At 35.9% G+C, this 144,179-nt stretch overlaps 2 protein-coding genes and 1 long non-coding RNA gene across 3 annotated transcripts; 1 reads left to right on the forward strand and 2 right to left on the reverse strand.

Annotated features, from left to right (window-relative positions):
• Positions 1 to 6,650: 6,650 nt before the first annotated feature.
• On the forward strand, positions 6,651 to 82,884 carry LOC128858214 (sex peptide receptor). Its single transcript, XM_054094289.1, has 5 exons — positions 6,651 to 6,810; positions 11,763 to 12,727; positions 33,650 to 33,780; positions 47,475 to 47,536; positions 76,107 to 82,884. The coding sequence occupies exons 2-5, from the start codon at positions 12,211 to 12,213 to the stop codon at positions 76,834 to 76,836; spliced, it is 1,440 nt and encodes a 479-aa protein (XP_053950264.1). The 5' UTR covers positions 6,651 to 6,810; positions 11,763 to 12,210; the 3' UTR covers positions 76,837 to 82,884.
• Positions 13,706 to 13,952, reverse strand: LOC128858215 (uncharacterized). The gene is made up of 3 exons (XR_008453991.1): positions 13,903 to 13,952; positions 13,790 to 13,865; positions 13,706 to 13,752 (listed from the first exon to the last, which is right to left on the reverse strand). It is a non-coding gene; the product is annotated as an uncharacterized LOC128858215 (long non-coding RNA).
• A 25,553-nt stretch (positions 82,885 to 108,437) lies between the features above and the next one.
• Positions 108,438 to 111,932, reverse strand: LOC128858216 (neprilysin-4-like). Its single transcript, XM_054094290.1, has one exon. The coding sequence runs from the start codon at positions 111,616 to 111,618 to the stop codon at positions 109,582 to 109,584; it is 2,037 nt and encodes a 678-aa protein (XP_053950265.1). The 5' UTR covers positions 111,619 to 111,932; the 3' UTR covers positions 108,438 to 109,581.
• Between the last annotated feature and the right edge of the window lie 32,247 nt (positions 111,933 to 144,179).

Here is a 144,179-nt window from a genome sequence, read left to right on the forward strand (position 1 = left end):
AAGTGCCAGTTTGAAGTCGCTCAAAAATCGCATTGGTTTTTGAAATTTTAGTTTTGCGTTTGCTTTTTACACATACACTTACACTTGATTTTCCATTGATTTTTGTGTTATTCAGTGTTAAAAATTTTTTTTCCATATAAATCACACATCCGAAAGTCTGTAAAATGGAGAAAATGCTCTACATCTGATGCGACAAAAATGTCAAAAATCAATTGAAAATCAAAAGTAAGTGTATGTGTGAAAAACAAACGCATGCAACCAACTATCATGAATGAACCGATACAGTACGGTTTTGTCAGATTACTTGCATCTCACCGAAAGTGATGGCATTGAAAGTACGCGGTCGGTGGCTTGTACACATCTAGAAAATGTCATTGCAGTATTATGAAGCATTTTCGTGCTGGCAAAGCGTTTTTTCCGCCTCCATTCTTATGAGCAGTTTTTCCCAAAAATTTTAAAATTTCAAGTTGTGACATTTTGAAAATTAGTAGGTATGCAAAATATGTGTGCGTAGAGGTATTTTTCCATCCGTTTACGCAGGTAATCTAGCGTGGCGTGCAGATGCAGTTAAAAATGCTCTGAAATTCGATAGTTTACTCAACTTTGCGAAAAGAAAACTTTCTCTTCGCATTGGTTGCCGCATGTGGAAATAAGTGCAGAAAGTTTATGGAAGATGGATGTCGTGGAAATAAATTAAAGTTTGCCAACTGAAGTTAATACTAACTAGAGAGAGAGAGAGCAGCTGAAGCCAATTTGGTATACGCCATTTGCGCCAAACAAGCACCTAAAGTGAAATTTATATAACCTCAATTATATGCGTATGAACACCTGTGTGTATGTGCACATATACTAACATAAGTCCAATTATTTGGTTGTAGAATAATATTCTAAATTTCCAATCTACGAGGTTTTTGCCGTTTCGCCAATCATCAAAGCGATTTGATGCTTCCGTAGAGGGAAACGAACAGTTTTTTTAACAAAAGTTTGACGACAGTGTATAAGCCGTGATAATCAAATTTATGTAGACTGATATTTTCATGATGGGCTGGTGCGACCAGTTTTATGCGATCCACACATCGCACCAAATAATCAATCACCGATGTTGCGCTGATGGCGCACTCGCGTATCGGCACCCTCATCACTGTTGGCACTTATAATTTCGAGGTTGTACAAGACTTCGTGTATTTAGGAACCAGCATTAACATCGAAAATAATGTCAGCATTGACATGAAAGTATTTGATGCGGTACCAGCTGGTGGTAGTAGAGGAAGAGGAATGCCTCCTTTGCGTTGGGAAGGTCAGGTGGAGAAGGGCTTGACTTCCCTTGGTGTGTCCAATTGGCGCCGGTTAGCACGAGAAAGAACCGACGGCGCGCTTTGTTAGACTCGGCCTAAATCGCATAAGCGGTTATCGCGCCAATTAAGAAGCAGAAAAAGATGTTGTACTGCTTTCTTAACGTTACACATGGGCTAAAAAGTCTCGAACCTGGCAAGGAAAACTCGAGTTTTTTTGCTCAACATTTGTTTTATTCATCAACGTAATTTCGATCAAGAACAATGCAATCATTCCAGCGTCGCTCTAACATTTCAATACCACTTGGTAAAACGATTAATCTTTTGCCTCAAACTAGGCCTCAATTTCAGCGATAACCTCTTCATTCGAGCGAAATTTCTTACCGGCATACATTTTTTAGGTCTGCGAACAGCCAGTAGTCTCTTGAAGCCAAATCTGGCGAATACGATGGATGTGGGAGCATTGTTTTGATTGTCTTGTGACAAGGTGCGTTGTCTTGATGAAACAAAACAGTGAGCAAACGCGGCAGAGCTTTGCCATAGTTAAATGCGCATGCAATATAAAGCCAACACGATTTTTTGATATCTTTACAAGGTGATCTAACTTATACAACTTCACTCTTCGATCATTCAAAACAAATTTGTGCATTTTTTTTATCTTTTCTGGTGTTACCGCCTATTTTGGAGGTCCACTGCGCTGTGCGTCATCGGTGTCTCCACGACCACGTTTGAAGTTGCTGACTTTGTGACTCGTTTTATCGTCGTTTCTGATGGAGTGGAGTCCCCATAACACTTTTCAAGCCATTGCCTTGCTTGAACGATATTTTTTCTCATCAAGAAGCAGTGTATAGTTAAAACACGAATTTCCTTTTGATTCATTATTTTAATAATAGCAAAAGTAGCGTCACTCTTAGCACAATTACTCTCGAAGTAATGAATATAATACCATGCATTTAAACAGCTGTCTTTTTAAGGTTAGTACTAACTGAAAAAGAGGCGAATGCAATAAAACTAGTGCCATCTATGGGTTAGGCCCGTGACTTTTCAGCTCATGTGTTAAGAAGTTATAAATATGAAGAACAAATCAAATCTATTAAACAGTTCCTTTATAGTTGTCCAGGGTTATATAGTGAAACGATATTTAAGCTCACTCAAACGTTTGCACTATGTCAGTTGTCTGACAGAGTTAGATTAGGTAAAATTATCAAACTTTCTAAATTTCGTCTGATATAGTTAGTGACTTAACAGAAAAATATATTGATTAGTTAAAGAGGATGGCGCTTCTTCACCTTTCACTCTCAGTCTCCATTTCCAGAGAGCTATTATAGCTTGGCGTGCGAGTGGGAGACCTGTTTAAGAAGCTGCTCTCCTTTATCCTCTATTTATACTGAAAGTGAATATTATTTGCGTACTACAACTGTTTCATACATCAAATTTATGATACAAGATGAACACTGAAAGAATGCAATTCTCAATCACTGATAAAGCGAATAAACTAAAATTGGTTAAAATAGTTGGGATTTACTTATAGTATTACATAAGCACTCCGCTTACAGTGCAAAAGAAAAATGATTGAACACATGTATTTACTATTTATTTATTTTTTATTAAGAAGATTAAATTATAATTATTATGTTATTGAAGGTCGTCAGCATGGTTGGCAGACCCTACAGCTAAGTGAATAAATGTGTGTTAATAATGTATTCATGATTTATGTGAATGGCTTGCCTTCACGGATTTCACTATAAGGCCGATTATTTTTCTATGGGTAGTATTGAATTCAAGTAGACTCATACCTGCATAGGTAGTAAAATTTGGATATTCAGTCAGAGTGATCCCTCTAAGGTTTGCAATTTAATTCGGTTGTTAATAATAAGAGCATGAATATGTTTTGTGCTTTTTTTTAAGCGAAAACTTCTTTAGGAGTGTTTAAAATACATATTTTCAGAGGATAAATTTAAATGTTCATTAACAGCATTTAGGTTTTATTCACAGAGAATGTAGCATTAACAGTAGCTTTAGCTGTAGCTGGAACAGTGGCTTATCTGTTCGGCAGCAGCATTTAGAACGAACAGAACCGACAAATATATGTAGCAGATACATTCAGAGAACTTATAAAAATTGTATTTGTAGGTTGGCTTGCCAAAGAGGCGAGTGTGTGAAGTAGTCAGAGTATAAAGAGCGCTTGTGCATACATGCATATATGGGTTATCTTCGACTGAACTTACATAAATATACATATATATATATTTGTTTTTATAGAAATACGAGTTAGCAGCATGTTAGGGAATTCGTTCTTTCGTGTGTTTTGATTAATTTGCAACAAATATATTATGCGTATATGTACACATGGATGTTATTATACGCCGGCGAGTTAACATGACCTGTTATGCAGCTGCATATTCATTATTGCTGGTTACATGCATTGAAAATATATACACAATCATTATTTAATTTTAAAGCAAATTGTAAATAAAAATTTCTAATTTTCAAACTACGATTTCAATCCAATATATTAATATTTTAGAAAACCCTCTTCATCAAATATGTCATGGAATTAGCATTTTTTATTTCTGTGATACTCAATTTGATAATTCACTGTTAGATGGTAGCTTAAGTTTTCTACTTCTATCTGCTTTGTCCCTGACCACTTTTTATGGTCAATAATATGGCACGGAATACAATTTCATTAAAATTACGTCCTTGGTTGGCTTTCCAGTAACTCATTCTGTCAGACAAATTGTCCAGTCTCGTTGGTAATCTCACTAATGTTAGCCTCGATTTCATGCTTTGATTCTAGGATCGTCTCTGGTGGGCCATCGCAAAATTTCTCCATTACGGCTCTTCCCAATAGTTTTCTGGAGTTGAATCGCATTTTCGAACTACACGGCGGTTGATATCATCTTTTCGGGATTATTCTATTTATATTTCGAAATCAGTGCGAATACCATTTTGTTTCTGGGGCACGTGGTGCCATCCTGTTGAAATCAAATTTTGTATGCTCGCCGTTGACTGTAACGGTGGCCTCCTGCTTGCTTTCTAAAACAAAACATCCGCCTAAAACAGTCGCGCATTGTGGATGCGTGAGCTCCGCTATAACGACATGACTTCAGAGTGCGACAATTCTAATTGCTTACGTAGCCACTGTGATAGAAATACATTTCAGTTGAAAGAATTACTTCTATTATATAATATTTTGAAGAGGTTTAATATTCAATCAAGTATTGATTTTTTAATTCCTTCCGCTTTTATTACTTTCCGCCATTGTTCAAGCAAAGCTCAGAATTTGTTGTAAAAGTCTTACCATAAACAAAATTTCTGATGACATAAATTTAATTACCAAATGCCGTATTCAAAAAAAAATCGGTAACTAAAATTTTCGTCATTAGATGATCTCTTTTTTTATCAAACATTTGGCTTGAACAGAGCAATGCCAATAACAGACGTTTCAATAGTCTGTTAAATATTGAAAATCTTATCAGATTTATGAAATGAATAGTGACCCTTTATGTACCTTCCAGACTTGGCTCCCTGTTGGTAGTTCGCTTAGAGCTTTGGATATTTGTTACTGCCCTTAATTAGTCTCCAGCAGTTGTAAGTTTTTCCAAGCTAAAAAACCCAAATAAATAGCTTTCGAAACCTTGGCGCACAACAAATAGACAGTAACACAAAGGAATAAATAGCTTTTATTGGTATCTACGTCCAATTTTCATATAGTTAAATAGTATTTCAATTAGTTTTAATTAGCTCAATGAACGATAGGATGTCACTACCACACCCCATTCCATCCCGTTACACACGTTTACATATACAGGGTCCGGCACTCGAAGTGTGACCAACTTCAGACCGCTCGTGCAGCTGATGCACGTAAACCAGCTGTCCGTTAGTTGGCTAAATGACAGTCCAGAGTGTTGTTTATAAGCGTGCGAAAGTATTTTGCCTAGAGTAAACGCGAAAAAAGAAAATCAGTAATGGATTTCAAACGTAATAGTGTAATTGCATTATATTTGGCTGGAAAATCACAACCTAGATCACAGCTCGAGCACCTTCAACTAAATAAAGATTTTGTTTTTCGCACCATTACTCGTTACAATGATACGGGTAACATCGTGAAACGTCGTGGAGGTGCTCATCAGAAAGACTGCATCGTCACGTGAAATGGTTGAAAAAGTGAAGAAGCGACTTGAGCGAAATGCCCGACGAAGTGCCAATCAAGTGGCGAAAGAACTGAAAATATCTCACCGTAGTAACCGCCGCATACTTAAAAATGATTCCAAAGTCAACTCTTACTAGATCCAAAAGGCGCCTAATCTCACACCAAAGCAGCAATAAGTCAGACTTGAGAGAGCAAAGGAGTTGCTTCGCTTGGCCGAAAGGGTTTATTTGACCGGCTGACTCGTACGAGAATTTGAGCCATTGATTGGCTACCAGGAGGCAGCACCCGCCACAGGTAACGGTTTGGGCCGCTTTAATGGCAGGTGGGGGCCCTCCAATCATTTTCATCGAGCCTGGTGTCAAGGTAAATGCGAAATATTATCGGGAAAATATTCTGGTGGTTGCTTTGATGCCGTGGGCAGACAAGCATTTCGGTGACAGACGTGATAGACGTTTCAACAGGACTCGGCACCATCTCACAAAGTTCGAGGGAACAAAGAAGGCTAAAAAACCGAAGTTCATAACATCCACACAATGGCTCTCAAATTCACCAGACGCGAATCCGATAGATTATTCTCTTTGGATCAGTTTGGAGAAAAAGGTCCGAACTAACACCGATTCACCAATCTCGAGGCGCTGAAAAAGCCATTGGAAGTCACATTCGGGCAGCTTGCGATTCATTTCTGGACCGTCTCAAGGCCATAGTCAAGGCAAAATGTGTTCATATTGAGCAAAAGTAAATTGTTTTCTAATTTTGTATTATTTTCACATATTTTTTACTTTGAGTTGAATAAACTAAATTTATGGCCTTTTTAATAGGTTACACTTCGAGTCCCGGACCCTGTAGTATATTGGAACGATTTCTGTCAGTGTGGATAATTTTATAATTAGAAGCGTGAATATTGTAAAGAGTGAGCGCTCTATTATACACAAGTGGACAGTCAGATATACAACCAATTGAGTTCGTAATTACATGCACTGCATCAGAATAATAATTTAGAGAAAATTGTGCAATGAAGCGATGAGTGAACTAGAGTTAAATTGAAATGTGGTTGGCAGATTAATGCTTTGGAAATTGCAATTTATGAGGGCAATGAATGGGTTGGTAATTGATTTATGAACTCATTTGGTTATATTTCAGTAAACACTCATAAATAGAGGAAAGATGTAGGCAAATTATTCATTTATTAAAACACCGTTAAATAATAAAGAACACTGCAGAAAAGAGTACATGGATAGTTGGAAAGTGAAACTGGAAGAGAAGTTCTTCAGAAGTTGCGTTTTGGAGGCATGGGAACAGGTGCGCATGTCAGATTTGAATCAGGAATGGCTCTTAAAATGAATGAAATTGCAAATTTTCCAAGTACGTATGCATACAAGTTTTTTATCTACAATTTAAATGGCAACTAAATATAGCTAAGGATATAAAATAGTTTCCAAAACTAATTTTTACATTCCTCAAAATCCTAGCTATGTACTGAATCACTACTAAGTACCTTTGAGTACTCACTGCCAATAATTTAAATAATCGAGAACTGTCGACCTTTTTTAGAACCGAATACTTAGAACTTTAAGCACCAATTCGGGCCAATACAAATTGTAATACCCAATTTCGCCTGATGGTTACGTTGCTGTGTCAATCACTAGGTCAAATGATTTTCATCAGTGCTTTTTAATCAATGCCCGCCTTCTGATCTGGAGTATCTGAGAAAGGTGCTCAAGCAAAATTTATAAAAAAAAAATTTACTTATATCGAGGGTTGAACGCGAAGGAGTAAGAAACAGAATTTCGCTCGTCAGCACGAGAACTATTTGTGTCACAACTTGTTCGCATAACAGAATGAGAATGTTAATAGGAGCCATGTATGCAGTTGCTGGTGGATTGAAATTGAGAGTAACAGTTTAGGTTTCTACACATACAAAAACATCTCTCTAAACGGTCATTGGTAGGTATCGTTACTCATTTCAACACTTCTTACGGAATAAATAAAATAGAAAAAATAGTAACAGAAAGGGAAGGGATGATACAAAAAGTGGGTAGTTGGAAAAGTAACAAGAATCAAGTTTTTAAGCATTTGAAATATATATTTTTTTTCATTATAGGTATGTGACCTGGTCTATGAAAAGTTATCTTACGTATCAAAAAATCAGTTTTCACTTTTTTGTTGATTCGAATAGTGTGTGAAAGGCTCTTTAAAATGGTGAAAACTATATTAGAAAGTCATAATTTGTTTAAAAGTTTGTTAAAAGTAAAAAAAGGAAAGTACAAATACGAAAAAGACTGAAAAGTTTAAACTTTAACTACTGTTTTCACGAAAACTTGTTTTCGTACGTAAGGTACCTTTTCGTAGACCAGGTCACATACACATAATGAAATTAAACTTATTAAATAAAATTCATAAATCATTTTAAATAATACCATTTAACGTTTAAATTATAGATTTTATTTCAACTGCAAAAATGAAAGACTTCGAAAACTTAAGCTCGTTTATAAAAAAAATTTATATATTGGGTATGGAAATAGGTTTCCGTCCATTTTTAGCCAAAGCTAAGAATTATTTAAACAATTAAATAATACACGATATTATGTGAAGTATGTGCCATTGGAAGCTATAACTTTACTCCATCTTTCAGGCAGGCAGTTTGCGATGATTTTGTAAGAAGTGAATCGCTCCCCAAAAAAGTCTGACTGCATTGATCGGAACAGATGGTAATCCGAAGCTGCAATGACTGGGGAATACGGCGCGTGAGGCAATATTTCCCACTTCAGTCCCTCTAAATATTTCTGAACCAATTTAGCAACGTGTGGTCTGGCATTGACATGTAGCAAAACCAATTTGTCTTGTCCACCATCGCATTTCGGCCGCTTTTCTCTGAGAGCTCGCTTTAAACGGATGTGGCACTCAGTTACCTGCTTTCTGGACCATTCCCATCACGTGCAAACTTTACAGACGGTTAATCTGTCAACATCTAACTTTAGACATATCATCAAGGATTCGACGGTTCGATATGTGTATTCATCCAATAATTATTGTAGTTGAGTATATTCCAATTTTTTTGTTGCCCCTTCGCGATCTTTATCACTCATGTCGAAATTGCCACTTTGGAAGCGTCGAACCCACTCTTCAGCTGCACTTTTCTTTAAAAGGTAATAATAAAGCATGACAAACATAGACATTTTTGATGTCAGATAAAAAAGGATCTTTACGTTTCAAACGAATGTCAACTAATGCGATCAAGACCTCATATATACACCTTCAAATCATCAGTATATTACTATCCCGAACTAAAAAATAGTATCAGCAGCGACACCTCTTTTACCAGGGCGGAAACTTATTCTCATACGCAATAGTAAAAAAATTCTCAAAAATATTCATTTGGGTTTATTTTGTTCGCGTATACCTGAGATCTTCGTTGAGGCTTTTGTTTACTCTGGGTATGAGGAATTTTTCTTGGAAAATGTCCTCACTTGTCCTTCCGCATGTTGGGTATATTAACAATTTTGGAATTTCCTTTGCAATGCCCAGCGGAAAATTTAAAAATAAATAGTTATTAGAATTTGGAATTTGTTTTGGTTTTCGAAGTAAACATATAGACATGCTCTTTTACAGTTAATTCAGTAGGCGTACAGTGTACGTAATTGCCCGTCTAGAGCAGTTAACAAGTCGACGTGCATTGCACGCCTTTCCAGGGCAAGAGATTAAGTCAATTGTGTATGGAGTTTGTCAATGTGGTAGTCTCTTTGACAGTAATCTTTCCCTCTTCTACTACATAACATCTTTCAAAACCTCGTTGTTTATAATTTGGTGTTTCCCTACATTTCTTGCCAGAAGCGTCCATAAGTGTTCGGTAATGTTTAAGTCTTGCGATTGCGGATGTGCTGGGGATATTATAGAGAAGTAATAACTTTACTATGTGAGCCGTATGCTTGGGATCATTGTTTTGTCGAAAGGAATATTCGTTTGATAACCCTAGCATCTCGATGTCTTGTTTTAAATTTTGTTTTAAAATATCTAATATAAATAAACAAACTTATCTATTGATGATTCAATTAACTGCAATTTGTTCACCCGTCACCCCAATCCCACTAATTTTCACTGGATGTAATAATTTTCTTTATTCAGCGCTGTACCAGAGTTCGTCCACACAGTTTTTTTTCGTTTGATAGCAAATATGTTAAACTTGCTTTGATCCGAAAAAATAACCCAATTCCAAAATTCTAAAAGCTTATGTATGGTCATTTGTGAAAGCTATGTGTTTTTTTTTCTAATAAAGGGAAATAAGTAGCTTCTTCCTAGCAATTTTCACACGACGAAATTGTAAATTCACATACAAAGTAATATCATAAAAAACTTCAGGGAGATCCGTCAATAAATTTTCGAGTTATCGTGTACGCCAATTCGAAAAATATAGTCTGAAGAAAAACGCGTCAAAAGTTTAAATACAACGTAACTATACCGGTCCCAGCACTCGAACGCAAAGAATAGAGTAGTCATGGTTGACGATCTAAAGGGTTTTTCAATTGGCGCGGTTCGATTTGGCGCCCTGTGGCAACCATTTTGTTTTGGTGACATCTGTCAAATCTTTTGTTTATTATTCAGTTGTTTATGCCAAATCATCATGGTAAGGTACACAATTCAACAGCACGTTCAAATGATAAAACTTTATTATCAAAATGAGTATTCATTAACGCAAACGTTGCGCGCATTGCGCCCATTTTTCGGTAGACGTGGTGGGCTTCGAATCGTTTGGAAGAGAACCCCAGTTTTGGGCGAAAAATCATCTTTAGTGACGAGGCGCATTTTTGGATAAATGGCTGTGTTAACAAACAAAATTGACGTATATGGGACGACACCAATCCACACGAGGTTCACCAGGTGAAAATGCATCCTCAAAAAGTTACCGTTTGGTGTGGATTTTGGGCCGGCGGCGTCATTGGCCCGTACTTTTTTGAAAACGACGTTGGTGAGGCGGTCACCGTCAACAGCGAGCGCTACACAACGATGATAACCAATTTCTTATGGCCTATGTATATTGAACCATATGGACCTAGACGACATGTGGATGGCGCTACGTGCCACACAGCAAACGCCACGATTGATATTCTGCATGAACGATTTGAGGGTAAGGTTATCTCTCGCAGGGGTGATGTGAATTGGCCACCAAGGTCATGCGATTTGACCCCGCTAGACTTTTGCCGGTGGGGTTTCTTGAAGTCTCAGGTTTATGCAAATAAACCACAATCGACCGATGCTCTAAAGGTGAACATAACACAGGCCATCGCTCAAATTCAGCCGGATCTATGGGAAGAGTCATTGAAAATTGGACCACTCGGATCCGTTCCACCGTAAGAAGGCGAGGCGGGCATTTGAATGATGTCATGTTCCACACTTAATGGCATATATGCGCCTTTCAAATAAAAAAATAATTTTGTGAATAACTCACACACAGCTTGCTTTATTCCATTTCAACATCTACCCGCCCTTATTGAAAAACCCTTTATAATATAAGAAAAACTTTAATTTACGTTCTAAAACTTTTTTGACATATTCTTAAAGGATTATATTAACATTTTATGAAAACAAATTTTTTTTTTGGAAATTTTACCGGTATTTGTCCCCTTAACACTCTTATTTCATCTTTCTCTTTTGAAGCAGTTAGCTTTATATTTTTTTCACAAGCCCTATAATACTGTGATTTTCTCTTTCTGTTAATTTACGAGATCGCCACGCTCTAGCGGTCGCTCCTCGGCAGGCACGCTCTTGGCCTTGATGTCAATATTCTGGTTTTTTCGTACTTTTGAATTACTGTTCGAACTGATGCCCATGCATTGTCCGTTGTTCTTCCTATTTATTGATTGTTTTGGGCCTCTGTCCATAATTTTATTTTGACTTTCCTCTTTATTCCCATTGTAGGGACCCGCACGGAATTTTATTGAAAACCGATAAACTAATAAATTATTAAATACATTTATTTAACTTAAATTTAATAATTTTGCTTTCCAAAAAATCGTCCTAACAACACTAAAATTGAATCCGCAAATGACGCGCGCCTTACTACGTGCTCCTGAAAATAAGTACCGTTAGAGTTGGTGGCGACGCATACGGTGATAATTTTTTGTCGCCATCATGACTGCTACGATAGTAAGCAGCGAATATGATGAATTTGAATTTGCAATGATTTAACCATTTTATTGACAAATAGTATTTGGAAATAGGAGGAGTGTAGAGTTATGACATCTAATCTAAATACTTTAACATAGTTTCTTTTAAGCTACCAATCTGATGCATTAATTCTTTGTTTTGATTACTTTCAGGCAATTTTTAAATTTTCGAGAAAGTTTAGCACGCAAGCTAATAATGGCAGACAACAAATCCTTGTGGCAACAGCTGTGGAATCATACAAAATTGTCACATAAAATTACATAGAGAACAATAACAAAGATTATATATTTATAAGTGTCTCAACATCGAATAGTGTCTAATAACTAGCCACCGAAAGTGCGTACAATAAGATCCTTTTGCGAAACTTTGTGTACAAAAGCGATAGCACTACCAACTTCCCGTTGTGCACCAGTTATTATCAGATTTAAAAGTAAATAACTGCACAAGATTTCACAAGCTTCTCCATTGTTGTACTTAAAGTTGCAGTCTATTGCACAGCTTGTTGAACACGTGACACAGCGCCGCGCAGGTGAGTCAATTGTTTTGGCTTCCAAGCTATACGCCGATTATGTGTTGCGATTTTATGGGTGCTACAAAGTGATGAATGCACAACTAGGGCAACAACAACACAATATAGCACACGCAAGTCTTGTAACTGAGACTATAGCCGCCGTTATGGCGCCCATTCTGGATAGAGGCAATGCAACTGCGCGTTATGTCACCGATGGTACAGCCACAACAGCCACAGTTCCTACCATTTGGAGCAGTGAAGGTGGCGGTGGTGGTGGCGGCAGTGGCAGTGGAAGCGATGCTTACAATGGCCTTGGCATGGCAATGATAGCCACAGTCGACAATACCGATGATTCCAATGACACCCAGTTATACGATCACAATTCGAGCTATTACTATGATTATCCGCCTCCATGTCAATCAATGGATTTCAATACAAATATGACATATTGGAATGTAACTTGTGATAACCCCTTGGAGTATGGCATGCCTTTATATGGTTATTGTATGCCTTTTCTATTGGTTATTACCGTTGCTGCGAATTCTTTGATAGTGGTGGTATTGAGCAAAAAACACTTGGCGACGCCGACAAATTACGTATTAATGGGTAAGTGGTGCGAATTTAGAATTTGAATTTTATTTTGTGTCTTAGTAATTGGGCAGGTTCTGTAATTAACTTCCAAGAAAAGTGACAGAAAATTTGATTGAAACTCATTCGGAACTGAATTACTGAATATGTCTGATTATTATCTGATTTTTGTATTTATGCAAAACAAAAATATTGCTTTCGATAGGTTTTTAACTTAGATACATATAATTGGCGTTTACACCTTTTTGGGTATTTGGCCGAGCTCATTCTCCTATTTGCGGGGTGCGTCTTGATACTTTTACGCAAATGGAGGGACCGACTCCGAACGGCAGATATTTTTTATGAGGATCCTTTTCATGGCAGAAATACACTCAGAGGCTTACCATTGCATACCGAGGGGTGTCCGATATTATTATTTTTTTCAATGTTTTACGGAGATTCGACCGAACGTACTCCAGTTACTGTAATTAAAATTGTAGTGTGACAGACGGTTCCTACGCGGACTAGTGTACAATTGATTTGTCTATTGGATAGTTTTTTCAGTAAAAGGTGGACCGCAGGCAACAAGTACTGGTATTAACTGCTCTGTGTTTATTTAAAATATTACAACTGTCGTTAGAGAATAAGTAATTTAATTTCCAACGAGATGGAATGAGAATGATGTTGAAAGGCCAACGCCCTCAAGCTCATTTTGAGGATTATTATTAGAAGGCCATTACGTACTGCGACCAGAGTTGATCTATTGTGCAATGACTGTTTTTGTAACCCTAGAGTTTTAGGCTTTTTAAAAATTTTGCACAATTTTGGGTTTGTTGTTCCAAAGATTGCATGGAGATACTATGAAACCACCAAGGTGGTGAAGTCTTTGACTGTCTAATGCAGAACATTCACAAATTAGACACTTGCTGCCTTGAATGGTGCGACATTCGAATGTGGCATACTCGAAGAATATTTTGCAATAAAAATTTCGTACATTCTTTTGACGTGATAACGTCTTATAATTCGATTTAACAGGCTGCACGCACGAAAAAATGTGTCGTTACCTTGCTCATTAGTGTTACCTTGCTCATATGTAGTTACCTTGCTCATATGTAGTTACCTTGCTCATTAGTGTTACCTTGCTCATATTAGTGTTACCTTGCTCATATGTAGTTACCTTGCTCATTGCCGTTACCTTGCTCATTTGTCGTTACCTTGCTCATTGCATTGAATGAACTGCAAGCGAAAGCGCGGAAGGAACGTCAAAGCAAACAAAGCAAACGAACGGCAACGTTCGACATCTTGCTCTCTCCTACTTAAATGAGCGTATATATGTATGTATATGCGCATATGTACATATATAAATTCACGTATTTGTATTTGCATATGCCTTCTTATTGATTGTTATTAATTTGATTTACTTGAAGAATTTAAAATAAAACCAAGTTTGTTAATAATACCTGTTGTTTTAATGTTATTATTATTATTTTTTTATTATATATGAAGGCAAAAATGTATTTTAATATTTACCATATCTATGCTAATATTATAAAGAGGAAAACTTTGTTTGTTTGGTTGTAATGAATAGGCTCAAAAACTACTGGACCGATTTTAGAAAATTCTTTCACCATTCGAAAGCTACATTACGAGTAACATGGATTATATTTTATTTTGGAAATAGGGCTCGAGATATAGGTCAAAACGTGGACCCGGGTAACCTTCGGATGTGTATGTACAATATGGGTATCAAATGAAAGCTGTTGATAAGTGCTTTAATACGGCGTAATTTTCATACCTATTGATGACTAGGGTCTGGAAATATATGCCAAAACGTGGACCCGCCGTGTCTTTGAACCGAATTAAACCAAACTTACACACATTGTTAAGTAGGTATTGAAGATGATTTCCGTATAGTTTGAATACCTATTGGTAGATAGGGTCTCGAGATATAGGTCAAAACGTTGACCCGGGTAACCTTCGGATGTGTATGTACAATACGGGTATCAAATGGAAGCTGTTGGTGAATGCTTTATGTTATGTTATGTTATGTTATGTTATGTTATGTTATGTTATGTTATGTTGTGTTGTGTTGTGTTGTGTTGTGTTGTGTTGTGTTGTGTTGTGTTGTGTTGTGTTGTGTTGTGTTGTGTTGTGTTGTGTTGTGTTGTGTTGTGTTGTGTTGTGTTGTGTTGTGTTGTGTTGTGTTGTGTTGTGTTGTGTTGTGTTGTGTTGTGTTGTGTTGTGTTGTGTTGTGTTGTGTTGTGTTGTGTTGTGTTGTGTTGTGTTGTGTTGTGTTGTGTTGTGTTGTGTTGTGTTGTGTTGTGTTGTGTTGTGTTGTGTTGTGTTGTGTTGTGTTATGTTATGTTATATTATGTTGATATATGTTAATGTTAACTCATTCTCTATATCCATACAAAATATCTATCAAACAAATAAAATTAAAATTTTCTTTTGAAAAATGCAACCATTCAATCAGTATTTTCTTATGACGTTATCACGTTAAACTATCGTCAGTAAACCGACTTTACAGACAACCTCTTTTTTTTAATTATCTTTGTAATTAAGAACTGGGCAACCCTTTTATTTAAACTATTAAAATTGGAGTAATTTCCGGACTATTCTAAAACCTGAACTTTGACTTAAAATACATCTTTCTTTAACATCTCAACCACATTCAAACTATAAAATTAACAGTTGAAACAATAAAATAAATCACAGCTCCAATGCCGTGATTAGATGTTGCTGCTTTGTTTACAACAGCTTGCTGTCTTACTCTATCGATCAAATTAGAAACACACGCACACATACATACACACATGCTAATCCTTGCCCCATATTACTTATTATTTTCACTGAGCATTCAATACTCAAGTGGAGTTGGACGTGAATGCAGTCTCTTGAATGCACTCAATACCCTTACACTTACATATGCCGCTGTTTGATTTGGAAAATATGCATTTGCATACACACACATACACATGCACGGATTGCTATGGCAATGTATGCTGGTAATACAAATTGATTCGAGTGCCTGATCCTTGGTGCAAACACGCGCGACAACGACGACAACATTAATTTCAATATTAAGTATACGCCTCGGTGGCACAATGTCGCAAAGGCGTCAGCAAGTGGTGGGTATGGATGCGTTTGTGAAATGTAAACAGTAAACACATTTCTAAGTGACAACACACAGAGTGCAAATGTAAACACATATTAAAATGAAATCGATATTATTAGCAAATTCTGGTAGCAGAAGGACTTTCTGCCGACCTTTCCCCAATCGGGGTGATACCCATTTACTATTTAACCTCCTGCCCTGTGGCCATTTGATTGCTTTTAAATCATTTGTGCATTTACAGGGATTATTTGAATGCAAAGTATGCTTTGGCAAATGTGAAATGGTGAAATTTCAAAAGCCCCATTAACAGCTGCAAACATTTCAGAGGTGTAGAATTAGTGAACATTTTCAAAATAATTGTTTTTGAAATTATTATTTTTTGGTTAGTTTAGAGTATGTAAATATTGTTTATAAGCAAAGGTTTACGAGTAGAAGCCAATAAATAAATTGCATTTAATAACACTGAATTCTGTTAGAGGCGACAAACTTTTTTTCGAGGGCTCAAAATTTTACTTTTTGTATATTCCCAAGGTGAAACGACAAAAAAAACTATGATATACTTACATTTTAGGTATACTATAGCGGCCGCCGTAGCCGAATGGGTTGGTGCGTGACTATTACTCGGAATTCACAGAGATAACGTCTGTTCGAATCTCGATGAAACACCAAAATTAAGAAAAGGGTTTTTCTTATAGCGGTGGCCCCTCGGCAGCCAATGGCAAACCTCCGAGTGTATTTCTGCCATGAAAACGCTCCTCATAAAAATATCTGCCGTTCGGAGTCGGCTTGAAACTGTAGGTCCCTCCATTTGTGGAACAACATCAAGACGCACACCACAAATAGGAGGAGGAGCTCGGCCTAAGGCCCGAAAAGGGTGTACGCCCCAATTATATATATATATATATATTACCAGTTCTAGGAAAAAGAAAACGGGGGGTTTTCTTGTGGAACATTTTAACCCTTTACTTCGCAATATGTAGTTATTTTTGTTTGTTTTGGAGGAAGCATCGAAAAACAAAAATAACAGAGAAATATTATTTATATTTATTTTTTCCTTTAACTCCTATTGGAAGATAAGGCATCAACTCCGGCTCTTTGCCAGTGTGCACGGGTTAGATATATCTATATGTATATCCTAATTCGCTGCACCTTAGACCGAGTGAGTTCATGTGAGCTACTGTTGAGTGACTCCAGGTGGCTCCGCTCCTCGGCTAGCTTGTTGGAAGGGGTTCCAATACAGGGCCTGCCTAGTAACATTGTTATAACTTGTTTACGCGTATGTTCTCTCTACTGCTACTTCCTTTTTGGAATTGTAGTCGCCACGTAAAGATGGTTAGTTTTTTCCCAGCCGTTCCGAGTTTAATGTGGTAAGGGGCAACATTTTTTCTTAAAATACGGCGCAGGTAGTAGCTGACAAACGTTTTCAGGTGTCTTGCGATTGTCGCGGTTACTTTTCATGTGGTGCAACCATATAGGAGGACAGATTTGTCATTAGTGTGCAATATGTGTAATTGGTTATTAAGGCCGATGTTGTTACTTTGCCACAAAGGCACGAAAATGCCAAAAGATGAAATGCCTTTGCTATTCCTACACTCAACATCTAACACAGAGCGACTTTTGGGTAGAAAAATTTCTCTACGCTTTCATACTGTGGTACACCCACTGTAACCGGTTCTGATGTGATCTCATTGAGGTGCAGCGCTTTCATTTTTTTCGCGCCGTTCTTGCAGCCGGCACCTTGATACTTTTTCTGCAAGCCTTGAGTAAGCAGTTTCCGGTAGCAAAATATTTGAGAAATTGGTTGTTTATCTGCCACTGATTATTCTTCTTTAAATTGTAGTTAACAATAGTACTTATTGTTATTGTTATGACAGATTGTATGAAATAAATGGAGATCTAAAAAAAAAATCTGCCACTAAATGTCTTTCTTCTGGTTTTCATTATTAAAAACAGCGCACGTGACGACCTCAATGACATGAAGAAATAATATTGGAGACAATAGGAATCCTTGTCGAACACCACTCAGCACCTGCAAAGGCTCAAAAAAACAATTCTTTGTGCTGGACGTAACAGCTCGTGTCTCTGTAGCTCTCCTTTAACAGAGCAATTATCTTATCTGGGATACCTCTTTTTCGCAGAGCCGATCAGATAGTTTCCCAATTGATGCTGTTGAAGACTTTTTTAAAGCCTATAAAAAGCAAATGCAGCGCAGACTTATACCCAATGCATTGCTCGATGTCCCTTCTAAGGGTGTTTGTTTGATAGGCGGAAGAAAATCCATTGTGAAATTCGGCCTGTCAAGAGCTTATAGATGCTTCCAGATGAACTCTCAGGCGGTTGATAATTAGGCGCGCTATTATTTGCAATAGAGTCCAAATAGTTTAAATAAAGCACAATTTTCGAAGATTGTTTAGATTTGAATTTTTTTGCCAACTACGAGCATTCAATCATGTGATTGGTTTTAAAGGGATAATCATGGTTCAAATGAAGTATTCTTTACGTTTTCTTATATATTTTGATATATATTTATAATCATTTTATCGTGGACAAATGAAAATTAAATTATGTTTCGAGCTATCATCTGACCGTTCACTGACTGCCACAACAAATGTTCGTCAAAATGCTATATAGTCATAATATATATTGGGCTGCCATTAACCCAAAATGCTTTACAATGATGTAGAAAGTAGCAAAAATAATGGGAATAACCAAATAAAGGCATCGTATCAAACTTTTTTCATCTGACTCTAACTAGTTGGACTTAGATTCCTTATTGCAAATAATGCACTGCCAAAACTGTAAAGGAGTTTCAACATATTCCTGTGCAACCTGAATGCGACGCTTTAATGTATTTTTGAAATTATGAGAATTTTATTGTTTGGCAAAAGAAAAGTATTCATTCGATAGAGCTTTTTCTGCTCTATGGCGCAAAACTAACGTAGTTGTATTTTTGAGTTATTTAATCTTTTATTAGTTTTGAGGCTTAGAAATGAAATACACAGGAGGCAAAAATCAACACTTTCGACCTCTGCTCTTCTTTGCTTTTCATCGAGATCAAAAAGCTGCGGAATTATCCTGGGGCACTTGTGAGATGTATGGAGAAGGTGTTATAGGCGAGGCTACAGCACATAACTGGTTTGCAGGTTCAAAAATGGTGACTTTGACGTCGATGACACGTCCCGCAACGGAAGGCCTACTGAATTCGATGAAGAACGTCTCAAATCACTTTGAAGGAGAACGGTCGCCAAAACAGTCGTGAATTGGCGAAAAAAATGAACTGCGATCATAAAACGATTCTCAATCACTGTCATTCAATGGGATGTACCGAAAAATTCGGAGGCTAGGTGCCTCACGAGCTCAACGAAAAAATAAACAAAGTCGCCTTCAAATTGCTTCTCTGCATCTCGCCCACCATTGAGGAACACGCGGTCATGAACGGTGCTTTTTGTACCGAATCGTCGCGCTGGATGAGGAATTATGTCATTATACCAACAAATCAATATGAAGCAAAGAAAACCGAGTGTCAAGCCGGATCTTCATCCACAGAAGATCATGATATGTCTTTGGTGGGACTGGGAGCGCATGTTGCGCTGGGAAATGCTCGAAAAGAATGCCACGGCCAACAAGGACTTCTAAATTGCCCAGCTACACCACGTAAATGAGTCTATTTGACTAAAAAGACCTGATCGATATGGTCAAACTATACTCTTTCACGGCAACGCCAGGCCCCATGTTGCACAAGGCGTCAAAGCCGCCCTCCAAGAACTCGAGTGGGAGGTCCGTTGGCATCCACCGTATTCTTCGGACCTTGCACCGACCGGTTACCATCTTTTCCGCTCCCTATCAAACCATATGAAGTGCGTTACCATCGCTAGCAAAGAGGTTCTTAAAAATTGGCGCAACAACTTCTTTGACATCATACCAGGCGAATTTTTACGGAGCGGCATCAACCAATTGGCCGACAGGTAGGAAGAGGTTGTAAATAGCAACGGCGATTATATAGGGTCCGCCATATAACTTTACGGAATTTAAAATGCTATAACAAAGAAACTACTCAATATTTTTCCAAACTGTTTTTTTTTATTTTGAAGTACAATCCTTCCGGTTAATGATGGGACACAACTTCATTCATATGGCTGCCTCGGCTAGCCATGCTCCATCTCATACGATCGGTCCAATTTTTCAACACATTTTGGATTGTATGCGGCTGTATTTCAGCTATGACATCTCGTATGTTGGTCTTCAGCGCATCAATTGTTGCTGGTTTGTTGGCATAACACTGGTCTTTGACGGAACCCCAAAGATAATAATCCAACGGCGTCAAATCGCAGCTCCGAGGCGGCCAAACGATATCAGAATTTCGGCTGATAATGCGATCTTCGAAGACAGTGCGCAAAAGATTGATCGTAGCATTCGCTGTGTGGCAAGTAGCGCCATCTTTTCAAAGTAATGCGCAATATTTCCCAGCATTCCTTGAGCGTATACACAACAATTTTCGTTCAGCGGAAGAATAAAACTAATTTTCTGTCAAATCAGATGATAGCTAAGTGTTACCATTCTTCAAATAATACCTAGTTCAAATCCGTAACGATAGATGTCGGGCCCTGTATAATTAATTATATGTAGGTAGTTATAGTAGTTGTTAGTTGACACTCCTAGGCCTGCTGTAGACCTATTGTGATACCACCAGGGCTGACCCTCTCCTCACTCTACATTGCCCTCATTGAACCAACCTGTGGCTTTAATAAATCTAATAAGACTTCTTATTTTTATATTGGCTACTTCTGCTAAGTTATTCAGGGAACTTTTTCCTAAAATATTGAACCTTCTTCTATCCAGAGCCATGCACCCGCATAGAAAGTGTTCTATAGTCTCTTCTTCTTCAATGTCGTTACAGTTTCTGCAATAGTCATTATGGGGCGCACCTAGCTTACCTTCATGCCTGCCAATCAGACAATGCCCTGTTAGGACCCCGAGAAGATTTCTCATGTTTTTCCTGTTTAGTTTCAACAGTCGGTTTGTACGGCCCATGTTCCATTCCGGCCACGTCTTTCTACTAGTTTCACAGGTCAAGGCCTGAGACCATAGCCTGTTGGCAGCACTGATAGTGTGTTTATCTATAAGCATCTTACAAGTTGCTAAAGGTGTAGGTATGTTCGCTTTGTCTGTTTGGATCGGTAATGTGGTACCAAATCTCGCTAGTTCATCTGCTTTGCAGTTGCCTTCTACGTCTCTATGACTCGACACCCAGAGCAGGTTTATTACAAAATACTGTTTTAGTTCTATCAAACCGTCGTTACATTCTTTTACTGTCTTCGAGTTAATATTAGGCGATTTTAAAGCTTGCAGGGCCGATTGGCTATCTGAATATATGTTTATATCTCTTGTGGTGAGGACACTTTTATTTAGGACTAGCAGGCCTTCCCTGATAGGAAAATTTTCAGCTTGAAGTACACCTGCAGTGATCCGGTAACCGGAATGAGATGTTGGTATTTATTCCTTCAGAATGAAAGCCTCCGCCGACTTGATCATTTAGCTAGGAACCATCAGTATAGATGCTGATTCCGCTTCTCATGTCTATTACCCCATTGTCCCAATCTTCTCTCGTTGGGTAAGTTGTGGTAAAGGATTTGTTTAAATGCAACTCTACTGAGCTACAAAAGTCTGCCGTTTGATGCAGGAAGGGGTATTCGTTTAGTATTCTTGCGTGATCTCTTCTGTTAGTGGCTAAGTTAGAAGATTCTCTTATCCTTAGTGCCGATTTCGCTGCCAGCTGTTTGCTGTAGGCCTCAATCGGTAATAAGTGCAGCACGACATTCATCGCTGCCGTGGGCGTGGTCTTTAGTGCCCCGCTTATGCGAGACTAGCACCCCTTTGAATACTTTCAAGGCGTTTTACTGTTGTTCTGTTGGCCACCAGACTAAGGCACCGTATGTCATGATAGGCCGTATCACCGCTGTATATAGCCAGTGTACTATTTTTGGGGTTAGGCCCCATTTTGCTCCCACAATTCTTTTGCATGTATAGAGTGCTGTGGCTGCTTTTGTACTCTATCAGTAATCGTTTGTTTCCACGAGAGCTTCCTATCTAATACTAGTACTAGGTAGCTCGTCTCAACCCCAATTGACATTGTGATTCTCTCAAGGGTAGGGGGATATAAAACAAATATATCTACTGTATTTTCTGATGAACATGATTAGATCTGTTTTGCTGGGATTTATCCCAAGACCACTGGATGCAGCCCACCGGCTTACATCGTTCAAAGCATTTTGCATTATGTTGCAGAGGCTATCTGGGAATTTTCCTCTAATTAAAATTGCAACATCGTCTGCGTAGGCCACTACGTGTATCCTCCTTTTCTCTAGATTCTTCAACAATTGATTCATTGCCAGAATCCACAGCAGAGGAGAAAGTACACCGCCCTGAGGAGTGCCCCTCTTGACGGATCTGCGTATCGTCGAGGTGCCCAACGTCGAAGTAACGAATCTGCCTAGTAGCAACTGTTCCGTAAATTTCACAAGGCCCTCGGCGACAACCAATCACTCATTGCGATTATTAAGGCCTCCGGTAGGATGTTGTTGAAAGCGCCTTCTATGTCTAGGAAGGCTACCAGAGAATATATAATAATAAAAATAATCTTCATCTCGCGTTGGAATCGATTTAGTTGTCTACACTCCAGATTAAAAAGGAGAGAATACTTTTATTCGAGAGTTTCACTTAAACTTTCAGTTTTGGCTTCATTGAATAGTTTCATGCTCCACATTTGCATTTAAACAATTGCAATGGGAATATCACTTTTATGTGTCATGCGTTATTCGAACGAGGTGGCCAGATAACTGCGATACAAATTTTATTTTATAATTTTTTATATGAAGTTTAGTTGAGGGTTCTCATTGAATGCAAACAATTTTTGATAGTCCTAGCTCTTTAGTTCCCAAATTAAAAAAAAATTGTTAGTAAAAATGTTTATCATAATCTGAGTTTCATGTGAATGTGCAATGAGTGGCTTTAAACTTTAAACGAATACAAGTCAAATGCATCCACACAAATTCGCAGTTAAGTAGCTTAACGTAAAAAAACTACAGCTTCGACTTTCAACTCAGCAACGTCTGCTGAAAAATATGAATATTTGCGCCATATTTACTCGCATTCGTGTATATACTCATACGTATGCATGGCTGGTCGTGCATCCAAGTTAATTAACAGCGTATGGTGGAATTGCTGATTTTTTAATTACAGTTGTTAGTTGCGTTGCTACGGTTATTACTAACACGTTCTCATGGTAACAGACTGTGCTGCGGCATTGTGACAAATTTGTAGTAATTTACACCCTACAGCGCGTATGAGCGTTACACTGTAATTATGGGTTCCTTTTATGTAAAAGCACTATGCTAAATCAGTTTTATTCAAAAGTAGTAAAATCTATATATCTGTATGCACTTCATTAACTATTGAAAGTACTCGATTGTATAATTTAATTTTTTGCATAAATTTGTGTAATATAATTACGAGTTTCGTGATTAGGAATGCCAATATTGGGATCTCTGGATTGCAGGATTACGGAATCACGGGATTACGAGATTACAGGACTAAGGACAATCTGGACTCGATGTTATTTAGGTTTTGAAAGTACGGCGATTATTGGATATGAACCCCGGTATTACGGGAGCTCGATATATCGTTTTTTTTTCAGTATCGGGATTAATTGATAGGAGTCTCGAAAATTTATTGTTTCAAATAAAAGTAAAGTTAGGTTAGCTTAGGTTATGGTGGTAGTCGGTCAGTAGACCAACTCACTTGCTCCTTACAGGACGGTTGTGACACCACTGTGCGTTACGGGTACCTCATTTTTTTTTTCTTCGTGGAACCATGTTGTGACTCTTATGAAGCGCAGGATTGGTCCCATCACCATACAAGGCAGTTCTGCAAGAGAATTGAAAAATATGTCCCTGGACAAACTGCTTTTAGCCAATGCTGGACAATTGCAAAGGAAGTACTGTCTTCCTCTTCCTTATTTCTACAACTTCTACAATATTCGTGGGAGAAAACTCCTAGCCTCGAAGAATGCCTGCCAAATAGCAAATGACCGGTTATACAAGCCACGACCTTCGAATCTATCTTATTTTGAAAAGCTAAGCAGTCCCTTTGTTCTTTTTTCTTGTTTATTTGCGGCCATAGTAACCTAGCAGTTACGCATTTGCCTTCATCTCTGCATGCGCTATTGACCTCTTATTTTTTAATTATTAATTTGCCCGTGTCTATAGGTAGCCCTGTGGTTCTTCTATCACTGAGTAGCGGCAGAGTATTACCTTTCCTAGTCAGCTCATGGGTTTTGCAATTTCCCTCATTATCTCTGTGCCCCGGAACCCAAATAAGGCTAACCTTGATTACAACGCTAATACAAATTAGGGCTGCCCGGCATTCTTGTACAACATTTGATCTTAGTCTAGTCGCTTTCATTGATGTAATGGCCGCCTGGCTATCCGAGAATATATTTATAGTAGTTTTTGTTACGGCGTTCAAATTTAGTACGTATCCATTTCTTTTATGGCTAGAACTTCTGCCTAATAGGCATTGAAGTTGTCTGGTACTCGAACTCATAGTTCAAACCCTAATTCTTTCGAAAATACTCCATAGCCAACCTATTCGTCAACCTTGGAACCATCTGTATAGAAATTTAATTCCCCCCTTCTTCATGGCCTTGGGGTCTAGCACTCTCTTCTGGACGGTGTACTCGTCTTGGATAGTCTGTCGAAGGTGAGTCTAAGAATAGAATAGTTAATTTCTTGTTTGTAACTACTCAGAGTATGCAAAATAGAAGCGTGGTCAAACCATCGGTCTTTTCATAGCGCCATACTTTTAAGTCTAAGCGCCGAGGCGGTGGCCACGTGTTTCCCTACAAGATTTAGTGCCGGCAAAGTGAAGTAAAGATTACAAATTACAAAATTTTTCCCGTATACGGATAAGTGTTCGAGAAAACCTAAACTTTTACTTTGGTATACCCGTCGAGAGGTTTAATGTGCAAATAATTTAGATAATGGCTTGAAAACTTGACTTTAATTGCTTTGCCTGTCTTACAAACATTTTTCTTTTAATTATTAGCTCACCAAAACTTTGACGAAATACATCGAATTAATGGCTGCTAAACGATTACTAACCACTTGAAACATTGTTTGCCTGTGGCGTTCATCATTGGCGGGTTTATCATTTTGTCCTCTTCAGCTTTGAAGAAGTATGGGCCAACCACATATACGGCGGGCAATAGGGTTTTTGTAGGACGTGTGACCTTAAGCGTCTAGTAAAGTGTGTTCGCACTCACAGTTAACGAATTTTTTTTCCCCATATACCAGGGAAGACAGAAATGGGCTGCTGCGCTTAAGAATAATTCACTAAAAATGACCTTCAACTTCTAATAGATTTTCAGAGAATTTGCCCAAGTTACTGCTTACCGGAATGAAGTTGTATTGAACTTAATTCCCTTGCATTTGAATTGACAGGAGTTTCTTAAAAATATTCCAAACAGCGGACAAGCAGATGCTGGCTAGTTGAGAATGGTGGCGAATAGACGTAATTGATACCGCGGTTACACATGATCCAACACCGCCTGTGACAATAGCCTTAGAAGTTACTCCTTAAAAGTAAACTTAGAGCAAGAGGAATCAAAGACTAAAGAAGAAGAATAAGCATTAAATATAGCTAGCGGCCTTCTAAAAGGAGCATTTATTATATAAACAGTTTTAGCAATACCCACGGAAAATGCGTGAGGGAACATTAGAATTAATTTTATTGAGCATATACGGACATCTATTAAGCCTGCACAAATATCAAAGAGAAAACACATCGACAACAGAACACGCATAGACTCTAAGGACATTAAATTTATTAGTAGGCAACGAAAGCAATAAGACGGAATGGGATCAATGAATCTCGTCGAGCACAAAGCAAATCGCGCAAAAACTCTCCGAATAGACTCTAATCTATTAAAATAGACTGAATGAAATGGTCTCCAAACGAATACCGCGTATTTCAATCTGGGCTGACCTAAGGGCGAGTACAAAAGTTTTAGAGTATGTAGATCAGAAAACGAAGAACTACATATTTCGAAGAATAAAGGCTAACATTGCAAAAGAAAGAAAGAAAGAATAAATTTTATGTGAGTGGTGCAGTTGAGCTTAGAGTCAAAATCAATACCCAGGTCTTTTAATTCACTAATTGAGTTTAGCGGCGAGTTTGAGATCTAGTAGTAGTAGGGTTGAATATTCTAGAAATTTAATTTCATAGTAGGTTTTTAGATCCTCCGCGTATAGAAGAAAATAACAGAATGAAAAACAGGAGGAAATATTATTAATGAAGACGATAAATAGTACTGGACCTATGACACTACCTTGGGGTACACCAGACAAAGCAACAAAAGAATAAAACGATACATTATCAAGTCGAACGACACAGTGGCCAATATTAAGATAGGAAATTAACCACTTAAGAAATTTAGAGTGAAAGCCGAAACCCTCAAGTTTAGCTATTAATATTGTGTGTGATACCCCATCAAAAGCTTTAGAAAAATCTGCATAGATTGCAACCATTTGGAAACATCTTTGAAATGTAACGAAATAGTCCTCCTTAAAGACAGCTAAATTCGTTAACGTAGATCTGTCCGGAATAAACCAATGTTCATTGGGACATAACAAATTATATCTAAACATATCTAAACCAACTATTTAACTGTTCTAAAATTTTTGAAAATGTTGTCATCAAGATGAAGGTTGATGAGTTGCTATCGTCATATTATAATGATAGGTAAAAAATAAATAGATAATTGGCGCGTACTTCTATTTGTGGTATGCGGCGGACTTACAGTTTTAAGCTGTTTTTTATGAGGAGTGTTTACAAGACAGAAATATACTCCGGGGTATGCCATTGCCTGCCGAATGGCGACCGAAAAAACTTTCCTATAATTTTGCTCTTTCATTTACGAAGATTCGAAACAACGCACTTTCGAATGGTAGTCGCGCTACTGATAGGTTCTTTAGAGTTAAATATGAAAATGCATTTTCTAGTCTAAAAATTATAAACGCGGATGTTCCATGGGGAATAATTTTGGACCCTCTGCTATATCTCCTGCATACCCACTACCAACAATCGGCAAAGAACCAAGTAACTGCAACGTTATGTGCATTACAGGTATGGCACGCTTTACTTGCAGTCGGTGCCACCATTGAAAATGCAACGAATGAGCTACAAGAAGCTGTTAACCTTATTGTTGCATGGGCTAACAAATGCAGAATAAAGCTAAATAAAAGCATGTCAGCACATATAGTGTTTTCCCTAAAAAACGACAAGTCGGGCTTCATCGATACGTCAATAGTCCCATATGTCGATGAGATCAAATATCCGGGCATGAAACTTAACACCAAACTGTACAAAATGTACTTTGTAATTTTGCGAAAGGTGAGGGTAGCCAGACACCTCAAACCAGAACGCAGTTCTAATGCAGGTAGAATTTAACAGAGAGGGTAAAAAGAGGGTGTTTGTAAATTTGTGAAATTTTTACGTAGAATCGCGTTTCGCGTGGGCGGCGTTCGGCTGCAATTCAAAGTAAGAACACTGATAAATTAAAACTTCATATGATGTATGTAGTATGGAGGGAAGGTAGCCACCATACTCATCTTCTACACTGAACTGAAATATTTCATTTTTGTTCGTATTTTCATTTTAATTTGCCTGCTTCCGACATCAGAATATTGTTGTCAATTCCAATGAATTTTTATTCTCGGATATAATTGGAAACTGATGGTATTAATAAAGGTATTTGCATTTAATTTGTTGGAAACTGAATTTTGATGAAAATATAAAAGCAAGTGACTATACATTTTATGATTTGGAGTGAGATTTAGTAGAAAATTTATTATATTGAAGTTGCTGAAGCCAATTTGAAGACAAATAATTGAAAAAAGATTTTCTCCGTAATGTAGTGAGTTACAAAAGTTGTTCAAGAACCAGTCCCTAACATTTCCACCAAGCTTTATTAAATAAATCATCATCAGATTGGAGGTACATTTTCTAATCGAATTTGTTTGACAGATCACGTGTAACTACTGTCAAACTAATTATATAATTTTGTTCTACATTTTTTGACATTTCATCATAGAAAGACTTACGTTTCAACAAAGTTAACACTCTGTGAAAAGTGTTCATTGCGCGCTAGGCCAACCTATAGTGTACATAATCGTTCGGCAATGAGGCCCCTTTTTGGCTTAATGACTACGTCAGCAAGTGGAATTGCGTATTTGGACTGAAGAGCAACCCAAATCCATTCAAGAACAGTCATTGCATCCATTCAAAACAAGTGTTTGGTGCAGCCTATATGCTGGAGGAATTATTGACCCATATTTCTTCAAAGACGAGTTTGGCTCCAATGTAATAGTGAATGGAGAACGCTATCACGCCATAGTAAGCGACTTTTTGATGCCGAAAATTGAAGGCCGTGATCTCCACAATATTCGGATCCGACAAGATGGCGTTACTTGCCGGAAAGCCCATAGAACAATGGATTAACTGCGTCGTCGTTACGATGACAAATTTATCTCTCATCTCGAATCAGTAGATTGGCCACCGAGATTGGGAGTCTAAATACTCTGTGGATAAACCAGCTTCGATTAAGGCATTAGAAGCGCAGGATTTTCAGGCGCAGCAAGTTTCGTGATCAGATGGCAGATACCCGTCGACCTCATGTTCTGGGAACGAATGAAGGCGTGGGCCTATAAGAAGAAACACGTCATCATTAGCTTTCAGAGCGGAGATGCCAAACCATGCTGCGGTGGCAAAGCGGATGGACACTGAACCGAGTGGCAGACGGACGGCGAAACTTATTCCATCAATTGACAAATGGGTTCAAAGGAACTTCGGGGAAAAGAACTACTTCTTAACTCAGTTCCTCTCGGACCACGGATACTTCTGGAGATACCTATACCTCATGGGCAAGGTAACCGATTCCTAGTGCATATACTGCGAAGCGCTGAGCGATGACGCTGAACACACGTGTTTTAGTTGTGACAGATGGCACACGGAAAGAAAGGCTCTGTGGGAGTAGGTTGGCGACATCGCACCGAGAAATATAATCAGCAAAATGCTCGAACGAATGAGAACACCCGAAACGCGGTAAAGAAATACGTCGAGAACGTACTACGAAAAAATAATTTTTACCTCGACACAATGCAACAAAGTGAAGTCGCACAGATAGAGACACAAGAAGACGAGCCTACAGCATGAAAGCTGGCTACAAATATGGTAGACCCAGACGTGGGTGAATAGAATTGGTCCTTTATGGATGTCGTTCTGGGCCCTCCCGACGCAATATAGAAGACAGCTCCGGGAAGTTTGTCTCCCCAGAATGAGAGGAGAGATCGTTTTAGTGGCTACACGAAACGACGCAATAGGCGACGGTCGCTGTAAGTGCGAAGGCATTTGGAAGCCTATCTCACCCACCAAAAAGAAAAAACAAAAAAAAAACATTACTAAAATTATTCCCGATATACCGACCGAAGTCCTCCAGCGAATCATTCAAAATTGTTGTTTGTTGCGGCCAACATTTGAAAGGGATTATCTTAAAAACATAAATGCTATGAATATATATATACAAAATATACACAAAAATAATAAAGATGGCTAAATCAATTGGAATTTTTTTTTATTTCAATTTAAAATTTGATACCTCTAAATTTATCACTCTCTTCTTTCTAAATCCGGCCCAAATGCTTCTTAAGTTTACAACGCTTCTAATAATGAACAAGGATCGTGAATACAAAAAAAACCAGTGCATTACTGTTTACCACCAAACATAGTACTGACCCATTCAATCAAATCTATTAAAGGCATTAGAAGCGGTTGCCCTCAAGGAGGCGTACTCTCTCCTCTTTTGTGGACTCAAGTCATAGATGAACTTCTCCACAAACTTAATAACCTAGGATTTCACACTCAGGGCTACGCTGATGACCTAGTAGTTTATGTATTAGGCTGGCATGAGGAAACCATTTCGGATTGCATGCAGCAAGCTCTTACAATAATAAACAAATGATGCACGGAAAAAGGGCTCTCCATTAACCCATCCAAAACAACACGTGTACCGTTTACTAGGAGAAGGAACATAAATCTCAAATGTCCGACAATTAATGGAACAACACTTCAACTCTCGACGGAAGCGAACTATCTTGCCGTCAGTCTTGACGAAACGCTTACGTGGAATTCCCATATTGAGAGAGTTTCTTCAAAAGCCACAAGGGCATTCTTTGCCTGCGCAAGGCTTTTTGGTAAGACATGGGGACTAAACCCTAGAATGACCTTCTGGACATTCACCACAGTTGTGAAACCCATAGTCACTTATGCATCCTTAGCATGGTGGCCCAAGGTCAAGCAAAGAAAAGCAGTAAACGAATTAAACAAACTGCATCGCCTGATTTGTGTTGGTATTACAGGGGCTATGAAAACATGTCCCACGGATGCATTGGGTGTGCTTCTGAACATACCACCGCTTCCAATCTTAATTGAAAGGGAAGCTCGCTCGAGTGCCTTAAGATTAAAAGGTATATCTGAACTTAAAAGTGGGGATATGAAAGGACATTTAAAGATCTTGGAAGACTTCCTATATAGTCCCATTCTTCATAGGGATGATATACTATCACCCAAACCAATACTCTTCAGGAACTTCCAAGTTATAATTAATGAACGAACAGACTGGAGAACTAACTCTATCACTTTCAAACCTGGCTCCCAGCTATGGTTTACTGATGGGTCCAAATTGGAAAATGGTAGAACAGGGGCAGGAATCTATGGGCCCAAATTCAAAAAATCGATTCCGATGGGATCCTACCCAACAATATTCCAGGCAGAAATACATGCCATCGAAATATGTGTGAGAGAATGCCTTAGCAGGAAAATGAGAGGTACTCACATCTACATACTTTCAGATAGCCAAGCGGCTCTAAAAGCCCTTCTATCAACAACTATCACCTCCAAATTGGTAAATGATTGCCTAAACCTTTTCAACACGTTAGGGAACCTCAACATAGTAACACCAGGCTGGATTCCGCGACATAAAGGACATGAGGGAATTGAAATGGCTGATGACCTTGCAAAACAAGGAGAAAATATGCAAATTACTGGACTCACAAAAGGCCTCATTAATGAATTCCTTAGGAAACGGGAAGAAAGAAAACTTGCTGCACACTGGCCAAACTGTGGCGGTCAGCGTCAAGCCAAACTATTCCTAGGTCCCAACAAAGGAATATCTGACAAGCTTCTCTCACTAAGCAGAGTAGATCTGCGTCTTTTAACAGGATATCTTACAGGTCACTGCAGCCTGAGGTATCATCAAAATAATATTGGTCTATCTGAGACCAATGTCTGCCGCTTTTGCGAAATGGACATAGAAAGCTCAGAACATGTGCTTTGTGAATGTCCTGCGTTGGGCAGACAGAGACTTCATCATCTTGGTGGTATCGTAGTATCTCCATGCAATCTTTGGAACAACAAACCCAAAATTGTGCTAAAATTTTTAAAAAGCCTAAAAAAGGGCCTTTCACCATAGATCAGCTCTGGTCGCAGTGCGTAATGGCCTTCTAATAATAATAATAGTACTGACCCACGTGTCAGCATAGATTTATCCATGGACATTTCACAGTTACCAATCACGTGGTATTTTCCCAGTACTGCATCTCAGCATTTAAATGTAGTTGGCAAGTTGACACAGTATACACAGACTTTCCGAGGGCTTTGACACTGTTTCACACAATATCCTATTGTGGAAAGTGGAATGCTTGGGTTTTCAATCAATTTCCTTGCCATAGTTGGGATGAATGAATGGGAAGAATATCGTTTGTAGAAATTGAGAAACTCTACGAGTTAATATTAACATTTCAAGTGGTCAGCTGCTTTCCAGGGCAACAAACTACCTTGACAAAGTTTCTCAAGTGAAATGAATGAAGTGGGATTCTTACAATTGAACACAGATATTTCACGCTAGAGCTCATTTAGCTTAGATCCCACACCAAAAAAGTAGAAAAGGAGAAATAGTACCGCCATAAGATTGAATAATAGTAACGCATACATACACATGCCCCACAAAGTCTGCGTTCACCTTACAATAACTTTTTAGTGAATGAAACACATAACCTGATTTTATAATTTTTATAAATTTGTATATATTTATATGTTTATTATATGTTTCAGTTTCAAAAAGAAAAATAAATTTCAAGATTCCTCACACTAGTTTTTAGATAACGGTGAATAATGGCTGTAACAAGTAAATAAAGCGACCATAAAGTCTGCGTTCAGTCTTAAAGTCTAATACAAAAACATGAATGCTATATGCAAAAATTAAATCTAATATTTTGGTGGATATCCACGTTGCTTCAGGACTTCACTCATCCTATTTGGCTTTGAACTTACTAGTTTCTCTGTTTCCTCTGCTGTTATCTTCCTCCATTCTGCCTGCCTGACACTCCGCAAAACCTCTGTACTAGTAATCACTTGCTGACGAATTCTTTTTTCCAATAGATCCTACAGATGCTCAATGGGGCTAAGATCTGGCGACTGTGGTGGTGTTTTAAGCTGTTTTGGGGCGTTGTACAAGAGCCAAAGCTTAACGATCTCGGCTGTGTGCTTCGGGTCGTTATCTTGATGAAGCCAAAATGTTCTTGATAAGCCGAGTTTTTCTGCACTTTGCTTTAAATTCCGTTTTAGTATGATCAAGTATCCCCATTTATCCATCGTCGAATGCAGCCCCCAAACCATAACCCCGCCACCTCCGTGCTTAACCGTGCCAACAAGATTTTGCTTTTCGAGAGCAGTTCCAGGTTTTCGCCAAACAATTTGACGGCCTTTTATTCCGAATATACAAAATTTACTTTTGTCTGAAAATATTACTTTCTTCCAGAACTCGGGAGGCTTATGTATGTACTCATTAGCAAACTGAATGCGATTACGTCTGTTCACAAGAGAAATGAAAGGCTTTCTTCGGGCGACTCTACCGTGGTATCCAGCTTGACGTAGAACTTTTCTGGCAGTTTCCGCGCAAATACTTTTTTTAAATGTTTGATTTATGTTTTCAACTAATTTTGTGGATGTAATCCGGGGGTTAACCTTTGCCAAGTTGGTTGTAGAACGCTCTTCCCGGGTCGAAAATTTTTTCGGACGCCCTGACCTGCGCTTAGATGTAAAAATTCCAGTTTGCCGAAATTGTTACAACTCGCTGAATAGAGGAATATGTTCCCCCAATAGATTTTCCAATATTTTCGGAACTTGCTCCGTCTTTCCACATTTTTATAATTATTTATCTCCAGTTATAAATAAAATGTTCAACAAAGCTTTGTTAACATTCAGTCGAAGTAATGCGCAATCAAAAATTAATATAAACAAGGAAAAATATCTTAAAACTAACGGTATCATTAAAATAAAGAGGCTGAACGCAGACTTTTTGGTGCCACATTTACATGCTGCTGAAATTATTTTCCCGTTATCTAACAAGTGAAGTGGGAAATCTTGTTTTTTTTTTTTGTTTTTTTGCCCTTAAAAGCTGGGAATGTAGTGAATAAACAAATTGTAAAGATTTCAATTTAATCATAATATTCTATATTGTTTTTAGTAAATTTAAGAAGGCTATTCGGGTGAACGCAGACTTTATGGGGCATGTGTATGTATCTACTTATATTTTCCAATGTTTCAGAAAAAATGTTAAAATTTGTCGCCCCATGTTAGGGAAAAACTTTTAATTATACTCGCCTTTCTGCTTCTGTCACTGCAACACTAATGCATTTGTCTTTCCTTATTTCTACATTTCGTTTTTCCAGCCATGGCAATATGCGATATGCTGACGGTGATGTTTCCGGCGCCAGGACTATGGTACATGTACACATTCGGCAATCATTACAAGCCACTGCATCCGGTGTCGATGTGTTTGGCATATACCATATTTAACGAGGTGAGTAAACTACAAAAGGCGTCAACAAAGTGAACTTAATGAGTGTTTAATATTGCTGTAAATTTATGTACTTTATATTGTAATCATCATCCTGATGGCTTTTAATATTAATTGAGCGCACTTAACTGTGATTACATACATTATTATGCGTGTATCTTACTTAATTGTACTCTTCTCCTTACTTACTTTGTTTTAATCAATTCCATGGAATTTTCCACTATACTAAATTTAGCTTTTCTCGAAACTTTGCATTTATTTGACTTTATTTTAACACACAAGGAGGAAAATGCATACCGGCAGAGAAACTTATTAATTTGGAACTGGACCGTTTCTTATGAATTCGTAACCATCACTGGTTTGCGTTTGTACTCTTTTTCATATAAGTATTTAGTGAACTTTACACGGATGTACTCGTACTCTAAGCGGATTCAATTAAGGCTTCCACGCATCCCATCTTCGATAGTTTAGAAGTAGTACTAAATTCTATTGGTCAGATGGAGTGATTAGAAAAAAATAATTTGATATTATTATATACACTCATGGAGAATAAAATTGGTGTGGCACCAGTTTTGATTATTTTACTTTTTTTTATTTAGTGTGTATTAATTTTCAATGAAAACTTAACTAATTTTACACCAATAATTAATTTTAAACTTTTTAATCAGAAATTTTAGACTCATTTTTATTTTGTTTGCAGTTTTATAGTCCATTCAATTTTAGAAAAGTGCAATTTTCAACAGACTAAAAAATATCGTTGATTTTTGATAATAATTTTTTGCTAACCAGTGCCAAGCATTTTCTTCCATACTAAGTACGGCCGCCGTAGTCGAATGGTTTGGTGCGTTTGGTAGTGCGCAGGTTTGAATCTCGATGCATGAAACAGCAAAATGATAGAAAAAGTTTTTTTTTATAGCGGGTGCCCCTCGGTGCCCGCCGAGTGCATTTCTGCCAAGTTCGGTCCGGTCTCGAAAACTGTTCTTTACTCGTTCCATAGTTTTTATCCATACAAACCGAAAACTGAAAATTCGCTTCTAAGGATCGTTCCATGTGTAGAAGTCCACGCAAGTGGAGAAAGTTACTCATTCTTCTACATATGGTTCAAGCAGCTCACAACTTCCGGGATTAGCCCACGTATCGGGAGTGAGCCAACGGGAGAAGGCGAAGCATTCCAGGATAGCTGGTTGTGCGCTGGGTTTGGAACGCGCCACTTAAATTTGTAAAGGATCGCAAATTCGTTTCGAATTTGTTGTGGGAGAGAAACTTCATCACAAAGTACTGTCGTTCACTCCGGTGGAAGAGCGACTCGGAATAATCTGCATTAAAGCACGATTTTTTAACATCTCGCTCATTTGCGGCCACGCCCCGATGGAAGAGAAATAATAATAATAAAAAAAATTAACAGAATCTATTAAAAAGTTCCAAAAATGGTTGACTATGATTATCGAAATGTAGGCACTTTTAAGTCACTGGTTCTAATGTCTTCTCAATCAATGCCAACTCAATCAAGAGTTCTAAGAAAACTGATAGAATTTCAATAACAAACACAAGTAAGCCAATATTGACTCAGTAAAGTTTCTTCTTCTTCTTAATTGGCGCGATAACCGCTTACGCGATTTTGACCGAGCTTAACAAAGCGCGCCAGTCGTTTCTTTCTCGTGCGAACCGGCGCCAATTGGACACACCAAGTGAAGCCAAGGCCTTCTCCACCTGATCTTTCCAACGCAGAGGAGGCCATCCTCTTCCTCTGCTACCCTCAGTAAAGTTTAACTATCGATATTTTCTGCAGATACTGACAGGAATTGAAGAACGAACTGGTCCAATTTGGGTGAAATACTATTAGCTCGGTTCCAGAAATTTATTTCACTGGTTGAAGTTTTCCGCGCAGGAAAAGTGCAATGAACCCCTTAAGTTTGTGTGCATGTGCACAAGTTGCAACACCACCTGCTGAGTGATATTAAATGAGAAATTAATTAAAAATGTTTCTTTGAGCTGCTGTTGTCAGCATTTTCATTGTTGTTGGTTTTATTTTTGACACATTTTTTAACGCCACCATAAAATAACTTGTTTTTGCATAGCACACTGAAAATAATAATAATGAAAAATATTTTTTAATACCTCAACGGATGATTTTTAAGCGATGTTCATACAGAATGCAGAGATGTAGCCAACATCAGACCATTAGCTGGCTCTCAGAGATTTCGAAGCAATCAGTTGAATTTCTCAGATAACCGAAGCTGCTATAAGAAAAAATCAACATAAATAATATTCAGCCCACTTCGTTGCCATCCAAGAATGATAGAAAAAGAGATTGCACCTTCCGAATTCACTGTGACGTCAGGCTCCGAGAATATATGATACAAACAAAAGGAAAGGAAATTACTTGTTTGTGAAGAGCATGAGTAGGCAAAAGCAATAACAACTACCAAATACATACAAGAAATTATATACAGGTACTCTATGATTAGAAAGTACCGGGAATGTTTAAACACACACATTGTTTTCACACACACATTTTCTTGCCAGGGCGTCATCCGCATAAAAACGCAAAAAAAGATGTACTTGAATGCTTTATATTAATTAGTGCCTTCGGCATATCATTTTCATTAGTTTATATATATATATATATATATACATATATACTTGTATAATTGGCGCTTACACCCTTTTTGGGTGTTTGGCCGAGCTCCTCCTCCTTGATGTTGTTTCACATACAGGCACTTATATTTTTAAGACGATTCCAATAAGGAGCTTTTCTTCATGGCGCAGCCGCTATTAAAAAAAACTTTTGGTGTTTCACGGAGATTCGTACGTACATTTGTCCGAATTCCGAATGCTAGTGTAGTCACGCATCAACACATTCAGCTAAGAAGGCAGAAAGTAAGAATTTCCACATAGTTGTGATTTCGCTTCTTTTGTTTGTTTTCTATAGTTAAGGTGCCTGACATCACAATTGTCAAATCCCGACAGATAAAGTAATGCTTTTGGGGTGATGCTGCTTGGCTTTAGCGGTTTTGATTTAAACGTATAAGTTATTCGTATTCTGAGTTACAATGATACAATTTTAGGTGGTGGAAATGCAAGAAGTAACTGTTATTCCTTGTCGGCACAGATATGGAGAAAATGCATAAAACCGACAAATAAAAGAGAATGTCAAAACCCAATGCGACTTTTGAGGCATTTAAAACTTGTCTTTTATTATAACAAATTTCAATTGGCTATAAAACTGCACCCCCAAAGTGTTTCTAAAAATACTAATTATCAGGGTTAAATTTTTACAAACATTTCTTGAACTAATTTTTTTGGAAACTTGGATTTACATGGTTTTTATAGGGAAACCAATTATATCTTCTTAAAAAATTCATGTTATTCCAATTTAATTTTTTTTTTTTATAATTGACCCGTTTTGAGCGTTTGGCCGAGCTCGTGCTCCTATTTGTGGTGTTCGTCTTGATGTTGTTCCACAATGGAGGGACCTACAGTTTCAAGCCGACTCCGAACGGCAGATATTTTTATGAGGAGCTTCTTCATGGCAGAAATACACTCCGAGGTTTGCTATTGCCTGCCGAGAGGCGACCGCTATTAGAAAAATGCTTTTCTTAATTTCAAAGAAATTTGAAAAATTTGTTAATATTTTCTAAAACTATCGGTACTAGCGGTATAATTGGCCATTTATTTTCTGAACACCTTTTCCTCTTAAAACTTCTTATGCAGCTCATGGTTTGCCATTGCATTTATCAAAATTCGATTCTGCATCATATCTACTGGGTGCAGTGTGCTGCGTACAAATTTCTTTCACTTTGGCTCTTTAAGGCCATCTAGAAACTCGTACTAAGCTGAATGGCACTAGTTTCGATTTTTAGTAAATTTTTAAATAAAATAAATATAGTAAATAGTTTTAAATAAATTTTATAAAACGCCTGCAAGTTACAATGAAAAGCTTCTTAAAAAGCACGATTTATGGCTTGCCCAAGTGTATTCAATTTGAATGCCTTTTATTCGAATCTCATTTCCGCCTTTCTGCATGCCTTTTATATATTTATTATTTTATTTCATTTGCTTTTCTTAAAATGGTCCCGAAAAGAAAGATATAAAAGCAGTGACGCAGTTATTTATTACCTATAAACACACGATCGCACCTGTGCATACCTTGCCAAATTATAGTTGCACCAACAACACACACTCGTATACAAAAAGAAAGAAAGAGCGCAGAAGACAGCAATGCCGTTGCTGTCAGTTGAAAATGGTAATGTTGATTATTTTTTCATTACCTCAGTTGCTTTCTTGCGCAGTCAGGTGCAAGAGTGCGTGGGTGATGCACAGTGGTATTTGGGCGACAGAAAATCAATTTTACGACTATTGGAATTTCTCCCCTACAAACAAATATTTTATTTTAGAAAATTTTAAGGAAGTTACTATAAGATTGGAGAAAATTTACATAATCTTACGATTAAAAAATAATAAAAAGAGCTGTGGGGAAGACGGTATCTCAAACTTTTTGCTAAAGAAAACAACAAACACTTTCTGGATGTTCTTAGCAATTATCTTTAATCACTCTCTTAATATAGGCTATTTCCCACTGGAATGGAAAACAGCAAAAATAAAATGCATTCCGAAACCAAACACTGACCTTAGTTCTCTTTTTAATTACCGCCCAATATCTCTTCTTTCAAATATTAGTAAATTATTGGAAGATTTTTTGCTTGAAAAAATAAAACAACATATTGAAGAGCGACATGTCTTAAAAGACTATCAATTTGGGTTCCGGCCATATCATTCAACATACCACGCACTAACTTTACTCTCTGATTTTATTTGTAGTAATTTAAATAGACGACAGGCGACGATATTAGTCAGTCTAGATTTGGAAAAAGCATTCGATACTGCTTGGGTGGAAGGAATCTTATTTAAAATGTACAGGAAGTTCAACTTCGAAAAAAATCTTTGCATAATGTTGTATAGTTATTTAAAAGAGCGATCATTTTATGTTAGTGAAGGTATATTTAATTCTTTGACAAGAGACGTTAGCTCAGGTGTGCCACAAGGTTCTTTGTTGGGGCCAATTCTCTATAACATCTTCTTAGCTGATTTCCCTGACCCACCATTAAGTTCCGAAATTAATAATTGCGATATTAAAGTGCTCATATACGCAGATGATATAATTATATTGGGATCTCACCAACGCATAACCAAAGCCAATGAAGCCGTTAACTCATACCTAAATGAATTAAATACATACTTTCACAAATGGAAGCTAAAACTAAACTTCAATAAAAGCGAAACAACTATTGTTAAAGGAATACGTAAAAACTTATATCCAAATGCTCGTAAATATGAGCCTCAAATTAAAATAAATGGATTCAACATAACATACAAAGAACAAATCAAATATTTGGGCATAATTTTGGATAGCAAATTCACCTTTGTAAGACATATAGATTTCATTTTGACAAAAGCAAAAAAAATGTTCTTTAGCTATTGTAATTTATTAAGAAGGCAGGGTGGACTATCGAACTGTATTAAAATAAATATTTACAAACAAATAATTAGACCAATCATATCTTATGCTCATCCGATATGGTTCAACATTTCATCGAGCCAAATGGAGAGACTCAGACTATTTGAACGATATGTTTTAAGAATTTGTAGCGGTCTTAACCGCCAACCTTACAAAAGTGGTACTTTTCGGAAAAGAGTTTCTAATAAAAGTTTGTATGAAAAATGTAAAATATCACGCATAGACTTTTTCTTAATGAAATCGTCAGTAAGATTTGTTGTTAAACTGACATTCATAGAAAATGAACTGATAAACAAAGGCAAGGGAAATATCATTACCTCTAACAGAAAAACATTTATCACCAATATATTTAAAAATACTAAAAAATAATAATATGTTACATAAAAATAGTAAAGCAATATATTATCATAGGTGATACAATACTTACAACTTCAACGATGAAAATTTAGTTTATATTGTAACATTGATCAATTTATAGCCAAATAAATTATAGAAGTTTAATATACGTTATCTCCTTTTTAAGCCCTTTTTGGGAGAATATAAATAAGTTAAAAGAAAAATAAGTTTTAAACTCCTAGATAAATGCAAATGTATGTTAGGATAATGCTAAATAATCTAATTTTATCATAACTTTGTAAACTCCTATGTTAAAATGATTTTGGGCAATAAATGAAATGAAATGAAATAAATCATTCAAATTAAATTAAATTTTTCATTCATTTCAGTAGCGTATATGTGTATGCAAGATAATTATTGTACTAAAATTTTACTAATATACGTAGTAGTAGTACATAGTTCAAATATAACATTTTAGGTCTTTATTAATTTAATTTTAGAACAAAAAAAGGTGGAAAAAAGGAGGAAATAAAATGTAAAGTCCAGTTCACTTCCAATTTTCTTTTTTGTTTTTTTCGGCGGATGAGAGTGTTTAAAATGCCTAATGCATCATTAATGCATTGGTATATCTGGGAACTAAAAACGCCTCCTCGTTTGGAATCGTCACCTGCACTGGAACCGCTTTCATATTACTTCAGAGTGGCGTTCGATCTTGCTCATTACAAAGGTCTACAGGGTTGCCCGTATTCGACAGACCCATCTGGCAACCCTGTTTTTTTTGACAGAGACGTCAGATCGCTTAATGACATACCGCGTTGGAAGCGTCAGTCCAAGCAGATTTTTACCATGGAACAGTACATGCCATGCGAGCGCTCCCAAATTGTTGAAATTTACATTCAACAAAAGAAGTCAGAAGAAGAAGAAGACGAAGAAAGAGGGTTATCGCGATATGATAACCACTTTTGTGATGCCAATTATTCGTCGAAAGCGTATGAGGTAGTTCTGGTTTCAACAAGACGGCGCTCCACCACACACAGTTCGCACCACAATCGATTTTTTGAAGAAATTGTTTCCTCGTCGTTTGATGTCGAAAAATGGCGATTTTGACTGGCCACCGCGTTCGTCCGATTTAACGCCACCTGACTTCTTCTTGTGGGGATATTTAAAATCAAAGGTTTATATTAATAAGCCAAAGACCATAGAAGAGCTGAAGAACAACATCCGTGAGGAAATAGCCGCTATTCCAGCCGAAATGTTAGCTAAAATTATGGAAAATGCTGCAAAACGGGCAGAATACGCCGTACAGGCTCAAGGCGGCCATTTGAGAGACATCATATTCAAAAAGTGATGTCAACAAATCTACTTGAACCAAATAAAACGATTATTATCGTCAACATCAAAAAAATTGTGTTTTTATTTGATTTAAAAAAAAAAGAACACATGGGTCCGTCGAATATGGGCAACTCAGAATGCCTAAGTGCCTGCGTTCAGCATATCCCTATATGCATGTGCGGTGTTCGCATTTCATTATTTTGAACAGGTATTTCTGGAAATACCCGTGCCCCGAAAGCATGTGGGTTGTATACAAATTGACTTTACTGAAGTTCGTGCTTTTCCATTTGGCGACGACTTTTATGAGTCCAGCCGTCCATCTGCCTCGTGTTTCCTTAATCCCGCGACCTTTCCATGGCCTTAGCGTTTCATCCCTTATTGCGCGTGCTGCAGGTTTGCTAACTCTTTCTTCCATTCCCTCTTTCTTTGATGCCCATAACTTTTTGTTTTCAAAAGTTAGTAAGTCTAGTAGCCATCATTATTCCCCGTTTCATTTGGGTTGGACCCCATATATTTCTGAGTAGGATTGCCATCTTAGCGGCTTTCTCTACTGCGTGGGCCTAGAAGTTAGTCTTGAGTGCAATCTTATTGCCTAGGTACTTTAAAGCATTTTTTGTGGTTATCGTTTTTGAGCAAGTTTGCATGCTAGCGTCTAACGGGATATAAGTATTAGTGAGTCCACGTGAATCTAGGCTCATTTGTGGTCGTACCATTACTTCTCCAAGGTTTCGTGCTGTGGTGACTGCTGCGATAACGCCTGCGTATCCGCTTAGAAAGGTACTATCGAGCATTTCCATATTGAATATCTCGTCATAACTAATGTTCCACAAATCGACATCGAGACTTGATTCTTGTGCCGCTTCGGATGTGACGTCAATACAACGAGAACCCTGTTTCATAAGAGTAACTTATGTACAGAGTTTCGTTAAGATATGATTAAATTAATATATATAAATATTTAGACATTTTTGCTGTAGGTCGAAAGGATGTACCGATATCAACCCTTTTCGGAATTTCTGTTAACCTGCTTAAACTAGACTAGAAATTTATTATCCTAAAATCAATACTTCTAATTTCTGTCAAAAATGTATGAAAGCACACCACTGTGCGACTTGTTAGATGTGAATACGAGAACAGAGTCTGGTGCGGATGCAAGGAAATGTGAAAGCTTCCATTTGGCGCCAGTAGTTACACTTAACAGCGCATCAAGAATTTTTCCGCTTACGAAATATACGTATAGTAATGCGACAGCGTGACCTCTAGAATCTTATTTTGCTACAACTATGCACATAGACAGGGCTCCGTTTATTTGCTATCAATAAGTTTTTTTTTCATACGGTCTGCTAAGTAAATCAATTGCACTTTCTCTGACGTTCACTGTTGACTTGCAGCAATATCGAAATAAAACACACATCTTGCAATGCCAGTGCTTGTAGTTTCATATATTTGGGCTGTTTAGTACAGGCTGTACCAAAAGTCATTTTATAAAGCTTTTACGTTCTAATATTTGATAAGCGTTCGGTCTTTTCCTTCTTAATTAATATCAAAATTGGGCATGTAGTGTAGTACATGCCTTGAAAGTCAGTCGGAAGTACAGGAAACAAAAAACCTGTGTTTTGAAAAATTGAATCAGAAAACATATTCTCTTTAAATATCGCTGCCTTAGATGAAATATTCTTATACAATTGCCCAACAAAGAATGTACGAGCCAATTATAAATAGATCTCAAACGCTTCAAAACTGAAAAATAATATTCATTATTGTCTTTCAGTCCTACCAACATAAGAAACAAATATGGACCGGTTCCCACGTGCGCAGTTCGTTTAAATTAAACATTCCCGGTACTTTTTGATCAGAGGGAATATATGTATATATATTTAATAATCGGAGCATTTGGTCTTTCGAAGACACCAGTAATATAGGGTGGGCCATGTAAAATTTTGAATTGGCTATAAAAAAACTAAAAAATAATATCGTTCAAATGACTGCCACGACTGGCTTTACAGTAGGCCATTCGATCAACCCAATTTTGAAGCACATTTTCGATTGTTTGGGCTCCAATTTCATGAATGGCAACTTCGATTTCGTGTTTTAAAGCATCAATCGTCTTTGGATGGTTTGCATAGCATTTGTCCTTAACGGCTCCACACAAAAAATAGTCCAACGGGCTTAAATCACAGCTCCGAGGCGACCAATTGATATCGGAATTTCGGCTGATTATTCGGTTTTCAAAAACGGTAGCCAAAAGTTCGAGTGTAACTTTGGCAGTGTGACAAGTGGCACCGTCCTGGTGAAACCAAATGTCGTCCATGTCATCCTCTTCAATTTTTAGAAACAACTCGTTGAGTATGTCACGGTAACGCTCGCCATTTACTGTAACCGCGGAAGAAGAAGAAGACTCACCACTTTGGAAATAGGTTTTCAATATTACCCAATTTTGTTCAAGCGTATAGCGTCCCATTTTGTAAATGTCAAACCTTTAAGTAAATTATGAACACATTTGACTTGCTATTTGTGTTACCAATATTTAAAAAAAGCAAAAGCTATATGGCCCACCCTGTATATCGAAAATAATTTTGCAGTGTGCAAACCAACTGAATTTTTATATTTACCTCCACATTGGTACCGGCGCTAAAATTGTACATATTTTGTGAGAGTTAGTTTTTTTCCATGGATTTTGTTAATTTTCTTGAATTTTCAAAAATAACCACTGTATGAACCACCCTTTATTTCACTTTCGTGTGCGCGTGTAAAAGTACAAAATCTGAGAAAACAGAAGAAGGCTGAGCATACTTGCTCTATTGCGAGGACCATTGATGGTATCACATGTCTTTTAGCTCCTTTCGAAAGAAATAAAGTTCAGTGTTGCGCTATGTCATAGAACGCTCAAAAGGGTCAATATTTGGGGATTCAAGATATTTGGTTGAGCAACGCGAAGTGTGGATTGTGTTTTAGCCAAAATCAGGATAACCGTTACACATTTTATGTGCTTAATTGAAGTACTCACGATGTGATCTATAGTTATTCGATCTCAATTCTTGCATCAAAATAATATTTCACGGATGTAGACCCAATCCGAATCGACGGTTCTAAGTGCTAATCGATGCTAGGCACTGCGGTGACTAAGTTTTCTTCTCATTGGCCAATCTAAGTGCTGGCCTAAGGTCCAAAAGAATGTACTTACCCCTAAACTTATCCCCAATGCGTCGATTTGCTCGCGCGCTGAAGCCCTGATGACGACCGACCTCACGATGAAATTCATGCTGCTCATTTACAACTTTTTTTTTATAGTCCTCATTTATTTTATACATCTGTCCATTGGCATTAAGTATGTTGTTTAACAATTTGGTCAGAATGTACATACATACATCGTTTAATGGCCAGTGCCAAAGCGATAAAATTAGAATAAATGAAATAATATACAATTAAATAATATACAATACAAGATTCACTATTACATAATTACCATAATTACAATTGTACAACAATACAACCGAATTTTAACTAGTTTATTGTTTTCTAGCATTTAATAGGTCGCTTGGTCAAGTTCTCTTTATACGTCTTTTTGTGTTTCTTTCCCTTTCAAGAAGTTTGTTGATTTCTGCATTTATGTGTGTGTGTATTTTTTCCAAGTGCCTTGTTGGATTATTGTCTTTGGATTTTTTCTATGTGAGTTTTTTTAGCCGTTCCCCACACCTGTAGTCCATATAGCCAGATTGGTTTAATCATAGTTTTGTACACTTCTTCTGTATAGTAATTTTGGATTTTGAGCAGACAAACCAATAAAGTTGTGGAAGTTTTTCTTTTGTTTGTTTGACCTTTTGCTTTATATGGTGATTCCAACTTAGTTTGTAGCCCAAGTGAACTCCCAGGTATTTAGTAGTTGGTTCTATTGTAATAGCTTTATCATTTCTTTTAATTGGAATTGGAGTAAATTTTGTTTTGTTAGTAAATATAACCTGTACGGTTTTGTCTTTATTTATTTTTAGGCACCAGTTATCAAACCATTCCGTAACTGCGTTTGTGTAACGCTGCAGTTTTTCAATAGCGATAGTTAAGATTTTGTCCGATGCTAATAGTATTGTATCGTCTGCGAACGTAGCAATTGAAGAATTAGTTTCGTCAGGAGGTGGTATGCCTGTGGTGAATAAAACATATAACAGTGGTCCAAGAACGCTTCATTGCGAAACTCCAGCTGTTAATATATTTGATGAATATCTGAACATTGATTGTCGTATTTAATGTAGAAGTCGGTTAGGTAGCATTTTATGATGCGATAGTAGTCAAAAGGTAGCATTCTTATCTTATATTGTGGAGTAAGCCTTTCTGTCACACTTTGTCAAACGCCTTGGCTACGCCCAAAAATACTGCGGCATAGTATCGAGTGTTTTCAAGGTCTGATTGGATTTTATTTGTAATTCTATGGATCTGTTGAAGAGTCGACGGTTTTTTTCTAAATCCAAATTAATGATCCAGTATTATATCGTCCCCTTAGTATAACAATAGCCTATGTGCTCATAGGCTATTATTTTTATTTTTTTTGAATTTTTGGATTCTCCATCGTCGATTTTATATGTGGTCAAAATTTTGTCAAATTCTAGTTCCACAAAGTGGGTCAAAACGTCAGTCAAAAAATAATAAATATTTACAGACATAACGAGATTTGAGTGAGAGCTACTTTCGACAAAAAGTTTGAAATTCATTTTCTCAAAACATCAAAAAATGTATAGGCTATTTTAATACTAAGGGGACGATATGTTGCCTGCAGAAAATTTTCAGCAATTGATTAGATATTGTCAGTAGTAAGCTTATTCGACTATGTGATGACACAGTAATTGGATCTTTACCTGGTTTTGGCAATGCAATAATCTCTGCCACTTTCCAGAATTTCGGAAAATATTGTAAGCGAAACATTGAATTAAGGGGTTATATACCTTGTGCGCCCGAAACAATGGACGATTGTCATTATTTTTTTTAAATATGTTTTAGAACTTTTATTCAAATGAGGCATATATCATACTGAAGGGTAACTCGTGAAGAATACATTTTGGTGTTCTTATTTAAAAAAAATGTTATTGTTTATTGTTGATATCGCCCCTCCCCCTGAATCTGAACGGATTATTTACCCAAAAAAAATTTTTCTCGTTATGAAAACCGCTTGCACCAAAAAAACGATGGCTGTTTTGGGTGGAAAAATTAAAAAAAAAAAAATTATTCCAGCGAACTATGCGAATATTTATAAAAAGTGAACCGTTCAGATTCACGAGGTTGTAACTTCGAATAATAAAACAAAAGTTTATGCAAATCGGTAAAATAGTTTTTGATAATCACCGCGACGGTAATTTTCAAAAAACACGACTTCGAGATAACCGCGTCTAAAGTTTGGCGTGCACTTCATTTATGGATATTTTGCGCGCTTCGACGGTCTGTAACTTTCGTTCTAGTGCTCCGATCTTTATGATGTTTTGAATTTATATTTCTAAGATGATATACTTTTAGAATATGTCATAAAAAAATTTCGATTTTTTAGTCCAACACAAGGTATACGAGTATAACCCCTTAAAAACGTTTCGCAAAAATATATATGCCTTGGTTGGTAGCTCCGCTAATGCTTTTCCTGTTATCATGTCAAATCCGGGTGTTTTTCTATGTTTTATTCCTTTTTTGTTCCAAGCTATTATTTAGTGTGTATTCGTTCTTTTTGTTTTTGTAAAATTATGGTGGAAGCTGTTTTGGTTGTTGATTTTCTTTTCTTCGTCATTCGATAGAACTTTTTTGAAGTAATTAGCCAAAGTTTTCGCCTTGTCCTCTTTTGTAACGGCCCATGAATTGTCATCTTTTTTTACAACTGAGCCGCAATTTTGATAATATTTGTTTAACATTTTTTAGCTTCACTACATTTTAAGCTTTTTTTGGCAATTACTAATTTTTTTCGTACTAAAACTAATAACTACAGCAGTTACAACAATATCAAGCGCATGTTCTGATAAAAATGTACGTCGTACGTGTCCTTTTTGATAATCAATTAATGCTTGCATAGACAAGGTATGCGCCGTAGCTTGATGTTGATTAAAAAATGTCGAGAGGCAATGTCGTACGTGGGTCGCTGACAATGCATGTAGTGACAGTCAACAACCACACGCACACACATACACATACATTCACACCCACTCAATGGTTGAGACAACTTTTATTACACTTCCGCATACACCGTTAATTGTAAACTTCATCGAACAACAGAAGCAAATATTTGCTGTACCTGTCGGCTATATTTATACATGTTTGTATGTGCTCTTCATATGTTTTCCTTTTCAGTAAATACACACCCTTATTCAAACAAACTGAATTTTTATATTTATCTCCACATTTGTACCGGCACTAAAATTGTACGTATTTTGTAAGAGTTTGTTTTTTTCCATTGCTAACAATCCATTGACAATTATTTGTTGTTGTTTCTGCGTGTATTGCTTGCTTTTTTTACTACATTTCTGTTGGTTTATTATCTTTTCAGATTATGCCAGCTGTATGTCACACGGCGTCCATTTGGCTGACCTTGGCGTTGGCTGTGCAAAGGTATGTACGCAAACAGCATTTTAATAAGGGATACAAATACACACATACGTATGTATGTATGTGTGGGAGAATGATTGCACTTTTTTACATTGAAGTTGTTAGATCAAACATTTTTCGGTATTGCCTTTGAGCGTTTACATGCTGCTGTTGTGTTATCAAAATTTACATACCCAACTGCGAACATGCAGAAACAACATACCAGACGTGTTGTGCACAAACTCCCACACGAGCCGAAAAATAACCCAACAACAAAGTTGTCAGGATCGAAAAGTAAAGTAACGCCCATGAATTCCATATTTTTACTCAACGAGAGTTAAATTTTATCAAAGGTATTAACAATTTTATTTAGCTGTGACTCCAAATTAATTTATCCTTTAAGTACATACAACAAATTATTGTCGCACCACACGACTGTGGGACACCAGAGTAAAAATAACTTGTGCTTATAAATATAGGGTTGTTCAATAGGTGCGCTTCAACTTTTTTCCGATAGGGAGGGCGAGCGACGCAATATTTTTTATTTTTCGCTTGTCATTTGTGAACTTCATTAGTATACATTTCATCATGGAACGCTACACACTTGAGCAACGATTGCAAATCGTGCAAATTTTTTATGAAAATAATCGTTCTGTTGCTGCTACTTTAACAGCATTACGGCCATTTTACGGTCCATTTAACAAGCCGTCCCGTTTTGGGGTTATGTGAAGTCGTTGGTCTACAGTAACAAGCCGGCGACGATTTGTGAGCTCAGAGCCAATATTGAACGCGAAATAGCTGGAATTTCGGCCGATTTATGCAAAAGAGTGGTCGAAAATTGGGTTCAACGATTGGATTTCGTAAAACGTGCACGCGGTGGTCATGCAAAAGACATCGAATTTCATACTTAAATGTATACTTTCGAACTCGATAATAAAAAAAAAATTAGTTAAAAAAGTCAAACCGTTTGTGTTTTATTCAAAAAAGTTCAAAAGTTGAAGCGCTCTTACTGAAAAACCCTATATTAGTTAGGTTTTGCCTCTTATTAGAAGCCTGTTTAGACATGTTCATGTTGACATGTTGAATTTGGAGGTTAGGTTAGGTTAGTTTGAACTGGTCACACATAGACCAGTTCGGTTCATAGCGATACCAGATGAAGTTCATTAGTTACGCGTTTTGAAATAGTCCACCCACATGGTGCCTGTTTTCTTTGTTTTCTGTTTCTTGCGAATTTAAGGCTAATCCACTGCTGAGATATCTTCCTATACATCAAACTGGGGTGCCCCCAGATATTCTAAGCGTGTTTGAATAACGCAGGACAGCCACAAAGCAGGTGTTCTGTAGTTTCCGTTGGGCCCTGATCCTTACATTTCCTGCATTCCTCGCTGTCCGAGATTCCTACCTTATAAACATACGCTGCTACTAGCCTTTGCCCTGTCGGTACGACTATTGTAGTTATACAATCTCTTCATGTTAGTGCTTGTATGGAGTACGATTGTGGTGATCATATCTACACATCATCTTAACCATTCTGCAAGTGCGCAAACTCTCCAACCTTGTCCTGAGTTTTCTGATTTTGTTTTTGTCTAGTTCGTTGTGTGATATTCATACTGACTTTGGTATTTCGTTGACAAAATCCGAGGATAGAGGGACTCCATTTTTCACTATATCGTAATGCCATTATGTCCTGGCACCCAACAGTAATGTAGCTTCTGATTCGCTGCCAAGCTCTCCACTGCTTCACTGCTCTGAGGAATGGTCTTGAACGTTATACTTAACGATGTAATTGCTTTAATGGCTGCCTATTAGTGAATTTGGAGAGCCTTTAAAAAATATTTCATTAACTTACATAGTTATCAGTACTTCGTAACGGTAAACTTTTTGAATCCATCACAGCAAGCAAAAACCAAGATTCGAAAACAAAACAAAGGTTTCTCTCGGCTGTCAGTAAAGCGTTTTTACAAATAAATATATTTTCGGTATGGTTTGTTGATGATCAGTCAAAAAGTGATTGTAAGAGTGATTTGCTGATCAAAATATTAAATCATAAAGCATTTGAGCTGATTCAGTTGGGCTATTACAATTATATTGTACAATAGAAAAAAATGTGCAAGTAGTTATCAGAAATGTTTTATTGACCCGACAAACTATTTCTAACATAAAAAAGTGAAATGGGCTGGAGCTAAAGTCTGCAAGTGCAAGGCCACGGAAAGTATCTGAGCACCCAAACGCAATTTGTTGGGAAAAGTAGCCGCAAGCCCGCAGATTTCGAGAAGAAATCTTGCTAATAAGCTTAGAGACGAGTGCAGGGTCGAAATTTCTCATGAATTATGCACAAGCACAAAAGCACAATTATACTGAGAGCACAGTAATGGTACCACGATAGGCGCCATTTCATTATTCTTTCCATCATGGGTATATGGTATATATCCCGTATAAATAATAATAATAATTTTTTTTTTTTTTTTTTGGAATTGTTTGAATTTTCTTTGTTCAGCTGCCAAGTTCTTTTGGCAGCTAGGAAAATTTAATTAAATATTTCGATTAATTTTACACCTTTATTGTTTAAAAAGTCTTTATTTGTGATTAGAATATATGTGGTCGTGTGTTCACCAAAAGGCTCTCTGTTCGCTGATGGTAGGGAGGCTGAGAGTAGAGTGTCAAGACTTAGCTTATCACAATTAATATATGTATATGCATGTGATGCCCTAAGTAGATGAATACAATGAAAGTATAAATGCAAGAATCAAGGCAACTCTCCGAACATACTTCTTATAAGAAATAAGCTTGTAAGTAAACCAATTTTCAGAAAAATTTAAGACCGTATCCCTGTCCTGGCTCCCTTGACACGAAATAATTATGAGAAGACTTGGTGATAAAGTAGGTAACAAAATCGAGTGAGAACCCATTTTGCAATTAAAAGAGAGATTCTATTTAATTTCTTATTGCATGCCCTCTAAGTTTAAAATCACCAATTTATAAAATAAAAATTACTATATTATTTTTTTTTAATTTCTACTATTTCGCTATTAAAAAATAGCTCGCAAAAGCTTTCTGGCATACATGCATCATTTTCCGTTTACACTCACGCTCTTAACTCAATTTGCCACCTCTAGCACATATCCTGTTTCGTGTTTGCACGTACAGGAAATCCCTCTGCACAAATATTTTTCTGAAATGTGCTTCATTACTTTAACAACTAAAGCGCAAAAACCGAAATATCCCACAAGCGCATGCCGCATGCGATATTTTTTCATATTCTTGTATGACTGTCTGGTTCTGTTAATGGACGCTGTTAAGCTGCCGACTGCAAAAACAGCACGGCATCCCCAGCAGCTCAGTTAAATTTCCGCCAGCAGCACAACAAACATTTGAGTGCAAGCATGTGAGTTTGTGTTTTATAGATATGTGGTATGTACACAAGACTCTTTATAATCCAGCTAAGCTCATATGCCCACGTTTCTTTGCCTCTTATTTTGCTTTAAATCTCTTAATAAACGTCAGGAACTAGAAGCTTTTTCAATGGCACTCTAGCTGAGTTGCGTGTGTGGGAAAAAATGTTTCTAGGTGAGAAAGATCTAACATCAAAAATTTAAGATTTATTGCGTTTTTATAAATATTTCATAGATACCCACGGATTCAGTATGCCAGGCAATGATAAGTGAAAGCTTTTAGTGCAGTTAATGTAAATATGAAATAAGAAGAAATGCGCTGCGGCCAAATGGTTCCCTTGACACGAAACAATTCTGAGAAGACTTGGTGATATATGGAAATGGGAAAAAGCAACTCAAAAAGTATGCTGATGTTTTATATAAGTATGTTCATGGCATTTGAAAGGGTTGCTTGGTTAGAGTGGTGATTCCTCCAGAATCCAACTAGCGCTTCCGCACCGTTTGAAAGGGTATCGTGACCACGAATTCTATACATATACCATATGCTAGGCTATAGTCTTCGAACTTACCTTACTCTTGAACCTTACAGACGAGACTAATAAATTTCACTTATGTAACTAAGAGTATACGACTGAGAGTATAAAGAGTCAAGCACTAAATCAATACGATACTTCGGGAGAGCAAAATCTAAATTAAGGCTACTGAATATTTTATTGAATTTCATGACAGCTTTTGCAATAAGGTTAAAACAAATTTAATGGATGTTTGACCGAGCTTCTCCACCTATTTGGGGTGTGCGTCATGAGGTTTTTCACAAATGGAGAGATCTACAGCATCTACCTTTGAAGGGACAGACGATTTTTTATGAAGAGTTTTTTCATGACAGAAATACATTCGGAGGCTTGTCCTTGCTTGTCGAAGGGCGAGTGTAGTTGAAAAAACTTTCCTATGATTGCTGTTTCATTTAGTTTAGTTACAACGACTTTTTTTTTTTGTTTGATGCCAGCATTTGAATCCCTATACCACATTTTAAAATTTTTTGTAGTGAAAAAAAGCCAAGGAATTTAATTAAATTTTCTCGAAAACTTTACACGAAACAAAGATCTTGTGGGTGCCGCTCAACTTAGTGGACGCGACTTTAATCAACAGAGTTTACTAGAATTTTGATGCAAAAATTCGTGTCAAAAACTGGAACGGTGTAGTTGGACATTCTGGATCTTTGGTACTGTATGAAGCCGTGGCGTCCGGTTGAGCAATGTGATACTCCCTGTATAATGACATACTTGGGTATTTTACAACAAACAAACAATCACACAAACCTGGCTTTATTCCAATTCAACATTCGCAGTGTATCCATAAGTCCACACATTGACTGTATATGTCACACCTTTTTTGATACAGATACATTTTTTTGAAAAGTGTTATACATGTCATAACATTATATTTTGCGAAAAGAGTATGCAGATATTTTATTTATCTTGCCTTATTACATTTCCCAACATAAAGTAAAAAAAAGTACAAAAAAGTTAAATGATACAGTCAAGAAAGAGCAACTATTTTAGTCTAGTTTTTTAAATTGTAAGGTACTTAGTACTTTGTGGAGTATTCTTTATTATCAATTACAGCTTGAAGTCTACGTGGCATGGAGTCAACCAATTGTATATTCTGGACTAATTTGGTTCCACTCTTCAAATATCAACTTTTCGCAGGATCCCGTTTTTGAAGTGTAACCAATTAAAAAAGCCATAAATTTAGTTTAGAAAATTACTTTTATTCAATTTAAAGTAAGAAATGTGTGAAAATAAAACAAAATTAAGAATCAATTTACATTTACTCGACATGACCACCTTTTGCCTTGACTATGGCCTTGAGACGGTCCAGAAACGAATCGCTAGCTGCCCGAATGTGCCTTGCAGGTATTTTGGCCCACTGCGGACAATGGCTCGAGACTGGTGAATCTTCCAGTTCGGACCTTGCTCTCTTAAATATCCCAAATAGAATAATCCGTCAGATTCGCGTCTGGTGAATTTGAGAGCCATTGTGTGGACGTTATGAAGTTCGAGACATTGTTTTTTAGCCATTCTTGGTGTACTCGCACTTTGTGAGACGGTGCCGAGTCCTATTGAAACGTCCATGGTCTGACACGGGTTCAAAGCAACCTTCAGAATACTTTCCCTTGTGACGAAAGCTGCTTCCTGGTGACCAATTGATGACTCTGGTGTGAACGGTATGGGAAAAAATGTTACGGTCGATCAAATAAACCCTATCGGCTTGAGAGTTTACGAATTGCTCATTAAAAACACAATGTTCGGAAATTGATCTCTTTAGGCCAAGCGAAGCAACTGCTTCGCTCTTTCAAATCTGACTTGTTGCTGTTTTGGTGTGAGATCATACGTGTTTTGGATATTTTAAGGCTTGACTTTTTTCAATATGCGGTGGATGCTACCATCAGATATTTTCAGTTCTTTCGCCATTTGATTGGCACTTCGTCGGGGATTTCGCTCAAGTCACTCCCTGACTTTTTGAACCATTTCGCGTGACGTTGCAGTCTTTTGATGTCCACCTCCATGACGTTTCGTGAGGCTACCAATGTGACATAATGAGCAATGGGGCGATAAACAAAAACTTTATTTACTTATCAGTCGGTTTCAAAAAATCGTGTTTTTTTACTGCAATCGATAGATATATATATTATACCGTCCCTCGTGTGAGTATACTGTCTATCTTCTGAAAACTTTGAAACACGTTTTCTCAAAACCATGTTTTCGAAAATGTCGTGTAGGATTAAAAAAAAACACATTTTTGCAGTAATTAATTGAGTGTTCATTTTTTCATATTTTTATACAAGAGTAGTCTATTATATGCGGGAAAGCCTTAAGGGAAAGGAATAAGGATGCTTTCCATTTCAATTCAACCGGGCTATTCGGGTCATGTTCTTCGATTTCGATGTGACTCATATATCTTGCTCTCTGGTCAAAATAATGAGACACGTATTTTTTTGTTCGCCCGAAAAATTTGTTTTTCAAGCTTTATCGGCAATTTTGTTTTTCGGCTCAAAATCGATTTTTTTTTTAATAATATAAGAATTTTTTTTTTTAAATACTCATAACTTAGTCAAAAAGAACCGATTTTAATAACTTTGGGTTCAAAATGATCGTCATTACTTACACGAGCGATTTCATGTAGAAACAGTTGCAAAAAAGTAGATGAAATTTTTTTTATTTTGCAAAAAACAAAAAGTGCGAAACAGGTTTTCTACTCAAAAATTCATTACTCAAAAACAACTCATTTTAGCTACTGGGCATTCAGCTTAATTGAAGTTTGAAGTGTCCTCTTGATTCGGAAAAAGTTATAAAAAAAAAAAATACACTTTTTGAAATATTGAATTTCGAAAAAATTTCAATTGTTTTTCTTTTTTGTGCTAAATAAAAAATTTTGAACTACTTTTTTGCAATTGTTTCTGCATGAACTCGCTCATGTAAGTAATTACGAACATTTTGAACCCAGAATTATTAAAATCGGTTCATTTTTGAATAAGTTATGGGCATTTGATTTTATATACAATAATTAAAAAAAAATCGAGTTTGAGCCGAAAAACAAAATTGCCGATAACTCTTGCCTGCGAACAAAAAAATACGTGTTTCATTATTTTGACCAGAGAGCAACATATTTCAGTTACATCGAAATCGAAGAACATGATTCGAATAGCCCGGTTGAATTGAAATGGAAAGCATCTAAGACAATATTTTTCTTTTGTGTTTCAGGTGAAAACTACAACCGCAATCTTTTACTAGCGCGCAACGAGAAGCTGTGCGAGATCCCTCATATGTCCGGCATTTTGTTTTATTTATGTTAAAAAATTGTTTATTACTATTCAATCATGCCTTCAAATAAATGCAAAATATTATTTCTGTATGTCGCCTTTTCGCTTCGAAAAAAAAATTCAAAAAAAACAACCTCTTTTTGAAGCCACTGATAAGAGGCCCCCCTCAAGGTGCTCGAGCTCACGAGCCATCGCTGGTCGTGATTTCCCAGCCAAATATTATATAAGGCAATCACACTATTATATTTGAAATCCATTTTTCGCGTTTACTCTCGGCAGTCAACTAACAGACAGCTGATGGCCGTGAATCAGCTGCGCGAGCGGTCTGAAGTTGGTTTCACTTCGAGTGCCGGACCCTGTAAGATCAAATTGGTTTTAGATTCATATTTTCTTATGTTTGTCTACAAAACCGACCACAAATTTTTGATGACGTTCAAATTCGGTGATTGTGCAGGGACTTCAACAATGTGGGGACACTTATATATCGTTATCCTGATAAAAGCGATAGTCATCTTCAATTTGTAATTTTCTAATTACACCATTGCCGACACCATAACGTTGACACCCCCGTGTTTTATAGTAGCTCGCAAATTTTTTGGTTTGAGCTCCGTAGTGGCCTCGCGCCATATAAAAGGTCTGCCATCTGGTCCAAATAAGTTTAAATGCTGGGTGTTGACTTAATTCGTCACGCGCAATCTGCAATATTTTAATCTATTCCTTACACTTACGAATGGTTTATTTATATTTTGGTTCCCTCAGTGCTCTTCGAATAGTTTCTGGATGGCAAGTCTTGCCTAAATCCTCTTTGGCTATTTCAGTTGGAGCGCTTGTTGCTGGATTTTTCTTCACGCGGCGCACTAACCACTGTCGCTCTGTGAAAGTTTTATTTGGAGCCTATTGTCCCTTATTTACCACACGATTTTCCTGCATAAAGCTTTCAATAAGCTGCTGAACTGTTGACGAGCAATACATTTTCGTTTGTTGAAACTTGCGCCGGGAGTGGCGGTACTTTTAACTGTACCATTTAAGCTGCGGCGTGATTTCTCTGCTTGTTTTTGTTTGCTTTGCATTATAATGAAAGGAGTTGACACTTTTTTGTATTTTATGTTGAGAAATGAAATAAAGTAAAATAAATAAAATATCTACATACTCTGTTTTTCCATTTTCGCAAAGTATTGTGAAATATAGAATACTTTATAAATATAGAATACTTTATAAAAATAAATTTTGTATCTGTAACAAATAAGTTGTGAGTGACTGTATACAGGGTACGCCATCTTTTATGTTGGTATGTAAACGCTGAGTAACTTTGCCATTTACCAACCGATCGACTTCAACATACATGTTCTCGATACATCAACTCAATACAATTTCAACCATGGATCGCTTTACACCGAAACAACGCGAAATCGACGCTATAAAACCCAAAATGATGACAAGCGCAGAAAAAAGATCGCAGTTTGTGATTGCTAATAAAGGTGGCCATGTGATTGATATTGTATTTAAAAAATAGTTTTAATAAATTGTAAATAACCAAACCAAATAAAAATATCTCACTTATACAAATCAGTTTTTTTTTTTTTCAAAGTTATGCAATGTTTTTATAATAGATGGCGCACCCTGTATGTATTTCAAAAGCACTTACATATGTACTAAAATATTCACCCATGTTGTCAAATATTAAATGCGCTCAATATTTCAACATCAAGGAAGTTCGCTGAGTACATTTTTTATTCATTTATTTCATACAGATAGGGCGTCACTGCCCAAACTTTCTATGTAAAAGCCGTCGAACTGAAATATTATTTTATAATACGTCTGTCGGCAGACCACCAATAAAATTCAATAAATATTCATTTAATCTTCATTAACCATAAACGAATGTAATAAATATTTACGAACCATGCAGCTATGGGGATGAGGGATGCGAGGGTGGCGTTTTCACCAATTCGAATGAAATGAAGGGCGAAATTTGCATAAAACCATAAATAAAATTTTGTATGTATGTATGTGCATATGTATGCATATATAAATTAATTAATGCTTCATTAGGTAATTCAAAGCGAATATTACTCAATTCACACTTTTTTACGTTTGGTGAGGGACGAATGAAAAATTATTAGTTACACACCGGCTTTTTGGCTGTATTTATAGCTGTAATTAATGGCTGCTACCCTTTGGAAATGTGGAAAATGGTGACGGCACGGGTTGCATGAAGTGTCTAAAAGGATCCTTAAGCATGGAACAGTGGCGCCAATTACAGTTTGGATTACTAGGCTTCGTCATTGTGGCACTTGTGTATTTTTGAATTCTCTGTTTTTTGTGTAAACATAGGCTCGACGCCTACTTTGCGACTATTGGCTATCCTTTGCTTTCTATACTTGGCTATACTCTAGTACAAAAAAGGTAGTAAGTAGCCTTTCAATTGATTCGAAAGCGCCCTTTCGGCTCATTTACAGCCAATATTTGAAGCAGTGCCTGCTGCAGGCTTTTGCCTTTATACCTTCGCAATCTTCCTGCACCAGGCTATTTTAGTATCACTTTCAATTTTTTATGTGCATTATAAGCATATTTTCGCATAAGGTACTTAACCCTTTTCAGCGCCGCTTTGACGTCAGTTGATTGCTGAAAGCATTTCGTATGCGGAAAGTGCAAATACTCCAAACAGTATCTGTAAAAAGTTGAGTTAGGTTACGCTAATGGCTAGCTAGGCTACGTGAAATGTTATCCTTTTTCAATTAGTCTCCGACATTTTAATGCTGCGAAGAAAGGCCGTGTGATAGACACACTTGAGGGAGTGCGAGCAGAAGATAACTTAATTTATAGCAAATTTGATAACATAAGTTTACCTTAAGCTTAAGCTTAAAGCTTAAGTTTATCTTCAACGGAAATCAGATTTTTCTACATGTTCTTGAATAAATACATTTACTGAAAATTTAAAAAAAAAAAAAAATAGTAGTGAAAAATTTACCAATATGGTGCTTTGCTATTGTTGTGAGCACAGGTGCATCCTTTTAAAATTTAAGCGAAGTTTATGATCAGTTGTTATTTTTTGAATAAAGCGGCAAAACTCGTATCAAAAAACAAACTTGTTTTTGGAATGAATTTTTCTTACAACACTTCTTTCCTAAGGGGGTATTCTAGTCTAGAAATTAAAAAAAATGCAATTTTTTTTTTTTAAATTCGATAGTTTAAGTATTAAAAAATATCTCCCTAAAAGGATTTTTCAAAATTCGAATTATTTTCGAAGTTACAACTATTTTAGTGATGCGACAGCTAGGCTGGTTTGAGCGGACGGCGAACTTCAAACATGTTTTTCTCGAAACTAATAGGACTATCAATAAGTTCGTGCGGTTTTACAACAGATGGCGTAACTTGATTATTATTCCATCGATCCACATTTCCAAACATTCATTGGAGAGCTACTGTCGTAAGGCACAAACGTCAGTATAAGTTTTTTATTTGAAGCGTAAACAACAATATTTTTACCACACTTGAAAATGTCGAATTTCGTGCCAAATAATGTGTTTTTGCGGGGAATTCTTCTTCATTATTTTAATATGAAGAAAAAAGCAGCCGAAAGTCATCGTATCTTGGTGGAAGTTTATGGTGAGCATGCTCTATCTGAGCGAACGTGCCAGAAGTGGTTTGCACGCTTTAAAAGTGGTGATTTTGGCTTGGAAGACGAAGAACGCGAGGGTGCGCCGCCAAAGTTCATGGATACCGAATTGGAGGAATTGCTCGATCAAGATCCGGCTCAAACGCAAGAAGAGGTTGCAAAAACTTTGGGAGTTGATCAATCAACCATTTCCAAACGTTTAAAAGCCATGGGAATGATCCGAAAGGTAGGCCATTGGGTGCCGTATGAATTGAAGCCAAGAGACGTTGAACGCCGTTTTATGGCATGCGAACAACTGCTTCAACGGCACAAAAGAAAGGGTTTTTTGCATCGAATTGTGACTGGCGATGAAAAGTGGGTCCATTACGACAATCCAAAACGTCGGGCAACGTATGGATACCCTGGCCATGCTTCAACATCGACGTCGGCGCAGAATATTCATGGCCTGAAGGTTATGCTGTGTATCTGGTGGGACCAGCTGGGTGTTGTGTATTATGAGCTACTGAAACCGAATGAAACGATTACGGGGGATGTCTACCGACGACAATTGATGCGTTTGAGCCGAGCACTGCGAGAAAAACGGCCGCAATACGCCGATAGACACGACAAAGTTATTTTGCAACATGACAATGCTCGGCCACATGTTGCACAAGAAACGCTCAAATGGGATGTCCTACCCCACCCGCCGTATAGTCCAGACCTTGCGCCATCCGATTACTATCTCTTCCGATCGATGCAACATGGCCTGGCTGACCAGCACTTCCGTAATTACGATGAAGTCAAAAAATGGATCGATTCGTGGATTGCGGCAAAACCGACCGAATTTTTCACAAAGGGAATCCGTGAATTGCCAGAAAGATGGGAAAAAGTAGTAGTAAGCGATGGACAATATTTTGAATATTAAATTTGTAACCATTTTACGTCAATAAAGTTTCAAATTTCGAAAAAAAACCGCACGAACTTATTGATAGTCCTATTACTTCTTTCGCTACTTCGGCCGCCGTATCCGAATGGGTTGGTGCGTGACTACTGAAACACCAAAATTAAGAAAAACATTTTTCTAATGGCGGTCACCCCTCGGCAGGCAATGGCAAAGCTCCGAGTGTATTTCTGCCATGAAAAAGCTCCTCATAAAAATATCTGCCGTTCGAAGTCGGCTTGAAACTGTAGGTCCCTCCATTTGTGAACAACATCAAGACGCACTCCACAAATAGGAGGAGGAGCTCGGCCAAACACCCAAAAAGGGTGTACGCGCCATATATATATATATACACTTCTTTCGATACGGTCAGCACGACATCTCAAGTTCTAATCATCCGATTTGCTTGAAGTGTATCATGAATATTCTTTAAATATATTTCTATTGGATGACGCACGAAAAACTGGAAATTTCAATTTTTTTAATATGTGTAAACAATTCGAGAAGGCTTAAAAATGAGGGAAAAATAGACCTCAATTTTTGAGTTGCCGTCATTTTATGAAAAAATTGTTTTCCCCTTTTTTTCTGCGTCATACACTGATGACATTCATATTAATTAAGAATTTGTCATCTTTTTTGTTGAAATGACCACAAGGTTAGAAATCGGGGCGACGAGGACACTGCCTTTGGTTTTCGCCTTCCACTTCAAGGACGCATAATTCCATGAATTTTTTTTTTTTTTTAAATTAAGTTTGTGTGCTTTTAAAATATAAATAAATAAATGATAAAAAAATGGATAGTAAAAATATCAATAGCTGTTTTTGTATTCACTGTCAAAAAATGCTCGAAGTTCGGGCCTCTAGACTAGACTTATTATTATTATTATTGTTTACTTAGGCGCCGATTATAAAGCGCATAGGCCAGATCCAGTGATTTCCACTATCTTCTATCGTTGGCTCGCTGTTTCTTTAGCTTGTGTCCAGGTGAGATTCTTGCTAGATAATTCTTCATGATGGATGCGTCGAAAGGATCCTTTGGGTCGTCTTCTCTGCACGTAACCCGAGGGTTACACTATATGGCCATCGCTGAATTTCTTGCGCTGGTTTTCTAAGAGTATATCTGATTCAGGCCCACTTTCTCTTACTGATTTCTATACTGATTGCGAACTGATAGCATCGTCTGTGTAAATCAATGTTTGTTATCCAGTTTGCTGGCCAGAAAGGACGGACATAATGATTTAGAAAAGCTTGCAGTTCGGATTTAACATTTGAGTTAAAAATGGCTATCTTATTATAATTTCTTCAGTAAGGAGTTTGGGGTACCATACGTTTTTAAGCATTGTTTTAGCTTTCTCTACTACATTCGATATATCGGCTAGGGCGCCACCATCTGCAGTAATTTGGTTACTCAGATATGAAAATTCTTGAAGCTGGTCAATATGTTGGCCAGCAATGGTGATATTAATGGGCTGAGTAACATTGATACTCATATATTAAAAAAAAAAAAAAAAAAAATAAATAATTGGCGCGTACACTTCTGTTAGGTGTTTGGCCGAGCTCCTCCTCCTATTTGTGGTATGCGTCTCGATGTTGTTCCACAAATGGAGGCTTTCAAGCCGACTCCGAACGGCAGATATTTTTATGAGGAGCTTTTTCATGGCAGAAATACACTCGGAGGTTTGCCATTGCCTGCCGAGGGGCGACCGCTATTAGAAAAATGTTTTTCTTACTTTGGTGTTTCACCGAGATTCGAACCGACGACCTCTCTGTGAATTCCGAATGGTAATCACGCACCAACCCATTCGGCTACGGCGGCCGCCACTCATATATTTGGTTTTCATAATATTGGTCTTCAATCCGTATTCTAAGGATAGTTCGCGAAAATGACTCAGCTTTGATTGCAAATGGGATAATTTGCTTACCACGGTAAGGAGGTTCCACACGATACCTCTTCGGGGCTTTTAGCTGTAACAAGTCTTCTCATTTCATTTATTTATTTTTTAATTTCATTACTATTATTTTTTTTAATATGATTAATTCTATAATAATTTCTATATTAATCTAAGTTTTAAACTTTGCACAAGATTTTTAGCGACAAGTTGACAAATTTTCAAGACTTTAAAGGTTTTATTCAAAATTAGAAAAAAAAAATTCTGGTATGCAGTGTTATAACCCATTCAATTTTAGAATGAACAATAAAGTGCAAATCTAAAGTGGCTCAAACTCACTTTGATTTGAGATATTTCTTTTAAGTGTTGGGGTTTTCTGTGGCATATTTATATAATTACTCCCTGCGCTCCACAGGGAAGCATATGGCCACACATGTGGTATATTTACTCCCTATAAAAACATTCGTGCATTCGTTATATGAAAAATATGGGCAACACCGCTAGCAAAATTGAACACTTCAAACTTGCACTTTATTATACTAAAACTCCACTTTATTATACAATATAAAACTCGTAAACTCGATATATTTCCTAATATTCTGCTTAGAAAGTGGAAAATTCTTATAAAAATTTGTTGTATTTGTTTTTTTAATTTTCAATTTTAAACATATATTTATTTGTTTTTTTGTGAGGATGAACTATATTTTCATAAAAAAATTATTAAAAAATTAACTAATTTTTCAGCGGAGTTGATGGGATGGTTAGAGAGGTGATTCATCCAGAATCCAACTAGCGCTTCCGCACCATTTTCTTACCACATCCTCGTTACCAACTTGTTTGCCTGTTATTTACGGTACGCCTATATCCAGTCCAGGCGATTTAAGAACCTTATTAGGTTGTTGACATCAAAGTCAGACAGTTGTTTGAGACCTTCGAGCAGCGGTTTGCCCAGGGTTAACATTCTGTCCTTCCATAGGGCAGGGCATTCACAGAGGAAATGGAAGATTGTTTCCTTTTTCTCCAGTTGTTTACAGCTATCACATTATGTATTGTGAGGGATGCCAATTTTGGCGACTTGATCTCCGATAGACCAGAAGCCTGTTATGACTGCCGTTAGTCTCCAGGCGTAACGTCGTTTCATGTTTATTAATGCCGACGATTGCTTTAGGTGTAGGTGAGCCATAACGTCCTGCTGATTTTGCATTTCGTCTGGTCTCTCCATCTAAAATCTGCAATTCGAAGATATTTTAGCGAAATTGTATTCTTGACAGCACCTAATGGTGTGAATACCGGTTCTGCAAGAGCGTTATTCATGGCACATCTCCCTATTGCCAGTTCATCTGCTTTTTCATTACCTTCAATGTTTCGTTGTCCCGGAACCTAGATTAAGGTTACTTTATGGTTTTAACCTGAACGGATTTACATAATTATAAATAGACTTTATAAAAGAAACGGAAAGGGGTTAATAAAGAGCATTTCCAAAGACGCGCCTAGAAGCGTTGTTTTAATATAAAACATGTAAAAACATAGATTATTTCAGGTTTCACTATTCTTATTCGAAATAGAGCTGTTATAGCAGTTATATGTTAGAAGTAATCTCAATTAAATGACCATTATGAGCCAATGGGCAGGTAAAGTCCGCCCTACAGTCGATTCATGAATGCTTAATTGTTGAGAACATTGAGATATCGATGTTGAAGTTTGTTCGGTAATACTTTACGCTATAGCAGCGACATTTTTAACAGAACGTACAGTTCTTGGCCTTCTCGTGCCTTTTATACCCTCAGGCAGAACCAGTTTCTTGAAAATTTTTAACCTACCTTTGAATTGTCGACTTATTCGGATGATCAGTTCCATCAAAAAAATCACGAATATCGCTATATGTTGTGCTTAAAGATCGACAATTTTCATCGCTTTCAAAAATTTTAAGGCGCTATTCTATCGTGTAAAATTGTACATCTGCCTACTTGAGAAATGTCAAAGATGACTGAAAAAACTACTATTCACTATTGACATCTAGGCATAACTCTTTAATTACCCTTTATGTTGGTTTCAAAACAATGTTCTAACTGACATGTCTTCGGATACAAAAGCTTCTCTTATGAAGTAGTGACAACTGAAAATTTGAAGTAATTTGTTTCCTTTATGCACTTCATAACTGGGTTGCGCTGTTTTTCCTGATCTCTTTTTATGCTTAAATTCCCTCTTGACAGCTACTGAGATGAAAAATGTCAATAAAAGGATAAACAAAGCGCATATAAATTGTAATTTAGCAAGCGATAAAGTGCACATCATCTCCTTAAATATGCTGTCAAATGCTGATAAATATGATTAAATGTGTGCGGGCTTACGTGAATCTTCAAAATATGGTAAATATTTTATTATTCAAGTGGAGCAGAAATGTGAAATTATAAATAGCCGTAAAGATATGCGGCACTAAATTTCAGAAGTGGGCAAAAACATATGCTTGTATAAATGAATGTAGGCAGCGTTTGAGCAGTAGGGCATTAAAATATATGAAATATAAAAATGGATTTTCAATATGTTTTTGAGATGTTGCATAGTAGTCAAAAAGGCATAATTGGACTTATATGAGGGAATAGTGAGTGTTAAACCTCAGTTAACCTATATACATACGTACACCGCAGGGGCGTCTGCCAGTCTGCCGTTAGTTTTTCATAAGTGTTCTGGTTGTTTATGTTTGAAAGTATTTAAAATACGCAAATTTATAATAAGATTGCATCATGTTTTTAAAACTATTCTAAGCCCACAAAATTGCTAAATTAATTATATTTAAAATTAAGTAAAATCAAAACGTCATTAATATCAGGGTAAAATAGATGCGAGTTCGGGATCCTCGAAAAGCTAATACGCTTGACGTGACCGGCTATGCACCATGTAAGGAACATCGTAAGAGTTCAAAACGATCTGTCGCGAGAGTTCGATACCCTGAACCGACTCCGAAAGGGGATGGATTTAATGTCTCCTCTTTAATATTGCCCTTGTAAAGGTTTTCAGGGACTTGGTGTAAATACAAATGGAACTATTTTATTTAAATCGGTTCAGTTGCTGCCTTACTCGGACAACATAGACATTATTGGATTGGAACTGCCTAATTTGAAAGAAGAATCCATTAGAAGGGTGATCCTGCAATCTGTGCCAATTACCGCGGTATTAGTCTTCTAAATATCGCCTATAAGGTTTTAGCGAGCGTATTGCGTGAAAAGCTCACCACCAACCAACTGATGGGACCCTACCAGTGTGGCCTTTACCCTGGAGAGTCTACCATCGACCAAATATTCACAATACGCCAAATCTTGGAAAAGACCCCTGAAAGATGGGAGAATCGCCACGCAACATCTTCTCGTCGATTTCAAAGCTGCATTCGACAGTACGCGATGTCTGAATTTGGTGTCCCCACAAAACTAATACGGCTTTGCAAGATGACGTTGCTTAATACGAGCAGCGCCGTCAGAATTGGGAAGGACCTCTCCGAGCCAGGGTGACGCGCTGTCGTGTGACTTCTTTAACCTGATGTTGGAGAGGGTTGTACGAGCCGCAGAAATTAATCGCTCAGGCACAATATTTTATAAGAGCGTACAGTTGTTGGCGTATGCCGATGATATTGACATCATCGGCCTTAACAACCGCACTGTTAGTTCTGCCTTCTTCAAACTGGATAAAAAGGCAAAGCGAATGGGTTTGGTGGTGAACGAAGACGAAACGAAGTACCTCCTGTCTTCAAACAAACAGTCGGCGCACTCGCGTATCGGCACCCACGTCACTGTTGACAGTTATAATTTCGAGGTTATAAAAGACTTCGTGTATTTAGGAACCAGTTAATGCTGCGATAACAATGCTAGCCTGGCAATCCAACGGAGTGCTACATTGAGTAGTAAAGTCCTCCCTCGACGCATAAAACTAACACTCTACGATTGTTGCTTTACCAACTGGTAGGAACAGAGGAAGGCGTCCTTTGCGTTGGAAAGATCAGGTGGAGAAAGACTTGGCTTCACTTGGTGTGGTGTGTCCAACTTGAGTATGTTAGCACGAGAACGAAACGACTGGCTTTGTTAAACTCCTCCAAAATCACATAAGTGGTTATCTCGCCAATTAAGGAGAAGAAGAATTTGAAGAAGCCTTCGAAAGTATAGAAAGAGCAGCAAAAAATATGGACTTAGAAATAAATGAAGGCAGAACTAAAGGGCTTTGTTCAATTTCTTCGAACTATATCAGACACAATGTGGGTCAAATACTCAAAATCAGTGATTATAGTTTTGAAGTACTTTGAAAGCCAAAGAGTACCATTGATCATGACAACAAAATTTCTGTAGAAATGGCTCACAGAATCCTTATGGCGAACCGCTGCTATTTCTCTTTGTTCAATCACCTAAAGAGCCGCCTTCTAGACAGGAAAGCGAAGATTTATCTGTGCCGCTTAGTTATCATTCCAATCTGGTCACTCAGAGACACAGATAGACAGAAGCTGCTGATCATTGAATTATGTGTTGACAGGTGAATTATGTGAAAAGTCTTTGGCGCCATATGTGATAAAGGCAAATGGCGAAAGCACTACAAACATGAACTCGAAAAACTGTACGTGCACCCGTATGTAATAGTCACAATAATGATCAATAAACTGAGATGAGCAGGTCACATATTACCGTTTAATTCCAACTACCCACCCCAACAAATGATCTTTGCAAAGTGCCACAGACATAGAAGAAGGGACCGCCCGCTGCTCATATGGATTGATGGCGTAGATAATGACGCAGATTTTTTAGGATTTCGGGAATGGAGGGCGCAGACACGAAACTGAGACAGTTGGTGGCACATGCTGCAGCACGCGAATACCCCGTCAGGGTTGTCCAGAAAACAATGATGATGAAAGTAAATGGGTTACAAAATCGTGCGCTTCTGTACTTCATACGTACTACATATATGTGTTCATATGGATATTTTTCTACAGTGGAGTAAAATTTATGTTAACGAAAATAAAAAAAACCTTCAAATTGATAACCTTGCGGTAAATGGGGTATACACAGAGAAAGAAGAGCGATGCTGAACCTGATAGATCCTCTGGCTCATTACTGCATACCAATATGATGCGGCTTATTCACTACTACGGCTACTATCATTTATTCAAAATGGTTTAACTTAATGGATATAGGTATCGCTCTATAGGAATAGGCCTTTCAGACGTAGTAGTAACATGAGTAACAGTCGGTGGAAAAATTGTTCACAGCTGAGATTACCTGATTCGGATCCTTCCCTATAGAGCAGTGCTGGACAAAACTTACACAACCATATATTTCAATTTTGCTAAATGACACGAGAATTAAGAGAGCAAATCTCTTAGGTGTCAGATGCAAACAGTGTTGCCAAAGGATTAGAGTTGCAAACTATAAGAAAAAGGGGATTTTTTGGGAATTATGTAAATAATATGAAATAATATTGCCTTCCATACTTCTTATAGCATATCTTATATTGTAATGTAGTCTGTTAAAGAATCTAATCATTGGATGTAATTTTCAAGAGTCGTTTTTAATTTAATAGTCGCATTAATTTCACCTTATCAAAATCATATGCTGATTTAGACTTTGTACAACGAAATAGCTCAAATTTTACGGACCCTTAGATGTACTCCAAAATTGCTGTTTACTGTATCGCTCGCTCTAGGTTAAAATACGTCACGCTTATTTGGAGGGCATATAAGAAGTTTGTAATCGACAGGATCGAACGTGTGCAAAAGGTCTTTCTGAAATGTATACTAAGCTCAGTAAAACTTTCTAATTCTATACCAAAATTGACTTTGCGAGTGTGTTGGCGAGCACAGAATAATTGCATTGCACAGTGCTGAAAAGAGTACAATTTAAAGACAAAATATGTCAAAAATGAAAAATTAAGACTGTTGTTCTCCACTAGGATAAAAATATGCATGAAATTATAATTTAACACATTTAACAAGTTAATATATAATTTATAACGAATATAATATTTGTATGATAGAAAAGTAAACGTCGATTCTGTAGTGAACTTAAATAAAAATTAAGCCATTCAATACCATTTAATTTGCACTAAATTCTAGTTTATTTCTAAAGAAATTAAATTGAGGACAAAGAAACCATATTTTTCAAAACGTAGTTTATTCATTATTGATATTTATACTTTTGAGACAGTTTCTGGTTAGGGGGAATATTTTTCAAATCGTTTGCATTTAATTTAGTTCTTGACAAATTTTACAATGCGTACGGCGAGAATTGATTCGCAGAAAAAAGTCCGGTTATTTTTACTTTTGTTCGTAAGGACTGTCTACTCATAAATTAAAATCAGTTTCACCACAAATTTTGCTTGTTAACAATGGATTGGGGCACTAAGGGAAATCCCATTGCAGTGATTGCATTTCATAAGAGTGGTAAAAGTGCAAGTGAGATTTACGAAGTGATGAAAAAACTTAGTATTTCAAGAATATTTGTTTACCGCACAATCAATCGTATTTTCCAAACGTCTAAGTGACAAACAGAAAAAAAGGTGGTCGTCCTCGCGTAATTCAAACCAGTGCAGCCATAAAATACGCTCGAGAAAGAATTCGCAGAGATCCCCTTAGAAAGCAGAAAACCATGTCCAGGGAAATTAATGTATTGACCAGATCTATGTCAAGACTAATTAGAGATGATCTCCACATGAAAGCCTTACGTCGCTCAACTAGTCATCTTGAATTGGACAACATGCTTGAAGAGAATTAGACTCGACAGATGCGCGCAGTTTCTCCGGTGGCACGCGGTAAACGGCTATGAAAATATTGTTTTCACAGATGAGAAAATGTTCACTGTTGAAGAAGTTTTTAATAAGCAAAACGACGAAATCTATGCTAAAACTTCTATAGACGCACAAAGTCTTATTCCAAGGGTTCTGCATGGCCACCATTCAGCATCCATAATGGTTTGCTGGTGAGTGTCTTGTAATGGCGTTGGGAGTGTCTTGAAGTGAATTCCGAATGGTAGTCACGCACCAACCCATTCGGCTACCGCGGCCATTGCTGGGTTAGAAAACAATATTCCAGATAGCCGCACAAGATTCGCTATATGGAAGTCCAGATCTGAGTTCATTGGGCTACAGTTTGTGATCAGAATTGGAGAGCATGGCGTGTCAATGGCCTCACAGAAATTTGCGAGTCTCAAACAAACTTTGGTTCGAGCAGCGACGCCAATATCCATGAAAACCGTGCGTGCTGCAATAGCTGAATGGCCTAATCGTTTGAAGGCATGTGTAAAAGCAAATGGTGACCATTTCGAACGAAAGTAAAAAGAAAATGTGTTTATATATTTTCATTAAATAAAATTAACTTCATTAAAAAAGTGTTATAATATCATATCTATAATGGACTTCTCTTGTAACAGAACTTATGGCAGGACTAAGTATATATGTATATGTATACACAATTTTCTTACAGCTCCCAGAATTATTCGTAAGTTCAATACAAATTATACTTTTAATGCTGCTATTCAACGTGCACTTTGTGATTTTAATGAGATCTCCAATTTTAATTTGCTAGATTTCTCAGTCTCAGAGAAACAATTTTCGGTACTCTTGAACTCTGTCTTAAATTTAGTTAGATGTTAGTTTGTAATTTAATTATGTATTTATTTTCATTATTCTTTAGTTTTCGTATTCGAAAATCGTGTTTTCTTGATTTCTTCAAGCAAAAAAAAAAAAAATAATATAAAAAATAAATGAATTAACTTGTTACCGATACGATTTTTCGATGCAAATCAAATTTTCTAGGTTAATCGAATAATTTTTGCATTTAAACTGTAGATGTTGTACACTTAAGTATCTTCTCACTCCCTGGAATTCAAGACAAATTGGATAGTAAAGTTATTTTGCAAAAGAATCTGGTTGGTATTGAGAAAATGCTATAAAAAAACAGTTGAATACAGCTTATTATCGTTGTCGAATACAGTAAATACATGCAAGTTTGTATTTGTATGCAAAAACTCTTTGCACAAAGGCAAAAATCATACTTCAGTATTGTGGAAATATTTTACGGTAATAATCCGGGGTCTCTATAAACAAAATAGGCAAATCCAATTGTGTTGACAGTGGAAATTATGCTTTCAATAACTTGAAGGGAATAACTAATGATGATAAAGGAACGAGGTACGAGGGAAATCATAAAACTTTTTAACTCTCCGGTCCTTATTATTACAAAATTTCCAGCTGTATTAGCATCAATACTAACAACAGTCGCCAATGTAAGTTCAACATTGAACTCACTTCGGTAAATGGAAGTAATTGCGAATGTTAGTGCATGCACACATAGGTACATTCGTACATGCATACAAATATTTCCAAGCCTTTTCTATTCTTTTCTGGTTTTATTTGCTTTTGTCAAGCATAGCTGCTTATTTACTATCTATCAATGCCGTTTGATAAAAATTTGTAAACATGTTGGACATTTGCCCTAGTTCCTGTCTGCGGATTGCATCTGTAAATCATGGAAAAAAATAATAATTGGACATGCGTATCAATGCGAGAGAAAACTCTTACATACCACAAAGTTGGCTGTACAATTCGTTTTTTTTTCTGTTTTTGTTTTGTAAGAATTTAAGTACAAATCAAAGATAAGAAGGAATTTGCTTTTGATAGCTACTGGCTGATGTCAATTCCATATTGAGTTTGCATCTGTGGAACAGAAAGGCAAAGAAGATTATTTTGTAAAATTTTTTGTTTGAAAGTTTTGTTATTTGTTTTGTGTTATGGAGAATGAAATACCCAATAAACGACTTCCTGTCTTATCTCGTTTACCTTCTTGAGGAGGATTTGCATGAGGTTTTGGCCCAATTTAATCAATGCCGAGTTAAATTTCATATTTTTGTTGAGAAGTTGTTATTACGTTAGTACTGCGAGTGTGGTGATTCCACTAAACATATCACTCCTCTTCTCGTGGATTTTTAGCTCCACCCCGGGACTGCTTCCACATTACTTCGAGGTAGAGTTCCAAGACGGCGTCTTAAGAAGGACACTTACTTACTCACCCTGCGTCCAGGGTCGCTAGTTTTGAAAAACCTATGCTCAATGCTCTTCAACATAAGTTTCCATTTCACGCCATTTTTTTCGGATAATATCCTCCACTAAGTTTGTGACGCTATTGGTTATCGGTTATTGGTTATTAATCATTATCCTTAAGTCATTGTTCAATAGATATTATTTCTTGGTTGCTGGTTGTTGATTATGGGTTATGGGTTATTGATTTTATGCTTACTTCTTCGATTTCAAAAAATTTCGAAAAAAATCCAGCGGCTTTAAAGATTATCGAAATCGTCACTCTCGTTTAGATTTAAAAAAGTTGTATCTAAACCCAGTAGGCCTCTTGAAATGCCAACATCTTGGTTTTGAATTTTCTACTTCGCCTGATACCTACCTATGCTGAGTACTTCCTGCCCACAACTTCGAATTCTCCGGATCGAAAATTTCATTAGGTCCTTCCTTTCTTTCTAGATGGTGTCATTGTGCCTGCACACGGGAGTTGGCGGGCCTAGTCCAAGCTAGCGGTCAAATAAGCTTAAAAACAGTCGCCTTATTACTCATTCTGCCCAAAATGTGCACCAAGTAAAAGTGGTGAAGGATGTAAGGTTGAAGAAGGTTGGATTCTGAGATAGAAATCATTTCTAACCAGTGATCTTATCTTTCTTTAAAGACGGCTTTGGACAAAGTTATTAGTCTCGGGTTACAAAATTACACAAAACTACTCATAAATCACCATTGCCGTTCGAAGGGGACATAAAACTCTATGCTTCTCCATTTGTTGAAAAGGCACACACCACAAGTTGCGGAAAGAGCTCAGCCAAATAATTAACAGAGGTGTACACGCCAATTATATTCATATACAAGGTGAAGTCCAAAATAAACAAGACTCAGCTAAATTAGCACGACAGCAGCTTTGTTCTGATAACTTCGAGTTTATTTATTCAAACTAGGCTCCCCTGGCCTCGATACTCTGTTTTGCGTGATCTAAAAGCTTTTCGAAAGAGTGTTTCAGGTCATTGACCGGAATGTCCTCCAGGATGTCGGTACAAGACTTTTGGATGGCCACTACGGACGCAAACCGTTTTCTTTTCATGGCCAAGTGCAATTTCCCGAATAGATAGAAGCCACAGGGAGCCATATCAGGTGAATACGGTGACTGATTGATGGTTAAAATGCGATTTCTAGTCAAAAAATCAGTCACAAGAGTGGATAGATGAGATGGTGCATTATCATGCAATAACAGCCAGCTTCCTCCTTCGCGGTATTCAGGACGAATTCGACGAATGCGATGCAACAAACGCTTTAAAACGCCAAGAGAGAACATTGCATTGACGGTTTGGCCCATTGGCATGAAATCCTTGGATTTCCTTGGCATTTTTAGGTGGTGGCTAGTCTGGGGCTACACTGCGACCCTTAGTTTCAGCTTCAAGTTGGAAATACCACGTTTCATCACCAGTTACAATGTTGTTGTTGTACAATACATTTGTTGATTTACAGATTTTGGTGTCTTTAAAAAGAAATTCTGCGTTAAAAAAACTCAAAGGTGGTGTATGGAAAAAAAAACCTTGTAATGTAGCTGTTGTACGAAGAAAACTACCTTTAAAGTTTTCGATACGAAACGCATCGAACAGTGAGAGACAGTGTGTATAAATTCAAAATAGAAATAAGTGCTTCGTCATTTTTCTCACCTTAGCCCTTCGAGTATGCAATAATTTCTCAAATAGTAGGTGCCTACTAAAGGGTAATTTATTAAGAGCAATAGGAAAGATTTTCAAAAAAACACATGTAAAATTCAGAAAATCGATAGTACAGTCCATATAATTTAATGTTTGAAGATTCTTTCATGCAAATGTTGACCGCGACTGCGATTCAAATGTCCATCCGTTTTGTCCAACTTTGGCATACTCTTTCCAATGTTTCGACCGGTATCTCACATATGTATAAATGCTTTAATGTTGTCTTCCAATGCGTTAATTGAAGCAGGCTTGTCTGAATACACATGAGCTTTAACATAGCCCCACAAAAAATAATCTAAATGTATTATATCGCACGATCTGGGTGGCCAATTGACAGGTCCCGAACGTGAAATGAAATGTTCACCAAACTCGCCTCTCAACAAGTCCATTGTTACGCGTGCTATGTGGCATGTGTCACCGTCTAGCTGAAACCACATGTCATGCAAGTTAAGCTCTTGCATTTTGGGCAAAAAAAATAATGTAAATTTGGTTCTAAATTTAGTCACAATAGCTCGAATAGCCGCTTCAGTGGGTCGATAAAACTGACCATAAAATGGAAGAAGCGCGCGATAAACTTTCTTAACAGAACACGCATTTTTATAATAAAATTCAATGATTTGCAAGCGTTGTTCGTTTGTAAAACGTTTCATGGTTAAATTTTAGACCAAACTGAAGACGTTTGACAGTGAAACAAAACACGAAACGTGCGTCAGCTGTTTGAACTAATAACTAAAAAATCACCCTTTATTATTGAGGAAAAATCGATTTTCTAAAATTTCTACAGTGACCTAGTGCCTTAATTAAAATGTCACAAATGGTCACAATGGTCCCCACAGCATTTAAAGGTCTCTCCCGAAGCAGCTATTTTCAGACTCATTCTGTGAAGTTTTCGTATCTCTTTTTTTCACTTTTTCAACAATTAGTTATTCCGGGCACCTATATTTATGCACATAGATTAGATAAAGGAAGTAGAAGAGAAACAATTTTTTGAGGGATCGGACTCATTACCAGATGCTCTTCTCTGTTCAGCTAGGTGGTTGGTGGGACGAGCGTTGTTGTGAATATTCTGGAAGTACTAATTTTGTAATAAGCCACAGTAGCCGTGTAGAAAATTATAGAAATTATTTTTGAAGAATGGTTACAAGAGAAGGTTAGGTTAGGTTAGCCTGGTAGTCATTAAGCCACGCGTAGGCCTTTTGGTCCCTAGCGATACCAAATGGACACCGACCTCTATGAATACTGAAAGCAGACATCATGTAGGATGTCTGCGCTTTGGGCGAATCTAAGTAGAGCTGGGAGATCCGCTTTTCAGCGTCCTCCACACTCTCAAACAGTGGGGTATTTTAAATGCGTTTTTAATAATGCCGGACGAACGCAGAGAAGGTTTTCTAAAGTTCCCTCAGCATGCTTTCTGCATTTCATGCATTTGTCCGTGTTGGCAATCCCTATCTTGTACGCATGTGCAACCAATAGATTATTACCTTACAGAGAAGATTACAAGAGAAGATTAAATAAAATTGATCAGTAAACATTTTATAACAAATTTAAGGAAAACGGAAATTTTCTAATGGGTATTTAATGATAATTTTTAAAACTTTGGCGGTAAATATTAAATAAAAAAATAAATAAAAAAAAATTAGTTAACCCTGCTCCGTCATCCTTCGTCAAAATGACTACGCGCGATTTTATTTTAAAATTAAAACCGGTTTTTTTAGATTGTTTTGGTCTGATTTTTCTGATAGCGTTAGTTGGTTAGAAGCTGTTGGTGGACGAAGACGTACAGCAAACAACGCACATTGTAAGTATTTTTTTTTTCGTTTATAATTTTTTGCCGTAGTCAAAATGACGAAAGATGACGTTTGTGTAACTTTCAGTTTTGACGGGGTACTTTTTTAGTACGAATAATTTTATCGTAACTCTAAAATGGCTAATCAACAATCACTAACAGATAAACAAATTGAGAAATTTCTCTCTTGTTGTGATAGCAACGATGAATTTGAAAGCGATGACAGTGAAATAGGTTGTGACACAGAAGTTGAGGAAGAGGATTTCGTTGCAAACACCAGCTCATCATATGAAGCAACTGATGAGGATGAAGATAACGTTATTACATGTGAGAAAACTATACTTCGAGGGAAAAATGGTCATAAATGGTCATCAGTTAAAGGTACAACTCATCATTATGGGCTAAATATCGTACATAAAAGTCGAGGGCCTACCCGTCAGTGTAAAAACATAATTGATCCGTTCGACTGTTTCAAACTGTTCATAACAGGAGATATCGTCGACGAAGTTGTAAAGTGGACAAATGTTGAAATAAATCAACGCCAATCAATCTTACTAGCAAATACGGATCAGACACAACGACGTAACACAAATGCAAATGAAATATATGCAGTTATGGGTATATTGGTGTTGACCGCTGTTAAAAAAGATCAGCATTTATCTGTGGAGGAATTATTTGACAGGTGTTATTCTGGATCCATCTACGCAAGCGTTCTTACCAAAGCCAGATTTCAATTTCTTATGTCCTGCCTGCGGTTCGACGATAAATCTCTGCGCCTGCAATTAGTGGGTGATAAATTCGCACCCATCAGAAAAATATGGGAAATGTTTGTAAAAAAATGCAGGGAAAATTACAGTCCTGGTCCATACCTTACAGTGGACGAACAGCTTTTGGCTTTCCGAGGCAAGTGCAGTTTCAAGATGTATATCCCGAATAAGCCTGCCAAATATGGAATTAAAATGGTGATGTTATGTGATAGTGGAACCAAGTATATGGTGGACGCAATTCCATATTCGGGCAAAAATTCGAACAATACTACAATGCCTCTTGGAGAGTTCTATGTGAAAGAGCTTACGAAAACTGTACATGGCTCAAACCGAAATATTACAATGGACAACTGGTTCACTTCAATACCTCTGGCAAAATCATTAGGGCAGAGCCCATACAATTTGACAATTGTCGGCACTCTTCGGTCAAATAAAAGAGAAATTCCAGTTCAGCTAAAAGAAAAAAAAAGGTCGTAAGTGCGGTTCGGCCATGTTTTGCTACGACAGCAACTTAACATTGTTATCGTATAAGCCGAAGCCAAACAAAATGGTTTATCTTTTATCCTCATGTAACGAACAGGGCACTATCAATTCCAATACAAATAAACCCAACATGGTGGAGTTTTATAATAGTACCAAAGGAGGAGTTGATACATTCGATCAGATGTGCAGTGTTATGAGCTGTTCAAGAAAAACTAACAGATGGCCATTATGTCAATTTTTCGGAATTTTAAACATAGCTTTCATTAATTCATATATAATTTATACCCATAATGTGTTTCAAGGTGGTCAAAAGCCACTAAATCGCGTTAATTTTATGAAAAACTTTTTGCGGAACTCATAAAAGAGCAACTAAAGGACAGGCTTGTTATGCCAACAATAACATCCACTGTGAGAAATGATATCGAGAATCAGCTTCAAATAAATAAATCTACAGAATCTGAAAACAAAATACCAAAAAGTTCAACTGGAAAAAGAAAAATATGCGCAGTTTGTCCTTCTGCTAAACGAAGAATGACAAACGTCGTTTGTGCAAAGTGCAAGAAAAGGCTGTGCGGCGAGCACAAAATAGAAGTTTGTGACTCATGCTTTATATGAAATAATTTATCTTAAAACTAATGCTCCTTTTTTAGTTTAATGTATTATTTATAAGAAACTATAAGACTTAATGGATAAAAATGTGATTTATTTTTTATTTGAAATGTTATATAATAAGTTGTTTAAAAAACCATGCCAATTGAAAGAAGGCTATTCAATGTTAATTTTACGCCAAAAAAATAATAAAATTTTATGAGTTTCGTTAAATATTAATTTTAAAGTATCTAAATAAAAATAACAAATCAATTTTGATACCTATTTTTGTTGACAACTTTTTTTACAGCTTTTTAAAATACATCGTAGTCAAAATGACGAAGGATGACGTTAGTGTACAATAAATAAGGATGACGTTCTAGGGTTAATAGGTGTCTTACTTTTTCGGTGATTGAACCGATTTAGGAGGTAGCATTAAGAAAAAAATTGTTTTTGTCCTTCTTAGCACGATCTAATTTAGCTATTTTTTTAATAAGACTCGTACTTTTAACATGACTCGTCTCATTAATAATTTTTCTTTCTTCCGCTCTCTTCTTTTGCAGATACATCTATGTTTGCCACGCTCCCATGGCGCGTACCTGGTGCACAATGCCGCGTGTCAAGCGCTCAACGATGTACATCGCTTTGGTCGCCTTTATGCATCAGTTATCCCGCTTCTTTGATCGCGCCTATTTCCCGATACACATCGAATGGAATGGCCACACAACGGAGGTGTGCCATGTGGAAACTTCGGATTGGGTACATAGATATTTGAGCGAAGATTTATATTTCTCGATGTATTTCCTATTCCGTGTGATTTTCGTGCATGCCGTACCGTGCATTTTACTCGTCACTCTAAATGTACTACTCTGGTGGGCAATGAAACAGGCAAGGGATCGACGTAAGGCGCTCTTTCGCGATAATTATAAAACTGAAAGCAGAAAAGTACGTGACAGCAATTGCACCACTTACATGTTGATTACGGTGGTATCTGTGTTTCTGGCTGTTGAAATACCTATCGCTATAGTGACATCATTGCATATCGCCTCCTCGTTATTTGGCGAATTTCTTGACTATCGCATAGCAAATATCTGGATAATGTTTACGAATTTCTTTTTGGTGGTTAGCTATCCGATCAATTTTGGCATCTACTGTGGCATGTCGCGACAGTTTCGTGAAACATTCAAAGATATATTTATACCACGGTTTCTTATCAAAAAGGATACTTCCTCCAAGTACTCAATGGTTAATGGACCACGTTCATGCACCAGCACCAATGAGACTGTCCTCTAGTAAATGGTAATGTGGGTGCCGTTTCGTGGTGCTGGCGCAGGCGGTAAGAAGTGGCGAAACGGTGCTATGGCAACAAAGGTGGCGCGACAATCGCGACGAAAAAGCGAATATAAAACGAATGTTGATATTATAGCCGAGGAGTCGATAGTGGTGATGGCCGCAGTGGAGGAGGGCAAGAACGAAGTTAGAGTGTTGAATGAAGAGAGCGAGAGTGGGAAAGGTTTAGTGTAAGTGAGGGTAGAGTAGTTTTTGGGAGTATGTAAAGTTATTGAGAGTATATAATATTATAATTTTGCATACAAGCAATTTGAAGTTACACATTGGGTGTTTAAATTAGGCTTAACAATTTTTAAACTTTTTTTATTCTTTAATCTTTTATTTATTTATAATTTTGTGTAATGTTACCAATAAAACTACGTATGTGCCATCGAATGCTAAAACGTACAACTATGTTGCTAGCAATTTGCTTAATTTTTTAGAGATGATTTTGGATTTTACCTAGAATAAGCAGGATCGGCATAACCCGCACCACCAAATATTTGGCAAATTCGATTTAAATAAACTTTCGTAATATTTTTAATATCACTGTACGGCTGCCGGCTGGGGAATTGATGAAACTAAGATTTTCTGAAAGCCTGGGAGGTATGAAGGAACTAAATTTCTCAGTGTTCGCAGTATGGCGATTCTAAGCTTTTTTCAATTTGATGCTGCTGGTCGCGGAAGAAAGTGTTTAAAGAAATTAAAATTTATTCAAATGCAAATATTTTTACTAAAAATGGTTTTTCTACGAGTTCTCGAGTACGAGGAATCTGAAGGAGGAATTTATTATTACTAGAAATGGTTGATAGAGTGCGCTTTAACACAAGAAAACAAGAAAAGTTCCATATTTTAGCATTTTTTCCAGAAGAAGGCTATCAAATCATATGGCAAATACCTCCAGACCTCAAGGAAAACTTAATTTCATCAATTCTTAAGAAAAATCAAAAATGCGCTACTGTATATGTATTATGCTCAATATTTTAAATAGGCTAAATGTGAATATATTCACCGCCTATGGCAATAATGACCTTACGAAATCCAGTCGCACTTTTAGTAGATTTCTGAGCGTTTTCATGCAGTTTTCATGCAATTTCCCTGTAAACTACTCTAAACCAAATGCTAACTCCAGTCTACAAGAAATAATCATAACCTGATCAAATCAGGGTCTCTACTCTTTACCTTCGTTTATATTTCTGTATAATTTTTTAGGAACTCTCAAAGATTTTGTAAATAGACATTTTTCATTTAATTCAATTTCCATTTTCTAATGTTCTGAATTGAATTAGCATAAAAAAAATGTCAAACTTTTTGATGCCATATTTTAAAGCTTAAGCAGAAACCCTTGTGTCATAGCTCGAATATCCTTGCCACAATGAATATCATGCACTGGCTGCATACATAATTAATTTTTAGTTCCATATTCTTGTAATAGATTCACTTTTCAAATACTGAAAAAATCCGTTGTAAAAAAAAAAAAAAAAATTTATACTCTTGCGATGATTTTTTGATACAAACTTTCATTTTCCAAAAACACTTTCCTCGCAATTTAGCCAAATAATAATATATTTTCTGTGCTTTTAAGCTAAGTGGCATCTCCTAACGCAGATTTGTTCTGGTTGAGCAGTGGTAAATAAACAAAAAAGCCCCATTGACCACGTATGCGAGCGCTTATGAGCTTATAAATATAATACAAAAAAAACTATTTACACAAACAAAAGTTTTATAATAAATAATCACTAATATTATCTAGTCCCTACACGAAAGAAGTAAATTTTTATGGCTTTACTGTATTAGGAATCTTAAATGCTGTCAGATAAATGAAAAACCTAAAACAGACGTTGCTAAAGCAGCTAAAATATCTTATGTGTATAATTATTTTGTTCATTCATATGTGGCCACCCTGTTCGTGAATATTTTTAGTTTAACACTTCCCTGAATTGAGATTTTATGAATATTAATGTTGAAATATACTATTTACTTACCCTAGTTAAATCATTTGAATTATTATGGCAACTCTTTTAAAAATATTTCCGCATTAAAGTGTATTTAGATACTTTCCGGTTGCTTGCAAGATTTCAAAAAACTTACATATTTAATGCATTAACATTTTCTGGTTAATTGGCAAGTCGTTCCAAAAATATTCCAAATTGTGGAGACCCTGCTTAAAATATTTGTGCAATATTTTTGCCATATGTATCTGCATCATTTTAATTGCTTGCATATGTTTAATTATTTAAATTTTTTAGATAGATTGTTTAAAAATATGTGAATTACTTTCAAAGCTTACACGCAAAATCGTTATGGGGTGCTTAAATTGCATATTTAAATAATTTGAATTTTAGGATATGTGGCAGCCGAGTGAATAAATATTTTTGCATTAAAGTCACTTAAGCACTTACAATATTGCAACAATTAAATCGGCTACAATTTTTAATTTATTTTACTTTTTGGATAGCTGGCAACCCTGCTCAAAACTATATCAAGAGTAATGCATTTGCATGCAACTTTCGTTTGCTACCAATACTTAAATATGACATTTAATTGCCATATTTTATTAATTTAAATTATTTGCGGCAACCCTGTTTAAAAATATTACTCTATTAAAATGCGTTTAATTACTTCTGGCTTTGCATACAAATTTTGTTTGATATAAATATTGAAATGTATCACTTAATTGCCATAATTTATTAATTTGATTTATTTTCGGCAGCCCTACTGGAAAATAGTACTACATTAAAATGTGCTTAGTTACTTCTCGATATCTAGATATCAATTTTTGTGAATTGTAAATAAACATACATATTTAATTAGTTTGAATTTTAGACGGCTGGAAACCCTTTACAAAAATATACAAACTAAAGCAATTTCACACAGTTTTCATCTAATACCAACACTTTAATATTCCAATTAATTAATCTGAATTATTTGCGGCAACCCTGTTTAAAAATATTACTCCTTTAAAATACTTTTAATTACTTCTGGTTAGATACCACTTTCTCATCATTTTAATTACCTTACATGCTCAGTTTATCGTATTTTTAGATAGTTGGCAACCCTGTTCATAACTATATCAAGATTAAGTATTTTCATACAACTTTCGTTTGATATAAATATTGGAATATACCACTTAATTATCCTATTTAATTAATAATATTTTCCGAACTATTTGCGGCAACCCTGTTCAAAAATATTGCACCATTAAAATGCGCTTAGTTACTTCTGGCTAGATACCAATTTCTCAACATTTTAATTACCTCACATGCTCAATTTCCCTTATTTTATGGATAGTACATATATATAGAATAGTTGGCAACTCTGTTCAAAACTATATCAAGATTAAGTATTTTCATATAACTTTCGTTTGCTACCAATACTTAAATACACCACTTAATTACCATATTAAGTTAAATTATTTGCGGCAACCCTGTTTACAAATATTACTGAATTAAAATGCTTTTAATTAATGCAGGTTAGTTACCAATTTCTCAACATTTTAACTACGTTACATTCTCAATTTATCTTATTTTTTTGGATAGTTGGCAACCCTGCTCAAACCTATATCAAGATTAAGTATTTTCATACAACTTTTGTTTAATATAAATATTGAAATATTCCACTTAATTAGCATATTTCGAGCTATTTGCGACAACCCTGTTTGAAAATATTAATCAATAAAATGCTTTTAATTACTTCTGGTTAGATACCAATTTCTCAACATTTTACTTGCCTTATATGCTCAATTTCTCTTATTTTTTGGATAGTTGGCAACCCTGCTCGAAACTATACCACGATTAAATATGTTCATACAACTTTCGTTTGCTCCCAATACTTAAATATACCACTTAATTACCATATTAATTAATTAATCTGCATTATTTGCGGCAACCCTGTTTACAAATATTACTACATTAATTATTTCTTCCTGGATTGACATTTTTCCTCATTTTTCCACATTTACACGCAATATTACATATTTAACTAATTTTATTTTTTGGATAGTTGGCAACTCTGCATGAAAATATACTTGTACTAAAGTTTTCGGAAAGCCAGTTTATTTTATACTAGTATTGTATATAATTTTTTTTCTACGTTGACGAAAGATCTTCCTCTTAGCCCTTACGAGACCACATGTTGGGCTATATCTCTGAAATCGGTTGGGATATCGAAATTAAGACCCTGAAAGGCGAATGCTGTAGAATTTGTTTTCTCTATTGTAGACAGTTGGGAATAATCTGCCAAGTTGTTATGGAATTTAGGTGGCATGCTAACTTAGAAACCAAAACCCATCCTACAAATCGATATACATTTTACAGTTAGAATATCCGTAAGAAACTAGCTGTACAATACTATCTTGATTGCTTTGTATAAATAATAGAAAATATGCATTTAAAATAATCTTAAATATTTTTTGTTTGCCTATATTTTTATTCTAAATACTTTACATGTTACTCATACGCCGTGTCTAGCTCGAAGGCCAACACGTGTGTCGAGATGGTTAAAAACACATACTTACTTAGAATATTACGCATATAAACAAAGAAGGACTTGAAATAATATTTTCCGTATGCAGCTGTGCTTTTCCTGGCTTAGTTGAATGGAGAGCCTTAAGCCACATGCAAATAATTGTAAATACGTGTGTGCATAGGTATAAACTTAATTGAATATAAGTATACTTAAACATATGTAGAATTACACAAACACAATTACACACACTTAGGCATATTTAATACTATTCGTTGCATTTGCGATTAGTTAAGCCAATTATGCAGGTGCTAAGTATAAATGATGGCAAATATACAAACCCAATGTCCTGCACAAATGTGCTTGTGCATGTATTATTGATGTATATGTTTATGTATGTATGTATGTATCTAAGAGTTGCGGATGATTCACAAGTATATCGATAGGGTTTCGTGTGCGTGCGATTTTACATTTAGCTCACTTAGTTTATATTTGCCGCTTACGTAAGCTTAGCTAATTAAGAATTGAAAAATAAATCAAATTTAAATTTTAAATTTCAAAACAATAGAGAATATCAATAAGCAAGAACATTAAAAACGAAAAACCAAAGAATCGACTAAAATATTTTAAAATATATATAAAAATATTATTTAGGTATCTACTCTTAGTGCAGAAACTAATATTAAAAACATGAAAAATAAGCAAATTTTGCAACAACAAAACGAACGTACTCATTTAAATTTGTAAACCTGCTGAGCCCCTACGTTTACCGATTTAAATGATTAGCAATGTGTATGTGTTTGTATACGCACATGCCCATGCATGTATGTAGTTGAGTGCGCTTGTGTGAGTGCAACCAAGCTTGAGCAACTTTAAATTCGATGTTTCTAAATGTTAGAATTAAAACAAAAAATTAAATAACAATAAATAAATATGCTTGTAAGGAAAAAAAAATCAAAACTGCAAAGTGTGTATATGTATTTGTATCTGTTATGAACAAGGCTGTAAGTAACTGCTAAATATATAAGTTAAAGAAATTAAATATTTCAATAAAACTACTACACACCTGCTATAACATTCAATTATTGTATATATGTACGCATAAATAGCACAAATTGTTAATAAAAAAATAAATAAATATATAAAATAATTGAATTTAAGTGACGCATTAATGTTGCGCAACACTTCATGTACGTTTTGTAAGCATTTCATAACAATGTAGCGAAGGCGGGATATGGTATGAGATTTTAATGCAATGAAATATTTACGAATAGCTGTTAAGTTGTTATAAGTCTTATTACTATTAATAAAATTCAATATTGTGAATGTTACGCTGAATTGTGAAATAAAATTTCAAGATTGTGTAAATAAATCACTTACGAAGTTGTTTTATGTAAAGCTGATAGCAGTGGTTACGAGGCATTCGAAATAAAATTGGATAATATATATATATATTCGCACAAATAGCAGAGGATTTCTCCAATACATGAAACACAATTTCGCAATAGCCTGGAATATAAGTATACCTACTCGTACCAGATTGAAATATGCAAGAGTACGAGAGGGAATTCCAGCAAGCAATAGACTCTGCATCACATTACTCATAATGCAATTTAAAGCCTAAAAATATGCAATGTTTCGCTTTTGCATAATAGGCAGGTAATGGAAATAGTCTTTGCATTATTATTTTTTTTTTTATTATTATTTTGTTGTTGTATCGTTGTATTGAAATGGCATTTTCTCACTTGAGAAAGTATAAGATATTAAAAGAAAATTCCAATATAGAAAAATTGCTTTGGTTTTTGTTGTAATTGCTCAAAATCAATTTTGATTTAAAATATTCATGCGGCGATAACAATACAAACTGGAGTTAAAGAGGAGAAATCCAAACATGTTAAAACAACAACAACAGGAGAAATCCAAATGAAATTGTACTTGATTCCATAGGTACGAGGATTTTTTTTAGCTGAATGATAACTATCGATATCGATGACTATGTTTTTACAGCTGAAAATGACAAATTGTGTTAACATTTCTGTGCAGTAAGGTTTTGCAAGTCATAATGAATCGTTTCGTGCGAAAAAAAACGTTTCCAAATTGTAGTACTACTATTACTTAATTTACTTTGAAAAAAAAAAAAAAAAAATTATAATAATAATAATAATAAAAGCAAATCTGTTCACGAAGTTCATAGAGCACTTCGTCTATTACACATTACAGTCAACATAATCGTCCAAGCAAGCAATTCGCAGCAAGCAATTCGTGCAGTTATTGATTGTTTTCGCACTGATTTCACGCTTCTCAATTCAAAAGAATGAACAAGGCAAAAAAAATGGGCGTACCATACAGAATCTTGTTGCTGCAGCGCGAAATATTGCAGAAGACGCTGAGATGTCGATTCGCAGTAGTTCTTAATTTATTGGTCTTTGCTCTTCTTTTCGTGGGAAATTTTACGTAAGGATCTTGGCTTATGTGCCTATAAAATACAGCAAGAATTGAATCCAAGTGACCAAGTTACCTTCGCATTTTTGCACATTGGTCTGATTTATATGTATTTATTATTCAGGCTTATTGGAAAAAGTGTTCAAAAGTTGGACTGATCGAATTGACCATATAACTCGTTACCGCGGCGGATATATGCCGGATATTTAAAAAAATCATATGATTTTATCTACCAGATTATATCATAAAAATTTCGAAAAAAAATCGTTTCGACAATATTTCTGTTTTATTTTATCATTTGAAGTTTTTAAGTTCTTAAAAAAATAAAAAAAAAAAAAACAAACACTCTTTACTTTCAGAAACTGAAGTCGAAACTGTTTCAGCATTTGAAGTGTTCGAAAATTTTATACTGTGAAATGCCCCTAACAGTTGCATAGTTGAAAAATGTTAGAAGTTCGCGCATAATTTCCATTATTTAGTACTAGAAATGTACAAAGATTTATGACTTAATTGATAAAAGTTCGATGGATGTCATCCGCTAATAATAAAAAATATTTCTTAAGCATGAATTACGTTTTCGACGATTTGAGGTTCTAACACAGAATCCCTAGAAAAGAGAAGAACAGTATCTCTCTCTTTCACTCTCGTTTAGTTAAGTGTTAGTTAGTGTTGTTAATGGCGTCGTCGATTGTCCAGTTCTACTTGAGTGGATAAGCTTTAATGTTCCATAGAGAAGTTTGCGCAATATTTAACCTTTTTATGTGGAAAACTTTAAGCCTAAATTTGCGCGTAATGCACCCATTGCTCGTGCACTTAGATAATATAATTTATTATCCGATCCTAGTTTACTTGATTTCGCTTTATCTGTATCTCATTTTGTAAAAATTTTAAGTTTAGTTACTTAATATTGAATTTACAATATATTGATTGCTAATATTTTAGTTTTCAAATTTGACTTGTTTTTCTTAACATTTTTTTTCTATTCTGTAAGGTAATTTGTACTGTAGCTTAATAAAATAAAATAAAATTAAATTAAAAAAAAAATAATAAAAAAAATTAAAATAAAATAAATAAATAATAAAAATATAGTTTTTGCTTTTCTTTCTTGAAATCAAAAAATCAGGATTGTCCATTTTTTTCTTTTCAGCACTTACTTATAATCACCTTTAAAAGGATTTATGCTTTTCATCCGCTATATTGTGTTCGGGTATGCTGAAATGCACTGTTGTAAAACAAAATTATGGATTTGAATGAATTAGAGGCTGAAGGGTGGCAAGTAGTCGATTATTTCAAAGAAACTAAGCACTAAGCGCAAGCTGATAAAAAAAACGTAAGGCGATATTTCATGCATACATATATTTGTATTAGGGTGGCAGACCAAAAAAAAAGATAATATTTTTTTACCGGAATTAATAAACATTTAATAAATTGAAATGAAGTGAATAAAAGTTATTGTAATTATTTAATTAAATTTAAATTTGAAATTCAATATTTTTAAGAAACATTTTGGAAAAATATAGGCACTTGGGAAGGATCGATTTTTTTAATAAATAAATTTAAGTATGCAAAAATTAGGCTATTCTCAGGAAGTTTTTTTACAAAAAAACAAATGAAAAACGATATTTCAAATTTTTAGGCTTTTTATTTAACTTCTATATACATATAAAAACTTCTATATACAAAAATGAAAAAGGTCTGGACGGTGTAGTCCATTTTGGCTCTTCTATTTAATGAATCACAATTATTACTCAAACAAATTTTTACACAATGACGAGGTTTTGAATTTGATACTCTAAGCATTGGATATATTTCAGTTTTTTAATCAAACAAATTTGAAATACTTGAAATAATGGTGAAGGGTTTTTAGGAGTTATTTAAATATATAAAAGGCTATCGAGAGATGATTAAGGATTTTTTATGACCGAAATTGGATGGCATTGATCTGGACAACGTTTATTTTCAAAAAGACGACACCAATGATCTTTTACGGGAAAAGTTTCCGGACCGTGTTATCTCTCGTAAAGATGATCACAATTGACCACCGAGATTTAATACCACCGTGATTTAATACAGCGTTTTTCAATAGGTGCGCTTCAACTTTTTTCCGATAGGGAGGGCGAACGACGCAATATTTTTTATTTTTCGCTTCTCATTTGTAAACTTCATTAGTATACATTTCATCATGGAATGCTACACACTTGAGCAACGATTGCAAATCGTGCAAATTTTTTATGAAAATAATCGTTCTGTTGCTGCTACTTTAAGAGCATTACGGCCATTTTACGATCCATTTAACAAGCCGTCCCGTTTTGGAATTATGTGAAGTCATTGGTCTACAGTAACAAGCCGGCGACGATTTGTGAGCTCAGAGCCAATATTGAACGCGAAATTGCTGGAATTTCGGCCGATTTATGCAAAAGAGTGGTCGAAAATTGGGTTCAACGATTGGACTTCGTAAAACGTGCACGCGGTGATCATGCAAAAGAAATCGAATTTCATACTTAAATGTATGTGTTCAAACTCGATAATAAAAAAAAAATTAGTTAAAAAAGTCAAACCGTTTGTGTTTTATTCAAAAAAGTTCAAAAGTTGAAGCGCTCTTACTGAAAAACGCTTTACCTTGCGACTTTTTTCTCTGGGGCCACGTGAAAGAGAAGGTGTACGCCCACAGCCCAGGGTCGATTCAAAACCTCAAAGATGGAATTCGTGAGGCTATCGAGGACATTGGGCAGCCACTTTGCAATTCGGTTATGGAAATTTTCATTAAAAAGATATTGTTAGATATTGTAAGCGTGGTCGTGGTGGTCATTTGCCTGATGATATTTTCCACTATTAACGACATACCTTCCTCTTTATAATAAAATAAACATCCGATCATTTATATTAAAAAATATTATTTTTCTTTGAATATCAAAATAACACCTCTTATTGGAAAACCCTTTTATGAATCTAGAACATATTAAAATTTCAGATGATACGGTGTAATAGTTTTTTTTATTCTTTATTAAAGAATTAGTAAATGCAATTTAAGAAAACAAAAATATATTTTAGAACTAATTTTATTTATAAAAACTCGCAGAACTCCGAAGTATTTTGAAACTGGTTAGGTTAATCTTAACCCTTTCTACTCTAGATGTGACTTTCACCCACAACTCTGTTTAGTGCAGAAATGCGATGTGCTGTACAATATATTGCAATAATAAGACAAAGAAAAATTACAAAAACTAATTTAGGAAATTAGTTTGGTAATTGTACTAGATATATAAAATTCACATTAAATCTTACTTTATAAAAATTTTATGAGTTACTTTTTGTGTGTGTTTATATATGTTAAAGGTAAGAAAGTCACCAGAAGCGCTACGAAACGCTTCGAGTTGCTGGTTGATCCACGCAGAAATGGACTCGCGTCCAAAGGGTTAATTCATATTTTTCCAAATCTTAAAACATAATAAATTTAATGATTCCTTTGGAAATCTTAAACATAATAAATTTAATTTAATTTATTTTTTTGTTTTTGTATGGAGAGTGGCTCCCTAATATATACAAATTCATTTGTACGTGAGCTACAGTGCATATTTTCATGCTAAAAATTAATAAATCTGTTTGTTTTCTCCGCCTCTATTGCTGTTTGACCAGTTTGATTGATCGGCTCAATTACGCTTTGACCAGCTTGCGGTAGGGATGCAAATATTTATTTAAATGAATTTGCATTCTAATTTTGTATTCTAGATAAGCTGGAGAGTGTGACTTTCTAAGGAAACAACTGCAAAAAAAATTATTATCGAAGGAAATGTAAATAAGTACGTAAGTAAGCGCAAAGAGGAAAAAAAACAAAGTGTAAATATTTTGTGGGAATTGTTTGTATTTCCATATTAATATTCAAGTGAGGTTGGGTAGCCAGTCTCAGAGTTCAGTAAGTATGCAACTTAGGGCAGCCCAAAAGGCTTAATCATATATTTTCATACGAAATGGCGTTTAGAGAATGTGTACATTCGGCGTGTTGTGGATTGTTGTCCAATAAAATTAACTTGGAACTACTCCGATGACGTAAAAGAAACTCAATAAACTATTAAGGGTTTACAAAGAATTCCTAACCAACAGAATCAGCTACAAGGATTTTTAACTTTTATACACGGATGGTTCAAAACGGAATCAACAAATTGCCTTAGTTCAGTTCAAGGAAATTTTAACTCTCTTAGAAACGGCGTTTTTACTAACTTTGACTCTATATTCGCGACAGAAATGGAAGCAATAGAATTCAAAAGAAGGCGTCATAAATTTGATCACGTTCCAATATGTCAATATTTGCATATCCGTGTATGTACAGTTTGTCCTATAAAAATTTTCATATGAAAATATTTGAGAAAGAAAAATGCTTCAGTGGATTTCGAAAGTACTCCACATATTTCTTTATTAATTTTTATAACAAAAGAAACTTATTTTATGTGCAACCCACTTCTTCCCAAATTGGGTACTTTAATGTATATTTCACTCTTTCCGCCATATACTGCCTTCCTAAACAAAAAAATTCTAAGATCTTATATTTTGATTTTCTCAAAACTTTTGAAGACCTTTTTATCGCAGGCAGAAATTTCAAGGAAATTTCTCGAATATTATTGAGCTATTAAAACAACATCCCTCAATAGAAAGCGCAAACTTCGGACAGTTCAAACGATCAACATCAACTCAGCTGATTACTAGAAAATTTTAAAGTTATTTAAATACATTTGTACATTAAAAAAAAAAACTCAACCAAAATACCCTATGATCAAAAATTACCAGGAAGGTGATGTTGACTTATTTTCTTCGATTGCCAAGGTGTAGTGTACCATGAGTACCTTCCATCGGGCCAGACAGTCCGTTTTGTACATCGCAAAGAGCGGGAAATGTGGGCAAACAATTCTTGGATTTCGCATGATGATAACGCGCCATCGCACCGAGCCCAAATTGTGCTGGATTATTTGACCAAACACTAAGTAAATACCATCGTGCAAACCTGATATGACCCCGTGCGACTTCTTTTTGTTTCCCAAGTTGAAGTTACCACTTCGTGAAAGGAGATTTCAGTCAATAGAGGAGATCAAAGAAAATGCGACGAAGGAGCTGATTGCCATCCCTTCGTCGGCCTAGCAGGGGTGCATGGAGGACTGGGTTAAAAGTTGGCACATATGTGTTGCTTCAGACGGGTCATATTTTGAAGGAGATATAATAAATTTGCCTAAAATTTAACTCTGTTTTGTTTTATTTAAACATTCCCGGTACTTTCTGATCATAGGGAATATGTTTATATTAGAAAAAATTAATTAAAAAAGATAGTACATTCGGCATAGTCTCAAAATTTCTTTTAAATGCACCTGACTATTTTTATGTTATTATTATATTTGTTGTGACCGCCTTTAGTATCTGTTACCGATTGTACTTCCTGGGTATTCATGAAATTAGATTTTTTCTTGTGGAATCTTTTCCTATTCCTCTGTGATGCGTCGCATCAAAGTGTTTTTGTTTGTAGGACAACTTTGTGCCACTTTCTTTTTCAAACGCGATTATGCGACCGAAAAGCTTGACTCATTAGTAAGCGCTCAATTTTATCCATCCGCAACAAATTACTTATTACTTACAAACAAACATTAAGACCGGTTTGGACCTACCGCATACAATTTTAGGGATACGTTAGCATATGCTAGCAAGTCCGTCACCTCTATCTAACGTCTGCAAAACAAAATCTGGGAGCACAGTAAACGGGCCATACTGCTGTACGAGTATATAGGGAGTAGCGACTTTCACGCGATTTCGGCATGCCAACTGTTACTGAAGTAGCGAATAAAATATGTTTCAGCTCACAAACAGCGAAAAAAAATTCATGTCAACGATGCAGCATCCAGCTTGCCTCGGATTAATGATTCTAGAAGAGGATTGAAACACACAACGCTAGTTGACCTTATGGAGAGCGAAGAGCGATTATATTGTAAAATGCTTCTTAAAATAAGTTAAATTATCTAATAGAAATAGCTTCTTATTGTCTCTAATAGGTGCAATTGTACAACGCTTCTAAAAGATGAATACGAATCGATAATAAAAAATAAAAAAATGCGACTATAAATTTGCGATTCCAGGACCGCAGCAACGCAGCAAAATATGGCGCATTTTGGCTTTCATTGTTGTTTTTGCTTATTGTGTGTTCAAATAATATAACTATTTTTGTTTACAGCAACAAATAGAAGACGCCAGCAAAGTATTCAGCTGCAAAAAAAAAAGAATGCAAAGTAATATGGTGTAATCGAATACACAAAGAAAATATTTATTCTTTACAATATTAAATTGTGCAAATTGTATGTATTTGAAAATGTATGCAAAATCTTGTCACAATTGAAAATGAAACTTTATTCGAATAATATTTTTAAATTGTGTACGCAGCAACGGTAGCTACATCCAGAATATTGTAAAAGAATGCCAGAAACCATATATGTTTTCGCCATTTGGTTAAATATTCTGCCAAGCATTTATCCCTGCCATCAACGATGCTTTTTTTTTGTCGTAATCTAATATCACTGTGTCTTCTTCTTTAGACTTCCTACTTTGCTTATGTAATCAACGGATGAAAGGCACATAACTCACATGGTAATATTGATACTCAAACCAAATATTGTGGGTTCCCCTTCAAGTCCTACTTGAATAGAAAATTGTGCTAATACAAATGTAAAAGTTTTATTTGCTGTGGCAAACATAGAAAAAATAACTTGATGTATGTTATCAAACTGAACCTAAATAATACATTCCAAGCCCACGACCATACAGTGTCTAAAAAGCTCAACCACTTGCCATAACCACTCTTAGTTTGTATCCTATGATTTCTTCTCATATGCGCATTGCAAAATTATATAAAAAAAAGAGAACATTTAATAAAAAGTTTAAATTTTTTTAAAAACTTTCTCAAAATTGTATCAAAATTTTCAATTAGTCAAATCTGGTCAAATTTCTGGTGAAAATATTTTATTTAAAACTTCAAAAAATTAATGGCAAATATATGAGCATTTCAGATTAATTCTTTATTTTTAAAAACGAACTGAAATTAATGTGTTTTATAAGTACTAATAATATAATATAATATCGAACAGTAATGAAATTGGCTGTAGGTTGTTTCGGTTCAGTTTTAACCTTTAAAAATGGTGATCAGTCTGTCTCTGCTTAACCTAGTTCTCGGCCCGTTCGTGCTCTATCTCACGTGCATGTTAATTTTCGAAATTATTCATTAAATAATAAATGATTGACTTACTTGCCCTACAATTCTCATAGAAAAGGGCAGAAAGTTGGGTAGTTTTCTACGCACATTCATAGTTGAAGAATTAGTATGTAGTTACGTAAAACCTTTTTATAACTTCAGCACGTGCACGAGTTGCGTAATTTGCAAATTGCCTCATTAATAGCTTTGGTATATGTAGGGTAGAGATTGGTGTATTCTTACAAACATTTCTGAGCCCTTTATGGTAGTCAACGTAGTGTAAAATACGATTTTTCGCGAGATGTTGATCCGAGTTATCTAGCAGGTAATGTTTTTGGTAACCCCACTTCTTTCGTCTAGACAATTCGTGCTTTGAATATGAGTAAAATTCGGCCGTATTTCGTACTTTTCGAAATATTTTGTCCACATTCCCCATCTGCAGAGTAATAGTTTCAAAATAAGTTGTAGCCACTGATCTGTTAACAATATTTACATTTCTCTAAATATCAGTGTAAGGGGGAGCAAATTCGGTCTATCCGTTCTAGGGTTAAGATTATGCAAATATACGAAGTTTTTAAAAATTATTAAATTCTGTTACACTACCAAGTTCATCCACAATCACTTTTTTAAATGATATTTTCAAAGGACATGCATTACGGCCCTGCAGTTTGTTTTATAGTATTGAAGACATAAATATTTATTTAAATTATATTCCATATAAATGTGGACAAATATATACTTGTAAGTAAATCATATGTTTTTCTGTGCTTATCTGAATTGAAGCATACATATGCATGATGCGCGACCCATATCTTTGAAGGTTTCAATCACCTTACTTTAATCGTCACGTACATGTAACACACAGCAAAGCGTCGCATCAAGAAGCTTTTCTCAGTAAGAGCGATTCATTTCAAGAGACAGCCTTTATCAAATACGTTACATTTTTATTTGTAAAGCAATCAATATTATGTAAATACGTATGTATATTTTGAAAAGAAATTTTAAGAAATGATCAAAGTTTAAATATTCAGTTAAAAATTACGCATTGGAAACTTTAGACAGTTTACTCAACTTCTTCTAGTTTTGTTCAAATTTCCTTTTTTGTGCCAGGGCACTGTTACGTGCTAATTTTTAAGAAATAAATGCATGCAAATTTATTAAGCTTTACTTTGGATACGCCATTTGAGGGGTGCCTGGCACTACATACTATGGCCTAAGTTACTAAGCGGTGACTTATCATCTCGATACTGAATCAAAACACTGTGCAGCAGCTATCACATAGCTACGATTAAAGAGAGTGAGCTATAGAATATTGGACCACCTGCCGAATTGTCCCTATATTGGAATTTTTTATAGAGTGTATAGAATTTTTCGTAGTATGGTGTCAGTTTATCTAAATTAATTTAAAAATAAAAACCGGACAAAACCCCTTATACCATTAATTCTATCTCTAAGTGACTTAAATATAATTTAAAGCCGGATATTTGTGTAGAATATTTTCGCGCAAAACTTTTTTCTACCTGTATGGGCCATTTTGATCCTTATTATTAAAAAGTCTGAAACACATTAAATTTAGAGTGTTGATGGCGGGCTAAAATGTTCCATAAAAATAATTACCGAAAAATTGAGCTTCAATTCAGTGGGGGTCTTCTCAACTGAAAGCATTGTGCGGTAATTAACAGTAAAACACCATTAATTTGTTTCTAACAATTTTATTAATCGCACTCACTACCTTCTTCAATGAATTTCAATATTTATATACTCTAATAAGCAATAAAATGGGCCGTTTGGTATTTTACTTTTGTTTATTCGCCATTTCTATTTTGTTTTTATACAAAAGCCTAACTCATTATGCAGCAAAAAAAACCGTATAAGTGATTTTTAGAACCTTTTTAGAGACAAAAAACATAAATTATGAAAATCATTAAAATTTTGCAAATTTTCATTAAGATTTCAAACATTTTAATCAAATATTTTAGAAAAATTTTTGGTATGAAGTTTTATATATACATATGCAGGTATAGTAGGCGCTCACATCCTTTTTGGGTGTTTGGCCGAGCTCCTCCTCCTTGATGTTGTTCCACATACAGGCACCTATAGTTTTAAGCCAATTCCAAACGGCAAATATTTTTTATGAGGAGCTTTTCTTCATGGCAGAAATTCACTCGGAGGTTTGCATTGCCTGCCGAGGGCCAACCGCTATTAGAAACAACCGTAGTCACGCACCAAGTCGGCTAGGGCGATGAAGTTTTATAGCCCAGTCAAATTTAGTCATTTCCTTCCATATAAAAAAATTTTCGAATATACTTTGTGCAAAAGAAGAAGCCTGATACTGTGTGAGCAAAAGAAAAAAAAAAAAACAAAAAAGAAAAATAAGAAAAAACAAAAAAAAATTCAAAAATCAGCGGTATTTTGTAGCCACTTACAACTTGCATTTGAATAGACTCTAAAACTGTTTCCAGAAATTCTGATTAAAAAGTTTGAAATTTTGGTGAAAATTAGCAGACTTTTCATAATTTTTATAAATTTCAGGTACTAAATAAACAGAAGTAAAAAGGCCAAAACTGGTGAAAATATCGTGGAACTGTTTTATTGTACATAAAACGCTGCAAAAAAAAAAAACTTTCCTTCCCTTTGATGCCTTACCAGTGCTGGCCTGATATTTGCAAAAATATTAAACATCTAATAAAAGTTATATATAAAAGTGAATTCACCTTACAGTTGCTTTTCCTTTTTTTTGCGTTCTTTGAATTAATGGTTTGGGCTTAATTGTTTTTATTTTGCATTTACGACACAAGCTGATTTCGATTTTCATCATTACATTTGTAGAACATTTTTCTTTTCCTTTGTCCGTTTTGGTCGCAGAATGTAACTGATTAAGCCCATAAAAGGAAATATTCTACCTCGGCTTACCACAATCGCACAGAAGAACAGCTCACAGTACTGGAACGGGTTTGTCAGGACAGAAAAAAAAATCAAAAGGCCTTGCATGAATTGAGGTAATTTTTCCCATCAAAATAGTGAACCCTAAAAAAATGTATTTTAATTTGTATGCGAAAATCAATTTTTGTTTTAAAACATAGTTTCTACGGCTTATTTGAAAATACATTTTAGACTAATGTCAAAATAAGTCAAGCAAGCAAAATGCAAGATGTAGTCATTTTTAGTGACATATTTTTCTTAAATTGCTTTCACTTGCCACGCCCACTGCATTATTGTAGGTATTTATTATTATTTAGGTTATTAAAAGAAATTTTGAACCGGTGGCAACACTACTCAAAACAGGATTCGAAATAAAAATTTTTCAAACCTCCTTCTTAATTATACATCATTTATTTTATTATTTTTCATTCAAGTTAAGTTTTCAAACAGGTGGCAACACTATTCAAAACTGCATTCAAAATTAAAATTTTTCAAACCTCCTTCCTTTGGCATGCATTATTTATTTTATTATTTTTACAATAATTGAGCTTAAGTTTTCGAGCAGGTGGCAACCCTATTCAAAGCTGCATTCGAAATTGAGATTTTTCAAACCTCCTTCCTTTGACATAATTAATATCATATATTTGATTATTTTTAATTGAATTTAAGCTTTCGATCAGGTGGCAACCCTCTTCAAAAATATTTTCAGATTAAGCCCTTTAAGCCTTTTTCCATTTGGCACTTGTATTTTAATATTTGATTGAATTTATACTTTTAATTTAATTTAACTTTTTTATTAGGTGGCGGCTTTAATAAAACAGTAGCTAATTTTTCTATCCAGGTTATCTGTGCAAAATTCATGCTAATTAATTCAGTCGGTTTCGTGTGACTGAGTCACATATAGTATATCTAAATCCACTAGCAGCGAAATTTGCACATTCATAAAATGAGTTAGATATTCTCCCGATCTCCCGATTCAGCACCTAGCGACTATTGCGTGGAACGGAGTGTTCAATAAAGGAAAATATTGAGCATTTAAATGGCGATTCTGTTGAAAAATAAATTGTTTCTTTGTGTTTTTGTAAACCAAATGAAATGTTTCTTATTACAATTTTCAGAGATTTATTGAACCCGTCTCGTATTAAGTGTAATTATTTTGCTCTATTATAAAAATAAATACGTTCAGAGTCGGATCGTTTGTATCCACTCGGACGACATGACCCAGCCAGCGTAGCCGCTGGATCTTTATTTGCTGCGCTATGTCTATGTCGTCGTAAAGCTCATACAGCTCATCGTTCCATCGTCTGCGATATTCGCCATTGCCAACGTGCAAAGGTCCAAAACTCTTGCGCAGAATCTTTCTTTCAAACACTCCAAGCGTCGCTTCATTGGATGTTGTCATCTTCAGGATGGCTAGACTGCGTCGAATATAACCCGAAGACCATAGGAGTGAGAAACTGGCGGTTACTAGTAAATGACAGAGAAGCCTAGAAGAGAATTACGGAGTAAGCCCAAACCTATCCCGGTTTGTAGCTGTGAGTGATGATGATGATGATGATTTTGCTCTATTAGCTGTACACATTACTTATATATAGTTATTTTTATATATGCCTTTCAAAAGGCACGCCTATATGCTGTTTAAAATATAATATATAAAAATGTATATACTTTCAGATTTCACTAGTTTTATTCAAAGCACGTCTCTTAATAATTATATGTTAAATGTCCAGTTCAAATCGTGCTTATCTATATGTAAAATCTGCCGTAAAATCGATTCTTGTATGCCCCATTGTTGGGAACGTCGAGATATCGATGTTGAAGGTTGTTCAGCAACAACTTCATTATAAGCTCACGTCGTTTAAGCAGACTGGTATTTATACAATAATAGCTCAATAGGCTATTCTCATATATGTAATAAAGAAAATTAATTTATGTTACTAAATAATGTTTTTTTTTGTTTTTTGTTTTGTAAGAAGCAAATGATTATTAAGCTCTATTCATTAAAAGCCCTTGATAAAGATATTTAAAAGTATTAAAAGTGCATATTTCTTAATCAATCACCAAGCACGATTTCATTTACATCAAGCTTAATAAAAAAAAAGTTGTAAAAACCATAGAAAAATGCCCGCTAAATCGGCAAATGCTTGAACAATGCATTGCATTCATGCAACGCTCGTTAGATGAACATCTACAACTAATTTAGAAACACAGCGCATGTATTTACCCAGCAGTAAGTTGAACTAGCGCAAGACTAGCGCACCAGCTCTGAAAGTTGACACTCCAAAAAACCTCTTGTTTAACTTAAAGAGACTTTGAATATATAAAATAAAATAATCAGGTTACAAAAATGAGTGGTATTTATGTGAGACTTAACATATAAACGTTTTTTAAATATTTATTTAATAAATTAGTAAGTTATAGAGCTAATATACGAAAATTCATACGATTTGATTGGAGTAAAGCATGTATTAAACAAGTTTGCTTACGTTGAGAGCATAAATTAATTGAAAGAATAATATTGCTGTAATTAACAAATTACAAATTACATCCTAAGGCCCGTCTACTCGGGCCGCGTTACGAGATTGCATCGACGAGTGGCAAACTAGGTGGCACAACTCGGCCAAAGGGCGTTGGACGCACAGATGCATTCCCAACCTAAAGCTTTGATTAAAGAGGCCACATAGAGAAATAGATTTCTACCTGACCCAGTGGACATGGATGCTTCAAAGAATATCTATACAGGTTTAATCACGACTGCAATCCTTATTGCGACTACTGCGATGGAAACATTTTAGAGGACGTTCGCCACATATTCTTCACATGCTCACGCTTCCGTTCTGCAAAAGAAAGACTCTATAGAACCTTTGGAGAACCTCCTTCGCCGGAAACATTCGTACATCACATGCTGCGCCCGAGGGAACAGTGGAATGCGGCATGCGACCTAGTGGCCGAGATTATGAAAGAGATGAGGCGTCTGGAAAGACTGCGACACAGAAACGGCGACTAATCGCCTTCCCTCCCCGCGAAGTAATACTTGACGGTTGTCCCGCAGCGCAGGTAATGGAGAGAGAGCAGAAGGCCACTTAAGGGTAGCGCGCTACCACAACGCCTAAAAAAAAGTCCTTAAAGGTCCCGCACATATCTGCATAGCCTGGGTATAAAATTGATTTCTAAGTTGTTATAAAGTTAAGTGGGAAAATCGCTTTGTACATATATTTTGATTTTTAATTACCAAGTGAAATAAATACCCGTTAAGAAATTATTCGAAATTTTTATGTAGGACGACTTAACACAGTATCAAGGCTTCCTTAAAAAATGTAAATGTGTGATTGGAAAGAGTTCACTTTGTGGGCACAGAAGTCCATGACTTTGCTTAAACAATTACATTGTTTACGTAAATCCAATAAGCGTTTCTATGTCTGCACCTAAAATGTGCATACCGGAAGTGAGAAGTATGAAGTCATATTTCTCCTCCTAATTTCTGCTCTCCCTACCGAAATCGTTATGCGTTACTTCGAACGTGGCTGTTCCGTATTCATCTTTTAGTGCCTCAGTATATTTTGCACACCTCATTCTACCATCAATGAGAATGCAATATGGTATACCATAAGTGCAGATTAGTCCAGCAGTTGTTAGTAACTTCTCTACTTTTTAAAAGAGGGGCTTAAGATTTGCACTCTATTACTCTAGTTTCATCTCAGAGCCTTTCCTCACGCACTCGTCTTACTGTATCGAGGAGAGAGATTGAGGCTGTGCTGTCAGAGAGGTGTTGGAGATCTTTGATATTCTTGAAAACATTTCTGTTCTTGTTGAAATTTTACATACATATGGGTACATCCACGTCAAGTGGCCCAAGTATTTTGGGCATAGTCGCTAATTGCTTTAAAAAAAATTAAAAAAAAAATTAAAAAAATTTAAAAAAAGTTAATTTAATTTATTGAAAATTTTGGTATGGAGAGAGTTCTTGGACGCCATATGCTCCACTAGAAGTTAAAGAAAAGCATATACATAAATATATTGTGTTTAGAATATCTTCGTGCCCTTTTAACAGGTGAATACATTTGCTTCAATTCTTTAGGATAAAATATTAAAGAAATATTAGGAAAACTTAAAAAAATTTTTTTTTTTTGGGAGAATATTTTCTTGATGTCGTTCGCCTCAAATTTTTTTCCAATCATTTCATTAATTACTTAGACTGTACTCAGTTATTTCTGCAATTTTCAATTGCGTACAGCCAATAGTGAAAAAGCAATGCAAAATACAGCTCTAGCTAACGATTGCTCTGCAGGTGGCGATTTGGGTACTTTCGCAAAATTTTTGTTATATTGTATGGTCGATCCATATTTCTTATATTTTTGTGTCTAAGTCTGAAGCTCCCATAGGCAATGTGTCAATCGGCAAACTAAAATCACGGTGACTGAATAGATTTGCGTGTGACTACCGTTCGGTTGATCACACGTCGAGATAAATAATTGTTAACAGCTACAGAAGAAAAATGCATCAGCAATATAAAAAGTTAAATCCATTTCATAGTCACTAATTTAGTAAAAAAGATATTATCTTTCTTTTGTTGGTAAAAGGCGAGTGCGATCTATCAAAAGTGCTGCAATAAGAGTTCAAATCTGGGAATAAAGATCGAATTGATTCATTAAGCTCGTAGCATTGGGAACCCAAGCCCAAAGAGCATTGGGAGTTCACGGAAAAATGAGAGAAATAAATATAAATTAAATATTACTGAAAAAATGCAGCGCATATATGCACCGTTGGGTGAGTGGCCAACCATCGTCGATTGAGACGAAAATGAGAATATTGAATATGGAGAGTGAAATGATAGCCAATATTTTCGGCGAAATGAAACCACGCGTTTTAAATTCTTCTTCCCGTTTCGGTAAAAATGGTCCAGAAGAACGAAGCGGTAGCATAGTAACAAAGCCGCAGCATTGTAATATCGAGTGGCGTTTTCAATTCTCGTTATTTAGATTCACTTAATACTCGAAGACGAAATTGATATGGTTGGAGATCTGGAAAGTTTTGAGACCACAAGAAATAGTGCAAACGGATACAAACGCAGAACTACAGGGTTTGATTGAAAAGTAATGAGCCTAATTTTTTTTAAGGCAGTTTTATTAAACCTTTTGGCTTATACAACTAATATTCTTCAAAATAGGACCCTTGAGCGTCAATACACCGCTGGTAGCGGTCCTTCCACTGCAGGAAACATTTTTTAAACTCATCCACCGGAATCGCGTTCAATTCGGCTGTCACAGTTTTTTGGATCGCCTCGATAGACTCGAAACGCCTCCCCTTCAGCTTTCTTTTCAGGCGCGGGAACAAGAAGAAGTTCGGAGGTGGCAGATCTGGGCTGTAGGGAGGGTGGGGAAGCACCGGAACCCCCATCTTGGGCAATGCAGAGGTGCAGAGAAAGGCGGTGTGCGCCGGTGCATTGGCGTGATGAAGGGTCCAATTGTTGACGAGGTCAGGCCGAACCCGGGCGACGCGGTTTTTCAGCCGAAGGAGCACTTAATTGCAAAATTCCACATTTACAGTGCTTCGTTTTGTTTAGCTTTATGCAAATTTTGATCGAGTAACGTTCCTCCAACGATCGCTGCATTTTCGCCACTGACTGCATCGCTGTTGCCAGCGAACTGGGACCGGTTTCTAGTGGAAGGGGAAGGTTCAGCGATCATTTTCCCCCACCAGCCGATTCGGTTAATCGCTTGGCAGACGCTCCGCCCGGGAAGGCTCATTACTTTTCAATCAAACCCTGTAGAACACAGAACAGGCGTAATAAGAACGATTATACCGAAACAGAATCTTGGAGGAATAGGAACACCGAACACCGGGAAGAGGGAAAGAAATTATTAACCAAATTTAAATTTAAAATTGTATTTGACACTCTGCCTAGGAAGGTAAATCGGTCGTATACAGCCATCTCAATAATGCTTACCAAAGGAGTTGTATAAAACGAAGCGACCAACGGTCTAAAAATGCCAAATGTCACTGTTAAATTTCAAGAAAATAATTGAAAAATCGTGAAATAATTTTTACATAAGGGGTTAAATATAAAATCTCAATTGGCATTTTTATCAAAAATAAGTTTTCTATAAGAATCATCTGTAGTGCGTATGCGGCATACAACTGTAAGTCCTTCCATTTTTAATATTGTTGTTACTTAGCCAGAATTAGTGTCAATTTTCTTCTAACTAAAAAAAGAAAAAAAAAAAAAACAAAACGGCGGCCGCCGTAGCCGAATGGGTTGGTGCGTGACTACCATTCGGAATTCACAGAATGGTTCGAATCTCGGTGAAACACCAAAAACAAAATTAAGAAAAAGTTTTTTCTAATAGCGGTCGCCCCTCGGCAGACAATGGCAAACCTCCGAGTGTATTTCTGCCATGAAAAAGCTCCTGATAAAAAAAAAAATTTTTGCAGTTCGGAGTCGGCTTGAAACTGCAGGTCCCTCCATTTGTGGAACAACATCAAGACGCACGCCACAATAGGAGGAGGAGCTCGGCCAAACTCCCAAAAAGGGTGTATGCGCCAATACATATATGTTAGAATTCTCTGCTGAAAAACTCAATGGAAAAATACAATCACGACCATTTCGTATAAAGAACTTTATTGGAGTGCCTTGAGTCACAGTAAGCATTAATACAAGAAGAAGAAGCAATGAAGTTAAAAACAAGGTTGATATTTTTTCGTACTTTTACAAACTATGCATGGTTGAATTGCAACTTGGCTCCAACAATATATATTTTATATATATATATATATATTTTTTTTAATTTTTTACACATTTATTATTTTTAGTAGACTCATTAAAATGTGCCTAGTATTGATTATCAATAAATTACTTCATTACTCAGTTCGTGTTTCCACAAACGGGACATCACATTTTGCCTCTATTTTTCTGGACTAGTCTCGAGCCCATACCGAAATGGATAATCTAGAAATATTCATTGTGGAAGATTACATAATTTTTTCTGCCGTACATGGTTGCATATATACATACGTACATTCATTCATACATTCAATATGTAGCAGAAGAAATTGCATTGCCTTGTCGTAAATTAAAGTTGCTTCAAACAAGTAAGCGATTTGTTCTCTATTAAGAAAATATTTACATACAATTGTACCTCTAACTAAAAACATCGTATACAATCGTGTACACTTATTTGATTTCAATTGCCTGATTAATATTCAATGGACTTGGGTAAGTTATTATGTGCTAAGTACATTTTCCTACTTGTGTTCGTTGAATACACAAAGCCACTTAATGACGTAAACTTCTTCGCACAATGAGTACCTATTAATTTTTTCTCAATATCTGATTATTTCGCTCGTTGACTGGGAGAGTACACTTATTGAAATAAATGGGCAAAACGACCGGCAGCTCATCTTTTATGAAGCATAAAAAATTCATAGCGGTATCTTTGACCGGAAATGAAAAATTTGTGAACGCTTAGTAATCAAAACGGTTATGTGTTTTTTTCTTACAATTTTAATGGTTAATTAATAGTTTTCATTATCAGTTTGCCAGTAATCGATTACACAATTCAACAAATTAAAAAATAAATTTCTGGTCTGCGGCATTTGATTATGATTTCAAATGTAAAACTTACCCCTGAAACAATTTTTGTAGTATAGGTAATTTTGCGATTTGAAAAAAAGGAATATGTATTAAATTGCCATTACCTCTAGATATAGTAAAGCGATTTTCAAATTTTTTTCGCGAAACTCAAGATAATTAACTTTCTGTCCAATACTTTTTAATCAGTCAGTTGACAGATGCATATCATTTTTAATAAAATTTCAGAAAAACTGTCAGGAGGAAAAGAAATTCATTATTTTAGCGTACAATTTTTGCTTAAATGGCTTAAAATGACGATACTGCGACTACTACCATTTCATGATTTTATTAATATTTTCAGTATTATCGACATTTTCTTTAACATCAAAAATGCCTGAACGGAATCAACGAAACCAAACGTAATTACCTGTTCCCAGTATCGGCACCATTGCATTTTCACCTTTATAAAAAAACTGTAAAATGTACCGAATGTATTCTTTATTGACTCCCGTTGTAAACACTCTCCAACTCCCAACTGAATGGAACAAAAACAAAAAAAAAAAAAAAAACAGCAAAATAACTTTTTTAGTGTGAAATGTCACCTTGACAACGAGCATAAACTTTGAAATGTTTAATCGATACCTTACGAGATATCGGTCACTACAGCCATCTACCAAGAAAGTAATAGATTTATTTTTCCACAAACTAATAATAATTTGCATAAAAAACTTACTAATTTCCTTTGGTTTCTTTGTTCTTTTTTTCGTTTGAAAGAAAATTAGTGCACGTTAATCAAAATTCGATGCAAATTGTGAAAGCCATAAGTACCTAAGCAAAAATGTAGGAAATAAATGTTTACCCATTTTTATGACTTATTTATGGTATACAGTCTACAGTTAAAGAAAAAAGTATAAAAGTGAAAGAAAATAAATTGCCTATCTCCCAAAAGCCTTGTCGCCATATGATCCAATCAACAAAATGCAAAAGCTGTTCCCAAAGAACCTGTTCTCAAAAGCAGTCCTTAAGTGCGACTACTGCTAGATTTAAACTTAAACGGTTAGATACACGCAAATCATATCGGAGAGAATCAATGCAGCTATATAACAAGAAATTCTCTTTCCAAATGAACAAATTCATCATTTAAACTTTACTTCCGCATTCCCCTGAATTTGTTAGCATTTATTAACATTGGCCTACCTGGGATAATATTCTCATATTCCGCCGTAATATTGCCAAAACAGATCGTTATGCAATCGCAATCAATACTTTTTGGGTTCATAAGTGGCACAATCTTTTTGACCACCTGCTCACATTTTTCGCCTCGGTCGTAGTGATACAGAAATGAATTTTTTACCTGGGAACGTTCTAACAACAACTGGCTGCACGAAACAAAAAAAAAAATTCGATGCATTGCAAATTGAATGTAAACTTTATATTGCCGTGTAGTAGAGCCAAGTGCGGTGTATACAATGTTAGTTAGGGAGAACCCTTAGAACTTTTTACTTCACTCAATATTGATGATGGATGATTTATTTGAAGGCGTTGAAATCTGCGGCGGCCGATGCCCACTAGAATCAATCTCAGTTTTTAATAAAATGATTCGACTGTACCATTGATACTCGTATAGACAATTTGTCGTAAGTATGGAAGAATATTATGTGAGCAAAACCATCTCAAGTGATCCAAGTATTTTGGTCATTGTCGTAAACTTTTCGGAAAATTGGTCTATATGTAGACTTGAGTATACTAAGAAGCAAACTGAAAAATTTTATAATTTTGAGATTTATTAAATGTGGAAATTTGGTGTAGGGGTTTCAAACGAAAATATTATCAGTTTTTTTAAATGTTTTTATTATTGTAATATTTTTTAAATTTGAAATTTTGTTATGTTATTTTTTTCTTACTCTTTCATAAATAGCTGAGACTATGGGGCTGCTTTAATGACAATTCTTGTCGACGGAGAACTTGTTCTCACGAAAGAGAGATGTAAATTTATACCTTGCATGGCAGAGATATTTGACAAATTTTGTATAAAGTTTTGGCTATGTGTATATGTCGCATCAAGATATCTTCTATACGGGTTCACATATTGAGGTGATAATCGTCCACAGACACTGGGAGAGGACTTCGAAATGTGTTTAACACTTATCCTGTATAAGTGGGTTAAAATTGCCCAAACGACTTTAAAAGTTGCATATCTTTTTTATGCTTCATATAATCTGGTGAAACTTCTCGACTTTTATTATTTAATGAAATTAAACTTGAAAAAAGTTTTCGTTTAAACGTGTCATCTACAGGATAGGCTGGGCAGAAATAGTTACATATATTGTATAAGTGGGTTAAAATTGCCCAATAGTAAAAGCAGTATGTGTACTCATATGTTTGTAAGTACATTTGCCCGTCCACATTACGGACAATATCAATGAACCTCGCGGCTGACTGACATGTATGTATGTATGTATGTATGTACCTATCTATGTATGTGAATAGAAGTGTGAAAGTTCATGTTTATCTATCTTATGTACTAGTTGCTTAAAATCGCCATAAGAACACCTTTTTGTACTTACTTAACTGAATTTTTTAATTTTTGAAATAAAAAATGTTGAATTCTATAATTTATTAAATAAAAAAAAAATACTTTAAAACTTGAAATAAAATCAAAATCTATTCATTCGTCCATTGGGCAAAATTTACCCATTTATGTCACGTACGTTACTTTTTTTGAATACAGGATAAGTGTTAATGGAAAGGAAGAAATGTAATAACCGACAACTTCTTTACTTCATTAACGTTGGCATCAGATTTTCTTTTTAAATGCACAAGTCTGGTCGACACTAAAGAATCAAAATGAAATTTGCATGCTCATGAAATTTTGGAAACCGAAAATAACCAGAGCTTTTTGACAGCCACAGTTTTTCGTCATATTGGATTTAGCTAGTCGAGTTTTGACTATTTACATATTTGTTTTTTATTTAATTTTTTTTTTTTAATAAAAATATAGTTCATTCAAAGCTAAAACTATAACAACTCAAGTTTAAAATTTTGTACAAGATTCAAAACTCTTAATAAGTATTTTTCTTTAAATTTTGGTATTAGCTTTAAAGACTATTCAATTTTAGTATCACAAAATGAAAGTTTGAAGTTGATGCTTGATAATTTTTGCCCTAACGCTGTTTCGCATTTACTCCGTATATTAATTTTATATGGAAAAAATGCATAACACTTTGAAGGAAAAAATGATCAAAAATTAACGAGAATGGCTAGAAATTAAGGTATATTAAAACTAATTATTTCTAGAAGAACGGAATATTCTATTAAACCTTTAATTAAAACAAAATTAAAAGAAAAAGAAAATTTAGATATTCTAGCTTCTAATGGATAAACCTATTAAATGGAACCCTAGTCTATATCATTAATACAGTTTTTGTGGACAGACCTCAAAATAAATTAAGCATTTCTAAATTTCACCCAACGAAAGAGAAATAAAATAATTCGTGTAGTGCCAAAAGACTTGTGCTAATACGCGCTACAAAATGCACAGCGAGTAAGATTTCTGACCAATTCGACCTCTCTCTAATCGATATCTCGTTCCTTGGTGGAATCGAGAGCTCCAGATGTTGAGGCGTTAGTCGAGAAAGCTTCTAAACCGGGCTCTCAAGACTAACCTTGCTGAGGACTGGGAGCGATACCGTGATGCTCAGAAGAACTACAAGAGGCTTATTCGGGAAGCGAAAAGAGCCTCATATAGGGAATTCTGCAGCGGTATTGAATCTCTGAGTGACACAGCCAAATTGGTTAGGATCCTGAAAAGGTACCCAACTGCAAAGCTGGGGTCACTTAGAAAGTCTGATGGTTCCTTCACGGGGGAGCAAAGTGAGACATGCAGCTAGCTGATGGGATCTCCTGGTAATCAGATAAGTATCAGCCGGCAACACCTCTTATTGACAAAGGCGGTTGTCAGAGCTGCTATACCTTCTCGGCATGACTGGTATGTTGCCAGATCTGTGGTGAATGAGGCCGCCATTCGATTTGCCATCACATCTTTTGGCGGCTACAAGTCGCCCGGACCAGATGGCATATATCCTGCCATGCTGAAGGAAGGCGCGGAGTCCGTGACAGCAGCCCTGAAGAAAATCTTCTCTGCATGCCTGGCACTGGCTTACATGCCACACTCTTGGAGGATGGTGAGGGTCGCTTCATCCCAAAGGATGTTGTTGTATCTTCACAACTACACCATCCGCAAAAGCTTTAGATCTATCAGCATGGCTTCTTTCATGCTGAAAGGTCTCGAACGACTGGTGGAATTGCGCATACGTCAGAAGTCGCTGAAGGCTCATCCTCTGTGGGCGAAGCTCATGGAAAGGGTGAGCATCTCAGGCAGTTTACTCTGCCCAGCTTATGCGTCTGCCCCGCCTTCGCTCGAATCAGGTTTGAGGTCTTTGGCACTGATGTGTTAAGAAGCGACCATCTTGTCTCCTTGGCGCTACAAGATCTACTCAGATTTCTTCGGAGATCGGGTAGATTTAAAGAAAATTAAAAGAGAATCCAAGTGTAGTACAATGGACTCAATTAATGTCTGAGTGCTGCACTTGCTAGTTGTCCCGACAAAAAAAGATGTCTGATATAGTGCTTTAATGCGAAATATTTTATTTTAAAACAAATGAAAAAAATACTATTGGAGGTTGAATTAGTTTTAAAGGTGGCACACAGATGGCGCTATTTATCACTTTATCGCGTTGGCAATACTGAATATATATCCCTCATCCCTAGGCTTTGTTTATCAGTATCTGTCATTTCGCTGAAGTATAAACAACGCAGTGTTTTCGTGCTCCGAGTATGTCAACTTTCGTGCCGTCGAAACGCAATTTGCGGGAAGCTTTGCTTTTCTGCTTCAATTTGAAAAAAAATACAGCCCAAGCCCGTGAATTGCTGCAGGAGGCCTACCCAGACCATACTCCGTCGATTTCAACATGTGAGTACTGGTTTCGACGATTCAAAAGTGGTGATTTTCACACCGAAGACAAGGAGCGTCTTAGCCGGCCCAAAAAGTTCGAGGACGCGGAATTGGGGGAATTGGTAAACGAGGACTCGTGCCAAACCCAAGAAGAGCTTGCTGAATCATTGGGCGTTGATAAATCAACCGTTTGCAAGCGTCTAAAAGCGATGGGAATGATCCAAAAGCAAGGACATTGGGTCCCGTACGAGTTGAAGCTGCGCGACGTCGAACGGCGATTTTTTACGTGCGAATTGCTGATCGAGCGACAAAATCGGAAGGGTTTTTTGCATCGGGTGGTGACTGGCGACGAAAAATGGATCCACTACGATAACCCAAAACGCAAAAAATCATGGGGTTTGCCCGGCCACGCATCAACGTCCACGGCCAAGCAGAATATTCACGGCAAGAAAATCATGCTCTGCATTTGGTGGGATCAGGTCGGCGTCGTATATTTTGAGCTGCTCCAACCGGGCGAAACAATCACGGGGGATCGTTACCGACTGCAATTGATGCGTTTAAGCCGGGTATTGAAAGAAAAACGGCCGGAAACGGTAAAAAGGCACGACAAGGTTATTTTGCAACATGACAACGCTCGGCCGCATGTTGCTCAACCTGTCAAAAAATACCTTGGAACGCTTGGCTGGGAAGTGTTATCCCACCCGCCGTATAGTCCAGACATAGCTCCCTCCGATTATCATTTGTTCCGGCATATGAGTCTCGATTTGGCGGACCAGCGGTTCTCCTCGTACGAGCAGCGGCCAGAATTTTGGAGAAACGGCATCCGGAAATTGCCCGAAAGATGGGCGAAAGTTGTAGCTAGCGATGGCCAATACTTCGAATAAAATATTTTGTACCGTTTTTTCACAATAAAGCCCCAAATCTTCGAAAAAATCCTTTAAAACTAATTCAACCTCCAATATTTTTTTAGAAAAAGGGAAGATTTTTTGATTAAAAATAATTTTTTTTTAATTTTATAAATTTTTTTAATAAACATTTTTTTTATAAAATTTTTTTTATAAAATTTTTTTATAAAATTTTTTAGGGAAATAACATTTTAAAATTAGCACAGAATACTGCTCTAGAATACGTACTCGATCGGTGCGGTGCTACTCACATTCTTAAGCACATATATCATACGATACTTTCATTAGATCGCCGTAGGTATTTGAATACAACCCGAAAAGTTGTGCGAATCCCTCTATGAAATTTTGACGTATATCTGTACATAGTCTCAGCTATTAATGGAAACAGTCTGAAGAGTGGCTAAAACAAATGTTACCCGAAAACTTTTCATAAAATTATGGAATTTTTTCCAAAAGGAAAATTTTTTAAAAGTATATCTTATTCTAAAAAATTAAAAAAAAAATGTTAAGGTTAAAAAGAGCCCTATTTATTTTGTTGTAAAAGATATAAGTACTAAAAAAGATAAAATACAAAATTTTTCAACATTCAATAAATTTCAAATTTGTAAAATTACAATAAAAAAAAAAATTTTGAAACGTGGTCTTAGTGTTTGAGCTTACTTCTTATTATAAATAATATATTTTGCTTTAAAAGGTCTAAGTTCTAAAATGATATAATTCAAAATGTTTAAACATTCAATAAATTTCAAATTTGTAAATTGAAAAATAAATAATACATAATAATAATATAATAAATATAAAAAATATTTTCCAAATTTTTTTTTAAATCGTGTTTTTTTAATGTTTTCAGATTACTTGTTATTATTGGTAATATATTTTGTACTAAAAAATACTAATATATTTAAGTACTAAAAAATACTAAATTTTCCAACATTTATTAAATTTCATATTTGTAAACTTTTTTCGAAATTTTTTCTCAAATGGTTTTTAAAACCTTTTTTCCTATTACATATTATTATATATATTTTCCTTTGATAGATTTAGTACTAAAAAGATTAGGTACTAATTTTTTCAACATTCAATAAATTTTGAATTTGTAGTTTCGCTTCCATTTTTTTAAATTTTTTCAGTTTTTTACACTCAAGCCTACAAATAAACCAATTTTTAGACACATTTACGACAATGCGCAAATTATGATACTTGGATCGGATGACTTATTAGCTCTCATATTAAAAATGCAGCCCCAAGTTGCATCCTGGCGTGAATGTCTGGTCCCGAACTTAATTTAAAAATATCCCGAAGTTTCGATAGTACAACTCTCCGCTAATACTAGCTTCTCTAATGAGAATACAATAGTTCGTTTTGTTCCATACAAAAAAAAAAACAATCAAATGCACTTATAAAAGCACTGAATTAATAACTAATAACTTAGCTTCAGTTGTTGGCTTGCAACAGCAGCTTCATCTTCATCGGATCACTATAGTTTTTTTCGTTCTATTTCATAAAAGTAAATCAGTCTGTCGTGCTATTTTTTAGTTTGGCATTTCATGGCGAAAAAATTATGAAAATAAATCAAACAAAACTAATGTTGGAGGTTATTAGGTCCAGTCGTGTGTAGTAAAAAAACGGCATCAACAAAATATTGTACACACATGTAATGCATATATACGCACATACACTCACTGATATTATACCAGGAAACTGTTTCAAAACCATTCAGACGTTTCATCTTCAATGGAATTGGAATGCATAGAAGATTGCGCTGGCATGAGGCGGTTAAATAAACTGATAAGACACTTGTGATTGTATGATTTGATTGTACCAACTTTTTGTTTATTGAAAGCGAATTATTACATCTTAAAACGTGGGGTATTATAGATTATTTACAAGCTTACAGTTTTCACTACCGACAAAATAAAATACACACACACTCACACACATACTTGGCGAATATTAAATTTAAGTATTTTCTGAGAATTTATGCACTTTAAGCGTTAGTTTCAATATTTCACATTTAAATATTAATTAATTTTTAATTATACCTAAAATTATTTTATTTACAGCTTAATAATTTAGTTAGCTAACACGAGTATCAACATTCACGCGCGATCACTTACACCTATTTATACATTGATTTCGTTTTAACACACACACACACCAAAACCCACACAAGCGCCCATATTTTGCAGCTCTAAATTACTTGTCGTTGTTTCAGTCATACGTTTGTCTGCTGCTATCTCCAAAGTTGACACTTTCGTTGCGGGTTCATGCGGCTGCCCATTGGGCAATCGTAGACGCGTCCGAATTCAGCGAAATTCGCTAATGCATCCAAAACACGCTCCTTATCCGAGCCATGTTCGCTGAACTCCAACTCACGTGCGCTGGTCGCCGGTGAACCGCAGAAGAATTGTGCGAAATTAAGAAAAAACACATGCTCCGGCGATAGGCTGGTAAAGTGCAGTGGGCGGGCATTAGCGTTGCTGCTGGCATTGATGCTATTGAAATAGGCCTCGTACGCCCAACGCAAACCGCTCACGTCGGCGATTTTCTCATCGACAATTTGTGGATTACGCGAACGCAAGCAATTCAGATTCGAATCGAATATTCGATTCGATTTGATGCGATCGGAGGGGCCACGCATATTGCCACGCTTATCGAACTCAACACCGCTGTCATCGAAACCGTGTGTGATCTCGTGAGACAACAGGAAGCCCAGCGAGCTATATTTGAAAATCTCATGCAACTGTGGATGATAGATGGGCGTGTGTAGTAGTGTGAGTGGTACAATTACAACATTTGAGCGCAGCAGGTAGTAGGGTGAGGAGCTAGCGCCAGTTTCGGGATCTTCAAGGTGAAAGAATGAGTCATCTTGTACGAGCAGCTCTTCGAGTCGCTTGTGCTTGGCGCGTGTGAAGTGTTGTAGTAGACGCAAATGATTTGCATAAAATTCTCTAGGTTCAATTTCCAGTTCTGCATAGAATGTCTCCACTTGACGACTGGTGGCGGGACGTGGCAAATTACCTACTTTAATGCGCATCGTATCGATTTTATCCTGCAAGAAGCGCAGGATGTGTGCATCGAACTGATTAGCATTGTTGTGCAGTGTTTGGGTGAAGTGCTGCAACATTTTACGGAAAAGCATTTCAATGTGTGACTTCTCATCGATAAGTTCGGGATTCTGGCGTTCATATAACCAGGTCATGGCAAGTGGCATCATGCTGCGCGTATGTGAGACACAATCGCCTTTGAGGAAGTTGCGCGGTCCATCAATATTCAGGTACCAAAGAAAACGCAGCATTAAGTAACGGCAGATGAATTCCGGTTCATGCTCATCCAGCACGGTGAGCAGTAGCCTCATATATGGCAGATTTTGTATTGTTAGCTTCATATAAGGATCCACCGGACGCTCCAGTATAATGTCCAAGTAGCGTGTAAGAAATGGCATATTCAATTCTGCTAAAGTCGTTTCACGTTGTGCCGACGCACTTTCCTCACCCTCTTCGGTGGTGTCCTCCACAAAGTCTAAACTCTTCAGCTTCGCCTCAAATTCGTGCAATGCATCCCACAGAGTGGCCTTGCGTTGCTCATCTGTCACACGCAAATATTCCATAATCAATTCAAAACCCTTATGCGGCATTGGCTGAAATCCACCATTCAGCACAGGCTTGTCCAAGTCTATGGCAGAGGCGCGTGCATTATCGCGTCGTTGTATGACCGTCTCCTCAATGAACACTGCATTCATTCCATACTTACGCAGCACCGCCAACATGTTCAGCCAATCGTAATGCACTACCTTGCCTTTGCCATGTCGCTTACCCGCGCGACGTGTGGGGCTCGCACTCGGTAATACCGTTGGCCATATCAGCTGTTCGTGCTCCTGCAGCCAATCCAAGTAAAGCTGTGGTGTATATGCGTACACTGTCAAACAGGACTTGTAGTAGTCGAGTAGCTTGCGCACAAATGTGTGTTCCATGCGGAGGCGGCGCCGTCGGCGTACGCTGTTCAATAATTGGGCATATTCCTGATCGACTTTGTAATCTATGAGCCCGATTGTTTCGTAATATTCGGCGTCTGCGTGCACATACTGCCAATTGCCGCACGCATACTGGTAGTAGTCATTGCAGGGATCTGCGCTCGGATCCATATATCGCTCGATTGTCTTCAATTGCTGGCGATTCATACTGCGCGCTGCACTGGCAGTTGACAGATGGAATGCCAGCAAGTGCAAGAGATGCAGCAGCTGTAGCGTAATGCTCGTGCATGTGCGCATTTTTGAAATATTTGTAGATGAGAAAATTGCAAACTCACCGCCCTAATCGCGACTTTCAACAAAAAAATCCATAAATAAGATTAAAAATTTATAATTGCCGTATCGCGTTGCAAGCGTGCGTTTTCCCGGCCGCTTATAACAACCAGATGGTTTCTCGTCTCGCAATGAACTGTACGAATTACGCGCGATCCGACTTTGCGGCCTTGCTTTGTTTACGATCGGTTCGATTCGACTGGAGTCGCTCTGCCGTCTCAGCGTTTTATTGAAGAGTATTTTCCGATCGCGCGCATCGTTGCTAGTTACATGTATCAATGCTGCCTATCCATTCCATTCTGAGCAAGTAGAAAATACATAAAATAAAAGGGCACGTTCATCTTTGCATTAGCTGGTTAAGTAGCTACATATATGAGCGCCGATGACTAAAGTATTTCTATCTGGCAGTTGTTCATTCTATTGCCATTGTGAACGCTTTCGCAATCAAGTTCGATTCGCGTTGTAGTCACTGTAGAAAAATGCGAGCGTAAGCGCAATCGCACAAATTTGTCACGCTCAATTGATAACCGATTTTCATGAGCGAGAATTCTTAAGTAATTTCATTGTTTAATGTCTTTTTTTTGAAAAATGTAAGTACATATGCACAGATGGATGTAGGTATGTATAGTACATGTATTGCATTTCCTTGTTGAAGCTTTTCTAGCGGAAAGCGTGGGCTGTTCATTTCGGTTTTCAAAGCATTTGTAATTATGCAAGTACATTTGAAAGCATTCAATATTTAAATATTATATGCGTATTAGGGTGCTCCTCTTGTTAGCTCAAGTAGAAAAAAAAAAATATTATTTCACTTTATTTAGACTATAGGACTATAACTTGTGGATCAGTTTTGAGAATTTGTTTCTGTCTTATTTCGTTTTAATAACTTTTTTTAAATATAGTTCACTCTCTTAAAAAACCACATACTTCCGAATTGCAAACTTTGCACAAATTTAAGAAAAATTCAACAAATTTTAAAATTTTTAATCAGAATCTTTAGAAAAATTTCGATTGTGCAGTTAGGTACTCTTTTCAATTTTGATATAATTTTGTGTAAGTTTCAAGTAAATGGTCCTTCCAAAACTTCGCCTAGATGTTGCTTTGAAATAAAACATTCAAAAATTTTAAATTCTTTCAGGTTTCAATATTTTTATTCAAAAACGGCTCTTAATAATTGCATGTGAAAAATTACTTCTTTTAAGTGTCTACTACGAGCACGTCTACAGATAAAATCCTGTCCGTTCATGAATGCCTAATGAATTTTTGAGAACGTCGATACATCTATCTTGAAGTTTATTCAAGAATACAGTAGTAATATTCTCAACAGGACGTTCAGTGTTTGATTTGCCAGTCTTTTTTCTATCCTCGACAGAACAAGTTTCATGAAATTTCTCATCAACCTTGTTCAATGTTCGACTCATTCGTAATCGTCCACCAAAAAACACAATACAAGGTGAAGTTCAAAGTAAACAAGACTGAACTAAAATAGAAACGACCGGAACTTTGTTCTGATACCTCTGAGTTTATGTATTCAAAATAGTCCCCTCTGGTCTCGATACACTGTTTTGCGCGTCTTAAAAGCTTTTCGAAAGAGTGTTTCAGGTCATTGACCGGAATGTCCTTTAGGATATCGGTAAAAGCATTTTGGATGGCATATACGAACGCAAAATGTTTTCTTTTCATGGCCAAATGCAATTTTCCGAAGAAGAAGAAGTCCCATGCAGCCATATCAGGCGAATACGGTGAGTGATTGATGGTTAAAATGCGATTTCTAGTCAAAAAATCAGTCACAAGAGTGGATCGATGAGATGGTGCTATCATGCAATAAGCGACAAATCCTCCATCGCGGTATTCAGGGCGAACTCGACGAATGCGACACAACAAACGCTTCAAAACGTCAAGATAGAAAACTGCCCTGACGGTTCAATGGGCCAACACGAACTCCTTGTGCACAATTACCTTAGAATCGCAAGCACAAATGAGCATCGACTTGATTTTTGACCTCTCCAAACGTTATTTTTTGGGTGGTGCCTCGTCTAGGGCCTTCCATTCGGCACTTTAACGCTTAGCTTCAGTTTCAGGTCCATGTTGGAAACACCACGTTTTATCACCTGTTACAATGTTGTAAAGGAAGTTCTCGTCTCTTCAATGAGATCTTTCGAATATTGAATTCTGCGCAATTTTTGGTCCTCAGTTAACTTGTGCGGAATGAAACGTGCACAGACCTTTCGTAAGCCCAAATGATCAGTTAAAATGCGATAAATCGATGTTTTGGAGATATTCAACTCCGATTACATCAATTTCGCTATGATTTTAGTTCATCTTTCACAAATTTACGAACAACTTCAATGGAGTTTTCGGTGATTACTGATTGTGGGCGGCCCGTATATTCATTGTCATTTATGTCCTCACAACCATCTTCGAAACGTGTAAATCACTGCGGAACTCTGGCAAGAGATAGAAAATCATGGACATAAACTTTTTTCACCAATTCAAATGTTTCGTTAAACGTTTTACCGATTTTAAAACAAAATTTGATATTAGCTCTTTGTTCGAACCTCATTTTTGTACCGATGATACAAATATTATGACACTTTAGACGCAATAATTTCGCTTCCACTGAACGGAATGTCACCAAGCTTTCACTGGAAGTCAGCTATGGATGTAACTTCCAACACACAAACTCATTAAAAAGATGGCGCCATCAAAAACATTTTTATGACGTCAGTCTTGTTCATTTTGGACTTCACCTTGTATTTAGTTGAAATTTATGACGACCCTGTATATATGAGATGATGCATTGCTTGTATGTGATGATTTGAGGCTAGTGTAGTAAGCCTCAGGATAAGGGAAAATTCTTATGCAATTTTCAAGCAAATATGTTTAGTAGATATAAATTAGAAAATTATTTTGGCTGAATAGTGTTACATTGCAATTACATATGTTCGGTTAGGTGAAGATATTTGCATAGTTTTCTCGAAATACAGTTATTCAATTAGCATTAAATTGCTTTTAAATTCGTTTTACGGTCAGTAAGCGATTAAATTTGAAACTCATTACAAATTACATCCCTGTTGGGTGCTGACAGCCTACAAATAAGTATTTATTTCTTCGAAGCAGTGTTGAAGGTCAGGAAAAAACTGCCAAATATAAGATATTTTAATCTGTTTACTGGGGTAATACAAAAATAGAGAAACTCCTAAAAAGTCCAAAGGACGTGCTTGAACTCCAGGCTGACCGTAATGAGCTCCCTTCTTAGTGTTCATATACTCATGTGTCTCTTTAAATTTTAAAAAAATGTTTTCAAGTCACTTACTCTAAGTCACGAGCTATCCCACAATCGAGATCAGAGTCCCTGGAGTAATTTTTGAATCTAAGTTTTCATTCTCTAGTCATATCAATTATATTATCTCAAAACCGTACTCGATCTTAGGCTTTGTTAGACAGAACAGTTCAAACTTCTCAGACCCTTATAAAGGGTGGCTAACTTTCAAGGGCCGGTGTTGATTTTGAATAAAATACAATTTTTTTAGGAAATTATTGTCATTGCTCTTCATTATGATAACATTCGTATGCCTCAATAATGGAACAAAATATTGGCCAAATGGCCGCCGCGGCCTCGGCGGCACACCTCCATCCGATGGTCCAAATTTTCGATGACGCTGAGACATAATTGAGGTTCTATGCCGTTAATGTGCCGAATTATCTCATCCTTTAGCTCTTGAATTATTGCTGGCTTGTCGACGTACACCTTTTTTTTCAAATAATCCCAAAGAAAGAAGTTCAACGGTGTCAAATCACTTGATCTTGGCGGCCAATTGGCATCGCCGCGACGTGAGATTCTTCGGCCATCAAATTTTTCGCGAAAAAGAGCCATTGTTTCGTTAGGTGTGTGACAAGTGGCACCGCCCTGTTGAAACCACATATCGTCCACATCCATACCTTCCAATTCGGGCCATAAAGAGTTCGTTATCATCTCACGATAGCAAACACTATTTACAGTAAATGCCTGACCGACCTCATTTTGGAAAAAATACGGCCCAATGATGCCGCCGGCCCATAAACCGCACCAAACGGTCACTCTTTGTGGGTGCATTGGTTTTTCGGCAATCACTATTGGATTATCATTCGCCCTAATGTGGCAATTCTGCTTATTGACGAATCCACTGAGGTGAAAATGTGCCACATCACTGAAGATGATTTTCTTCACGAAGTGCGCGATATGCATTTTGATTTGAACGCCCGTTTTCATAATAAGCCTGAATAACTGTAACACGTTGCTCGGTTGTGTATCTTTCCATCGTTCAAATTGAGTTAGTCTGAAATTGAAAAGTGTCAAATGAATTGCAAAAAAAACTAGACGTTTAGGTGTGGTTCACATTCAAGATCGGCCCTTGCCAGAGGATGTTTTCTCTTGATACAAACTTTTTTCATTTCATTTTATTTATAACAGTAATTCTATGCCATGAAACACTTTTAAAGTAATTATAGGCGTATGCCTTGTAGTTAAATCTGTTAAGTTCAGTCTTTACAGTGTTGATGAAAAATAATTTAGATCACGCTGGTAATTAAATTTTTTCATATAAAATTAATCAAAGAATATCATACAAAAAATTTTACGAAAATCATTTCCTTGCTTTATAGATAGCTTCAAAATATTTAATTTTAACTAAAACTTAAGCAAAAGTGAAATATAGCAAATTTAATTACCGTCAACTTTTTCTCATCGAATAGCGGGCTCTCGAGATATTACACATTTTTGTAAGCTATCTTTTGTTTCTTTAATATAGCGAAGATATCTTGAAATTTTTTGGAACTGGAAAAAGTTCCACAGATTTTCTGACATAGCGACCGATTTTACATAGCGATTGGAAGGCCTGGGGCTTGGGTAAAAAATTCATTCATTATTTGTTAATAAGTGATAATATAAAATTATTAAATTGAAGCTTCTGATATTTTCGCAACATTTTAGATGAAATGAAAGATGTGATTTTGATTGCCCATAACTTTTACAAAATTATTGTATACTTAAGAACAGTTTATATATATCTTGATTAAAGAGGGAGGAAGATGAAGTTGCTAAACAAGTGCTCCGGCATCGTACTCAGCACTGATGCACAAGCAGAACAAACACCTCTAAACATACTTAATATTTAGAAAAGGAAGTAATGCTCAAATTAGACAACTCTTTAACTCCCAGAATCTTTAATTTTCAACATGCAGAAAGCAACTTTACTAAAGCAGATTTACTTAGTCATATAAAAAGGTGTGCTCTGCTGTCTTTCTGGACGTGTCTAAGGCGTTTGACAAAGTTTGCCACGGTGGGCTCCTCAATAAAATAAATGCGCTTCTAACAACACAATATTTTAATATTCTAAAATCGTACCTATCGGATCGTTTCTCCGAAATAAAATACGAAGACACATATTCCGAACTTAAGGAAATTAAAACTGGCGTCCCACAGGGCAGCGTGCTGGGGCCCATTCTCTATATTCTTTTCACATGTGATTTGACTAATGACACAAATTGATCCATAGCGATTTTTGCTGACGACACAGCCATCTTGACTCAATCAAAAACCTTCAAATTTTTTTAAATGAAATCTCAGAGTGGACCATTAAATGGCGCATGAAACTAAATGAAACAAAATCAGTTCAGTTAGACTTCACACAGAAGAAAATCCAATATCTGCCACTATACATAAACGGCGTGCAAGTCCCGTATCACAACAACGCCAAATACTTAGGTATGCCACTAGATACCAAGCTTAGATGGAATGCTCATGTTAAAAAGAAAAAATAACAGTTAGAAATCAGGTTTAGAAATATGTAGTGGTTTATGGGCAACCAATCAGCCTTATCCCTATACAATAAAATTCTTTTATATAAGCAGGTGCTTAAACCAATTTGGACCTATGGAATCCCGCTATGGCGCTGGTCAAACTCAACCACTATAAAATCTATACAATGATTCAAAAATAAGGTACTAAGATGCGCTGTTAATGCACCTTGGTACGTCCGCAACACCGATATTGAACACGACCTTGGCATCGAATCAGTTGCCACTTCGATCAACATAAACGATCAAAGTCTCATATGGAAAGACTACGCTACCATGTAAATAGCGAAGCCTCAGCCCTAATTGATCCCGGTAAATGGAAAGAAAGGCTGAAATGAAAAAAACCGCACCAACTCACGCAGTAGCCCACTTATCTGCAAGCCTTGGGCAGAGTAGTATTAAATTCAGTTGTATTGCACAAAATTAAATCCAAATTGTTCGTTAGTTTATAATTTATTAACTATATTACTAGTTGCAATGTAAGTAAACAAAAAAAAAAATACATAGTCTGAAACTTTTTACAGTTAACGTTTTTCTTGTTTGTAAAATTGTTAACTATTTTATATAATATTTATATGCTTATATTTAATTGTAATATTTGTACTATGTATTTTGTTATTATATTATAAATCATTGGCTTGCAGCTAACCTGTCGCCAATTAATGTAAATTACTCCTTTTTGGGATGCAATAAATATTAATAATATTTTTGGTATTTCAAACTCAATTTTTTTCATTTTTTCAACGCCTTACATTGTATAATATTTTGCTATTTTCAGTTACTAATTACGACATTGTGCGATACATAAAATAAACGGTCACAATTATATAAATAGAGGCTTTACATATTCATCATATACTCCATCGTATTGTGACAGTGCTGAAACTTAAGTACTAATAAATAGAAACGCGAACTTGGAAGGCCTTATAGTATAAGCAATAAGAGGTTTATTGCTTATTTGCTACTCGCAGACGCTTGGAAAAACTCCTTTTGGCGCAAACCACATATTTATATATAGTGAAATACTTATTCCACTTGTTTACCTAAGCTCAGTATAAATAAGCAAATGCGATGACTGTGTATAGGTATTCACCCTGTATATACATTTATACATACTCAGTGCTAAATCACTAATCAATATTTAAGCTTTCTGAGTCTGGAAAATTAGTTTGCGCAAACGCTAACGATGCATGCATAAGTACAAATAAATCCCTAGAGAACTCCTCTGCCTACGTACACATGCAAGCAAGAAGGCGTAATATTTTGCAGATTACTTGCTCCTAAAGGAAAATCATTGCTGTTTATACTGGCATGCCTATTAAGTGGTATAGTTTAACGCAATGGGTGAATGATAAGATGATTTGCTTAGTTGTTCATATTTCATTGATTTGCTTGAATAAGAAATGTATGTCGCATTGAAAGGAGGTATTTCTGTAATTATTAGACATATTTTTTCAAGCCTATTAATGGCTTGGAAATTGTGGTGCCTACTCATAGTCTTGACTAGCAGATGAGCAGCAAATGCAGCTAAGGTAGAGCTGCTAAGGGTAAAAATTGCGCATGGGGCGCGAATGAAAAAGGTATGCTGAAAATCAATCCGAGAAGTTGCATGCCTTTAAAGTGAAACTCCTTTCGTTGCAAATTTAAAAAGAAGAAATGAAATAAAAGTGAAGGTACTGTGTACGTGAAATTATGAAAATGGGCTAAGGCGTACATATATTTCTTGTTTCGAGATATTTAATGAATTGAATTTGAATAAATCAACAATTTTAGACATTAGAATCGTATTAGTCTTGATTGACCGACATTTTTTAGAGAAATTAAATTTTGTGTGAATTTCGTACGAAAATATTATTTTTAAAATTGTAATTGACTTAGACCATTTTAAAAATTAACAGAATATTTAAATTACTTAAATCAATAAAGAACTATGAGTTTTATTTGACACAATATTCTTAATGAAATAATTCATGAAGACTCATTAATTGTTTTCAAAAAGTAATCCATTTTTAACACTTTTTAAGATTCTTAAAAGGTTTCTGAAAAAACTAGAGGGATGTGTGTCAGTAAACATATAATATATATTATTTATTTTTTTCTTCCATCCATTTTTCCCCCCCATTTCCGATTATTTTTGGTATTCCCCTTTTAAGTGAATGATTACATTAGCTTCAAATACAAAAGTGACCTTTCTTGGCCTTTTTTTATTAAAATTTTTTCTTAACTTAACATTTTTGTAACTTTAAATTAAAAAAAGGCACAAACACAAACTCAAAAGTATTTATATTTTAGATATAAAAAGTACGAAATTTATTATGAAGATCAAAGAGTTGGCAATACTGTACCAATGTGACGTCACGTGCTCTCTGATAGGCGCAATCTTCTTTCTGTCATTCTTGTCCTGTACCAGCAGACCGTCAACCAGCTCTAAGCGCTTTTGAAGGAACCAGCTGATGTGCTGACATAACCGAGGGTGTGACAGCTCTTTGTTTCTGATAAAACTGAGATTATGTTGGTGATATAAGAAAAAGTCAACATGCTGCCTCGATTCCATTGGAACCATAAGTGACTATATGCGAAATTTTTTTTCTCGAGAAAGCGCTATGAAAATGTAGATAAGATATCGCACATAAATTTTACCTCAATAATGCGAATTACCACAGTTGTAGTTGGTATAGCCACTGGCAATGAAAAGCAAACTAAAAATATTAAATTTACTTTAAAAAAAAAAGAAAAATCTATTCGCGAAGTTCATAGACAGAAGTGTTCAAGAAGACGCCGAAATGTCGATTCGTCGTAGTTCTCACCTTGTTGGCCTATGTCCTTCGACTACGTGGTCGATTTTTTGTGAGGAACTTGGCTAACGTGCCTATAAAATACAGCTCGTGCAAGAACTGAAATCAAATGACCATCGATTAAAAGCTTAAACGCCCTAAATATACCATCATTGAAATTTCTTTTAATTTTTCCGGCTTGGTAGCTATTCATAGCTTAGTCTTGATATATATCATAAAACCAATAGAAGAACGATTAAGCGGTATTATAGATGTAGATATTTGTATGCAAGTGAGCGGACGTCATCTACATTAAACGTGACTTTCTCGGCATATTCGCCCTTTTTTGTCCCATTTTATCAAAATTAAAAGAAAAATGGAATTTAAAATACAGGTATCCCTCGTATAACGCGATAGTTACGTTCCAGAAGAATTGCGCGTTATGTAATTCCGCGTTATCTAAAACATAGTTTTCATATAAATTTGGGGGTTATGTTCCAATAGGTTTTTTTTTTAAATAAAATACATACAAAATAACAGATGCACATATATTTCAACTCAATACTAAAGTTCAGACTTTATAATATATTACAATTAAAAACACAAAACAAAAAATTTGAAAACAAACTAAAACAAATTAAAGGTTTATTAAAAACTTTATTGTTATTCTTCAAACTTCATATGGTAATTAATCTGTTTCACTGTCTTCAAAGATCTTTGCACGTGGGCGTTTTGGGGGAGCAATAGCTTCATCAGAAGATATTTCTTCAACATAGTTTTCGCTATTGGATAAGGAACTCGTTCTGGGACCTTGTGGTTCTTCTACTGGTTTTATAATTGCAAAATCTGTTATCAGTTTTTGGTGGGTGGTTTTTTTAAGCTCCTTTTCAATTTCGTAATAAGGTGCTAGATTAATATCTATTCTATCTATCTAAGGCAAAAAAGGGTAATTCCCGGTTTACATTAAAAATACATTACATATTATAAATATGTGGTACGCAAATTAGTGTTACCAGATTTTATAATTATGTATTTTCCCCTTCGCATTATATAAGCCTAAATTTCCCGTTGTACTGAACCCTAATTTTTCCAAATCGCGTTATATCGAAACCGCGTTGTATAAGACCGCGTTATACAAGGGATACCTGTACTCAGTAGTTTTATCGCTGCAACAGCAAATAATTTTTTTTTTTTGTTTTTTTGCTATAGGTCAGTCATCGACAACTTAAAACGTAGAAATAATAGTTGCGCGCTAATTCCAGATTGCATGTGTATGTATGCGTATGTATATACGGCTGCCATAGCCGAATGGGAGGTGTGTGATTACCATTCGGGAGTGCTTAGGTTCGAATCTCCGTGCATGTCACACCAAAAAGATAGAACAAGTTTTTTCTAATATTGGTCCGAGTGTATTTCTGTGAGGAAAAAGCTCGTCATGAAAAACTATTTACCGTTCGAAGTCAGCTTAAAATTCCATTTGTTGAACAACACCTCGACGCACGCCACAAATAGGAGGAGAACCTTGACCAAACATTTAAGAGAAGTGTACCCGTCAATTTTTTATTTAGTTTTATATGTATTAGGTACGTATGTGTGAATGTACATATTCTCTATGTGAAGCTATAGTACATATATTGCGTTTCATAAAAGCCTAAGTTATATTTTATTTTGTTTAGTTTGCTACTTTCGACTCCGCCTGCAATTTACTCAAAATGTGTGAAAAATGTGAGAAATTTTGCTTCTATTTGCATAACTACATCTACAAAATAATAATAACATTAATAATAGTAATGAAGTCGTCTACATTTTGCCTTATAATCATCCATTTGTATGCCATAAAGGGCGCTCATAAAATTCCATGTAAATATATTATATATCTACCATACGGTATGACTAGGCACATATGAACGCCACGAAAACTTGTGCAGTGAAAATACGAACTAATAAAAAAAAAGTATGTGCAATTAAACTAGTGTACGTGGGACTAGTGTAATGGGGACTAGTTTAGATCTAGTTCCATAATTGTTCAGCTGAAAAAAAAATGGTTCGAGCACATTTTAAGCGTATTTCAAGCGTGCTTGCGTGTCTGTTATTATTCTCATTTACAAGAAAATTTGGTTAAGAAAAATGTTTGTTTTTTGTTTGGTGAATAACTAAGCTGGGCGGGACACATTTAGGTCCCTTGGCGTTTTGGCTTACAATTGCCTTCAAAACAAATTGATAACAAAACTAATATTGCTGGACTCCTTAGATAGCGTCTGTCGTTGACAGAGAAGAAGCTGCTTAGTTTTCTTTTTCTCCCATCACGTTAACTTCTAAAAAAGTTTTTTCGAAGAACATACAATCAAACAGAGCGTAAGTGTTGGCTACTTATTTTCGGCCAAAGAGCGGAGACACATAACAGGTGGAGACCGCATGCCATCTTAGCTCCGCTTTTGCTGATCACTTTTCGTGGATCTGCAGCTTATGAACCTTTCGTGGAATACTGGGTGTACTATATTCCTGATGTCAGTATAGTGTAAGGTGGTGCTATAATGAGCTAGGTCAAAAGCCTTGAACTTAATCTCTATTTTAAAATGCCCAATAACGTCTTATTCTCTCATCGGTTGTTGATGAAATATGAAATACTAACTTTTAACTTTGAAACTTACAATTGCGTGAATATCAAATTAGATCCAAAAACTCTTTATTCAGTCTAAAGAATCAAAATACTCTTTATAGCCGCGGCCGATTTGTGGAGCAACATAAGGCGCCCATCAAAATTTAGAGGAGGAGCTCAGTCAAACAATAAGCGGGTGTATATTATATACATATATATATATATATTATATATATACCTTCTGCTCAAATATGAACGAGACTTTATCAATAAAACGGTCCGCGGATGACATGTGGCAAAAATAAATTTTTTGTTGGATGGTAGGACTGTTATAAGCTTACATGGCAAATTTCAGCGTGATATGTCACATAGTTTGTTTTCTGTGCTACTGTAAACAAGTCAAGCTGAGTGTGTTCTTCGAATTTAACGATGGAAATTCAAGTTGAACAAAGAATTTGTTTGAAATTTTGTTATTCCAACAAAATTTCAACTTCAGACGCCTTAAAAATGTTGCAGACAACCTATGGGGACTCTGCTCTATCGCATGCACGTGTTTTACAGTGGTACAAATCGTTCAAAGAGGGCCGTACATCAACCCAAAAAACCACGCCAAAGTCGCTCAAAAATTAAGGTTATGCTGACTGTTTTTTTCGATTACGAAGGTGTGGTGCACTCGGAGTTCCTTCCGCAAGGCCGATCGGTTAACGCTGAATATTATTTAGACGTTTTAAAGCGTTTGCGCTGGAACATTCATCTTAAAAGGAAGGAATTGTGGGACAACAAGTCATGGTTCTTGCATCACGATAATGCACCAGCTCACACATCTCGTCTTGTTCGCGATTATTTGAACAAAAATAATGTTAATATCGTTCCGCAAGCACCGTATTCGCCTGATATGGCTCCATGTGACTTGTTCTTGTTTCCCAAGCTCAAGTTGCCGCTCTGTGGAAACCATTTTGAGAAAATTGAAGTCATAAAAGAGAATTCGAAGAAGGAACTGAAATCCATACCGAAATCGGCCTTCCAGAAATGCTATGATGATTGAAAAAAACGTTGGCATATGTGTATCGCCTCCAATGGTGATTACTTTGAAGGAGATAAAATAAAAAGTGAACAATAATTAACCGTTTGTGTTTTATTAAATCAGTCTCGTTCATATATATATATACATATACATACTATATGTATTGTGTGCATAAAGTTTGAAAACAGTCATTCAGCTCCGTATTTACGAATCGGCAAAAGCAGTCTCTGTGCATCAACCATCGAACTGATGCCACTTAAGGCGCCTTTAATTTTCAAAAAGAGAGCTAAAAAATAATTCGTATTGTGTTAACATTATAACGACCAAGAACTAATGTACATTTAGTTGATAATTGATATAAAGTCTTACAATTGATTTTTTAAGAAGTAGTTAAGTACTAGTTGATTTGACAGCAGCGACCATTCGAATAAATTGTATACACAAATAATTATGCGTAAAACCACATACGTTCGCAGGTAAATGGAACTTGGATTTTACTCCACTAAATGTACATTCATACATATATTATGTTAAAATAATATATTCGTAACAAGCTCATTGAGCTCAAAACACCTGTAAATGCAGCAGCCTGTTATGGCAGATACAGCATGTCAATAATAACATAGCTGTGTGTATTTTTATATGTGTGTGTATGTTATATTTTGATTTTCATGTTGCTTTATGAATTCTGATATAAGTAATGGTCATCTTTTCAGACGCACATATTTTTCACATAAAGGGTGTTTTTTTTAGAGGTTAGGTTTTCAAGATGAAATAAAACGTATATAATTTAATGTTATGGCCAAGAATTTAGCTTTATTATAAAGATAAGGGTTTGCCATTATGTTTTAAAAATGATTTCGGGCAAGTGGCCGCCGCGGCTGGCTCGAATAAATTCCAGCCGAGAGGCCCAATTTTCGACCACTTTTTGCAGCAATTGGGGCCGTATATCAGCAATAACGCGCCGAATATTGTCTTCCAAGACGTCAATCGTCTCGGGTTTATCTGCGTAGACAAGCGACTTCACATAGCCCCACAAGAAATAGTCCAGCGGTGTTATATCGCACGATCTTGGAGGTCACGCCACAGGTCCACGGCGCGAGATAATGCGCTCACCAAAAGTTTCCTTCAATAAATCGATTGTTGCGTTGGCTGTATGGCATGTAGCGCCGTCTTGTTGGAACCAAAGGTCGTCCACATCAACATCGTCCAATTCAGGCACGAAAAAGTCATTAATCATGGTTCTATAGCGCTCTCCATTGACCATGGACCAATGATTCCCTCTGCCCATAGAGCACACCAAACAGTGACTTTTTGAGGATTTAACGGCGTCTCAGCAATGGCTTGTGGATTATGTTCACTCCAAATATGACAATTTTGCTTATTGACATACCCATTCAACCAAAAGTGAGCTTCATCGCTGAACAAAATTTTCTGGTGAAAATCGGGATGCGTCCCGCGAACCGAACCATTATTTTCGTAACAAATTTGCACGATTTGCAAACGTTGTTCAGGTGTAAGTTTATTCATTATGAAATGGCAAACCAAACTGAGCATAAATCAAGTGACAGCTGTCAAAAAGACTATCTACGAAAAAAGTAGTGCCAACTTGAAAACCTAACCTCTAAAAAAACACCCTTTATAACGTAAAAATTAAATCAATGGTCACTATTTTGGCTTCATAAGCCTGAAAATTTTATGGCATTTCGTATTTATGTGGAAATAATTTATGGCATATCACTTAGGTAGTGACTATGTTTTATTACTGTGATGAAAAAGTTGGGTAGGATTGGGTTTTTTATAACTTTTGAGATATTTATTTATTTCTCCACCCTCAAAGCAGGCCCCCCTGATCCAATATTTTTATGCCAACGGGTTTCCAGTCCCTGAAAGCCATAAGGAATTTCTCTTATGGAGTTTCTGCATAAAATTTATATTGTACTTTTAGATAAAATTAGATCACTAAACCCGAATTTTCAGTCAAACATTTTTTGTAATATTTAGTTTTCGAGATATTAAGTATTCGCTAATTCGCTGGGTTTATCAGCATTTTTTTCTTGGTAGCGTTGCTGATGGAAAACTATTAAATTTTAAGGTCGTATTCTATTTAAAAATAAGTGAAAGTGCATAGTAAGATAGACGAAGCGATAATTTGAATCTAATTGCTATATATTTATAAATATTGCTTAGACGCACATTCCTCAAGCGAAACTTGCTGGCTGAAAAAAAAACTTCCAAACATTCAATCTAACATAATTTTTAGTATTGCATATTGGAAGCGACCTTCTGTTACTTCGTACAAGGGTAATATTTCGTTTAAGGAATTCTATGTGGGAAAGTCCTATATGGTGAAGAAAATGTCGGCCCTCATATGAGTTTGCCAAACCACGCGTTCCCCTTGACTTGTCTCTCGCTGTGAGTTTACTAGGTTGTTCAGTAAGTTTTGTATTTCAATAAAAGAAACTCAATTTTATGGTCTGAAATACACTTTGTCACACATTATTCAGTATAGTCTTCTGAACATAGACACACTTGTTTCAACAAGATTCCATTTATGAATTCCATTCCTGAAGAGACACTCTGGAAGAACTGCAAAATACGCTTCCGCAGTTGTTACGTCCTTATCATTTGATGAAGAAAGATTTCCATACATTCAATTTTTTACGTCTGCAAACAGTTGAAAGTCATTAGGGGTCAAATCTTATGAAAACGGTGGATGCGCCGATAATTCGAGCTTCAACTAATGGACTTTAACCATTACCAAAATTCTCTTGTGACTCGATGAAACTATTTTTTCTTTTGCAAACTGGCTTTTTTCACAAACTTTTTCCTTCAGCTGGTTTAAAAGGTTACAAAAGTATTCAGAATTTATTGTTCTACTAGTTTGCAAGTAGTTCACAAACAAAATTTCTTCAATAAAATATTCAAATACTTCTTATGCTGGATACACAGCTGGCGTTTTCCTAGAGACGTAGAAGTCTCCGAGAAGTCGTGGAAGATTTGCCCCGATCCGGTCGCCCATCAACGTAGCCAACGGATGAAAACGTCGCCAAAGTCAAGGAAATGGTGGCGGAAAACCATTATCTAAGTTTGAAGAAGGTAGCTCGTGACCTCAGCGTGTCTCACGAATCAATTCGCAACATTTTACACCATCAATCGGACATGAGATGCATGGCTGCTCGATCGTTCCAAGAGAGTTGAAAAAATTCATCGGAAGAAGGTGGCTGAAGATATGCTTGAGCAAGTGAATTCGAGCCCAACGTTTATCCAGCGTATCTTAACAGGTGATGAGACGTGGGTATATGAGTTTGACATGCAAACCAGTTTACAGGTGTCTGAATGGCGCTATCTACATGAGCCGAAACCCAAAAAATTACGTCAAAGTCGATCAAAAGTGAAAGTCATGCTACTCGTTTTCTTTTATTATCATGGTGTTGTGCACTCGGAACTCATTCCAAATGGTTATACGGTAAATAAATAATATTATTTGGAAGTTATGCGACGTTTGAGGGAGAATGTGCCTAGAAAACGGCCCAATTTGTGAAAAGAAAACTCATGGATGTCTCATAAGGCTCATATTGTGGACACTTTTTTGACCAAAAACTCGACAAATATCATCGGACAACCACCGCATTCACCGGAGTTAGCCCCCTGTGATTTTTTTCCTTTTCTCAAAACTTAAATTGTTACTCCGCGGACGCCGCTTTGAGTCGATAGAGGCCATTAAGCAGAATTCGCTGAAGGAGCTGAAGAAGATCTCTTCAAACGCGTTTAAAAGGAGCTTTGATGACTGCACTAATCATTGGCATATATGTATTACTCCGAAAGGAGCCTACTTTCAAGGCCATTTTCATGATTAAACAATTATTTTGTGTTTTATTGCACAATTTTCAGTACTTTTATGACACGACGTAGACGGCACAATCTTTTAACGATGTTTTTTCTGTCATTTCAAATGCGCATTTTCTTTTTAATGTTGTTTAAATTTGGCTTTATTTGGTGATATTTCCAGCAGCTTTCCCCGTTTATATATAGGGAATGGCTATGGTGCTACAGCGACAACACCAACAACCTTTTTGTGTTGTGATGTGCTCATGATAGCTTTATGAAGCCTATTTTCATTTCATGTACGACAATTCTTATGCACATGAAGCCAAAAATTATTTCATCCCATAATATTTGGATAGTATGTGTGTCTACGTATAAACCAAACATCCGTTGCTCAAGTGTTTATGCAAATTGTGCTTATACATATTTTAATTTATTGTGTACACTCCCACACATACCCACATACATATATGCACATATGTATGTATGTATATGATTTGTTAGTATGCAATTGAGTGTGTGTTTGCATAAATATGGGCATTATTATTTGCTTAGATAGTTTACAAATATTGAATACATAATTCGTTGTGCAACCAACGGTCTTTGGAGGCTATTTTGTACAGGTTGGCATACAAAGAAAATTGATGTAACATACAAGTCAAAAGTTAACTAATATTGCTCAATTATATAAACGTTTCTAATAGGAACGGGTCGATATTGACAGGCTGTGGCTGTTATGTTGTTTTGGCAGCGTCTGTTTAATTTTATGTTTATTATTCAGTCACTGATGCCAAATCACCAGCATATAATCGCACAAACGAATGATAAAACGAATGATAATGATTATGTACTATTTGGGAGTATGGGGGGTCATGAATTGGGTTCACAAATTTTAGGATTTAATTCTGCTAAACTTTCTTTTGTAAGGCTTCTTGCTGCTATAGATCTATGCCGAGCGATACATATACCCAACTCCCAACTTACTTGATTTTGAAAAAACACAATTCACTAATGCATTTTTTCACAAGAAATTTTCGTTCTTTCACGAACAAAAAGGGATTTTCTGAACAACACATACATAATTCCTTAAAGAATGCCCTATTGAGTGAAAACTGTTCGTCTAAAATTAAGTAAAGACAAACGAGTATGCATACATATGTACGTACATATATGTTCCTTCAAAAACGATGCACTAAGTACATTTTAGAACTAACCAAAACCGATTGTGTCTTAAAATTTCAAAGTAATCTTTAGGTCGCGTATAGCTGGATAACAAGTATTGTGCAAGGTGACGCAAAATTAATAGCCTAATTATATTAGAAAAAAAATATTTTAAGTGGTGGAAATATTCGTTTGACCTTCACACACTCCATTACTTGTCTGTTTGTATAATTATACTGCAGCTGTCTAGTTCACTATTGTCAAATAGAACTTATATATGACGTAAGTTTTCCGATGAGGTCATTTATTTTGCACCGCCTTGTATAAAAAACTCAAGAAAGGGACAACCGGTCATTAATAACAGACTTTGTTACAACGAAAAACCCAACTTCTTCTTCTTGATTGGCGCGATAACCGTTTACGTAAATTTGGCCGAGTTTAACAAAGCGCGCCCGTCGTTTCTTTCTTGTATTAATCGGCACCAATTGGAAACACCAAGTAAAACCAAGTCCTTCTCCACCTTTCAAAAGCAACGAGGAGGCCTTCCTCCCCCTCTGCTATCACCAGCAGGTGCCGCATCGAATACTTTCAGTGACGGAGCGTTTTTTTCCATTCGGATGACATGACCCAGCCAACGAAGCCGCTGTGTCTTTGTTTGCTGTACTATGTCTATATCGTCGTCCAAGCATCTGCACTATGCGTTAGGACGACCATGATGAGGGCCTTATAGAGAGTTATTTTGTTCGTCGAGAGAGGAACTTTGCGTACTTTGTCGAAAGTAGCCCTTTTGGGGATGAGAAATTCTCCTTTTAGTTGCAAGGCTGATATTGTGATCGGCTTTAATGCTGGTTCCTAAATAAACGAACGAAAAATCAACAAAAGCCGACAATCATTTGAAAAACATCCGACTTATGAGCTGGACAGAACTGACATATCTGTTGATGGTAGCATTTTTGGTCTAATTCGTAATAAATGAATTTTTTCCCCAATTTCAATATGAATATTTATATATTTTGCACTTAGGGATTGAATTTTCTCTGTATATAAATTTTATGTTTTTTTTTCTTGTAATATAACGTAATTTATTTGGTTTTATAAACTCTAATGTTATAGAGATTTCATTATTACTTCTTTTGCAAAGTATTTTGGGAAAACATTTAAAGTGTTTTCATCTTATTTCCATATTTTTATTTTTTATTACAAATATATCCACATATAAAACACAGCCGTTTACACTGCAACTAGTTACAAGTAAACTAACGAGAATACCAACTTTGTTAACATTAAGACAGTTTTGTGAAGAGATTGCCCCTTCCTTAAGTTCACAGCCGGATCATGTGGTTTACTTCGGTGGAGTCGTCGGGTTAGGCCTGAGGTGTTGCGGAGTTTGCTAGCTTCCTCATTCACATGCTTGTGAAGCTTGAGAATCCTGAGGAAGTGTGCTTCTGCTTGTTTTTTTTTATTTCTTCAGCGAAAGTAGAGATCCTGAGGTCACAATGAATATCGTTATAGCGAACGAGTGAGTGTTTTGTAGAATTGTTGAGATATATTTATATTAATCTTTTTATTACCCCGAATTTGCACACCGTAGGGCCACACAGGTGTTATAATTTGTTTATGTATAGCTTTTTTTTATTTGTGCTGAGCTTTGATTCTCGTTCAATTAGCCATTTTTATTACTTTCAGATGGATTGCATGCCGTGTAAATTTTATATGTTCCTTCCATCAAGGCTTAGTATCGAGCGTTATGCCAAGGTACTTTGCCAAGGTATTTTGCAGTGCTTGCATGTGCTATTGCGGCACTTAACAATGTTATTGCACAACTATTCACGTTTTTATTGGTGCAGTTTACATGAGCCTTGTTCAATTTTGTACCAAAGTCTTCACCTATTCTTCAATGGAGTTGGTTGTAATTTGAAGTTTAGCTACCGCTTCTTCAGCATTTTTTTTTTCAAGTTACTAGGATGGCAGTGTCATCGGCGAAAGTGGCGTGTAAAAGGTACAAGAGCGGGCCGAGAATACTTCCTTTTTTTACCCTAAGTTTTTTTGCACGCTTTTTCAAGAAACATATCTACCGTGAAAGAAAATGTGGTTATACAAAGTAGGCGTGGACAAACTCATTGTTAAAATTTAGCAGGACCATTGAAAAGTAAGGCTATATACATATTACTCCACTACGCACAGGTCTGTATCCCCTTTTTTCCAAAAATTGGAATAATGAAGTTAGGGCTTTGAAACTTAGTACACTTGCTGCTAGCCATTTCATAGATAAGTAAAGGACACATTTTTGGGCAGATTGGAATGCGTCGTCACATACAATACTTCCCATGCGACCCTAGGATATTTATAACAACTTATTACATCAAACTATAATATTAAATTTTTTTTGTGAATATACAAGGTGGCGCAAACTTAATTACCAAATTTTTGTTTTTGAATAACTTTGTTTAATAAAGCAAGTAAAACCATTATATAGTTGATAAAACATTGCGTCTTTGTGGCCCGTTTAAGGGTAAAATTTACCATGGATGGCGAAAATCTATTGTATTTGTCTAACCAAGTTGATCTTTTGGAGAATATTTGCTTTAAAATAAATTATGACTTGTCTGCAATTTAGCAATGGGCAAGTGATAATTTTCTTTACTTAATTTTCTTTACTGCAAAGTCTCTTTCTGGGGAAACTAAATTCTTGGACGCAACAACTTTGAGTATTTCGCAGTAAGAAGCTATATACCATATGTATATACATTCTCTCAAAAGAGTACCGGTAATTGTTCAATAAAACGCAAAATAATTGTTTAATCATCAAAATTTATTTTTACGCCTTCAAAATAGGCTTCATTCGAAGCAATACACATACGCCAACGATTAGTCTAGTCATCAAAGCCCTTTTTAAACGCATTAGAAAAGATCTTCTTCTGCTCCTACAGCGAATTATCCTTAATGGCCTCTATCGACCCAAAGCGGCGTTTGCGGGGTGGCAATTTAAGTTTTGGGAAAAGGGAAACGTTACAGGGGGCTAAGTCCGGTTGTTCCACGATATTTGTCGAAAAGTGTTCACAATATGAGCCTTGTGAGACGGTGTGTTATCATGGTGCAAGATGCATGAGTTTTCTTTCCACAAATTGGTCCGTTTCTTACGCACTACTACATTCTCTCTCAAACGTCGCATAACTTCCAAATAATATTATTTATTTACCGTAAAACCATTTGAAATGCATTTCGGAAAACCATGATAATCAAAGAAAACAAGTAGCATGACTTTCACTTTTGACCGACTTTGGCGTGGTTTTTTGGGTTTCGGCTCAAGAGGATAGCGCCATTCAGTTGCCTGTTGACAGATTTAAATGTCAAACTCATAAACCCACATTTCATCACCTATTATGATGCGCTGGATAAACGTTGGGTCCGAATTAACTTACTCAAGCATGTCTTCAGCCACCTTCTTTCGATGAATTTTTTCAAAGAAATCCAACTCTCTGGGAACGAGTCGAGCTTCCACGCGTCTCATGCCCAAATGATGATGTAAAATGTTGCGAATCGGTTCGCCAGACACGCTAAGGTCACGAGCTACCTCCTTCAAACTTAAATGATGGTTTTCCAGCACCATTTCCTTGACTTCTTCGACGTTCAAGACGTCGATGGGCAAACAGATCGGGGAAATCCTCCACGACTTCTCGGCCCTCTGCAGAAGCCTTATACCACTGGTAGACCCGTTTTTTTGACAAAGAACACTCGCCGTAGGCTTTCTGAACATTTTCAACGACTCGGCACACGAAATTCCGTTAAGAACTCAAAATTTAAGACAACAATTTTGTTCGATGTTTTATCTATATTGAAAATCGCAAAGCATACTTGCGGTTGACTGATATAATTAAATGCCAAAAACAAGGTAATTCACATATCACGCGGAAACTGTGCAACACTATAGAGGACAGTTTTCAGCACAAAAATTTAAACATTTGTGTAACGGGCGCTTTTTAAATGAACAATTCCCGATATTTTCTTGACAGAATGTACAACATTTCTAGTTGAAAGCTGAATTTGTTATTTTTTCATTGGGATCAAAAATTCATCTCGCCCATCTCGATTTTCTACGTGAATTACTGAGATGGAGAAGGCCGTCGCCCTACCTTGACTTTTGACGGTGAAGCACCATATTTAGCCCCTTTAGAACGTTGGTACAACGAGCTCCGTTGTCGCCGTTGATCCTTGTAGGATGATTTCGTGAAGCCCATCTAGAAATTGTTGTTGTGCCAGAAACAATCGATGCTGTGCGTTTGTTGATAACGCAAGATCTTCATGTGACCTCTGGCGATATACAGACATCCTTGGCATACACTCAACTTTTCGCGATCTAAGTACTAATAAACCAACATTAATTCCACTTTATAAAACTCACATCTGAATACAGCGAATTAATATTCAACAAGTTAATATTTCGATACTCGTAGGTGACACCAAAATCTGGACGATTCATCACAACATCTATAGGGCAAAGTATTGCCATGTATAGCGCTCGCACAAAGTGAGCCCGCCATGGTGGATAAAACTGCAAAAGATGTTGGCGGATGTTTAAAGAAATTTAGATGCACCTAGTATAATTTCATTCGCATCGTTTCTATCTATTTGTTTCGCAGACCTGCATAATCTCACTTCTGACTCAAAGAAATTTTCTTTCACATTTTGAGCCAAATTTTAGCAAATCTCTGATGTGATGGAACGTTTTTGAAGCTCAATTTGAATTCGGAGCAGCTATTAAATGCAAATAATGACGTATCATTAATGAATAAATAAAATGTGTTTTATTGTGTTGTGGGGCATATGTATGTGTATACTTATACAAAAGTATTATTAAATATCTTTCTTTTTTTATTTGTAAATACATATATACTTGGTTTTGATGAATTTCATCAGGAGCTTTAAGTGGTCACCGCAAATTAGCCACCAATTGGTCGTCGTCCTCCTATCAAAAGCCCTTTCTTCCTTTTGCCATCTGTTCGGTTCTCTCTCCCCTGGTTTTCCAATGTATGACATCACAATGGACGAATTTGATTCTTTGTCCAAGTGGGCGCTCGCATGGGGCAGCCAATTATCCTAGCCTCACCTATGTACTGAGATTAATGTTATTTAAATTGAAACATTTTTCGTTTGGCCTGCCGTGATTGTTTTTTAATTTTTATCTATTTTTAATACGCTTCGCATTGCTTTGCTCTGTTCAATATAGGCTGAGCGTTGATGAATAAGGTTGGCAGTAGTTCGGTGCGGTTCAGCTACGGCCTGAATAGGAGATGAGAGCTAAAATCCTCACTGACTATGGTAAAACTCCGATATTGATAATTTTGTTTCAAACAAATTTCCTTTTATACCTTATGATACCCATTTTCTTTTCTTTCGCAGACTAAAGAAGATGTGCATAGCAAAAGATTATTCAGCGCCGTAATTCCTTTAACGACTTAGGCTAAAAAATTTATTGAAAACAAAAGAAAAAAACAAGGAGCATTTGAAAACAACCTTATAGAAACTAGCTTCTCTTCTCACATATCAGAAAACTTCATTCCAAATCTATTCAATAGTCTGCCGATATTGCACGTGTGGCTTCAAAATTACTCGAAAATACTAGACGAGAAATTGAAAATCATTTTGGTGTGTTTCAACATACCACAACACATATTCGAATGGCATTCAGTCTTTGCTGCCAATAGACATTGTAAAAGGAAACAATTACCACTTATTGGCTCTGCCTGTTTGTCTACGGATTTTCTACCTCTTGAATATCGTACAAATTTTCTTTGTTTTAGTTTATTTTACTACAGTTTTTATTCCCCCAACATCAACGATCACGAACACAAAAGCTCGGCTTGCCGTTGAACATATGTTTTTACAATAAAACCGTAATGCAATCAGCCTGTGAAATGTTTGGATTTTGTAAGCTTCTCTACATTTTCTACCATTTCTATACTCATTCCTACATATGTATGTAAGTTTGTGTATGTTAGGTTATCCGCTTTTGTGCAAGCAAAGTGCTCTGTACTATTTTATGATGAAGTAAATACATACGTACATACATGTATAGTAATGAATACTCTTATGCAGACGCTCATGTGTATGCCTGCTTATAGTTTTGTATCAGTGCTATGCCCTTCAGGTGTGTACCAGAATTAATTCAGATATGTTTATGTATGTGCCCGCTATTTCATCTTAGAGCTGCAATTTCATTGAATTCAGTTGAAATTTAGGGGCATACAAAAAATCCTAATTGCAAGACTTTAGGCGTAGCAGTTCCCTTCATTTCTATACCATGCGTCTATATTGGTTTTAGCATGGCTTTATACAGTAGCACTTCGTACTCTAGAGGTAATGCTGATTTCGAATTAAGCAAGCAATATAGATTTTTCATTTTAAGCTTGATAACTAACTACTACGCCTTCAAATATCGAAAAACTGTGTGCAAGAGTGCAATCTAAAGTTTTGCGTATAATTATGGGAGCTCACATTTGCATTCCTCGTGTAGCCGATAAAATAGTATGGTTGTGCAAAAAGAGCAAAAAGAAAAGGTTGTACAAAAGCTTGAAGACCATCCCAATAAACTAGCCGGAAATCTAATTTTAAATGAAGGTCACACACGATTGAGAAAAAACGAAGACATCTTCAAGTCTGCACTATCTTAATTATCTCATCTCACACGAGGTCCGTCCACGAAGGCAAGAGAATCTCGGCCATTCCGACTTTTAGTACGCCCTCATCGTCATTTGAGATAAGTGTTATTTCAAGCGAGATTGGATACTGGGCCTTCTCGCACCCTCCATCCTATTTTATCACATAAAAAAAAACACAAAAAAAAAGAAATCGCACACTATCGTCGTGAGAACAACGGAAGCTTTAAGGGAGACTGGGAACTAAGCCTTTCCGGCTCCCAGCTATAAAAAATCTGAGACTAGAAACTTGTCCTTTTTAGCTTCCGGCATCCACATCTATCACACGCGGAAAAAAAGACTTGCCCAATCAGCATGAAGTTAATTGGAAGCTTTAATAGAGACTTTAAGCTAGGCCTTTCGGGATCCCAGCTACGAAGAATCGGACACTGGAAACCTGTCCTTTCTAGCTCCATCCATCATTCACTTCCATCACATTCACATCCGATTTAATCATATATGTATGTACATATATATCTCACTGAATAAATAATTAGTTTTTTAGCACTGGCAAGGAAACATAATACTCTAGCACATAGGATTTGTTAACTTATTGTTAGTTTCTTATACAAGAAAGATTCAATAAATAAAGAAACTGAAAAACAAAAAAAAATAAATAAAATTTCTGTCGTTTGGGTCTTTATTTCTCGGCATTGGCTTATGTTCATTGCTGGAAATCATAAATGATATGACGGTAGAGGAAGCATGATGACATACATATAAATGTGTGCGAAGAATTGTCAATGTAACTGTGTGCCATTTTGCAGGCAAAGCAAAGCATATCGATACTGAATTTTGGTACCTTATGCGAAAGAGTAGATGGGTGCATTAGGATGGGTAGTATTTTATTTATTTTTAAATATTTTTATAATAGTAAATGGATATATTAGTTAATAGATATATTACAGTTGTCCCTGCAAAAATATTGTTCATTTAGTTTTTGCGTAACTGCCAGCACATCGATCACAAAATTTGATAAGGGGTATAAAGCACTGGTTATTAAGTATAAATGTTTTAGTGACTAATAAAATACCAGTAAATTCATAAACTAAAATATGTCTTTGAATATTACAAAGTGGCGCAAAATCAATCATTCAATTTTGTTGCTGAATAGTTATTTTACAAAATAAATAAAAATATTTTGGTTGATGGAATGCTTTATTTTAATTTTTAATTAAATTAATTTTATAAAAATTTTATTCATTCTACAAAGGCAGCAAAAATTCAAGTTTCAAAATTAGTACAAGAATTAAAAAAATGTGATATTTTTACATAACGGGTGATCAATTAAGAGGAGTTTTTTTCATTTGCGTTTTTTTTACAGATCGCGCGCGAGTTGTGGCAAACTGTCATCGTAGATTTGTTGAACAGCGTTTGGCATTTCATCATGGAAAGACTCACACCGCAACAACGTCTACAAATTGTTCAACTGTATTATGAAAATCAGCGTTCTGTGACAAATGTTTTTCGTGCGCTTAGACCGCATTATGGTCAACATAATCGGCCTGCCTTAAACACTATTCGACATACCATCAACAAATTTGAATCCGAATATTCATTGGTGGATAATTCTCGACCGAATAGACCACGTCCAGCAAGAAGCATTGATAATATAGCGGCAGTAGCAGAGAGTGTACGTGAAAACCGCGATGAATCGATTCGGCACCGTTCTCAGCAACTTGGACTGTCGTATGGAACAACTTGGTCAATTTTACGGAAGGATCTTCATTTAAAAGCATACAAAATACAGCTCGTACAAGAACTAAAGCCAAATGACCTTCCTGCACGTCACCGTTTTGCTGATTGGGCTCTTGAAAAGATTGAAGAAGATCCGCTGTTTTCGAGCAAAATTTTGTTCAGCGATGAGGCACATTTCTGGCTCAATGGTTACGTCAATAAGCAAAATTGCCGTATTTGGGATGAAGAGCAACCAGAACAGGTTCAAGAGCTACCTTTACACCCAGAGAAAACAACGGTCTGGTGTGGTTTATGGGCTGGTGGAATCATCGGTCCATATTTTTTCAAAAATGATGATGGCCGCAACGTAACTGTGAATGGTGCTCGCTACCGTACCATGATATCGGACTTTTTGCTACCTGAAATTGAATCTAATGTTCTCTACGACATTTGGTTTCAGCAAGACGGAGCCACTTGCCATACAGCTCGTGAAACAATGACTTTATTGAGAAGTCATTTCGGAGAGCAGCTGATTTCACGTTTAGGACCTGTGAGTTGGCTACCAAGATCTTGTGATATCACACCTTTGGACTTTTTTCTTTGGGGATTCGTGAAGTCCAAGGTCTATGCTGATAAACCAGCTACGATTGAAGCTCTGGAAGCCAACATTACGTGTGTTATTCACGACATACCAGTAGAAATGCTCGAACGAGTGATTGAAAATTGGACCTTCAGAATGGACCACCTTAAGCGTAGTTGCGGCCAACATTTGAATGAAGTCATATTCAAAAAGTAAATGTCAAAGAATGTCCTTTCAAATGATAAATAAAGGTTTTGAACATAATTTACATTTTTGTTTTTTTTTTAACTATTGAAAAAAGCACCTCATGATTGATCACCCGTTACAAGTTTTAATCAGAACTAAAAAAACTGTAGTTCATTAGATTTTAGAATAACAAAGAGGAAGTCGCTCAAAATTTTTGTTTATTTTTAATAATTTTTTTTTTCACTTGTTGCTAAATATTTACTGCTAGATTACGATTAACGCAGACAACGTATCAAGGCAAACCGATTATGACATCGGTTTTGTTTAATTCTCTTTTAAAGTGTTGGCTATAGAAATCTTTATATTTCATGTAAAAAGTCTTATACCATAACCCGATTTCTGTCTGAAGCGAAATTGTCAATAATCCATTGTCGAATTTAAAGTAGATAACTCTTTAGGAACATCTTAACCCAATATTTTCATCTGTTGCTTTTAGGAAATTCTAAAATGCCCTTTGGATGGTATTTGTCAGAAAATGTCAGCTAAGGTTTCCGTAGGCACACAAACCGCCTATGCAAGCGTTTGCTTATAACTAGCAAAAATACTCGCCAATTGACTGTACATTAGATCGAATAAACTCAAAAGGAAAAAAAGCACACCGTACATATCTGAGTCTAAAGTATTTTTGCGGGGCAATTTAAAAAAAAAAATTTTGTTTCTTAAAAAAATTGAGATATGAAGTGTAAGAACTAGGAGGGGTACTTGGGGTCAATGAACTTTGAAACAAAAACATTTGGGCTTATCGCGACAAAAATATCGATACATGATGATTAAAATATCACTAAATTAGTGAATATAAGTCGAAAAATGCAAAAAGACCACTCTTCGAGACGAAGAACTTCCTCAGCAAAATTTTTATAATTTTTGGCTAGCATTTGGGTGATGATAAAAATACTAGCTGTAAATGTTGATCATCGCTCGGCGTACACAAAACAAACTTTTTTCGAAATTACCTTGCAAAAATACTTCAGACTACCACTAAGTCTCACGGGGAACTTTTTTTCGGTACGATCTAGTGAACATATATTAAAATGTAATTGCAGCAGTATTTGAAGTTAAGATTGTATGTTTATCTGTCCAATATGCTAAACATATCGCTCAATTAAGTGAAAATAATTCTGAAATTACAACTTTGTTCCACAAAATACTCTATATACTTATGATGTTCTATCAGGGCGCTTTTCACATGGGTTCATTAAGAAAAATCGGAAGATTATGTATTCAATTCAAAGTAAAAATCTGTGAAAATAATAAAAATTAAGAATCAATTTTTTTACTCGATATGACAACCTTTTGTCTCAACTGTGGCCTTGAGACGGTCCAGAAATGAGTCGCAAGTTGCCGAAATGTAATCAAAGATATACAATATTATTTTAAGATATTGCCGAACTTTTGTCCTAAAAAATGGAAAATGATTACAGAACATCGATTTCACACAGTAGGGTCATATGGCAATTAAAGGCTTATCATTTGAAATGAAAAAACCTCATCCGATCCCTAAAAAGATGACTATTTTTAGATCAGAAAATGTGTCTTATACAAAGTGACATAGTGTATCAGAAGATTCATACATTTTTTAAATGCCGTACGTCATTCGCTTTTATGAACTGGACAGCTGCAGTATACAAATAGTCAAACAATAAAGCGCGGAAAGGTCAAACAATTTCCATCACTCAAATCCATTTTGTTTTTTATTTAGTAGAAAAATTATTCAATCACAAGTGGGTTCTTTTTAAAATATGTAGGGAATTCCGCTTATGTAATTAAAGTAAAGCAAATCAAGTTAGCAAAAGTAGAGTAGAAAATTTTGCTTGACCAAAGATGTGAAGAAATTAGGTAGATTATTGGCATAGTTCTTTTCGTACAATTATCAACTTTGAAACTTTAAAATATCAAATGCTTCTCATACTGAAGAAATGACTCGTGGTTTTAAAGTTCTGTCAATTCATTACTGTGAGCAAATTGTTACATTAATTTCACAGCTCGACAGCTCAACCTTTTCGTTAAATAATTTCTTCGATATATCAATAATCAAGAAACAAACGTAATTATTGCAAGTCTGGGAGACAAAAATTTAATTAAAGGAATGGTTAAATTTTTTCACTGTTTTAATATTTTCTATTATACATATTCCGCAATTGGTTCCAATATATCTTAATTTTTTACAATATTTCATTTCAACTCGTTTCATTAAATTCACTAATTAATTAAAAATGTAAGCAATGAATTAAATTTAATGAATAATTATTTATTGAAAATGACTAAATTTAGTTAAATCAGTCCTGAAATAAAGTTAAAATTATATATGTAAATTATAAATTTTTAAGGGGACAGATACCTGTAAAATTTCGAAACAAAAAAATTTTTTTCCATAAAATTTTAATATCCTTTAAGAATATGTCAAAAAAATTTTAGAACGTAAATTTAAGTATTTCTTTAATATAGATCGTCAACTGGGACGACTCCATTCTTTGCGTTTGGGCACAGGCAGAGGTTGAATTTTCATGTATTGAAATGATAACTCGAAAAGTTATTGAGCGATCTCCCTGAAAACTTGCACACATCTTTTTTATTATATTACTAAAAAGTTTTCGAAAATTTTTCGAAAAAATAATTCTTTTCGAGCAGAAATTGTAGAAAAATTCGCCCCAAAATTCATTTTTTTTTTTGTGAAGCATTTTATTCCGCGAATTTTTTTTTCCATTTCTTTTTAATTCAGATAAAAATTATGACATTAATAAACAAACAAATTTTTGATTTCTTGTATTCAGGTTACTGACGCCGAGGCTGCAATGCCTCCGATTGAGAAGCCCCGCTGCGGCCTTCCTTGAAGAATTCGCCATTTTAAATAATTAGAATAAAAAAAAATATTTATATTATTTTTATCTATAGATAAGCTGTATGCTAATTTTGAAAATAATATATTGACTTCTTCATTTTCAATAATTTTAATGAAAATCAGTGAAAATATAGCCGTTTTCAGGTATCTGTCCCTTTAATAAAATAAAATAAATTTCAATCTGAAAAGTGTATTAATAATTTGTATTAAATAATGCATTCTAAATAATTATTAATAAATAATTTTATATTATATTTAATAAAATAAATTAGAATTTCCTACTTAAAAGCAAAAAAGCCCCTAATGAAATTTATTTTCATTCAATTTAATAATCAATTAAAAATTAAAACAATTTAATAATTAACAATAAAATAATTATGTAGTGTTTAAGGTATATATCATACAATATAAATTTAAATTTAATATTTAACTTAGCATAAATTAATAATTAAGAATTTATCAAATAAATAAATAAAACTATTTTGATCTGACGTTAGACGTTTAATAAATAAATAATAACAATTAAATCATTATTAAAAAATATGCAGTTGTACCAAAGTATTCCGAAAGCACAAATTATATACACGTCCTCAGATATATGTCATAGTGGAATTTTTTAATTGCCAATTACTATCTGTTTCGATCTAAGACAATGCTTTATAATTTCACTACTAGAATACAATAAATAACTTGTATCTCGCAACTTGCCACACATTAACGACCCACCCTAATAGATGTATCACTGATTACGAGTAGCAAATATTACATATATATACATACATACTCACCAATATACCTGGAGAAATATTGGTGCCCCTGTTTAGATATGCGCATGGATAATGAAATAAACAAACAAATGAGTTTGGACATACGTGACTGTGATTTATTACCCAAGGCATATTGATTAAAGTCTTTTAAATGTATTAAGGAAAGTCGAAATCATTCATAGGATTGTATTTTGAGCTAATTTATGCAGCACACTTCAAATAAAATTTGTGTAGTGGAAATTTTATTAGTAAGAGGAAGAAATCTATAATTATACATAATTAGTTAATTTGCATAATGAAACCGTTGGGGCGTATGAGTAACATAAGTTGAAAAACTGTCCGGAAATTTGCGAGGATAATACATTCAACAATTTTTCATCCGTTACCTTTTTGCGCATTCTGGCAAACAGACGCTAGTCAAAGGAGACTCGACCATGCCCAAAACAAAAGTAATGAGTAGCACAAAGATTTTTAATGAGGTCGCAATATGGTTGAAGATTTATCTCGTTCCGGTGATCTTTGGCTGGTAAAATGAATGAAAATGTTAAGGAATATAGTTTTGCAAATTGTATTTTTGTGATAAGCTGAAAATAATATCGAAACGAGCTAACATTGATTGGAAGGATGCTGCTCAAAGGAGCGAAAAAGGTTGAATTGATCGGTTTCTTTCATTGCCAGGGTCGCGTTCTCTTATTTAAGTAAGTAGTTCCGGATGCGTCCTCAAAGTACACACTGTAAAACATATAATGTTTTGGTTTGAGAAGAGTCAACGCATACTTAAGCTCTTCAAGTATGCTCCTATCTCTGGCATGAATATCTCTGGGAGTTCGTGACTCTTTACAAGCCATGATGCACTCGACTACTATTTGTAAGTTGCAATTATTTAGAATCCCCTGGCTTTACTATACCTGCATTTTTAACTCATTGGATATTCACCCACATACATTAAAATCCATTAGCGACTGAAGAAGTTATTTTTCCAAGGCATGTAATTGTATCACCGCACCTTAAGTCTTACCAGTTGCATTCAAAAAAAGAACTCTTCCCATATTATCGTCGATACTTCGACGCACTTATTTAAATACTGTGCGCTGTCCGATTTCCCCATTAAACGTCTAGTCCACATTTGTTTAAATGGAAGAAAACACCAACACTGTTTGCAGAAAAAATTGTCAAAAATAACGCGATTTTTGAACCACTCGTTCTTTATTATATCAAAATTCAATGATTTAGAAAACTGCATACCAGAAATTTCTAAGAACTCCGTGTGGTGCTTAAAGATCGACCATATTCATAATAAATTTCAATAATTTTAACGCGTTGCTCTATCCATTAAAATAGTACATGTATCTACTTCACAAATCTCAAAGATGACATAAAAAAGAGACCATTTAGGAATTATTCACTACTGACATCTAGGCGCCACTTTTGAAAGACCTTTTATAAAAAAATGCTCAGCTTGGTGAAAGTCGATTTAGCTATGCCTGTCCATCTGTCTCTCGGTCCATATGGACGAACTTAATTTATTTCAATAAAATAATCTCGCGCATCTGCCAAAAAAAAAAAAACGCCATAGATATGATGCAAGTAAAATTTTGAAAACAGCGTTCACGTCATATATAGTTGACAAAACAACAATGAGTTTGTGGAGAAAATAAATTGTAACCTAAAGTCAGAATAATGCTCCAAATTTGATCACCGAAATATTTCTACTATTGCACCTCTTAGTGCATCTACTTTTTGCACAAATATATGGTTATTATATTTTATACACTAGGAGTTGGAACCAATTCAGACCCTAGACTCGACTTTTATAAATATCCCGACTACAGCATTTTTATTTTATAAAGATAATAAGCATTTATTATAGCCAAATCGAACTTTGAATTTGAAGACAATAAATATCTCGACTCCAGCGCCACGTAGTTTTTCTGTGGCATAAAGTATGCACATTCGGACAAAATAATAGAATCTCTTGTTTTTATAATATAATATTTGGTAATTTTTTACAAATAGTTTATAGTTCATTCTACAACAAAAACCATTAAAAGAAGGTTTCAAATATTTTTAACAGAACAATAAAAAAAAATGGGGCTGCATACACATTAAATTGTGGTATATCGCAGTGCAAGCTCAAACCACTCCTTGATTTTTGATTTTTTCACTATCAATGTTGCATATTTTTTTCGAAGGGTTTTTTAATAAGAAGTATTACTTTGATAATCAAAGAAAAATGCGATTTTTTTAATATAAATGATTGGATGATTATTTCATTATAAAGAGGAAGGTATGCCCCTAATAGCGGAAAATATATATATTGTAATAAATATCCTTTCCATGAAACAAGGGTAGATAATCAAGGAGGAAAGGAGAAAAGTATCAGAGTGATAGGAAAGAATAGAGACAGAGGTAAAGATAGTTTAGTCCTGTGAGAATTTTCGGGATTCTTTGGCAAATCTATAAATATCCTACAGTTTTAGGGAACGAATACTACTCACTGTCA

This window comes from Anastrepha ludens, chromosome 3 (genome assembly GCF_028408465.1).
Source record: "Anastrepha ludens isolate Willacy chromosome 3, idAnaLude1.1, whole genome shotgun sequence".
Lineage (NCBI taxonomy): Eukaryota > Metazoa > Arthropoda > Insecta > Diptera > Tephritidae > Anastrepha > Anastrepha ludens.

What these genes read in the sequence shown, in the direction of transcription:
- LOC128858216 (XM_054094290.1), bottom strand. Translation starts at nt 111,618, where the DNA reads ATGCGCACATGCACGAGCATTACGCTACAGCTGCTGCATCTCTTGCAC.
- LOC128858214 (XM_054094289.1), top strand. Translation starts at nt 12,211, where the DNA reads ATGAATGCACAACTAGGGCAACAACAACACAATATAGCACACGCAAGT. An exon ending in CATATACCATATTTAACGAG is followed by an intron (nt 33,781 to 47,474) that starts GTGAGTAAACTA and finishes TTATCTTTTCAG; the next exon opens with ATTATGCCAGCTGTATGTCA. An exon ending in TTGGCGTTGGCTGTGCAAAG is followed by an intron (nt 47,537 to 76,106) that starts GTATGTACGCAA and finishes CTTCTTTTGCAG; the next exon opens with ATACATCTATGTTTGCCACG.